Source organism: Astatotilapia calliptera, chromosome 5 (assembly GCF_900246225.1).
Source record: "Astatotilapia calliptera chromosome 5, fAstCal1.2, whole genome shotgun sequence".
NCBI lineage: Eukaryota > Metazoa > Chordata > Actinopteri > Cichliformes > Cichlidae > Astatotilapia > Astatotilapia calliptera.
The window spans coordinates 21,304,453-21,447,487 of NC_039306.1; the positions used below are offsets into that span (position 1 = coordinate 21,304,453).

General features: G+C 39.7%; 9 protein-coding genes across 11 annotated transcripts; 2 read left to right on the plus strand and 7 right to left on the minus strand.

Annotated features, from left to right (window-relative positions):
• Positions 1-39,049: 39,049 nt before the first annotated feature.
• Positions 39,050-51,319, minus strand: eefsec (eukaryotic elongation factor, selenocysteine-tRNA-specific). The gene is made up of 7 exons (XM_026168014.1): positions 50,675-51,319; positions 48,292-48,499; positions 47,890-47,986; positions 46,492-46,656; positions 44,636-45,280; positions 43,048-43,204; positions 39,050-39,846 (listed from the first exon to the last, which is right to left on the minus strand). Exons 1-7 carry the CDS (start codon positions 50,976-50,978, stop codon positions 39,665-39,667), a joined length of 1,758 nt encoding a protein of 585 aa, XP_026023799.1. The 5' UTR covers positions 50,979-51,319; the 3' UTR covers positions 39,050-39,664.
• Positions 51,320-51,561: 242 nt separating this feature from the next.
• Positions 51,562-59,521, plus strand: ruvbl1 (RuvB-like AAA ATPase 1). Its single transcript, XM_026168016.1, has 11 exons — positions 51,562-51,868; positions 55,624-55,710; positions 55,816-55,948; positions 56,758-56,909; positions 57,077-57,166; positions 57,814-57,963; positions 58,081-58,144; positions 58,228-58,426; positions 58,524-58,626; positions 58,716-58,807; positions 59,173-59,521. Exons 1-11 carry the CDS (start codon positions 51,728-51,730, stop codon positions 59,330-59,332), a joined length of 1,371 nt encoding a protein of 456 aa, XP_026023801.1. The 5' UTR covers positions 51,562-51,727; the 3' UTR covers positions 59,333-59,521.
• A 93-nt stretch (positions 59,522-59,614) lies between these two features.
• mustn1a (musculoskeletal, embryonic nuclear protein 1a) lies at positions 59,615-61,539 on the minus strand. The gene is made up of 3 exons (XM_026168017.1): positions 60,657-61,539; positions 60,430-60,556; positions 59,615-60,112 (listed from the first exon to the last, which is right to left on the minus strand). Exons 1-3 carry the CDS (start codon positions 60,663-60,665, stop codon positions 60,015-60,017), a joined length of 234 nt encoding a protein of 77 aa, XP_026023802.1. The 5' UTR covers positions 60,666-61,539; the 3' UTR covers positions 59,615-60,014.
• Positions 61,540-61,602: 63 nt separating this feature from the next.
• On the minus strand, positions 61,603-65,408 carry rft1 (RFT1 homolog). Its single transcript, XM_026168015.1, has 10 exons — positions 65,081-65,408; positions 64,904-64,989; positions 64,697-64,819; positions 64,329-64,620; positions 64,104-64,238; positions 62,938-63,198; positions 62,701-62,845; positions 62,504-62,609; positions 62,162-62,411; positions 61,603-62,041 (listed from the first exon to the last, which is right to left on the minus strand). The coding sequence occupies exons 1-10, from the start codon at positions 65,141-65,143 to the stop codon at positions 61,877-61,879; spliced, it is 1,626 nt and encodes a 541-aa protein (XP_026023800.1). The 5' UTR covers positions 65,144-65,408; the 3' UTR covers positions 61,603-61,876.
• A 601-nt stretch (positions 65,409-66,009) lies between these two features.
• On the minus strand, positions 66,010-82,419 carry prkcda (protein kinase C, delta a). The gene is made up of 18 exons (XM_026168018.1): positions 82,130-82,419; positions 79,532-79,660; positions 79,189-79,388; positions 79,042-79,108; positions 78,582-78,735; positions 77,483-77,514; positions 76,586-76,671; positions 75,865-75,994; positions 75,404-75,504; positions 74,328-74,424; positions 74,024-74,154; positions 73,502-73,675; positions 73,304-73,395; positions 70,302-70,364; positions 69,361-69,499; positions 69,053-69,241; positions 67,081-67,209; positions 66,010-66,991 (listed from the first exon to the last, which is right to left on the minus strand). Exons 2-18 carry the CDS (start codon positions 79,638-79,640, stop codon positions 66,833-66,835), a joined length of 2,052 nt encoding a protein of 683 aa, XP_026023803.1. The 5' UTR covers positions 79,641-79,660; positions 82,130-82,419; the 3' UTR covers positions 66,010-66,832.
• A 4,477-nt stretch (positions 82,420-86,896) lies between these two features.
• Positions 86,897-108,865, minus strand: fgd5b (FYVE, RhoGEF and PH domain containing 5b). Of its 2 annotated transcripts, none has more exons than XM_026168021.1 (21): positions 108,657-108,865; positions 105,113-107,675; positions 98,783-98,936; positions 98,211-98,269; positions 98,073-98,103; positions 97,369-97,520; positions 97,019-97,175; positions 95,260-95,350; positions 95,085-95,135; positions 94,458-94,516; positions 93,446-93,517; positions 93,148-93,216; positions 91,443-91,526; positions 91,212-91,291; positions 90,918-91,014; positions 90,656-90,793; positions 90,400-90,502; positions 88,894-89,030; positions 88,694-88,792; positions 88,373-88,527; positions 86,897-87,932 (listed from the first exon to the last, which is right to left on the minus strand). In XM_026168021.1, the coding sequence occupies exons 1-21, from the start codon at positions 108,664-108,666 to the stop codon at positions 87,896-87,898; spliced, it is 4,398 nt and encodes a 1,465-aa protein (XP_026023806.1). In that variant the 5' UTR covers positions 108,667-108,865; the 3' UTR covers positions 86,897-87,895. The 2 variants fall into 2 exon arrangements, with proteins under 2 accessions (XP_026023806.1, XP_026023805.1); XM_026168020.1 differs by having other exon boundaries at positions 88,667-88,792.
• A 15,102-nt stretch (positions 108,866-123,967) lies between these two features.
• Positions 123,968-134,375, plus strand: ghrl (ghrelin/obestatin prepropeptide). 2 transcript variants are annotated; one of them, XM_026168025.1, is made up of 5 exons: positions 123,968-124,371; positions 133,095-133,241; positions 133,577-133,654; positions 133,742-133,853; positions 133,954-134,375. In XM_026168025.1, exons 2-5 carry the CDS (start codon positions 133,128-133,130, stop codon positions 133,971-133,973), a joined length of 324 nt encoding a protein of 107 aa, XP_026023810.1. In that variant the 5' UTR covers positions 123,968-124,371; positions 133,095-133,127; the 3' UTR covers positions 133,974-134,375. The 2 variants fall into 2 exon arrangements, with proteins under 2 accessions (XP_026023810.1, XP_026023811.1); XM_026168026.1 differs by having other exon boundaries at positions 133,098-133,241.
• On the minus strand, positions 125,061-130,878 carry ccdc174 (coiled-coil domain containing 174). The gene is made up of 11 exons (XM_026168022.1): positions 130,733-130,878; positions 130,401-130,508; positions 130,207-130,307; positions 130,067-130,125; positions 129,833-129,980; positions 128,533-128,628; positions 128,299-128,435; positions 127,873-127,967; positions 127,326-127,473; positions 127,071-127,223; positions 125,061-125,768 (listed from the first exon to the last, which is right to left on the minus strand). Exons 1-11 carry the CDS (start codon positions 130,772-130,774, stop codon positions 125,221-125,223), a joined length of 1,635 nt encoding a protein of 544 aa, XP_026023807.1. The 5' UTR covers positions 130,775-130,878; the 3' UTR covers positions 125,061-125,220.
• A 1,226-nt stretch (positions 134,376-135,601) lies between the features above and the next one.
• On the minus strand, positions 135,602-142,522 carry tatdn2 (TatD DNase domain containing 2). The gene is made up of 7 exons (XM_026168027.1): positions 142,313-142,522; positions 139,443-139,752; positions 138,913-139,326; positions 137,732-138,727; positions 137,481-137,608; positions 136,915-137,098; positions 135,602-136,117 (listed from the first exon to the last, which is right to left on the minus strand). Exons 2-7 carry the CDS (start codon positions 139,740-139,742, stop codon positions 135,977-135,979), a joined length of 2,163 nt encoding a protein of 720 aa, XP_026023812.1. The 5' UTR covers positions 139,743-139,752; positions 142,313-142,522; the 3' UTR covers positions 135,602-135,976.
• Positions 142,523-143,035: the final 513 nt, after the last annotated feature.

The window sequence follows — 143,035 nt, forward strand, 5'->3', positions numbered from 1 at the left end:
CATGGTTGTCCAAACAGGACCTGGGAAAACTTAACTGTCTAAATGCAAGTTTTTTGGGAGTGGGGGAATCAACAACTGATCTCAGCACAGCTATAGTCAGAGGCAGAATACCTGGAGGGGTTGCTGTGCTTTGGGACAAAAAAATAGACCCTGTGATAAAGCCCATTAGACTGGATGTAGACTGGTGTATTGGTATACAATATACACAGAACAATAGTAGTTTTATCATTCTTAATATTTATACTCCCTATGAATCTTGTCAAAATGAGCAAGAATACCTCAGTAGGCTGGCTTTTATTAATGCATTTATTCAAGACAATGATACTTACAGCATATATGTTTTGGGTGATTTTAATGCTGATCTCACAGACAGCAGTTCTCAGTTTGCTGACCACTTAACTCATTTTTGTCAAGTTAATAATCTTATCTTGTCTACCAAAGTGTTACTGCCTGCAGATAGCTATACATACATAAGTGAAGCCTGGCATAGTACATCATGGCTGGACCACTGTATCTGTACAGCTGATGGACATGCAGCTTTAGCAAACATGACTATTAGGTATGAGGTAACTGTGTCAGATCATATACCTTTTGGTTTTACTGTGAATGTGGAACAAATGCCAGCAACAACTGGAAACAATATTGCTAATATTGCTACCAGTGTAAAATTAGACTGGTCAGCTTGTAGTGAAGATGATTTCTTAGCTTATCATAGTAATACCGATATACATCTGAACAACATTTCTTTGCCGAAAGAAGCTATTTTGTGCAAGGATGTCAACTGTAAGAATGCTGTGCATAAACATTTACTCTGCTCCATGTATGATGATATAGTGACTGCTCTGCATGAAAGTGGTACACTGCTTGATAAACAATATAAGCATAAGAAACCTAACATCAGACCTGGCTGGAAAGAACATGTATCCATGTACCATGATGAAGCTCGCATAGCTTATAAATGTTGGGCCATGGCTGGAAGACCTAAACAAGGCCCAGAATTTGAACAGAAAAAATGTGCGAATGCCAGATATAAGTACGCTGTTCGCTTTATAACTAAAAATGAGCAAATGCTGAGAGCAGATTCTTTGGCCAGGAAAATGTTGTGTAATAATATGGTAGATTTTTGGAAAGAGGTGAAAGCTCTTAATAACTGTAAACCATCTCTACCATCAACTGTTGAAGGTGTTTCTGGGGCAGATAACATTGCAGCATTATGGAGACAGCATTACAGTGCGTTGTTTAACTGTATAAAAAGTGATCCATATGAGGACAATCTTGACATGAGTAATGACACAATAAGTGTAAGGACACATGAAGTATATGAAGCCATTCATAGGTTGTCTGATAATAAATCCTCTGGTTTGGATCACATCACTGCAGAACATTTAAAACATGCTAGTTTAAGGCTAGCTCCTCTTTTAGCACTCTGTTTCACTGGGTTTATGATTCATGGCATATTACCAGACTCAATGCTGTGTATTTTACTGGTACCAGTTATGAAAGACAAAGCTGCAAAAGTGAGCTGTTTGGATAATTACAGGCCGATTGCACTAGCCAGTATTTTATCTAAGGTGTTAGAAAGAATCCTGTTTGATAGAGTTAGTGTGTTCATCTCTTCTCTGGATAATCAGTTTGGCTTTAAACCAAAGCACGGCACTGACATGTGCATATATGCACTCAAGGAAATAGTCAGGTTGTATAGGGCTAAAAATTCATCTGTCCTCATGTGTTTCATTGATGCCTCTAAGGCTTTTGATCGAGTGAACCACAGAAAACTTTTTGATAAATTGAAGACACGGGGAGTTCCTCAATACATCGTGAGGATTCTCTCTTACTGGTACGCTCATCAGAACATGCAGGTTAAATGGGGAAGCAGTATTTCTGCCCCCTTTGGTGTCAGCAATGGTGTCAGACAGGGTGGGATTTTGTCTCCAATTTTATTTAATTTATATGTCGATGATTTGTCCATACAGCTGAGAGCCTGTAACACTGGGTGTATATTAGGTGAAGCACTGATAAATCATCTTATGTATGCAGATGACCTGGTTGTTTTTAGTCCAAGCAGTGCTGGGTTACAGGATCTTCTTAATGTCTGTACTGAATATGGTGTGCAATATGACATTGAGTACAATGCTGCTAAAAGTGCTGTTTTGATATGTAGAACCAAGCAGGATAAACAGCTAAATTTCCCTTTGTTTAAACTGGCACAAAAAACTCTTGAAGTTCATAAAAAGGTGAAATACCTCGGTCACTTTATTACTGAGCAAATGAATGATGATGATGACATATACAGACAACGATGTAAGCTCTATGTGCAGGCAAATACTATTGCACGCAAATTCAGCTTTTGTTCACTTCCAGTTAAAGTGGCTTTGTTTAAAGCCTATTGCACACCGCTATATACTGCCCCCTTGTGGTCATCCTACAAACAATGTAGCATGCAGAAGCTGCATGTTGCATATAATGATGCGATGAGAATCCTTTGCAGGATACCTAGAAGTGGTAGTGCCAGTCAGATGTTTGTAGCTGTGGGTGTCTGGACTTTTAAAGCACTTTTAAGAAAGTTAATGTTCAGTTTTAGAGAACGACTGGATGGTTCGAGTAACAGTATAATTTTAGCACTTACAGATCCGACAGTGAGTGGTTCCCGTTACTCATCCAGTCTCAGAAAGCACTGGTTAAAGTGTTTGTGTATTTATTGATTTATTTTAAGTAATTGTGTTTTATGTATATTATGGTTTTATATTTTTACAAATGCTTTATATACTTATTTATATACATATATATATTTAATGGTATACCTTGTGTTGTGTGTGTGTGTGTGTGTGGGGGGGGGGGGGGGGGGAGTTGTGTGTGTGTGTTTCTTGTCTTGTTTTTATGGACATGTAGTCTGCCAATAAAGATTGAATTGAATTGAATTGAATTGTTTCATTTTTTATCCAACCAGTGTGTGAATGTGTGTGTGAATGTGTGGATGACTGAATGTAGTGCAAAGCGCTTTGGGGTCTTTAGGGACTAAGTAAAGCGCTATACAAATACAGGCCATTTATACCATTTACCATTCTCTTCTACTCTTATCACTTTTATTTTTCACAGCCACTTATCCAGTTCAGGATTGCCAGGGCTGGAATAGAAGTCCATACCAGCTGTCGTAGGATGAGAGATGAGGTGCACCCAGGACAGGTCAGTGAAAGTTGTCAGTGAAAGTGTATTAAATAACTCTGTGGTGTTTCACTTGCAAAATTTTTCCATGGAAAAAGACAAGGCAGACCAATTCCATCCTAAAAAAAATGTCAAAAGCTTGACACAACAGGCGGTTTAGTGAAAAGCTATAAATGAAAAATAGCTGCTATTATTCTATAATTTTTTGTCTGTGCTTAGTTATTTGCAGTGCCTGTAGACATGTAAAAAGCAGAATCTTCAATTTTCTCATTGTTTTGATATAAAAAAAAGACGAAGTGATTTTTTCACATTAATTAAAAGGAAAATAAGATTTGTGTTGATATAAAACAAAAAACAAACAAATAAATCAAAACATTGAAATTAATTATAACTCTGTAATACTAATTGCACAAATATTTTCTTAAACTGGACACACGAACACCGATGCAGCTGGTGTAATGTTTTCAAAGCAGGCTTGCTTTGAAAACTTGCATACATGTGAGCCACTTCACAGGATTTTGCTTACTGGGAAGCTTAATTGAATGGAGCAATCATTGCTATTATTCACACCTGCATTTTTAATAAATGTACCTCACACTGGGATTTATAGTGTTGGTATATCTAAAAAGAAAAGGCCACTTTTTCAACAAGCATATGATAGCTAACACCTGGGTGCTAACTTAATGTTTTTGTTGTTATTGCAAGTGAATATAAATAATTTGCTCTTACTTTGTATTTGGCAGCATGAGGAGCCCAAGGGAGCCCCAGGTTTCTACAGGAGCAATAATCTAACTGATGATAACAAGCTGAATGAAGGGAAGAGGGTGGTAGGATGATTGGGGGGGCGCTGACAGCAAAGGGTTTTCTCAGTTTTATCCAGCACTACTTGAAACAGGTTATTTCTCCAGTTTGTATCTGTCTGGCTCCATGCTGGGGTAGATTAGATGAACCAGAGTTTTGAACGAGGGGTCTGGTTTTACCTGAAACATCTTGGCAGTCCTTCTGCGGGAGAACGGGAACGTCTGCCTGTATGTGGTGACAGTGGAGTCCAAACAAAAATCAGATCTGATGGTAGAAGAAAATTGCCAAGAGAAGAAAACATAAAAGGAGATGCCCGCACTCCCGTTCTTATTACATTTTTGTGCCTGACTGCGCAGGCAGAAAACAGGAGAGCAGTTTGCTGACATTTATTTTTCAGATACAGACTGAGGGAGAGAGGTGTAGCGGAGAAGGACGAACTAGCAGAGGGAGAAAAAGTAAGTTAACGGTTGGTGGGTGGGTGGGGGGTGCAGTTGTGTCTGAGTGTGTCTGTTTGTGAGGTGGACCTCGCCACCTGTCGGAGCCCACATTCCTGTGCATTCCTGGGATCCCACAGACAAAGCGTGGTGAGAGGGCCAGGAACTGACCTCGGCTCTGCCTGTCAACAGCAGATCTCTCTGATAGAGATTTCAAGGACCCATGCACATATATGCCAGATCCAAGAGGACACAAGAGAAACACTTTTATGACCAGGTGCATGTATGTGCACACAACACAAGACACGTGAAGAAATGGCAGCTTAGCTCACAGTGTATTTATTTGTTTATTTACTGAAATAATCACAGATATTACAGGAAAAGTTCAACATTTTACTCTTTTTAAGAAAGTGAGATGAAACCATTGAACCCACTCTGATGCATGTATGGTAAATGGTAAATGGCCTGTATTTATATAGCGCTTTACTAGTCCCTAAGGACCCCAAAGCGCTTTACATATCCAGTCATCCACCCATTCACACACACACATTCACACACTGGTGATGGCAAGCTACATTGTAGCCACAGCCACCCTGGGGCGCACTGACAGAGGCGAGGCTGCCGGACACTGGCGCCACCGGGCCCTCTGACCACCACCAGTAGGCAACGGGTGAAGTGTCTTGCCCAAGGACACAACGACCGAGACTGTCCAAGCCGGGGCTCGAACCGGCAACCTTCCGATTACAAGGCGAACGCCCAACTCTTGAGCCACGATCGCCCCATGTATGACATGTCGCAGCAGTGAGTTAGCTTATTTTATGCTACAGTCATTCTAGGGGAATAATGTTTCAACCAAAATTATTATTTTACAACCCCATGCAATGAATTTGCGATCTTGTTACCTTTGAAATCGCTGCTTGCTGTCAGTTGTCATCTTCAGAGTGACTTTCTGACCAGTGACAATCTGGTTGTGGTAGTATGGTTGTTAACTGTGATAAATCAGCAAAAATTGTAAATCTGTTGCCATCTGTTGCAAATCTACTGCTGTTTGCATACACAAAAATGAAATCCAGCCAGAACCTTGTATGTTTGAAACAGAAATTCACAAATTCTTCCACTAATAGTGATATAGCTGCTGCATGACTGCAATCTAACTACAAAACAAAGGTGGTCAATGACCTTGATTGTTACATCACCAGAATACAACCATTTGGTAACCACTTGAGTCCAGTGCAAAGTGACATGTCAGAGACGGGTTATTGGTCCAGACTGACTCAGATGGATCGCAGGATATAGAAGAGCACACAGAGTGCATAACACCCCCTGAAGGGAAAAACGTTCATGCTTTATGATCCAGTGGAAACAAAAGCTTCTCCTTAAGTCATGTGATCCTGGCCTTTGACCTATGATCTTGAAGCATTAAATACTAAAATGGTGTATTGTTGATATCTTTACCAACATTATTAGAGCAGAACTGGCTGAAATATTTGTCTTCTAAAAGCTGCAAAAACGTGAAATTTGAAGATATATTGATAAAGTGTGTGATTTTGCAAAACTTTATGGCATCATTGTGACATTGTAGGAAAAAATTAAGTTGTCGTACAGCTCTCTCCATGCCCTTTCGTATGATATATTACTTGATATGTTTTTTTGATTTTTTTTTTTTCAAGTTCAACTTTGGGCACCAATAATCAAGGTCAAGGTCAACTGCTCAGCCAAGTACTCGTGTACCCCAAGGGCTAGTATACTGTTACATACTATGGGGTAATATACTTATCGTAATATATGTTTCTACTGATCTTCACATTTGGTGTGACCTTGACCCGATTTTATCCTAAATTAAATAAGATGAAGTTGTTATTGGTATCTACAATCGCACAAAATTTCCAAATGATATCGTGAAAACTGTGGATGCTGGGCTGCTAACAAACAGACAGACAGACAAACAAACAACAGGAACAGGAATTACATGCTCCCTCCCTTCAGGGGAAGAAGGCAATTATTTGCAGACTTTCAACAGTCTGTCTGAGAATAATTGCAGGGAGTCCAAGTCAGATCGTGACTGCTTCAAGACAGGCTGCCTCCCATCAGGCAGTGACTGCAACTACCAGCAACTAGTCCCCAACAGCAAAATAAATACATAAATAAAAAATACATTACAATCACAGGTGAACCAAAAACTTTCCGAGTTGCAAGGAGATGGAACCCTTACTAAAGGTACACAATTTGGAAAGAACTTATATATATATATATTAGGGGTGCAACGATACACAAAATTCACGGTTCGGTTCGGTTCGATACTTTGGTGTCACGGTTCGATATTTTTTCGATACAAAAAAAATGTTCATGCCTTTTTAATTTGTCATTTATTAAAATTATAAATATATATTTTAACTCAAAAGTACAGTTTTTAAATTTAACCCTAACCCTTGTGCGTGTTTTTTATTTTGACAGCGAATGCGCACCTGCGGACCACTTATGTGCACCCCTGGTTATTTAGCTCGTCATATTGCAGCCACAGAAATTCTTTTGTCCAAGAAACCATAAAGCTGCACTTTCTTTTTGCCTTATAGTCTGATTTGTCATAACTTCTCCGTTTTGTGGTAAGCTTTTCTTTGGCTGTCACTTCTTCACCCTGACCTGTCTTATTTGGCTCAGCAGAACTAAAATATATATCTGTCTGTGAAGGTCATCGTAGTCAAATATATATCCTGCTGCTTTTACACACGCACTCACATAAGCTCAGCGATTCTCTGCGCGATCAACCTCTCACATGTTTAAGCTTGCTGCGGGAGATTTCACTTGTCATGTTTGCATAGTAAGCTACCAATTAATAAGACGATGTCAGAGGAATTGGTGCACAAATTATCATCACTCACAGATCAGTGCTGTCATTGCAAAGTGAAAGCAAAAAAACAAGCGCAAATTCAAACGCGACTTCAATATGTCACATATTGACAGTGGCTCACCGATGCCAATGACATAATTACCCAGCTACATTTCTGAAAGAATGCAAAAGCATTGACATATATTTTTCCTACAATAGCCCGACGGGCAGGGCAGAGATAGATTTTGGTAGCCCGACTGAAAAGATCGCTAGCCCCGGGACGTCGGGCTAGCGATATTGCGAGCCCTGTATCTGATTGAGGAATCACTCATCTTTGGAAAAGAGAGTTTATTACAGAGAAATGTCTCTTTCCAAAATAAAAGCTATACTATCCGCTTCTTCTGGGCTATATTCTCAGCAGCATATTAAACATATAAGGAGAATCATGTGCTAACAGCTGTCTAAATGACTCGGCTAAAGTTAGTAGCATGCTTGCTTGTTTTTTTTCTGCTTCCACTTGTCTTTGCACTAGGATGATGTCGGCGTAAATGTGCAGTCATATTCATTGTGTTCCCACTAGTACTTTCAGGTTAATCTCGTTGAAATGACCTTAACGCCACAACACGGCAAATCTCCGTTAACGAGCTACCGCCGATCGCCCCGTGCATGGGGCTAGACGGCCAACACGTTAACGAGCTAACTGCGCTAACACACTAGTTCCCACCCATGTAATTGAGCATTGCATGGCACATCCAACATACTGTTTTACTTTAGTCCATGACTCGCTTACCTTCAGGGTCATACGTCACATGAAAACCAAAATAATTCCAAACGCCAGATCTGAATGAGGGTGGGGGAGGTCCATGTTGCAAGGAGAGCTTAACTTCTGTCTCGCTAGCTTGCCCTGCGCTCTTCCTTCTGACGATGCTGTCTGTGTTGAGCGCTCAGTGAATCTGCATTCGACTACTCCGCCTAGGCTGCACTGTCGAGCCTAGGCGGAGTAGTCGAACGCAGATTCACTGAGCTTCAACACAGACAGCATCGTCAGAAGGAAAGTTGATAAAATAAATTAAAAATTTTGTATTGTTCAATACATATGCGTACCGAACCGAAAGCACTGTATCGAACGGTTCAATATCGATACGAATATCGTTGCACCCCTAATACATATACATATATATATATATTTTAAAAAAACAAATAAATAATCTTAATACTGAACTCATGTTTTAAATCAATCTTTTAGCATTATATGTTCATTCTCCTAAATATCTAAATATCTTTGTGTTGTAAGAAACTGGTGCTTGTCCCAACTTTGAAAAATGAAATAAACAAGAAGTTTCTCCTAATGGGAAAATAAAAATGCTGTAAAGCAATAACCCGCTAAAGTTAACTGCTACTATCAGTGCAGACTAAATAAGATTATAATAGGCGAGTGAATCAATAACAAAAAGGTCTGGTATGTTTGCCAAGGGATATATATTACTGTGAGATGGCCAATTCACAAATCCACCGGTGAATGTCAAAGGTAACTGTGGTCAGAGATGGTTGTATTTTTAGATTCTGCACAGTATATTCAAATCAGAGAACCAGGAAATAAAGCCACAACAGGCTGCAGCTCATCATAGATGGAGAATGTCCTGAGGCTATCTATCATATTGCTCTGTGTCCACCTCAGCTTCATACCAGCATGAGCTCTGAGCAGTGTAGCATTTCAGCTGTTAACAGAGCAGAGGGATGGCAGCGAGTGGTGGGGCCGGACGACTGCAGCAGCTTATGAATGGAGCTCATTCTCCCCGAGAGGACTTCAAACAGGCCCACATCAATCAGCCAAGCGAAGCACCGGTGGCTGAGCAATGCCCGCCAGCCGTCAGCCCAGAGGTTTCAGATGCACCGAGCTTGCCCTCTCACACGACAGACTGACTGACACACTGACCAGGAGTGGGCCAAGTGAACTACAGTCACACATAAATGCAGAGGAGACTCCAGCACACACACAACTCTATCCAAAGCTCCTCTGGGATCAGTTCAAAAACACTAAAGATGGCTCCTGCAGATACAGCCTTTGCAGAATTCTTTTTCTTTCAAAAATCATTCAGACACTTATGCTTATATTAGACAATTATGCAACCCCCCCCCCCCCCCCCCCCCAAAAAATACAAACAAACAAACAAAAAAACATAAACACCAAACCCCAAAACACAAACATCTGGCTCCTGTACATAACTCCAATGGGCTACACACACCTTCATTCCCTTGCTTTTTACTTTGTTAATAAAGGGCACATTAAGTATGCACTTAATGCATCTGGGCTGTACAGTAGCACTAAATGTTCTGAGGTCAGAATCATTCAGTATGAACATAAATTGTAGCATACTCACAAGATTGTTGTCCATAATTTTAAAATTACCGTCATTCAATCCTTCAATGTTGTAAATATTATAGTTTCCTTTTTAACGCATTCATGATATAAAGGACTTACATGTATATGTATAAACAAGGTTTTTTTTTTTAATTTTCATTTGCTTTACCAACAGCCTCCTCGCTCCTTCATCTTTTCAGAAGTGGTTACAGTGGGCCTGAGTTACTATTGCCAAAAGTAATATGTTGCTTCTTACATATCTGTACTTACACAGGATTAACTATGGGTCCTGCTGTGCTATTTTAAAGTGTAAGACATAAAATCTTCTTCCAACATGTTAAGTGGTATATAGCCATATAACCATATATAACCATGGGTCATGTCCTGCTGAAGATTTAGTTGGTTTTTTGTTGTTGTTGTTGTTGTTTTAAATGCTTTATGAGTAAATTAAAATTCTTAATGCATTTAACACTTGCATGATTTTTTTACGTTTAAAGACTAAGTCATTTAACAGTTTTTAAATCGGTTGTTGCACCACTTGCTTGTTATGTAACAAATTTTATGACATGGAGGCTGAAAGCAATATAAGATCTGCTAACAGTAAAAACATATTAATTCCTGAGCTCTCCTGACACATTTATCCTTTTCTTCTCACTATCTCCCTTTATGTTTATTTGTCTGTCTATCGTGCAACAGGCCAAAGGTAACAATGCCTCCTTGTCTGTTCTATGGAAAACAATGCAACAAGTTCCTTAGCCTCGGGGTCGCAACCAGTCAACAACCTATATAGTCACATGAAAGAGCAGACAGACGCTGTACTGTACACAGAGAGCTCAGGACGTGCATCCTGCTCACTAGTATTCTGCCCATCTCAGGCTGGCATCTTCTTTGAGGCTGAGCTGGCACAAGAGAAGGACTTCTCCTTGGGCTCGTCTTTGTGTTTGCGCTACAATTACATGCTCTCTCTCATCCACCCTGCCTGCCCTTTGACCTCTGAGTGAGGGTCAATATGTAAGATGCCCCTTCCAGGATACACAATGGGCCTCCATTCACAAGCTGGTAGTGGACAGAGAGAATGAGAAGAAGAAGAAAAGGAGCGTTCTCTCAGTCTCAGATACCACTATCTCTCCATCATTCCCCCTCATGTGTCGAAGCAGAGCTGGCTGCACAGCCTCTGCTCACATCCTCCTACAGCTCCTAGACCCCCTGTCTGCCGCCCTTCTCTAAAACAAACCCTCTCAGCCCACATCCTTGCTCCACAAGACCCTGTTGACCACTGAGCTGACGAATGCCAGAGAATGGTGGGAACAACCTGCCCCTTTGAACACCCAGACAAACGACATCACTGATCTCGCAACAGCAAAACACAGACTCCATATTTTCCTCCATACCAGCTGATTCTAAAGCATCCATGTGTCACCTGCTATCCTGCGTAAATTCAGTCTAATGCTACTATCACAGTCAGAATGGGGGCTGATGGAGGGGTTGGGGAGTAGACTGTGGACCCTAAAGGCTGAGGAGGGGTGGCTCAGGAGGGGTGGAGGGGCGTCTGAGAAGAGGGTAGTGGAGGATGGCAGTAGAAGGTGGTGGTGGTGGGTGCGCAGGGCTGGTGTTGATGGGTGGGCAGGGAGGCAGTGAGGATTTAAATGGAGATTGACGCCCCAGGGGTAACCTGGCAACAGGCAGGAGCTGCTGTCAGATTAGGATCTGAAAGAGAGAGATAACCACTTTACTGCCCCCTGGACTGAGGAGAGCTGGAGGGCTGTAGTGTGTGTGTGTGTTTAACCCATAGTGTTAAACACACACACACATACACACAAGCAGCTGCAGAGCTGTCTCTCTGGTTAAAATGCCACACAGCAAAGGAAATCCATCCATAATTGACTGCTTCACTTCAATCCCCAAGATATAATGCAAGGAGAAAACAATACAGACTTGCACAGAAATATCAGCAGGAAAGCACAAACAAAATTTTTGTTTTCGGATGTATGCTGACTGTGTTTTTGGTTCTGAGTTTGAAAATAAGAACAATAAAATAAAGCCTGTCAAGAATTTTAATTGGGTAGACAACAGACCACCAGCAGCTTGTATTTACCTGACAATAGTCTGTCAGCATTATTTCTAACATCCTAACAGCAGCAAAGACAAACATCAATCTCTTTACAAGACGTGACAAGGGAAAGGTAAGTGACCTGGTGGAAACAAAACAGCTTCTGGATAGCCTCAAAGTGATATTCACATGTACAATTGATTAAAAGAATTGTTGTACGCTTCAAATTTCTTGTTTTTGGACATTCTGAAGGTGACACACAGATTCATAGTGTCAAGTGGATAAATCTTTATGACTTTGGCGATCCCTGACCTATCCTCTGATGCTACCAATAAGATGACCTGGACTTTTAATGGAGTGCCACAATGATGTTTCAAGTTGTCTGTTGCCTTTATACCAAAAATAAAATGCATAAAAAGTAATAATCACTATCAGCTATACACATGCTAAAAAACACTTAAAATGCTTACTTAGCACCAGCTAGTCTTGCATACAATGCAGCCTAAATTACAGCCTCATGGAGTCACTAGCACGGTTGTATTTAACAATAAATACTTCTAAGTAGGCAGCAATCTTTGGGGGAAACTTTCTGCCTAAGCAAAAAAAGATAAGATGGATTTATAGGAAGACTGGTTCACCAAAAAGACAGATACATTAATGTGAGGTGACAAACTGATCACACAGAGGATTGATGAATGCAACACGCTGGCTCAAAACAAACTTGTATTGATGTCCAATACACTGATGAGCTCTTCAAGTCAATCAAGCCGGTGTATGTCACTGTTTTTCTTTTTTAAAACCAATAATCGATGAACTCTCTTCCAGATCCGTGGAACAAACAGCAACAATATAATTGTAAATAATCACTGGAGAATCAATGAGGCGAAGATGAGCACGCAGGGAACAGGACGCATAAACACAGTCCATAAAACACACATATGCACACGCTCCAGAACTAAGGACAGTTTCAAAGATGCAAACAAGCCCACTCGGGGCCTTCTGGCTGAGGGATTGAGAGGGATTTGTTGGACGGCACGCGACTGTGTCATAGCAGCGCCTCCACCTCCTGTCAGCTGTGTTTGTGCAGGGACAGGGTGGAGGGAGGGAAGAGGAGGGGAGGAGGATCTGTACAGGGGGACAGTCTCTACATAAAAGGCCAGGAGGGGAAAAAAGAGCATGTAAATCTTCTCGACAAGGAAGAGGGCTTTGGTGGTGGTGGGGCAGGGTGAAAGTTGAAACAATCACTTTTTCTTTTGGGCAGGTGTTTTCGTGCGTGCATGCTTGTAAAAGAGAGGGGGGGGGGGGGCATGCTATGTGCAGGGTGAATGACACAGGCAGACTTAATAGCATTAACCAAATAAGCTGAGTTCAGATGTGCTTTCTCCTTTGGTTTAACTTTTGGGTGATTTGCATTTAGCCTCCAGCAACTGCAAACTTTGAATGTGTACGTGGAATAACGAAAAAGAAACAGTTCTCTTTATTTGGGCTTCGTTTAGTTCAGAGAAGTTTTCTTTGGCAGTTTATGACTTTTGTGATGTTTTGTTTGAAAAAACGGGACTGCATGTTCCATGTTTGCATCTTTACTCCGATAAGGCTGTAATAAACGCCATTTTCCAAATCAAGTCAGCAGAGGATGATTAGCAGAGAGAGTGTTTTATTGGACAGCTATAAAAGCTAACTTATGTTTCAACTATAAAGCTAATCCACCATCAGAGCCATGAGTGTGGTCTGAGGATCTTCAAAGTACTGACAGTTTCATTTAAATGTGCCTATGTGTGCTGTTGTTATCAAGCACTAACCTCTTTATTCAGAGATTAGATATGTATGTGCTGAAACCTGCTTTACACAACAACTCCACCAAAAAAAACTTCAAGTGTGTGTAGTTTATTGCTAGGTGTGAGTGCATTGATTAGAGTAATACAAAAACACTCAGTCATGTGTGGATTGTATCTGTAAATAATTAATGCTTCTGTGGTGTTATTACATGCCCAAATTTAAGTGTTCATTAAGGAAAATATCAAATCAGCCAGTCATACTCAGTGAACTGAAACATGTAGTTTTCAAGACCGTTTGTTGAAGGTGAAATCAAGCATCAGAATGGGGAAGAAAGGCAATTTAAGTGAGTTTGAATGTGGCATGGCTGTTGGTGCCAGACGGGCTGGTCTCACACCCACAACCAATACTCCAGGTCTGGATTATTTCATAAACCATCTCTAGGGTTTACAGAAAACGGTCCAAAAAAGAGAAAATATCCAGTCAGTGGCAGTTCTCTGCAGAACATTTTTTGTATATACCAGAGGTCGAGGAAAATAGCAAGATTACTTTAAGCTGATAGGAGAGTAACAGTAACTCAAATAATTACCTGTTACAATCAAGGTATGCAGAACATCTCTGAATGTGCAACATTTCAGATCTTGATGCAGATGGTCCACAGCCTGTGGGAATTCTAGCCAGAACAGGAAACTGGCTATAGTTCACACAAGCTCAGCAAAATTGGATAACAGAAGATTGGAAAAACATTGTCTTGTCTCAATAACTGCTACATTTGGATGGTAAGGTCAGAATTTGGTCTAAACAATATGAAAGCATGATTCCATCAGGCCTTGTATGAACAGTTTAGGCTGGTGTTGGAACAATAGCATGATGAATATTTTCTTGACTCATTTTGGGCCTCTTAGTGCCAAAAGTTGGTGACCATGTCCATTCTTTTATGACGATGGATGGCTACTTCCAGCAGGATAATATACCATGTAACAAAGCCCAAACCATCTCAAACTGGCTTCTTAAATATGTCACTGTATTCACGTGACCTTCACAGTCTCCAGATCTCAATCCAATAGAGAACCTTTGGGGTGTGGTGGAACAGGAGATTCACATCATGGGTGCCAAGCCAACAAATCTGCAGAAAATGTGTGACGCTATAATGTCAATGTGGACCAGAATATCTGAAGAATGTTCGCAGCTCAATGTTGAAAACGTATTATGAAGAATTAAAGCAGTTTTGAAGGCAAAAAGGGGAGTCCAACCCTGTATTAGCAAGATGTATTTGACGAAGTATCTAATGAGTCTATATGATCAAATATACTGTAAGATTATTGCAAAGACAACATTTGTGCACAGATGACTGATAATAATTTTTATATGTATGGTTAAAATGATCATATATGAATTAATACATTGCCTGTAAATAACTCTTCTACAAGTTATTTGAATGTGAGTGATAGTGGAAAAAAATCACAGTAAAAAAAACCACAACTTGAAGAACAATTCCTACAGTTTGACTGACGAAGCCAGCAAGAAGCTGTTTTCTTTATTCAGTAAATGTTAACAGTAAACAAAAGTCCATTGCTATATGGAGTGAATGCTTTTTAAAATATTTTAGAATGATAAATAACATAAATTGAATTAAAAAAAACAGCTGCAAAAAAAAGAATGAAGGAAGGTAACAGGTAGCAATCAATAGTGAACAAAGTGGCCATGGAGGGAGAGAGCAGTAAAGATGAGTGGATAAAAGGAAAAGAGAGCCATCTCTGGTTCTCATTTCCAGTTTGTGGACATTAAGGCTTCATTAGCAGGCAGCATGTGCTAAATATTATTCTGAATCTGATGGCTATCACACTCCTATGTAATGAGATACAGGCCCTCTGAACACTCATATCTTAGACATTTTTCTTCCTCTCCAACACCTCCTGACCCTCTTTTTACCTCTGAGCAAGTGTTCATGTTAATAAGTGTGTGAGAGTGCATGCATAAACACCAGTGTGTATGTAAGGGCTTTACTGCAAACAGCAGAGATGCAGAAGTGGAGGAAGAAGGAAAACAGGAGAGAATGATAAAGATTCCTACACTCTAATCCATATCATAGTCTACTATGTCACCCACCCTCCCTGTGATACTCTGATCTCATTTCAGTTTCAGGAGTTTAGGACCTCACTCTTCACTCTCATATCTCCCTCTGGCCGATTTAGAGAATTATTCAAATGAAGGAGAAACTTTGTCCGATAAAGACCCTCAGATGTTCTTTTAAGGACCTTTGAAGGTTGCAGATGGAAAGGGGATTCCTCTAGAGTCGTTCCCTCATTAAGAATGATAATTGAGATTTGGATGTGTTTGATATACTGTACACCATTAAACTAAATGCCTGAGCTGGTTGTTGAGGGAGAGAATGGTCGAGTTCAGGGCAAAGGAAATTTTTTCCACTGTGGAAAACTTCGTTTTTATTAGAAGACTTTAAGGATTTTCAGTGCTGCTCAGTGTTTCTGGCCATAATGCCCAGGAAGATGATAGGTTTGTAGCAGCCAGCTCTGTTGTCATGGTAGACAAAGCAGTTATTATTCAATTAAGAGGACCTATGGCACAAAACACAAATGAGGGGAAAATACTGAACTGAATAAAAGCTACTCTCAGCTTTTACTCTCACAACAGGTTAATTTCTTGTAACTACTATCATATTATCATTATGCTCCTGCAAGTGTTACTGTTATTAACAGATCATTATCAATTTATTAACATGTAAAAAAAAATGAACACTGTAGTAGGTATAGTGAGGGCTAACGTTTGTTAAGGTGGCTTAATCTGTGCATCATACTTTGTAAATCATATTTTCTAGATCTGTTGCCCTATAAAGTTTTGCTTGAGTAAATGCAATTTCTACCATTAGGAAAGAAAAAAAATTTCCTTTCTTTTTTATGTGCTTTAGCACAACTGAGTAAACAAAATGTGTTGTCAGTTCAAACAAGAATTGTGTGGAGACCATTTTTGAAAAAAACGAATAAATGTATTCTACAAAAAATTACAGAAAGGAAGAAAAGATTTTCTCCTGTGATCTTTTGTTCTCTTTAGCTATTAAGGAAAACTCATTTTAAAGACCTTGCAGTGTTAAATTTTATTTTTTATCTCTTTATTTATTATGATTCACAGGATCAGAAACACAAATCCAGTGACAAACAAAACACTGCTCTTTATAATATAATTTTGTTAGCATGTCATAAAATTCAGTGGTTCTGCTAATGTAGGTAGCAGCTGGGAACGAGCTGACGTTCAGTATATAATGTTAAGTATTATTCGTGTATTAGTGCTGAACTCTGGTATCAGTGTGTTATCAGGCTATTTATGCTCCATTGCAGTAAAGCATCATGACCTCAGATTCTGAGCTGGGCGGAGAGATAAAGGCCAATCAGAGAGGGAAAAGGTGATAAGAAAGCGAAGCTGACCCTGCAGGTGATGAGTTCAAGCCTCAGAGCCACACAAAAAACATGCAAACACACACATACACACACACACACACAGACACACACACACACACACACACAATAAAAGCACTAAGCATGCATAAGAATACTGGCTCGGTGTGTGTGTTAATGTTAATGTTTCTTAATTCATTTTAGTCACTGGATCTCTCTTTTGTTATTTTTACATATATCTACAAAGTTATGCATGTTGGCCTAATGAAAATTGATCTTATAAAGTAAAATATTCCAAAAAGATTCAGATGTCAAACTAATAAGGTGCTCAAGGATTCCAAGGGTTTTAGAGAACATGTACAGTACTCTCTGAAAAACCGCTTTGCTATTTTTATTACTTTCTATCAGTCTTTTCTTATCTTCTTTTAATAAATACAGTGACTAATTTTGTTGCTGTTCGCTTTCTTTGCCAAAAAGACAAAACTATGAATTGTCTGAGTCGCCACTGTTAACTTGGAAGGGACACCAAGCCCTAGTAGTTTTACTGTTATTCTAGTCTTTTTATTCTGTTGTGGTTGGTATCTTATCTGTGTCTTGAACATGAAACACAAACCTCACCTTGTTAAATGTGTAATCCCAGATTTATCTAAACATATATTCATCTTGCATTCCCATTAACGATCGTACAAGTTCAACTTGTGAATTTTATCTTGACTAAAGCTCCAGGGGCAAGGAGCTAAGGACCAGTCAGTGGCACCTTGAGTGGTTGCTAGGTGAAATCATTCAAAAGAAGGTGCTGCAGCAAAAACCTCCCTGTGATTGCTTTGGTTGCTCACAGATTACTGGGTTTTTCCCTGTAGTTTGCATGGATGATGCCGACTTGTCCATATGGAAAAACTGAAAAAGGGACCGTTCACCTTCAAATTTAAAGTTGCCCCTAAAGTGAAACCAACGTGTTTCAAATTGTGCAGCTTTTACTTTTAAGATGAAAGTCTTTGCCTCCAGCTTGAATTGCACTCTTCACAATTTTAGTACCAGTTAGCCAGTAATTAACAAGAGTTTGCAGACAAGTTGGTGTCTTTCATGTAAACTATGTAGCAATGGTGTCAATTTCCCAGTGGTTGCCAGGAGATCACTAACTAGTTCTAGGTTAGTGATCACAGATTACTGGGATTTTAGGGTTGGGCAACTGGAGCCTGAGCTAGGGTTGTGCAACTGGAGCCTGAACTAGTCCTAGCCCCCCCTTCCCCCCTCCAGTCAGCTGTATTAAAACTTCAGTGCATCTGACAGAACAAAGAAATGTCAAGCACAGTTAAAGAAACCTGTTGCTATTTGGTTGGTCACTTATTTTGTGTGAAGTTTACAATAAACTACACATGTAGCTCAAAGAGATGTGACAAAGTTCAGTGAAGGCTTTTTTTTTTTTTTTCAACAAAGATTTTCTGAAGTCAACGGGTGGAAGGTTGACAAACGGGGCAGAGGAGAGCATTTGATAGACCTTCAAAAATCTCCTCTGAGGAAAATTAAAGCTGGGCCAGAAAGAGATCACAGGCTGCAATTACAACAGCGTGCTGCAGTGATGGAGGTGATAACGTGCACTCTGATGCAAACAGAAAGCTGGCAATTTGAACCTCAGCTCACCCCCGTCTCCCTTCACCTGGAGCCCAGAGCAGCTGAGCAGAAGAAGACTTATTCAAAGGGAGTCTCCCAGAGGTGAGGCAAAGGTCATGTACAGGAAGGAGTTGGGAAGTGCACAGTGCAATCAGAACTTTTCATCTAAGAGTAAGCCTGCTTCATTTTTTTTTGTCTTTTCCATTTGTGTTGATTTTTCTGTATTTTTTGTGGTTGAGACTTCTTGGCAGAGGACTTTGGTGTAGTCGTGACCTGCACAGTAAGCCACCCCTGTTAAAAGAAAACTTTGCTGTATGAGGGCTACATCTGGGTGGCTTTACAACAAAATCAAAGAAGGCAGATTTAAACAATTTGAAAACACTTCTCTGGAAAATATAGACTTATTACTGGAGCCCCAAATCTGTGTGTAACAAGATAAACAAAATTCAAAACTAATGAAACCTGAAGAGGGGAGGCAGACAGTCTGCTCTGCCGTCATGCTAACATTGCCTAGGGTTCATTTGCTCTCGGTGCTGCAAAACGTGCAACACTAAATGTAGATTAAACGTCTGATAAATGTGTCATTTTTTTAAATGATTGTTATATATTTCAAATATATAACAATCATTTTAACATTTAATCCTTTTTATATCCTTCTTTTCATTCATCATGTTTGGGGGTTTTTTGTATTCTTTGTGTAGTTACTGGATGTTATGTCTCCTTCTTTACTGCTGTTTTTTGCATTTGCTCATTTACTCCACATCTTACAAATACCAGTATCATTGATCAGAATAAACTGAAACTGCCAACATTGGAGTGTGCCACATACACATCTGTGATGAAAAGTACCCAGAAATCCACAAATCATTGTTCCATAAATGGTCAAAAACACCACAGCCTGGTATAAATACTATATACTATACCATTCATCAAAACACAATGCAAATGCAGCATGCGTCCGTGTGCACATACATGCAAACACACATCCATGTGCACATAGTCACAATTTCACCTCCCTCTCACCCCTCTTCCCTGGGTGGGAGTCCATTTCCGTTTCTTGATACATAAATAAATAAAGGCGTGTATAGTGCCCCGGGACTGGAATGGAAAAGACAGTGTTAAGCAAAAGAGCGAATGAAAAGAATAGCGGCAGACAGACAGTGGAGAAATTAGGAGGAGGGTGAGGAGGTATGGGGAAAGTTGTAATTGTTTCCCAACTTCGTGAAGTTCAGTCCCGATGTGACCAGGCCAGACCAGGTCTCTCCCCACGGACCCCACCTCGCTTTTCTCCCAGACAGGAGATGGAGGCCTCAATCAAACACATGAGCCACGGAACATGACCTGGCAAGTTCAGCAGGAAAAGAGGGGAGGAGGAGAGAGCTGGTGTGAATTGATTGAATTACACTTGGCCAAAAACACCATGTGCGGGGCTGAAAAAGGAGAGACTGAGTGGCTGTGCTTAATAGCAACGGTATACACTGATGAAGAGTGCTGGTACGAATGCACCATTATGCACAAGTATCAGAGCCATTCTGCATATCTGTATGAATCCTGTGTACTAGCTGGAGTGTCTTAGAGAATTAGAGGGCACAAATGAGGTTAATTGAGTTTGTTTTGTTTGGTTCCAATCTCATGTAGAGTAAGAGAAATAAAGTTATGCCTATAGGCAACAGAATGAGAGGGACAGAAGGAAGTGAGCGAGATCTGCATTTTGTTTTCTAGGGATCACATATTCCTTCCCTTTGTCCTGTCACATCCCTCACTTTCCCATAGAGAAGAATAATAGCTCAGAGCAGCAAAAATAATTAAGCTCACAAATTTATTCATCTAATTTAAAATGGCCGTCTGCACTGAAGTAAGACGGGGTTTTCCTGCGCTAATTCTAGCTGTAAGTGTTTATGTCGTATCTCTCGCAGTCGTATCAGTGCAGGCAACAGAAACAAACGCCACCTGCCAATCATAAACAACCCGTGAGCTACAATAATTACACACTGAGCACCAGGAAAAAATGGTGTCCGTGTCACACAAAAAGACGGCACCACCAGCAGATCTAACACTAAAATTTAGGTTTGCCAGGAACATTTAAATGCCTTGTTTTGAATTGTGGACACAAAAGAAAAAAATTAAAGTATTCTTCCACACTGTCAGTCCTGACCCACTTTACCAGATCTGTTATTTGTTGATACTAAATGATAGTGCCGTTGCCAAGATTTGATTGGTGCGGTATCTCTGTGAGTGGGAGCTAAAAATAGTTCCAGCAGATAAAAATTAAAGGAGGAACTTCGAGTCCCAGAACTTCCTGTGTCATAGGGTGTGACTGCAAAATAACCCAGAATACAAAGGGCTCTGTAGCCCCAAACTGTAATGCTTATAGATTTCCATTTTAGGGCCCAAGTCAATAGAAATTGTTCAGTTTTTAGATTTCATTTTGATTTCACACATCAGTGTCACCTTCCCCGTGAGAAAAACCAAAACGACAATATATGTTTCTCTGTTCTGAAATATGATCAATGCTACATTTGCAAAAACTAAAATTAAAATAGCACTTTTTGTCGTGAAGTGCATGCAAATAATGATTTTACAAATGTTGTTTGATTCCTTTTCATTGAGGATTTTTCAGGCAACAGCAACATTTTAAAAATACAAATGCAGTCACGCAGCTCCAGAGCCACATGTGACTGTTTAGTAAATCTCCAGTGGCTTCAAAAAGAAAACTAGAATAATATTTCTGAATAATAAAATGTAAATTGACCTTTTTTCCGGCTATTTTAGGCATGCATTTTTATTGATCATTGCTTTAAGTGATTCTTTTCCAACTGTAAAAATGTGCAGACAGTAATCTGAAATATTAAAAAACAGTTTTAATTTAATAGCATGGCTCCTTATCCTCTCCATTTAAGTAAACCTATGCAGCATACTAGCATTTAGCATGGATGTATACATATAAATTGGCAGCCCCGAGTCTCACTATGGATTCCAAATTCAGAGGGACACTGAGAATTTAACAGTGCCTGGACAGATTTACTGTCACCACCAATCCTGCTGGTTTACTGATACTCTCCATCTGGGCTGGAAACTGACTCTCATTTTCACAACTTTTAAATTTGTTATGGTGCTTTATGTTTTATTTATTATCAAATTTGGCTAAATTAAATAAAGAAGTAAATAATTTTAATTGTATGATTTCCAGTGATGGGAATAACGGCGTTACAAGTAACGGCGTTACTTTTTTCAGTAACAAGTAATGTAACTAATTACTATTTCTATCGTTACAACGCCGTTAACGTTACTAACAAGAAAACGCGGTACGGTCGCGTTACTATTTTTCAACAAACAGACGGTTGAAGCTGTGTTCAGCTTACCGCATCTTATATCAGTTGCAAGGAAGTAGCTGTAAGTAATCTGTGTTGATAAGCCACTTAATGATAAACAATATATACACAGCGTTTTTTTCCTCAATAGTTTCATCACGTTTACTGTCTAAGAACAGCGCGAGCAAGCGCTCTCTGTTTATGACCAAAACAAAACAAAAACAAAAAACAGCTCTTTCCTGTTGGTGGAAAAATGTACCATGTCGACCAATCAAAAATGATATAGCAACATGACATGTGGTTGTTTAGGAAGAGGGGGACGTTTTAGGAGTGACAACGAGAGAGAGGGAGAGAGAGAGAGAGAGAGAGAGAGAGAGAGAGAAAGACAGCAGAAAAAGAGAGAGAGAGCAAGCTTTGAGATGTGAGAGATTTGTGACGTTTAGCGTGTTTGGAGTGTGTAGTTAATGTGTTGTCTTGTGTAGCAAGGTGACTGCTGTCTCCAGGTAGAAACAGGAGTGATACACCTGCTATCAGACCTGCAGGTATCAGGCTCTGATGTTCTCCTTTATAGTGGACAGAAATTATTTTTTTGGGGTGGCACAAATCATTTGTGTGGCATCTTATTGAATGCAAAACAGCTGATTGTTATGTTAATAGTTTGAAATGGTTATTTAAAAAAGGGGGTAAAAAGTAAATGGATGCAAATAACTTTGTTGTTTGCAAAACTTGTGCATAAGATTTTAAAATTGACAATTTATATTTGCATTTAAAGTTATGAAATATGATTCATTAAACATGTTTGTGGTTGTTACAGTAAAAAAATGTAACTTTTTCTACTCGGATTTTATGTTTTTTGTCTGATTTTAGATCAATTGTGTTAATACAGTATGTCAAAATGAAAACATAACGTGAGGTTGTGCTGAAAAGAGTGAGACCAAACAAGGCAAAGTAAATAGTTTTTAAAGGTGAAATGTGGAGGGAAAACCAAAAGTAGTTAAAAATGGCCAAGTATACCCTGGACCCCAGAGGGTTAAACGTTTGGGGTTTTTTTTTTCAAAGTAACGCAATAGTTACTTTTCAAGTAATTAATTACTTTTAGAATCTTGTGACTCAGTTACTTTTTTGAAGAACTATAATTAATTCCTTTTTCAAAGTAACTTGCCCAACACTGATCATTTCACAGGAGCAACAAATACAATGCTAAATTAAACATCAACTAATCATAAATAGCCAAAGGAGAAGTTTGCACATTAATGAATAAAAGTGAATATTTAATAGGCTTTTGTTGCTCCATATAGACTTTTTTTTCTTTGGATATTAAAGATTGCCAACCCTAGATTTGCAAATGTAATTGTCATTACCATCTAATATTAATATCCGTGTTTGCACTTTTCTTTATATAGCTGCTTTGTTTCAGATTGTGTTTCCATGTGATTTGTGGAGTCACGCTATGTTCACGTTCATATTTTTTGCATTTCTGGATTTTCCAGCGTGCTTTCTTTTTCCCTCTGCCCTATTTGCAGTCTTTATCATGCACTTTGTCGTTAAGAATGACCGTATGAAATGTTATCTCACATTTTTATAGCTGACAAGAGTATATGCCGGTCAAGCTGCAAATCCACCCGTCAGACCTGTTTCTAAAGACAAGCGCCAACAGATAACATACTGACTTTTACACATGGTGCATTTGATTATATTTGCATGGGGCCTGTTTTCATACTGGAACATCCAGACCACATGAACCCTCCATTGTTTGCAACTAATGCATAAAACACCTTAACATATTTTGTTGCAAAAGAGAAAGTCTACCCTATAGAGTTTTCCACTAGATAAGATTACAGTGTAATAAGTTGTAAGTAAAATCCTCTAGGCTGACTGACCACTGAAAGAAATGTCTTGGCCTCAGAGTTTGAAATCAAGTGTACAGAGAAACATTAAGAGACGGAGTGCACCAGCCTCCTCTAAAACTGGGCCATTTAAGTATTTTTTGTCCTGTAAGATTCTAGAAAATCCATTGAAGCAGTCATCTACAAAATCTCCAGCATCAGTGGGATATTGGGGTTTGAATGTAATTACTCTATGGCCACTTAGTTCAGGCTGTCACTGCTAAGGTCACATGAATAAGCCTCCATATTTGTCTCTAATCGAGCCACTAATCTCAAAGATCTAAGAGCCTGAATCAATCCTCCATTCTGCCTCTATTGATCTCATCTCCTCCGTCTACCAGTTTCACTCCAGCTTTTTCATCTCCATCTCCTTCCTCACTATGCTCTTTGCAGTAATGGATACTGAAAACGTCAGGCAGATTTAACATTTATTGCTTATTCAAAACGGCCTGTAACCCACACACAATACCCTCCACCACATTTCTGCAGACATGCCAAGAGGGGAAAAAAGGGGGGAGCAGTGCATCTCATTGGGCGTAGTCATCGTTCAGGGGCTGTCACTCTTGCTGTTGCAGTAGCCATGAAATGATCTAGCTTAGCTAATGGCTGCCTTATCTGTCCAGCAGGCTTAATAATGGCTGTTCAAAGTCTGCTTCTCCAGGTGGGAGTTATGTCATTAATCCTTGATATTAGACATTAGACTAACCACAATAACCATATGGTCCAAACTAAGAGCAAGATACTGAAAGGTTTTCAAAGCCTTGAGGCCTGGGCCAATGGATCAAAGTAGCAGAAAACCTGATTGTAAATGTCTGCATGTGTCCGTCTTTCCTGTGTTAGCAATTACGTGCATGCCGATTTATGTGTGTACAGTCAGTTACTCTCATGTCCCTTCATACCTTGCCTGCAGTGTTTACACAGGCATCACAACTGCATAAAATTACCTGAGTGAAATGTTTCCATATTATGACTAATGAAATTGTGTTTCTTCATTCATATTCATCAGAAAGGTTTTTTCCCCTAAGGGGGAAACACATCCATGGTACTCAGTAACATAAGGCAGCAGAAAGACACTGAACTGAGTAAGTGGAAATCAATTGCTGTAGTTTTGAGAAAGCTAATGTTTTCCCTTTTATACTGAGGGAACGGTTCACAGACTCCTTTGTGAAAGCTTAGATCAGGTCGGTTTAGCCCCATTAAGCACCTTTACGTCTCTTGTAATACATTCAGAATGTAGTTTGGCACCTCATTGCCGAAATAAGCAGGCTCTCTCCAAATTTAAAAAACAAAACCAAAAAAACATCATCTAATCACAAAAATTACAGTTTATGTTTCATTGTGTTTATATATTTTTTCCAGCATTAAATTTTAACCTTCACAGATGCAAGTTACTCATGCCATGTGCACTAATCCACCCCCATTAATAAATGTTATAACCTGCTTGTTACTACTGGATGTGCATAACAAGCCAGAGCCCATTCACTGATTTCCTCTGCAGATTCCTGTCATCCTTTAAAGCAGTACCTGTGGCTCGCAGTCATTCAATATTCATTTTGTCCTTCAAGTACAGTTTCCTCTGGATTCTCTGAACTTTCCCCAAATTATATGTGATTTTACATTAAAAACTTTTCTTCAGCTGTTGGATTCTTTTTTCTTTTTTTAACCATTTTAGTAAGCTGTTCCTAGATTTCCTAATCAGCTGTGACATGTTCAGGTTTGTTTTTTCTTTTTAATAGCATTACCCAAGTTTTCCATTCTTTTTAGTCCATTTACCATGTTATCTCTGCTATATATATATATATATATATATATACATATATATATATATATATATATATATATATATATATATATATATATATATATATATATATATATATATATATATATATATATATACACATATATATATCTGTGACACCTCTTCACAGTCACAACTTCTGTGAAGAGGTGGGTTTCCCTCACAGTTGTTATGCAACTGTCATGTAAGTTAAATTATAGCTAATCAACAGTGGACTATTAAAATATACGGCACAAAAGAAGAAGAAGGAAAACCTGACCAATAAAAAGAGAGAGAAACAAAAATGATAGGAACAGTTTGTTAAAACTGAGTCAAAACTGCATCCAGACGAGTTAACCAGCCAGATAACCTTTTCCATATGATATCATCCTGTCTCTAAATCCACAGAGGTTCTAAATGAGCCACATATTTTGTTAAACAAACACTGGGATTACAGAGATTAATACACAGAAAGAGCAGACACTCATGATCACAGTTATGGGGAGCATTGGTATTTACTTGAACTCAGGGGAGCTCGTATCACTGCTGCAAAAACATACACGGAAAAACAAAAGCGTACAATGTAGGATGAATGTAATCCCTAAAATACAAGACGAGGGCTGTGTTTCCATGTTTTATTGCTCGTGCTTACTGAAAATACAGTTAATAACAACCATTTGACATTAATGAGGGACTTTTCTTCAGCTTTTATTATTACATCGACAAACTTGGATGAGGGATTGTCAGATGATTTAACTGAGAGTTACAACTGTTTGACATGTTGTGTTAAAAGTTTAGTTTTGCCTACAAACACCCTCTAACATTTTTATTCCTTATATACACTGTAGGCAATGCTAATGACAATTTTAAAGCTCCAGTTGCAATATAATGGGTTGTATGTTATACCTTCTGAATAACTTCTCAATATTTGCACTATTAATTAATGTGGTGTTTGAGAACAGCAGTTTTCGACCCAAAGTCCAAAAGTTTAAAACAATGGATACTTAAGAAAGCAGAGCATCCTTAGTACCTAAAACTGGATTTATCTCTTTATTCTCTGCATTAGGCTAAGCTTAACAACAAAGCAATTCCAGCAGGTTTCTGCTGAACAGGAGTAGCAAACATGTCCTCTTTGCTGTGGTTTGCTTTCGCTTTGTTTGAATGAGGGTCGAATTTGTTTTGGTGTCTCTGGGCTGCACATCAAAGTTGGGCACAGTGCATCGATGCTGGCCTTGTGCTGTGCTGATAAAACAGCAGAACTTCAACCACATCCCTCACTTGTCTACTATCGTCCCATCTCCTTAAAACCAGCCTGTGCATGCACGCCTTGGCCTTGTTTTCAGGGATGCAGAAGAACATGGCAGAGAAGGGATGGAAGTGGAAAACTACAGCTGAAAAGAAAAGGCCCCTCTTAGACTGGTTTATCAGCTTTAATGCCTTTGCTGTAACCCCTGTCTATGACTGGAAGACATCCAGTTACACATTTTAATTACTGGGAGAAAATCAGAAGCACTTTAGACACCAAACCCCTTTTAGATTTTGCTGAATAAATAATAAAACCCGATAATCGAGGCAGCATTTCCATTTATGAAATTTAACTCATGGGCCGGACTTCCATTGGGGGCGTTCCATCCTGTCCCCCACATCATTCCCAAACAGCCTGCCTGACTTTCCACCCCATGCCAAATGCAGACAAGGAAAAGAGAAAGGAGAAAAATAAATAAATCTTCAGTTTTAATGGCTCATTTCCATGGGAAACTACCCTTAAGCCTTAGGCGTGACATCCACAAAGACACAACTTCAACCCCAACCCTTGTTAAATCTCACCATCCACAACCAGTCCGAACAGGAACAAGAGCCAGGAGTATGTCTAATCTGATTTTTCAGTTTGGTAGTGGCTGGGGAGGCAAAACCACCAACCCAAACACGCTGAATACATGATAACCAGTGTGTTTGTGTGTGTTTGCATGCTTGTTTGTTTGTGTGAATGGGCACATCAGCTGTGAGAATACACAAACTTAAGTCGTTGAAACATGCAAAACTCACAAATAAGAGGTAACAGTTATGGTAAAATGTCGTATAACAGTACAACTAAATTACATTGTAAGTATATTTTAAATCTGTAATTAAATAATTTATAAAAATCTTTTTCTATTTTTAATTGCCCATAAATTATTATAAATTATACATATTTATTACAAAAAATACCCATGAACATATATTGTGTTTTCCCTAAACCATTAATTAAATATTCTTATATTATTCTGTGATCTTTATCTGCAAAATGCTGTTGGTTATCTACTATCGCTGAGCATCACTAGCACCTCTTATAGGAAACCAAGCAAGATGAAATTATATTTATACCAAAATCATGTGAGATGTACCATTAAACAAGAAACAAATTGTGGCGCATATAAAAAGTATAAAACGCAACAAATCGAAAATGTTAAAACACTGAACTAATATTGTTTAAAAGGACAAGTGTGGGTTCAGCAGCAGCAGTATAGTATTGAACAGAGGATAAAATTATTGCATAAATTATTAACAAGATAATTCGTGTATAAATGTATAGGATGTAAAAATGTAAGCTAAAAATTAAAACACTACACCCTAATGGGTGATAAACTTAGATAAAATATTAAATACACACTCTGAATTCAAAGTCTTTGCTGGGTAATTAGCTTTTTTATGTTCTTGTTATTGTTGGTATTGCAGAATTGAATTGAGAAAGCAGGAAGGGACTGGCCAACCTCCACGTATGAAGAAAACTTTATTAGTAATTCATCATTTAAATGCATTTTGTAAACATTCTACTATAGTTGTATAGATGATGTATAGACACTTATAGCAACCAATGTGAGCGCTATAGGTGTCACTGATTGTTACTTAATTACTTATAAGAATTAAGGATTCATTACTTATCAGAATGAATATTTATATAAGTATTTATTCTCCTGAGATATTTAGTTATTTATTTAGTTATTTCACCTGCGTTATTTTTTTATGTAAATATCTAGTATTTCCTATGGTAATGCTCACTAACTTTTTCTTAATACTTACATCTCTTAGGGATTTAATAAAGATCAATGAAAGTTTTAATGGTTAATGAATCAAAGAAAAAAAAGCAAGGAAATACATACAGTATCTGCAACCAATAGATCACTTGCTAACTTGAATCTAGACTGATACTAATATATCTTAGAGAGCTGCAACAGTAAATAGACCATTCGATCCTTCACGACACAGACGTGGAATCAGATGAAGAAACAAAAGAATGGGATATTTTGTTCTGCATTATCTGCCATATGTATCTCACTGTCACCCTTGAATGGTCTGTGCCCCTGTCTGCATTGTCGCCACTGTGAAATGATGTTATGTACACACACCTGATGATTAATATGCAGCGATGAAGCATTGAAAAGAGCAACGGGGACAAAAAGAAACAGAGAAGAGAAAGGCCTGATGGGAATCTTTTCGGGACAGTAAACACTGCATAAATTAACCTATCAGTGCTCTCACAAGAAGAGACGTGAGCAGGAAATAAACGAACAAAGGGTCAGAATAAATTTACCACTATATGCAGTTTTTCATACTATCAAGTTTCATCAAGGGACCATCAAGAGTCAAATCTGTCCTAAATTTATTCTGCAGTGTGACAATGGTGCCAAACATATAACTGGAGTGAACCAGGAGTCCTGCAGCAGATGGTCATGATCCCACACAACCTCAATCTCAGTATCATGGGGATTACAAGAAGAGAGACACAGGAGTCTGAGGCAGCCTAAATCCACGATGCCAAGTTCTCAAAGATTTAGAGCAACAAGTAACTTGAACTAGGAAAAAAAAGCCTTTCAAAATTAAAACTTTCTCAAATTAAAACTTTCTCTTAGGTGAGGAAATTATTATTTTGAGATAATAAGCCAAAAAATCACCTCAGCTCTGCCAGCCAAAAAGATTTTAGTTAAACCACAATAAGCTTCTCATAATACACTGACTGTGTCTTCTTCACTCACCTCTTTTCTCTTATTATGTGTTTATTCACCACTCTGCATTTAATCATTACTTATTATTAATCTCTGGCTCTTTCCACAGTGTGTCTTTTGTCCTGTCATCCTCCCCTACCCCGAACCGGTCGCAGCGTCTGCCCGAGGTTTCTTCTTATTAAAAGGAACTTTTTTCCCAGTCTACAAAGTCATTACGCACAAGGGGTGATCTGATTGTCTGGGTTTTCTCTGTATTATTGTAGGATCTTTACCTTACAATATAAAGCTCTTTGAGGTGACTGTTGATTTGGCTCTATATAAATGAACTGGTGGTTTGTTTGTTTTTCCAAAGGACAATATGGCTGTGTGGTGTGGCTTTTGGTTCTGCTGCAGGTGGTGAGGCAAAGTGATTCAGGGAGCAGTGCTAGTTGTTACTGCCACACCTGCTGTGAATTTGTTAACAAGTTTCTCTTTTTTCATGCACTGCACTGATCTGAGGAGAGCTTCCTTGAATTACAGTTTGGACAAGTTTCTGTCTGTGTGTCTGTGGTGACCTAAACCCACAGGTAGCAAAGATTTCTGCTACAGACAGATCACTCAAAATTTCCTTCTTCTTCTTCAGTTCCACATTAAACTGTATTAAAAGGTTTTTGGATATATGTATTAAGATATATTGCTGCTGAGTCTTATGTGTATATTTTTTGACAGTTTCAGTACCACAAGTCAAATATCCATGAGAGGACAGACATCTTTACTTCCAATATCATGAAAAAAGTAAGAACCTGATCGATAAGATAAATATATGGGAACGTGATTTCAGGTTTAGCTGTACTGTTGAATGAAGAAGGCGATCACGTATATATGTTTATACGTGCGTAGTGCTTGCCCAATGTCAATCAAGCTGGTTTCTAATTAAGAATTGCTGTACAAGGTGAGCGATAGTTGCTAGGGAAGGAAATCACTATCAGCCTCCAATTTTCATAAGAATGAGCTCATTTAATTAAACTGAACAGCTAATGAGAACCTATATCACAATAATAGAAATTTTTACCAGCTATGTAACAAATGGGCAGAAAAAGAAACCTCAAGGATGACATATAGGACAATAAAAAAAGAGCTGAAGCGAGACAAACAGAGTGAAAGGAAGGGAGGTTAACTGGTTCTTAGCAGAAAACAGATATCTGTTGTCTTTGAACCTGTGATGTTATTTTAATGCTGACAGAAGTTCAAAGAATCTGGAAGCTGAGATGTGAGTTAGACTTTGGAGCACAAAGGAACGAGGAGGAGAAAGAGAGTGAATAAATGTCGACTTGCATGTTGTCTGGTTTGTGTGTGTGTGTGTGTGTGTGTGTGTGTGTGTGTGTGTGTGTGTGTGTGTGTGTGAGAGAGAGAGAGAGAGAGAGTGTGAGAGAGAGAGAAGCATGGAGACAGATCTCAGATGAAAGGCAGAAAAAAGTCTCTTCCATTGTTGATTTTATGATGGTGTGTGAGTGTGTGTTCCCTGAGTATGCACACACATACACACACGTGTGCCTACAATAAATTCTCCATTTGAAGGTTAATTAACGCTTGGAGTGAAAGCTACAGTACTGCAAATCAAAGACAGTAAACAGTCTTCCAGCTGCCTTGGGGGATTATTAGAAAAATAAATGAAAGCTGCATAAAACAATTAAAATATTTGAAATGTGAACTTTGAGAGGCAGTTTTCTCTCGGCTTTCCTTTGATATCACAAAAATGATCAAGGACGAGTGAAATAAACTTAGAGAGCCAGCGTGTGAGTGTGCAGCTGCACAAATCATACATACTGGAGGATACTATAGCTGCAAAGCAACAACAGTGGATAAAGAAATGTGTTTTGAGTAAAGTGGTTGTATAGAATATCATCTGTAAAACAAAATAAGAGTGAAGGTCAGTTCAAATGATCCTGAATAAACGACACGTCTCCTGACCGCATCATAACAGAAAACAACAGGTAACTGCAACAGCTGGAGGAAAGCACCAAAAAAACAGGATGTAATGATATTATTTCTCCTTGAAAGAAGACGAAGAAGCAAAAAAAAGTTTGTGCATGTGATGCTCGGGAGCGGGAGGGCTGTATGTGTTTGATTTGGGGCTGTGCCGTGTGCACGTTAACGACCCCAATCTGGCAAACCAGAGGGATATGAGCTAATTAAGGAGGAAGACAACCGAAGGGGCATAACAGAGGGAAGAAATCAAATTAAAGGCAGGAGAGGATTAGTGAGAAAGGCAAAGTACTTTTTCTAGAGTTTAGCAAAAACATTTGGAACGAGAGGGAATGAGAGAAACTGACAGAGGACGTAATAAAGACAGACAATGAGAGCATTGGGGAGTCATTTCTGACCACATTTGCATTAAATGAACCCCCCTGTCTGGTTTTTATATTTTCCATTTGTGTTACTGTCCAGTTTTCTTGTCTTCTTGAACATTTCTATCTTTTTCTGTCTTTCTGTCTTTTCTGTGCTCTCGGAGGAGCCGACCCTGTCCCAGGCATAGAGCTTGTATCTGATGGGCAGAGAGCCACTGTTTTCATAAACACTGGTTTTGGAGGGCTAGCATACATACATAAACAGCAGCACCACAGGCTGCAGTGTCAGATCTCCTCTAAACTTCTGTCACTCACTCTGCTCTTCTAAAAGCCCCATCAGCCAGTGTTTGGGCCAGCCTGACAGTGTACTTTCAGATGGGTCCCAGACAGAACCAGAGCCATGTCTGGGTCCCCCCGAAGATACAAAACCCTCTAGCCCATCAGAACCCCAGAGTCAGTCCTGGATTAAGTCTATATACAAACTGGTCCATTATAGTACACACAGTGTAGGCCGAAAAGCACAATAAATATTATTTAATCTGATAACTTTGTGTTTGCCCAAGAAAGAAAGTCTTTTAGAGGTTTTTTTTTTTTTGTGGGTTTAAAGTAATGTTAATGTATTACTCTATGACGAACCACTAAATCTGTAAACAGCTTTTCACTGGCAGTTAAATAATGATTTGTGGTTTCCTCAAATTTAGATCCTGAGGTTCTTAAGTGTGCTACTGGTTTTCCATTGCCTCCAAATCCCACATAATGACAGTGCAGCAAAAGTCAAATTCAAATGCATTCAAATGGACAATTTAAATATAAAAACATTTTATATTTGCTTTATCCACAGTAGCAAGTACAGCAGTCCAGTACAACTCTCCCCGCTGCTGTTGTTGGAACACTTTCTCTCAATAAAGATTTTTTAAAGAGTAATTAAAGCTGCACAAAGTATAACAAATCAAAAATAATTTTCACATGAAGCCAGAGACTGTACTCATCAAAAAACAGAAGAAGAAGACGTTCCTAGCTAACAGGCAGCTATGGGGGTTTTCTTTTTCAGTTTCTTTTTTTTAGCCATCCACTCTTTGCCAAAGCCTCATCAGAATTAGTCTCAGTCGAAGGGTAGCTGTCAAAAAGCCATTTTTAAATATGGCAGACAGAGAGAAAAGGCTGATGTATGCTACATTACTCAAAAACTGAGCTGAAAATCAGTGGCAACAGATGTGCTGGAGTGGTGAATCCAAATTTGAAACTTTTGCCAAATTATCATCAATATGTATGGAGGATGTCAGGAGAGGTACAACAGTGAGTGTCGACAATCATCTGCAAAACATGGTGGAGGGTCTGTCATGGTTTTGAGCTGCATTTCAGCTGGTGGTGTTGGAGATCTTTTCACAGTTAATCAATGATCAGCATGACAATGTTCCCAACCACTACCAATATTAAAAGCATACCAGTATAGAAAAAGAAACATAATGCAGCACTATCAGTCATGAATTGGCCTCCCTAGAGCCCGGACCTCAACATTATTGAAGCAACGTGGGATCATCTCAACAGGAAACAGGACAAAAGGAAGAAACATACAAAGAAGAGCTTTGAATGTCCTTCAAGAAGCCTGAAGAACTTTTCCTGAAGACCACTTAAAGAAATTACAAGATCTTGCCTGAGAGTTCAGTGCGTGTTGAAAAATGAAGATGACCAGATACTGATGTTCCAGCAGGTTAAAACTGTACAAACTTATTTTTGCCTCATATACTTTATTTCCATGTCTGCACGTTTCTGCATCTGCTTTGCATTTTCCTAGCAAATGTGAAGACATTAGACATGACTCAAGACTCTTGCACAGTACTTTATGTTGTTCCATATATGCAAATGTATTTATTTGCTTACCAGATACTTTGATTTTAGATCCCTGAACATGAACAAGATGCTGTTTGCCATTCACTAATGAATAAATTAGTTCAAGATATTTTAGGCTCAGTGATTTCTGAAACAAACATAAATTGCGTGACACATGAGGAATGAGTTAGGACTGGCTTCTTCTGCTTGGGACTATCATGTTTGGTGACTAATCGAAGCATAACATCTACCTCTGAGTTACATCAGGCCAGATGGACTCCCCTAAACTTCCCTGAAGACATTTCATTCAATTGTAAAACAAGCATGAAGATCCAAGAATAGCTGACATGTCTTTTACGTTTTTTACAAGGTTATGCAGAGTGCAAGTGACTTTTCACATGACCCTGCGCATCACATGACCCCACCAGCAGCAATTTTACTGCTGGACCCCGAGTTTTAAACCCTCCTCCCTGCAGACCAAAGTCCCCTCGGCAGTAACAGAATGCTAGAATGGGAACAGCTTCAGGCTTTTCCTTCAGATTCATTACTATGTTGCTTTAACATAATTACTGGAAACCTACACAGGATCTCAAAGTAAAATCCTGCCAATAGTTGTGATAGCTAAAGCTGTAAACAGAGCTAACGGCATCACTGATGACAATTATATGTTTTATGTTAGAATACATTTTTAAAAACGGAGGGTTAAGAGAGAAATGTATGATCAGTGATATTTATGAAATAAAAGAAATTGTAATAATATTGTTACAAATGTCATTTTTCCAGACAACCTTTAGATTTTTGTTTACAAAGATCAATCAGCCAAACGCGTGAGGTGCCCAGAAAAATCTAATTTACCGAACTGCTATTTTTAATTGAAGAACTTATGAGTTGGTGGATCAGGTCAGAGGTGTGACCAGCAGGATCAGTAAGAGAGGAAATTTAGCAACTTAAATTGTGGCATGTGCCATTTTGCCACCCTCTTGTTCATGTTTGGTTCTTTTGACGTTGTTACCCATAAAGTCACATTTAAAGTTGAATGGTCTCCCTTTTTGACACAGTGGAAGAGCTCCAGCACTTGGCAGCTCGTCAGCAGTGGACTTCTAGATATACATCATAAAATAACAGCCCACAGGAAGGTGCTGTGGTGGTTACCACTTTGAAGCCAGTCTAGGGCCTTTCTGTGTGGAGCTTGCATATTCTCCCTGTGTCTGTGTGGGTTCTCTCTTGTTACTCTGGCTTCCATCCACAGACCAAAGTCATGCATTTTAGGTTAATTGGTGATTCTAAACTGAGCATGCGTGTGAATGTGAGCCTGAATGTTTGTCTGTCTCTCTGTGTTAGCATTGTGGAAGATTGGCAACCTGTCCAAGATGTACACCCTGCCTCTCACTGAATTGATTGAATTGGATAAGAAAAAGAAAATGCAACAACACTGAAAGGGATAGCAGTATTTCAAATCAGATTTAGCGTTTTTGGAGCAGGAATCACATCACACTTAATGTTTCCAAACATAAACTTTACAGAAATCCTTAATTAATAAACTACATAATGACAATGCTGTTTGTTAACTGCTTAAAAATTACCTGAGGCGTTTCTGAATTTCTTGTTACATGACCCTTATTTACATGCATGCATTATCATTAACCTAATACTGGCCATTGTACTGGATAGGGCAATTCATTAGTCTAGCAATAATTCTATGCATCCATGCTACGCTAACAAAAATAAATAAACAGAGCTAAAGACACTGCCACTGCTCTTCACAGTAATCTCAATCAAAGCTGCAGGTGTTTGTGTATATTTGTCTCCTCTCATTCCACTGTATGTGTGAAGGTGCATTGACATCTACTGACACACAGAAAGGTTCTTTGGTTTTTTTTTTTTACCAAGGTGATGCTTCAGATGGCCTCTGACTTGGACTGCTGGACTCTGCTGAGCTCAGCTATAATGATCGACTGTTATTCTTCAGCCATCAGCCTCTGCCTTTCACTGACCGTCCCCTCATCCTGAGGTGAGATGAGGAAGGAGATGAGACGATGACAGCAGCGGTAAAAACAGACTGTGTGTGCATGTGTGTACGCCAGGGTGTGGAAACAGTACATCAATAGATTGCTTTATTGAGGTGCCAGCACTAATTTGCATGTTTTTTCTGTCTGTGTAAATGAGAGAGGAAGAGATATGCAAACAACTCAGTGATGATGGGAAAACAATGGTGGTTTTAAAAGCTTTTCTTTCATTATGGTGTTCTGCTTAGGCTTTAAAAAAGTTTTGTGGATAAATCAGCTAATGGGGCTCTTTAATGTGCAAAGGATATAAAGAATTTGGTTTTAGAAGCTGGTTACATGAATAAAAGCCTTTTTCTAAAACTTGCTGACACAATTAATAACTATAATGACTGTTAAAAACAAATTATGTGAAACAAACTTCTCTGGTAAAAACAAACAAACAAAACAAACTCAACACTACAAACTATTAATGAACATCACTGCAAATCCATGAGGAGGGTTGTCCATAAGAAAAGAATGCTTTTATATTATACAATACCAGAAGTGTAATCTCTCTATATGTTTATATTATGATAACACATATACAGAAGTCTGTATTTTACCTCCCCTTGACTCCTGAGACTAATAATACTAAAATGAATAAAACAGACGCGAAAGAGGAAAAGTGAAAAAAACAAACAAAACAGGGATGCCCAACTTTTATGAAAATTGAAAATAACTCTTGAGCAGCAGCTCACAGCGCCAGCAGATTTATGACTGAAATGAAAGAGGCAGTCTGCACTCACCACTGCTGGTGCCTGCTGCTCCTCATATCTAAAGAAGGGAGTCTTCAGGGAATATTTACGTTTTATCTGTATTATTATAATTATTATTATATTATATATAATTTATCTGTATTAGTATTAGTTTTATGTTTGTTTTGTTGTTTTTTGAGTTCTGGAATTTTTTCCGACGAATAAAAAATGTTCCTTTTCTAAGTGGACACATCCCAAAAGTTCTTTTTTGCAGAGTGTCCCAAATCCTAGCACTTACTGTTTCTGGCTTCTAACCCTTACATTTTTACTTTTTATTTATTGAAATAGCATTCAATATATCACATGTGCTAAAAGTAAATAAATAAATAAGCCATTATTATATTTCCACAGTTTGCATCATTTAAATATCTCTTTTGCCCATAAATTGAAGACCCTCCATAACCACAACTAAAGATTAAGTGAGATTAAGTGGCCACAACCATTTTGGTAATTTAAGTGAATTTCAGTCATGTTAAATTAACACTTGTGCAAGAGTACATGAACATCAAATAAAGTCAGATAGTCAGGTGTGCATATTTGTGGTTCTGACTTTGGCATTGTTGAAGTCAGAAACATTTTAAAAATGACTTGGAATTGCATTTTCACATTGTGCTCATCTGGTTACTGCAGACGTGCTTCAAACTGTTTTGGAAGTGAAATAAACCTTGTGACTTTATATAGGTTTAATGTTCTTCTCTGATCACATCCATATTTTACAAAAGCGCGTGTCAAGAACAAAACACCTAGAAAGACTTACACAGCTGATGGGAGGATCTGAGATAAGCGGCGCAGGAAATGGAAAAGTCGACAGAAAGAGGCCGCGGAGGTATTAATTAAACGCCGCTCATTTTAATCATAGCTAATTATATTTGCATGTGACGGTTCAGAGGAGTGATGAGGCCGAGGGTGATTCTATCCGTCTGTGTCTCATTAGTACGGTGCAGCTGTCTGATGGCAAAGATTCTTTAAAAAGCTATTTTAGACTCATTTGTATGGTAAAAATAAATAAATAAAATACAAATGTAAAAAAAAACAAACACAAAGAATATCTGTAATTGCTTGCAAGGAAAATAAGATATAAAACAATGCAGAAGAATTAGTAATTTACCCTAGCCTCCCTGGATTAATTGTTAATTGATGATACAGCCGTTTACCAATCAAATAGTTGCTAATTAGTCTTTTCAAGCTCCTCTTGTCTTGAAATGCTTCTCTGCGGCCCTCCTCCTCTGCCTTGCCAATAATCTACTCTTCCTTCTTTTCTTTCTCCTACCCAGCTTGTTATCAGCGCTCATCAACGAATGTTTTCCATCTATAAACAATCAGACGCTCAGACGTTGACCCTCGACTCCTGTCTGACCTGGAGGTCACCAGTAAAAAGGAAAGGGGTGTTGAAGGGAAAATGGTCATTGCTGTATTTCATCTCTTTGGAGGAAAACAGAAAGGGGGGTGTTTAAAGAGAGCACATTACAGGATGTGTGGGAAAAGAGAATATGAGGACATGTAGGCCACAATGTTGCAGGAATAAGTGTAACCCCTCTGTCTCATCCATGCACAACAGGATTAGCATGCATGTTTAAAAAAAAAAAAGGGGGGGGGGGGTGTTCAGTGTGCTCGCTATCACATCTGTATTAATGAAACACAAGATCTTTATCAAGGTAATCACGATCTATTATCTTTTATCCACCATGTTTTGATTTTAATGCTTTTGTTGTTTAAGGACATTCTTATAGTAATGGAGATTATGACATATGGAAACAAACCAAACATGCACACTATTGTTTTGTTACGTTTAAGATCTTAAACTTGGGCAATGACGCAAATATGTGCGCTGTCATGGTATGCCGGTTTAATTGTAACACTGGGGAAATATTTAGGAACCAAAAAGCTAATTTCCATGACAGCCTCATAACGAAGCCAGTAATAGAGAAAAAGGGGAGGGGGGTTCTATAAAAACCAGAATGAAAGAGGGGGAGGTGGAGCAAGAAAGAGAAATTGGAGAGACCAGGAGTAAAAAGCGACAGATTTTTTTTTTCTGTCTGGTTTTCTATAAGAGGAACGAGAGGAGATAAGACTAAAAGGACTGTCACTCAGAGGAACAATCCTTCCAGTGTCCCCTCTTGCTCCTGCTGCTCCTCCTCCCTCCTTACCCCCCCCCCTCTCTCCAATTTCCACAGATTCCTGCTGAGATAGAGTCGCTGTTCACAGGAACAGTTTGCTGACATCATCCGCTACATATCGAGCGTCCTGCATTCTCACAGCCCCGCCCAATAACACTGACAGGATGGACACGTACATACACGCATACTCAGGCACAGAGACGTGACCGTGGCTGAACAGCAACTTCTCGATAACTGCTGATTAGCAGCAACACTGATGTCCCTTTTTTTAGGGTTTAAAGAAGGGAGACTAAATCATGTGCAAACCATTTTTCTTCTTGTGTCTGGAGAGTCAGAATGCACAAGACTTCCTTCTTTTCAACTCAAACAGCAATTCTGATTGCTTGCATTATTATTTGACGACATATAGTGTGCATTATATATTTTATTGACTATAAATTTAGCAAAACTAATGTCATTTCTGTAACTTACACTCTGCTGGAGCATTATCAGTATATAAACAGTACAGTAGGGCTCGTATTGAACCCCCAGTGTACTACTTTATGCATAAATACTCCCCCCCCCCTCCCGAAAAAAAAAACAGTCTTAACAGGAGTTTTGTTTTAATTCTCTGAGATCATCAATATTGAACAGAAATCAAATATCATACAAACTGCCAATGATCACCGATTAGTTAAAGATGCAGCCAAACCCAGTCACTGAGCAAAGAAGACCTGAGTGAACGTGAGTTTAGTATTCCTACAGTGCTAAAGTCTTTATGCCAACAAGTTCTCAGATGAAATTTAAAATAAAAAAAACTAAACACACACACATAAACAGCAAAGACAAAAGTTAGTTTCTAGTCAGAATGATTGAATCAATTCTGTTTTTATCAATAAAGAAGAACAAAAGCCTTGATTTCTTTCAAAGATAAATCAAACGTATTGAGATCTGTTGAGCAGCTTTCACCCTTCTGATGGAGCAAACAGGATTAGATCCAGCTCGTTAAACTGAGATAAAACAATCACTGCTTTGCATGCGTTTAGCGTCCCACAATCATTGCACTTCAGCAGACTGTCTCCATCTCCAGAAAAAAAGAAAGGCAATGAGAGTTAACACAGCCTGGCAGTCACCTCTCTTTGTGCCAAGACTTCTCAAACAACTTCTCTATCTTACTCTCTGTCACCAATGGTGTCTGTCTATAAGTGTGCGCAGCAGAGGTCAAGACTGAACCATCTTTTTATGGGGATCAAAGACATATCGCTTGAAATGCAAGTGAATGCTAACAGGCTGAAAATCTGTTCTGGGCTCCTCTTCATTTGCAGTTGCACCTTTGCTCCCACTCTTCCCTTTCTTCTTAGAGGCGGAGGAAAACAGCTGCTTGGTTTCTGGTCGAAGACCCTCTAAAGAAAAACATCAACATCAAGGTCAACTCAAACTGTATTAAAAACTGCATTGATGGAAACACAGAAAACGTTAAGATCGTTACTGTATACTGTCCGACAGTATGAACAGTAGTTGTGATGGCATATGTGATACATGATATGGATCTTTTCAGTTATGTGTGCAGTTGATGTTTTAACAATGTGCTGACCTCAAAAACAACTGATGCCTTCGTGCTCCTGATGTAACTGACGACAGTATGTAGAAAACCAGGTCGCAGTTGCTCCTAGTTATAATCTACACAGTTCCACGTTGTGTCGCATCTATCTGTTAGCTTCTCAGTCATCACTTTCCTCTCATATTGGCCTTATTCTAAGCCATACAACCCATGCGAATGCTCAGTTTATTGTTCGATGCCAGTTAGGCGTGCAATGCAAGTCCTTCTCTATCATATCTTGTCGTCTGTCTGTATGTCTTTTCGAGGGAACAAACTGAATGCGTGTTTGCTTGCTGCCTTGCACACGGAAGGTAAAAAATGGTCTCAGTTCACTGCTTTACACGCTGGCTGTCTGACCTCACGTACAGCGGCGCCAGCATTCTTCTTGTTATCGTTATGCCAGCGTGAGGGTTGTTATGGTTGCAGCGCAGCCAGAAATTTCTTCTTGTTATCTTTGATCAGCTGAAAATGCCCCGTTCGCCACCACAAAACACGCCCTCCCACACCCTATCACTTGGGTTCAAGTGACACATGAGGATTGCTATTTTGGTTTCTGCCCACAAATGCTGCCAATGTCTTGGCATTTTCCACACACAGCAAAATTAAACTTTACAGGTACTACACAAACTTAAAGCGTCTCTCAAAGCATGACGATTTTTACTTAAAAAATATTTGTCAGATGTGGTTCAAAGTTAATAAGCAAAAAGCATAAAATACGGATAAAAACTGTCTTTGGTGTGAAGATCACTTTGTTTTCTGTGGAGATACGAAGTGACTGAATCAATACAACGACAGCAACCTAATGTATTACACAGTTCTTTTGGGCTTTTCAGTGGTAAAGTACACATGCTTGGAGAACATGTGCAGTGGCAAATATACTGACAGTTTTGTGTCGGTATATTTAGAAAAGTAGTAACAATCAGTAATACTCCGGTCACTACTACTTCTACTCTGTACAAGAAATCTGTGGATAGGCCTCTTACCTATTTCTAACATAACACACAATTATAGGAATATTATCTTAGACTATATGCTCAGCTGAATGATAAAAATAATCATTAGTTGCAGCCCTATGAATAATGCAGGTATGAACAGCTGATTTGAACAGGAAATAATCTGTGGGTGCAGTCTGTGTAAAAGCAGGCACACACATTAGAAACAGACCTGTGCTGGCCGCAGGAGAGCTCATAATATTTACAAGTTAACTTGTGTATTAGAGTAAAAGCATTTCAATACTTTGTTTTGCTTTGTTTTGTTTTTTTTTACACTGAGTGAGAAAGAAACTACTTCAGACTTCCAGCATATACAAACTGCTTTAACCTCCAAACAACTACATATTCATCTTTTCCTCCTGTTATAAGCTTATTACATTTAAAAATAAAATGTTTCCTATCATGAATTTGTTGGAATCTACATTTTTTCAGGGGTTTTTTTCCTACAGGAAGTTAGATAAGGAACATGTTTCTATTTATGGCCCTTGAAATATATGTGGGTTTTTTTAACATTATAAGCTTTGTCTTTACTGTATTTTTCAGCTTCTAAACATTGCTCTTTAATATTTTGTGGTGTACCATGTGAGAATCAGAGATATCCAGAAGTACATGCAGTTTGACAACTGAGCAACCAGAACAACAAGAGCAACCAGAGCTGGTTGAGGAAATCTGTTTGATCAAGGAAAATTGTTGCTTTTGAGAATATGAGGACAATACATCCCTTCTAAAGCTGAGAAAAGATTTAGTAGAACTGGGATGCTGAAACTCCTCATTGCATAAAAAATATTGAAAACCAGGATTCATTACTTTACATACGTATGTCTGTACATGCCGCATGCTGATGTTAAGTTTCTGAACCATAAAGGGGGCATTAAGAGAGTTTGTCATCCTTCATCTTTGCTGTTGAACACATTAACGATCTGTTTAGACCTGTGTTTAAAATGATCAACTGCTAATCTCTCTTTTAGTTATACTAAAAGAGCGTGAAAGCAACCATAGCAACCTACCTTCTGTGCCTTTCGAGACTCTGGCTGGTCCTAGTAGATTCCTAATAGGTTTTTAGTGGCAATTTTTATCGCAATGATTTACTTGAACTGATTAACAAACTGGCAAATTGAAATTGAATTTTTAGCATGGATGGTGACAAGCTTTTCAGTCCAATCATTTATTATCTGTTTTAAGACCAGACAGTCTCACCACTTCAGAGGCTACTAACATCATGAAGAGCACAGGTGAGGCTATCCAATTTCTACACGCAATCAACATCGCCCACAGAGATCTCAAGCGATTTGTCATTGGCTTATCATACTTATTCATAAGAAATTTACTTTATTTTTCTTTCAACTGAGGGTGATTTAGTTACTAATGTTGTAATCATATCTTTTTGTTAGATTCCTGAATACTCCCAGCAGCCAGAGAACTTACTGTATTCCTCACAGACTTTGGCTTTGCCAAGGAGACCACCTCACTTAATGATGTTGGTAAGAATCTGTATGTAAAGCCATTAAAAAAGTATTCTTATACAAAATATGATGGATTCACTTGAGGGTTAGGAGTACAACTGCTCAAACAGATCATAACCCATCATTCTCTGTCTTATACCCCTGAATGTCTCATGTTATGTTCCTGCCTGAAGATGTGCGTGACAGTATATGTAAGACTTTTGATTATGCAGGAGTAAGGCAGCAAAAAGGATGTAGGTGAGGCTCTCTTTCTAGATATTTTTGTTTTCTCTTCCCTCCTGGTGTGGAGTCGTGGGTTTTGAGCAACAGAAGGTAAAATAAACACTGATCAGGCTTCCCCCGGAACACGTGCAATCCCCAGAGGAATCCTGGGAATGTGGCTCGGGATGTCAGGCCTACCACTTTTACCACATCCTGAAAACTGTCCGGTGAGCCCCAAAAATTCAAGGAAAGACAGAGAATTTGCTCCTGATGTGAGCACTGATGAAGAGGGAGAGACTGTTATGTGCAGCAGAAAACATCAGGGTAGTTGTTTCACTAAATCCTTACCTTGTACGCGAATCTTGAACTTCCCGCTCTGGCCAAACCCACCCTCAATGACACCAGTTTCTCCTGTGGACAAGGTGACCTTTAACCCCACAAAGAGCTGGAGATTGGTCTCCTTCTTGAACAGGCTGCGGCCAATCACAGTGTAATCATCGGTTACCTGGGCACAAGAGAGCAACAATGATGCAAACAGTGTGCAAGGCAGCGTATGATCTAATAATTCATTTATTGCTCATCTTGTGGTGACTTAATCCTCCGTCACAAAGAGCTGATCTGTCCCACATCCTCATCAATTGCACCGTCCAGCTGCATTCTTCGAGTCCCGCGGCCTGGCTGTCTCGCACTCTCTTTTCCATGGTTGTGCACTTAATGGCATATTTGCTTTTATTTCTCGATTATCATCCATCACTAAGTCAATATAACCCGCTGCTAATCTGATAACGTGAGGGCACCGCTCTGTCTCCAACTCGCCCTCATCACCAGCTCTTCCTTTCTCTTCTGCTTAACCCTCATTCATTCTTGAACATTTGACCCTGATGTATCGCAAGCGTGACTGATGAGCTGATAAAAAAAAAATACAGTTGCTGTATACGTCGTTTGACAGACCGTCTGAATTGTGGCTGTTCGAGTTCGTCATATCTCAACAATGCCACTAATGTGTTCTTTTACCAAAAGGACATTCTTTAAGTTTGAAGCATAACTGCTGCATTCTGGGAGACACACGAGTGACAACGTTAACGTCACACGACCACCATCTGACCTCGTGCACATGCTGTTCTGCTCCTGAGTTAGCGAGTGGAGCTGTCAACAGCCTGAGGTGCTAAAGCAGGAAACTAATTCACACACTTGAACCCTGACCTGAATCTGCCTTTCTATGAGGGAAACATGCAGAGAAGCTGCACACACAGAATGTAACACACAGAATGACAACAGCTATTATCAACATCACACTTAGTGTGAACAAAAATTTAAATATAACTTGTTAAGTTTCTGAAAAAATGACAAATCCAAGTTAAGTCAGTTAGATGTTTGATGAAAACCACAGAGAGAGCGACTCGGGATTCAGGACACAATGAAAAAGCAATCACACAAATATGAAAATAAAGGTGGCGAGAGTATGTGACAGAGAGGAAGAGAATGAGAGCGAAAGACGCCCAGGCAGACAGAAGGGAGAGTTAGGCTAGTTCACAGTGGATGTGGATATTCGTGTGCCACTCAGGTGTGTCCAAACAGCGCCAGCCTCTGACAGCTAGACAGGACTAGTGGCGTCAGGCGGCCACCCACGCACACCTCTGTCACAGCACATGCTAAGGCATGCATACCCATCCCATGCCTCAAATATTGCTCACCAGAGCTGCATATGCATGCTTGTTTGTGTGTACGTGTCTGTTTATGAATATACAATAGGGGCTCTGTCTGCGACACGCTCCAGTGCCACCAGCAATGAGAAACATCCAAAGATTCAGAGCACGCAAAAGGAGCGCAAGGTGACAGAGCGGGCAGAGATGCAAGGAGCGGACTCCAAAGAAGGCTGAAAGGTCACCACACTGATCATTTTAAATGAGAGACAAACTGCTGAGCGTGCACTCACCCTCTCCACCTGTCCCTCCTTGTGCTTGGTTTTGTAAATGCGCAGACGAGGTAGATCGGTCTCAGCGTAGTTTTTATCTTCAAACCCCTGCAGCAGACGGCCCTGGAAAGCCAGCCGGCATGCATTGGCGTGGATGTCTGTATCTAGCTTTGAGCCAATTACTAGACAGAGCAAAGGGCACGTGACTGGCCGCTCAAACTCCAATAGAGCCCACTGCTCTGGGTCAGGCCCCAAACTCCCCTCTCCCTGACCAGTTACATATTCATCCTGGTAGAAGTACTCCCTGTCGAAGGTGAACGGAGTTTCCAGTGAGCAGGGCTCTGATGGAGGCGGCTTAGAGTCTGGAGGGGGCTCTGAGGCACCCACAGGTGGCAGGCCAAAGAAGGTCACCTTTGCCATGACTGTCTCGTGACCCACTGTGATGTGGAACTTGGCACGGGTGGACAGAGAGCCCTTGAAGTAGCCTATCTTCCTTACAGAGATGACAGCTGCAAAGAGCGTGCGCAGGGATTCAGGGGTGCACACCACACCACGCTCCAACAGTTTAGGGTCAAACTGTGTTACGCACACACCCACCCGATCCCCCTGCATGGCCCCAGACACGGGCTTCCGAAACATCTGCACCGACTTTATCTTCTTGGTCACCTGATGTCAGAGAGCATAGAGAAATAAATAACACAGCTCAAAACACATTTAAATACAAACAATAAAGTTTCCTCATGTAAACGTAATAAGAGACTGAGATGTAACAGATACAAAGCTACAACTGCAAAACTGAGAAGGAGAAAGCATACTAGGGCTCTACAGTAAAGTTTACAGCTTAGAATTTAACTCCCTATAGGTTCCTTTTGAAAGAGAATAATGTTTTATATTCCCTTTATCATTTTTATTTTTATCAATGTTTTCATTTTAGAGGTAAAATTTGAAAAACAAACCCAGAATACATGTAGAGATTAAAAAGAAATGAAACATCAGTTATAATAGTTATCATTTTCTCCTGTACTCTGATATTTAAAACACACAAAAACGCCCTTTAACGGAATTTTATCAATAAAACATGCACACATGTAAACAAAAAGCTTGTATAAGTTACAGTTTAAAGTGCACTGTTCATCTCTAAAAGATAAGAACTATTTGTCAGCATATTAGCTTTGATAAATGCAAAGACAAATAATTAAACTTCTTGGATATTTAAAAAGTCCCATTAAAGTGTAAAATATTATACATGACTAATTTCTGAGAAAAGGACCTGAAGAGTAAAAATCATATTTGAATATATATGAAGATAAATAAGACACTGATTGAAAAATAGATGCCAAGCTTTGTTTTGTTACACCAAATACGCATCTCCAAAAACAGGTGAACACATGGATGATTTAAAGGTGTCCAGATGAGCATCTATGTATACGTATATGTCACACCACACTCTCGATCCCTAGCTTGACACTGAGAATTTCATGGTTGTGTTTGTTGCCTATTACACAGACAAAATCACCCGTAAGCTGGATTGAGGCTCCTTAACAAGTGGCTATCAATCTAGCTATATGCTGCCTCCAAGAGGTGACCATGATGACTGCACACAAGACCACTGAGACATGCTCATAGTTTGCATCTGGTCTAAATTACCCAACTCCTGTGCTCCCAGTCCACCCCCAGTCCCCCCATCCTTCCCTCGTACTAAACTGACACATCCTCTGATCCCAGCCGGCAAGCCGTCCCTTTTTCTGCCCACAGCCAACTCAACTTCTGAACTTCCGAAACTGCGGTTCCTTCGAATGTTTTTCCACTGCTCGGGAATGTTTCGTGCTTGTACATATCAGAAATTCCAAATTCGTGCCCATTTTTTTGGAACACACCTTTAGCACTGGGATTTCTACAGTGTCATTAATGGCCAGTGACCCCTGCAGGATGGTCCCAGTCATGACTGTTCCTTGACCACGGATAGAGAAACAATGGTCCACAGCCATTAGGAGGTCACCTCCAGGGTCTCTCTTTGGTAGGTATGTCTGTTTCTTCAAAAGCTAGAAGGAGAAAGCACATATTCAAAATGAAATACAAAAAAGACACTCTAATCGATTTGAAAAAATATCTGAAGGTCACGTCTATGGTTTCGGACACATACAAGCATTAATGAGATCCATATCTTGTCTTCATTAATCCTGTTTTTGAAGCTCGGCCTCTTATGTTGACAGAGTTGATCCGACTCAGCAGTTTTTCACACTCCAGGAAAATGTACATTAACTCTCCAGAGTACCATCCTTAGGTTACGTTTTATTTAGCTTTATTGAACACTTGACTTAGTTTGACCAGTAAAATCAACCAATTGTTTATCGAAATCAGTGAGCAGTAAAGAAACTCCACGTTCCAGATGTGCCTGAAGTAATGTTTCCATTACAGTTTGACCACCAGAGAGCACTGAGCTTCTTTTCCAGCTGTCAAATGTTGCTCTTATTGCATACGTTTGTCTCTTCAAAACAATGAGGAAAATAAAAAAATACTAACAATAATGGCTTCAAAACTATTTATAATTTAGATACGCATAAAAAAAAGAATAGCCTAAAACATTATCATCACATTTTTATCTCATGGCAGAACTACAGACAAGTGTTGACAGCATTTATTTACATTAGTTAGAATTTATTTAGCTATGGCTCCTTGTGGATTATTTAATTTTCATGTACATCCCGTGAGCCAGTGGTGACACTTAATGTGGCCCACAAGTATGTGATACTCAACCCTACAGTTCATGATATACTGTGCTCAATGAGACACAGGAAGCTTTACTTCCCATGTATAAAAGGTAAAATTTACTCTTACATTTTATGCATATCTTTTCTGGCTTTGTGCTTTTAATATGTTTTATATGTTACATATTTAATAATATTAAATTTTTAGAATATTTGTCTTATTTTCTGTCTTTTATGTGAAGTGTTGGTTTTTAAATGTGCTCTATAAATAAAGTTATATTGTATTGTATTACTCTTCCACTCACTTGACTGAATGAATGAATCAGCACAAAACAAAAACCTATCAACATAAATCCAAACTCAGCAGACACATTCTAAATAATATCTAAAAATGTTTCACGCATGTTAACTCACTGAATTTGGTACTTTGAGAATGTGTGATTAAAGAAATACTTGCTGTGACCAACTCATTTTTAAGCACATCAATTAAGTAATCATAGTAAATTACTGATCACTCATTTATTATTGACTAACTAGTAACAACAGAGTGGAACCAGTCTCTTTTACCTCTATTAACTGTGGCACTCCCTGTGGCTCCTCTGTGTCAGGAGCCTCGGGACCCCCTGGCTTTGCTGCTACGGCAATCACAGGACAATCCTTAAATCTGTCCGACAGAAAAACAACAAGGTGGAATCATGTCATGCTTCAATGTTTTTGTTTTTTGTTTTTTTTTTTTGGGGGGGGGGGGGGGTGTTGTTTTCTTTAAAGCATCACTGAAATATAAGCAGGCTGAGCAGACTAACTCTGGACACAGAGGGAGAGATATGAAGTGTAATAAATGAGGGAGCTGACATGAGGGTTAGATCTGTGATTACTGCAAGTACTTGGGATCCCCGTAACCCCACTAATGTGTGGCTCTACATTATGCAGCTGTGTAACCCAATTATCATTTTAGATATAATTGCAGACCTGGTGCTTTCCAGTGTTTTGTGGAGTCTCTTGGTCATTTTCTCAATGGCACTTTGTCTCTTGTTGGGTGGCAGTAGGTCAATCTTATTCAGGACAACAACCATGCGAGGGCAGGTGAGCTCCCCTATCAGCAGACACTCTGCAGTCTGAGTCTGCACCCCTTTCACCACATCCACCACCAGCATCATCAGGTCGATGATTTGGGCACCTAGAGGAGGCAGATGTCACAGAGGTCAAAGAAAAGTAGTGAGCTGAAGGGGAACAATGCAGTGCTTTGTGTTAAAGGTATTTCAGCTTTCCTGCTCTATAAAAAGATGCAAATGCTTAGAGGCTATGTAGCCGACAACAGCAATGCAAACAGGAATGGACACGGAAACCCAAAAATAACAGGAGAAAAAGAGGAGAAATAAAGGGAGGGGGTGCACAGAGGCAAAGAGAGAATAAAAGGCTAGAGGGTTGAAACTGGAGCCGCAGCTCACTTGGTTGTCTTTCCTTTCCCTCTTTCTTTTCCTGATTTTGGCAATCTCTCTTTCCTGTGCTCGCCCCACTTGGGACTACAGGGGAAGTTTAATATAGACCCCAATCCACACACAATTTTGCTCCTCCATAATCTACAGCATGTGCCACCTAAATGGCTCTTGCATTTTTTTTTTCTTTTACAGTGCTGGTCACACAATGCAAATGCATTTAGTGTTTAATGGGCTTCTAAAACAACCTTTTATTGTTCAGTAAATAAGAAAACAGGACTTCTTGCTCTGAACATCTGCAAATCCTAAAGTTGTTTCTCCAAATACTTCCAACCTTTAAACTCAACATACTTTCAAACAAGCTTTGAAAAAAACAAAACTAAACACACACAGACCCACTGAGGCGTGCTGAAAAAGAGAGGGCGCCCTCTGCTGGACAACAAATTGAAGCTCAAATGTAGCGAGGATGTAGTTACTATCCTATTAAGGCCTGTTGACTGCAGCCCTCACAAAGATCTGAAAGAATGATCTGTTGTGATTGATACAAACATACTAGTCTGATAATGTACACCCTTACACCAAACACTGTCAGTGTTTGTGCTACTGAAGGCATCCCAGACATGTTTTAATGTTTTTATGGACATACTGTTAAAACTTGTTTTGTACAAACTTGTTCATTCGTGACTGATCAGCACTAAATCTTATGATGTTCCAGCACTTACTTTTTCCAATTTTCATTTGATGGTTATATATAAACTTGGGTGATGTTGTGACTGCCTGTAGTCCACTCTGTTTCAAAGGCTATTTCCCAGTGAGTCAGTCATAGTCAGTCAAATATGTGTAAAAGAATTTGTGAATTCTGAATGTTTTTCCTGCATAAATGCCTTTTCTGTTCATCTGGACATAGCGTTTTCAGTGGGAGAAACATTTCATCACTCATCCAAGTGAATTCTTCAGTCTCAGCTGACTGCAGGTTTCCCCAATCTTATAAATAGTACATTTGTATAATGATTGAAACTAGCACCATTGAGGGAACAATGGGCTGGGAGGTCAGTTCCTTGATCAATTAATATGCAAATTCTCATGACAACAACCACTGATCAAAGCCCATTGATCAATGACCATGAGTACCATTTACAGGGAGTTGGGGAATGGCTACAATTACAGCATTGTAAGATGGCAGAGATGTACCCTTAGGCCCCCTCCTCAATTCAGAGATGGTCTTTCCCTTTTCACGTAAAGGGGCTCCTTGACTAAACGCTCAAACCAGCATTCCTCCCTGTCCAGGATGTGTAAATCCTCATCACTGAAAGAGTGTCCACTGGCCTGTAGGTGTGAATAGACTGCTGAGTCCTGGCCTGACGAAGTGGCTCTTCTGTGTTGTGCCATCCGCTTAGCCAGAGGTTGTTTGGTTTCCCCGATGTATAAATCCTGCCAATCCTCCTGGCACTTAACACTTACACTATATTTCTCTGTTTGTGTCAGGGGACAGATCCTTGGGGTGGACCAAGGTGCAGCCACTGAGACGTGGTGTTTTTTAAAAAATGCCTCACTTGGATGAGTGTTGAAACGTTTCTCCTTCTGAAAACGCTACGCCCAGATGAACAGAATCAACTTTTGGGGATTTACTTACCTGGATGATTGAGCATGCATCAATAAGGAAATTATGTGAAATTGAGGTTTATGAAGGTATTTTATGTCTGTGGTCTCACATCCAAACTTTTTGTACCCAGATTCCTGCAAGTTATTTTATTGCCCAAGAAGACAGCATGCAGTCACATACACACACAAAGTAGATTTAACTGACTGCATATTTACATTTTCTGTAAATATCGCGATAAAATCGTTGTTGTCATTTCTTTTGATAATCCTGTATTTAAAATGGGAAATCGTGACCCTCCTACATCAGAGCTCACCTCCAATGATAGTTCGAATGAGAGAAGCGTGCCCCGGACAATCCACCAGGGTAAACTGGAGGCTGTCATATGGCTGCTTCCCCACGCTGTCCCGCAGGTGATCGGGAAGATCCACAGTGAAGGAGGAGAAGCCGAGGTCCAGAGTGATGCCTCTCTCGCGGGACTGCGGGTTCTTGTCGAAGGCGGCAGTGGACGCGGTGCTGCTCAGCGCCCTGGCGAGCGACGTCTTCCCGCTGTCGACATGTCCGAGCACGCCGACGTTGAAATTTAACGTTTTCGTGCGGGTGTCAGAAGATTCGGACATGTTGTTGAACTCTTACCTGGAGCGCGTATTTTTCTCTACTCTGGGAGAGACGCTTAACTCGGCTCCAAAAACAGACAAAAAGCGGGGCTAGTTTATGGCCACAGACTGCGCTTATTTAGCAAAGCCGCAACAAAATATACGAATACTTTGTGGCTTACAGCGTGTGGTTTAGTAATAAATCTGACATAACTTTCGAGGAAACTGCTGAAAGTCTTCCCTAGTGTCAGTGTATTCTATCCCAGGGACAACATGTTAAGGGGGAACTGTTTTTTATTAGCAGACAAAAATCATAAAAGGAAAGTGATCACTCATAATAGCACTTTAATCACATCTTAATTTTGAAATTATTAAAACCCGTCCACCTTTTTTATTCCTGCATTTATATTGTATTTTAATTCATATATTTGCAAGTTTTTGACAGTTTCTACTACGACAAACCAACAGAAACACAAACGGAAATGGGAAACGACAAAAGGGCGGGCTCTGGAGTGTAAATGTGATTGACAGGCTCTAATCCAATGAATGCTCAGGGATATTTGGCGTAGCCCAATAGTTTACCACAGTTGTTAGATGGGCGGTACTTAAAGGTATCACTTCCGCTTATTTTCCCTAGTAACCCACATGGAAACAGATTTTCCTGTGTTTTGAGTTTAGGCGCCGATTGAGGCGGTATTTCGTATTAGAGATTATATGTGTATTTAACGCATCTGGCAGACTTTACACTATACATTTTCACAAATAACGCAACTATGAAGATCGAGGAGGTAAAAAGCACAACAAAAACGCAGAGGATCGCTTCACACAGTCACGTCAAAGGACTGGGGCTAGACGAGGCCGGTAATGCTAAACAGACAGCATGTGGACTCGTGGGCCAGGAGGCTGCAAGAGAGGTAATATTCGTGTTTCACGTCATTTGCTTTCTTTTGGGGGAATATTATGTAAGAAGGGAATATTTACGAGGACAATTGAGCGCTTTACAGGCACTACAGTACAAGCTAATCCTATTAGCATTGAGTGGGGTCGCTGTCGTTTGCGGGTCCGATTTGTGACAGAGAGACGCTAACTTATAAGAAGACGGTATATACATCCCTATAGTTTAACTTAATCTGGATTAAAAGTATGAATTGTGAATTTATAATAACTGTTTTCTAACGGAAAGCAGGGAGGTATCAGTTGTTGATGGATCTAGTTGAGAAAAAACGGATCTGCTGTTGGGTACAGGTACAATAAGGACAACCAGATGAACTACATTTATTTAAAGCCATTTTAACATTCAAATGTGGTTTAATATATCCCTTTTCTTAAGTGGAAAATTAAATGATCCCGAACAGCAGTGAATTATGGGAGCTGATACAAATTTTAATGGCATACAAATTTTTCTTGCTGGCCATTGTCAATTTTTTGTATTTATCTTTTTATTTGCTATTTATTCCCATTTTGTGCTGGTAATTAAAAAAAAACCATCATTACTAATAAAAAAAGTGGTGTAAAGTCTTTCAGGGTGTCACACTATATTTAAAAAATGTACACCCACAAAACTCATGTAACACACCAATTCAATGATCAGTTGCCACTGACATTGGTAAGTAACATTTATTTGAATGTACAAACTGATATATTTACCAGTTAGTGTGAGTTTTATTGAAAATTAAACATTGCAGGTTCATTGTTAACCCAGCAAAGCTTTTCACAAACTAAATAGCAAAGTTATGGTAAAGACTAGAGCAGGGATGTCAAACTCATTTCATGTTGTGGGCCACATACATCCATCTTTGAGCTTAAGTGGGCTGGACCAGTGAAACTCTTTTCCGTCAGTGTATAACTGCACATTTAATCTCTGAGATATCTTAACATAAGATAAAGACGTGCAATTTAAACAGCATGTCTCAGTTTTTCTACATGATATAGACATTTTACTGTAGTAAATAGTAAAAGAACTCTGTCAACATGATTCTTTAGTCTTAAACTGAAAGAAATAAATGTCTAAAATTGCTGAAAAGGTTCTGGTAGTTCCCTGTTCAGACTGACCTGCAACTATGAAACAGCATTTTTTTTTAAGTCACAAAAATTATATTTAATTGGGAATCGCTGTGAAAAAAGGAGCCTTTTTAGAAAATAGTGGAGAAAAAAAAACCTGGAAATTTTCTGTCATTTAATTGCTTATCTGTTGCTTTGGTGTAATATGAATAGGGATGTCATTAGCAGCAGGAAAAAGCTGTAAAACCTATGAAAATACAGTTAAAAAAATAATAATTTATTCCACTTTGCACATTTTCCAAAGTCATCCAATGGGCTGGATTGGAGTCTTTGCTTGGTTTATTTTGGCCCCCAGGCCATATGTTTGACACCCGTAGACTAGAGCCTGATTCATTTATCAGCAGGGTAGGTTTATCAACAGTTAATAGCTGTTTAGTGGTCTGTTAGTATTGGCATTTATACTGCCTTAACAGTGAAAATAGGGAAAATATAAAGAGGAGACTAGAGAACGACGTATTGACACTGCATAGTTTGTCCATCAGAGGGCACTCTGCAACTTCCCTGTAATTTGGAACGCCACAGAAGCAACAACCAGAGCATTAATGAATTACTATAGTAACAAATGTTAGGGAAATCTGTTTATGTTTTATATTTCTGACAGATAAAAAAAAATCAGATATTAGAAATTATTTTCTTAATATTCTTAAAATTCCTACATTGACCCTGCCCACCTCCGATGTGTACTCTGCTACATGCGCTGCACCCAGTGCTGATGTTTTTGTAACGAATGAAGGTAAAACATATTTATATAGCACATTTCTAGATGAAATGCTTTACCACAACAATCAACAAAGAATAATGCTGATATAAAAACACAACAATAATTTCCACTAGGAAAAAGCAAGTCTATGCAAATAAGCTCCTTTAAAGTTTCATTGGAGTCCACGGATTTTAAATGTAATAGTAGTACATTCTCGATCCCTAATGCATGATTTCCTTTCATTTTCGGTCTTCAGAGTAGAACAATGAGGTTTTGGCCAGAAGATCTCAATCACCTGCATGCTGTATATGGATGCAATCATTTACTAATGAACGCAGGCATTTGATCATGCAGGGCTCTGAAAATGATTGCAAAGATCTTAGTCTGAACTTATGGGGATCCAGGGTGAAGACGTCAAATAGGGTGTCATATCAGAACACTTGGAGGTAGCCTCGCAGCTGCTGGTTGGACTATTTGTAAGCGATCCAACAAATGACCTATTGAAGCCAATGTACAGTGAATTGCAGTAGTCCAGTTGTTTCCATTTCCGATTTGGATGGAATTTTACTGAGGCGAGCAATATTTTGTAGATGATAAAAGCGGGATCACAGGACGGGAACGAGAACAATTAGCATTTCTTAAGTAATTGTGCAAGCTGTTATTTGCTATTCTGATACAAATATACAATGCATTATTATTTCTCTGACAGTTAATGTGAGTGGCTACAGAGGATTGCACAGATTATAACTAGATTGACACAGCTTGTAGTGCTGCTACAATTCAGAATAACTTGCATAACTCTGTTATAAAGAGCAAAAAATCCTTGGGGCAAATTGTTTTTGCTTCTATGCTTTGTTTAACCCACAGCTCTGTTGTTCTCAGTCATCACCCAGCATCTCACTCATATTTGCGACTAAAAATAGAGATGCAATAGAAAAAAACTAAGCCATTAAATCCACACAGCCCCCAGTTTTTAAACAAAAAGCTCATAACACAACAGCAGCACTTTCAATCACAATCACAAACCTGCAGCAAGCAGGGGTGAATCTAAAGGTGAGCATGGTGTATATTAGGCCATTTATTTCAAGGCTTTCGTAACAGTATTTTTCTGATTTTTAATAACATAAAATGGTTTATTAATAAAATCGTGTTTTCTAATAAAAACCATATAAAAGTTTTTTCTTCAGGCCTAAAAAAAATGTCCACGTGCCAGTAAAACTCTAAACCACTCACTTGGTGCTGTTAGGGTGGACACTTCATTATTAATAGCATCTATATGATCATAACATCTTGTTTACATCAGCGCTCAGGGTGACATTCAGAATGTCGATCTGCTCGCTTTTCTTCATTGCAGCAATGCCACACACCCTTAAAGGGATTACAGACAGACTCACTCACTGATACACTAGCACACTTAAACACGCAGATGCACAAAAACACACATGAACACACAGCAGATCTACCTCATCCATGAGATATAACACCATCGGAACTCTTTTTGCCTTCTACTAATGAGAGAAAGCCCCCCTGTCCCCAAGAACACAGAGTAAAAGAGCTAATGCCTTATTTTAGATTCATGTATATCTTATTTTATGACATTATTGTACTTTTTGACAGTTGTATGCTGTTAAACTTTTAAACACTCTACTAAATCGGATGTGAATTGCTAAATTCTTGTTCCACTCGGTGGGCTTTGAATTGAATTGTTTTTGTCAGCCACATTAAAGGAACTGACGTTTGTATCAGAGTGTGACTTTAGCCACAACAGATGCGTTGCCTCGTGTGCTTTACAGTTCTCCAACAGGGTTGTATAACGCCTGGGTTCAGGAGTGGGGGTTTTGCTAGTTAGTTGTATTGCATTTAAACCTTGCGCGTGTGCATAATAGTCTAATTTGTCTTATTCTCCAGGCTTGTGGTATCATCGTTGAGCTGATCCGCTCAAAAAAGATGGCAGGGAGGGCCATTTTACTGGCAGGGCCACCTGGAACAGGAAAGGTAAGTGTGCTGTGTTCAGCAGTAAGGTTTAATTTAATATAGCAGATATCTCTGCAGCGTTTGTTAACCATGCCTCTTTATTTCTTCCTGCCTGCGCACCTTCAGACTGCCCTCGCCCTGGCTATGGCACAGGAGCTGGGAAACAAGGTACCATTCTGCCCCATGGTCGGCAGTGAGGTCTACTCATCTGAAATCAAGAAGACAGAAGTATTGATGGAGAATTTCAGGAGGGCGATTGGTGAGTGTTGGATAGATTTTTAACCCAGATTTTAGTTTTCTGTTCTCCAGGTTTACTCGATGGGTTGTGACCTGTTGGGCATTTAGTTTGTAGAAGTGAAAATGAGCTTACTATTACCAAAGGCTTAATTGGTAAGAAAATAAGAAACTGGCCTAATGATTTAATTAGATTTAATATTGATATACACCTAAAGCATTTTGTCTTTTTAAAAATAATATTTTTATGCGTGTCTTCTATTGTACTGGTGGGAAAAGATCAGGTCATACTAGCAGTGAGAAAGAAACTCTTGCACACACAGTTGTCATGAGCTGAAAGGTAACACTGTAAAGCAGATTTATAAAGGTGGTGAGAAGGAATAGCAGAAAGGGGATCTGAGACTGCTGATGCTACCTGTTGAGTGGGCAGCAAATGGAGCCAAGGTGGAGGGAGACGTGGTCATTAGCACATTCACTCCACCCCTTGAGCAGATTCTTCAGAGAGACCAGGTTTCATTTGAACGTTGTCATCACCTTGTCAATAACAGCACCCTGATGGACAGTCCCCGCCTTTAGAGCTGCTCTGTGCCCCACAGCACCGAGGATTAGACACCTGTGTGCTGCATGTAACAGGAACAAGAGCATGATCGTGTTACACTGAACAATGTCCAGTCATTTCACAGGACACATGTTTCTTTTCTGTAATAAAATACGTTGCTCGGTGACCCAATGGATGCTGCGGCTTAGCTCATGTAGGAATATAAAGACCAGATTAGGTTGTGCATAAGTTTGTATGTGTGTAAATGTGTAACTGTAATGCTGCGCCATATTCAGGATTGCGCATCAAAGAAACAAAGGAGGTGTATGAAGGGGAGGTGACAGAGCTGACCCCATGCGAGACCGAGAATCCCATGGGCGGCTACGGCAAAACCATCAGCCACGTCATCATCGGTCTGAAGACTGCCAAAGGCACAAAGCAGCTCAAGGTCAGACTGAGAGTTTTAATCTTTCCCCTCAGCTTTCCTGTCCTTTCTTCACTGTGTCTGTCAATAAAGCTGAAAAAGGCCAAAAAAAAAAACCCTAAAAAACCCTGACAGCCAAAGCTAGGCCAGCGTTTTGCTTTAAAACATTTAAAGTTGTTGTGTTTCCTTAGCTGGATCCCAGTATTTACGAGAGTCTTCAGAAAGAGCGTGTGGAGGTGGGAGACGTCATCTACATTGAAGCTAACAGCGGAGCCGTGAAGGTAAACTATTTTACTTTTATGCTGTTATGTTACATTTGCAGCACATTTTGGTTTTTGGCAAAAGCGAGAAACTGATCATGGCTGATTGTTCATTTACCAGATTGTGTATAGTTTACAGATGAAAAATGTTTTTTCCAAAAAACGTCTTAGTCGGGTCAAAGTTGAGGGTTTTTCCATCTTGCTTGTCCTCTTCAACCCTTCATGGTGGCATGCTTTCATCTCTCTCCACCCTGCTGCATTTGTGTTGTACTCTGGAATGAGCCTCTCATTCCTGCGGCTCTTCATGTTCCATTTATCTCTCCATCTCCCACAGTGCCTCTTTACCAACAGTGGGGCTTGCGGCCTGTGCTGAAAGGCTGCAGGAGCGGTTCTTTTAATCAGTGCAGGTGGGCCAGAAGCACAGGTCGGCTCTAGTCAGAGGGTAAAGGAGGAGGGCTGGGCGACACATTTGTTACTGTTGACAGCCACCTCATGACTTTCCTTCTGAACCTCTTTCATCCTTCAGCCACATGCCCTTGTTTCTGCAGTGGGCTGGCACTGAGTTCAGTCATACATCTGCTCTCCCTCCTGCAGTGTGGTACCTTTCCCTTCATTGTTGACTGCAGCAATGTGAGACATTAATCTTTTCTATTACTGTGCCTTTGCAGAGACAAGGCCGCTGTGACACCTTTGCAACAGAGTTTGACCTGGAGGCAGAGGAGTATGTTCCGCTGCCCAAAGGTGATGTCCACAAAAAGAAGGAGATTGTCCAAGATGTCACACTGCATGACCTGGATGTTGCAAATGCTCGCCCCCAGGTACATAACTGCAATAATAAAGTAGCATCGGTTTGGAATAAACACATCTGTATACATCTTAAATTTGATTGTTTTTATATTGGCACTCTTTATAAACGGTTCATTGTTTCATCTCAGGGAGGCCAGGACATTCTCTCCATGATGGGACAATTGATGAAGCCCAAAAAGACAGAAATCACTGGTAGAGACAGTGTAACGCCTAACTCAGACTAAATCTCTCAAGTTGTCTTCAGTTCTTGACCCACTGCCAATTTCTCGCTGCAGATAAGTTGCGTGCTGAGATCAACAAGGTGGTGAACCGCTACATAGACCAAGGTATAGCTGAGCTCGTACCCGGCGTGCTGTTCGTGGATGAGGTGCACATGCTGGACATTGAATGCTTCACGTACCTCCATCGAGCACTGGAAAGCAGCATCGCCCCCATTGTCGTATTCGCTTCTAACAGGGGAAACTGTTTAATCAGGTGAGAAGTGCTTTATGGAGAGAAGCACATTTTGTTTTTGTTTATTTTTAAGGTAAAACAAAACCGTTTCAGGATTTAAGTAGTTTTTGTTGACCAGGGGGACAGAGGACATCAGTTCTCCACACGGCATTCCTCTGGACTTGCTGGACAGAGTCATGATCATTCGCACCATGTTGTACACACCACAGGAGATGAAGCAGGTAAGTCTGAAAACCAATTTCTGTGGATTATGTGATGTGCGACATCAAACTGTCTGTGCATGCGTCACTAACGAGGCTGTGGTCTGCAGATCATCAAGATTCGGGCTCAGACCGAAGGAATCAGCATCAGCGAGGAGGCTCTTACACACCTGGCAGAGATTGGCACCAAGACCACCCTCAGGTACGGCCAAACACTCTGGGTGTGGGTGTGTTATAATGAAATGCCTCAACTCAGTTACGGTTTGCTCAACAAAATCTAAAAGTTCATGTGTACTCTTTCTATTTTTGACGTACCGTAATAAATTTGTTTAGCCATAACTGTTGCCAGATGTTTAAAAAAAAAAAAAAAGTTGTTCAAAGGGATTAGAATAGGTCAGCTACGTCACTGAGACCAACATGTATAAAGTTACAGATAAAAGACTGTATACTGTAGTAAAGCTCTTGTAGGATTTGTACCCATTAAACTATCTTCTGCTATAAACAGGTTTACTATAAATATGTGTGTGTGGGTGTACTGAGTCTTTCCTATTTCCTGTTTTGTCTCAGATACGCTGTACAGCTGCTGACGCCGGCAAGTCTGTTGGGCCGCGTTCAGGGAAAAGAAACAGTGGAGAGGGAGCAGGTAGAAGAGATCAATGAGCTGTTCTATGACGCCAAGTCTTCAGCAAAAATCCTCCAAGATCAGGATCACAAGTTTATGAAATAAAACTTGTGATCATTGTATTTGTCCATCCTAGTTTCACTCTAACGTTCATTGCATTTTATCATCTTTGCCCTTCACTGTAACTCACTCCGGTGTCCCTGCCTCTGCTTTCTGTAGTAGTTTTGTTCAGATGAATTTTTATTTGTTCCATTTGTCAATGGAAAGTTTTGAAATAAAAAAGGAAAAATTAAATTTTCTTAGTTTTGCCTCTTATTTTTGGATTTTAGTAGTAAAGTTTACTAGCATCTCACTGTAATAACAGACAGGCAAGAAGAGACAATTTGCATCATTTCAAGAGATTTTATTGCAAAGTAATTTCGTAATCGTTGCTGAATAAATCTGTCTTTCTGTTCATTATTATCATTATTATCATTAAGGTTTTTCTGAAGTGTACTGCATACACTACTTTATACTCCCACTCTGAAACTTCCGGTGTAACAAAAAGTCGTATCAGACAGATCAACAAATATGTTTTAAACACTGAAACTGAGTTCATCAGTTAGGCACCTTTCTTAAAATTCAAGGAACTATCAATATAAATCTAGTGTAAAATTTTGTCATAACGAAATACAGAAAAAATGGGCTTTAAACAAGATTTTCCTTGGGTTGAAGTAAGACAAGAAAACAGCTGATCCAAACACATGAACATGGAGCAGGTGTGATTCAGCCACGGTCAGGTTTTCTCCTATTTCCTGATTGGCTGGCCTGAGCGAGTGTTGAAAGCAGTCTCTGCTCCTGACCTCGCTCTGCTGAACACAGAGGGCGCAACTTTACCCATTTTCTCTGTGAAGAACAGGAAACAGCAGTAGGATATCTCACTGTAAATGCAGCAGTAAAGAGGATTATGTAAGACAAATATTTGCTCTGTAAGTACATTGTGTCCCGCTCCGTGTCAGAGGGAACACTGTGACAGGAATCTCCCATCATTACAACCCCTTTCTCTTCTTTTTTTTCTTCTTCTCTGTATATGGAATGGAAACTTGAGCATCATGAGAAACGCCCCTCGCATTTACTCACGGCTGCAGTGTGGTCTTAGCTTAACCAAATACAGAAAGCAGAATAGTTTCATTCGCTCTCATCTGCTGGTTTAGTGTCCTTACCGCACTCCTCCATTACTTCCATTGTCTTGCTCTTGGGAGGCCCGGCAGCACCCAGCTTGTTCTTTGCTTCAGTCAGGTCTTCTTCTCTCACTTCAGGACGCTGCATTTGCTCATCTTCCTGATTAGGCTGAAAGGCAGTAAAGGGAAAGTAAAACACAGAGGTTACTGACAGTCCCCGTGTCTGCAACAATTATGCCCTGCTTTGAAAGCTCAAACACTGCTCTTACTTGAGACATGATTGTTGAGTAGCTGAAGATGGCCTGGAATAAATTCTCTTTCTTTCAGCGGGCTCTCTTTCTCCAACAGGCCGAACCCAACACACACTCTCATATATATACGGTACACAACCTAACAGTGAGTCAGTCTCCAGTGGGCAATAACTCTGTTCCTAACACATAAAAAATGACGTAATGAGGGAACTGACTCCTCCTCTTGATCTCTCCCTCCTATTTTTCTCAGGGTCTGCTTCTTCCTTAGAAAATGAAACACTTCTACAACTTGTGGCATTACTTTTTGTCGAATAAATCGGCGGTGTAGGAATCTTGCAAGCGTGGTTGGGCAGCTGCTTTCTAACAGCGCTGACAATAAACAAACCATGCAAATTAAACTCAAAGTTTATAAGATGTGAATCAAGAGATAAGTACTTGATTTTCTTAAGAGGAGACTTAATTTTTCCTGCTGTAAAAGAATGTCACCCCACCCACACACCCATCCATCCATCTTTGTGAAAAAATTGCTGGGCTGATGGGATAGGTTCATTTTCCATAATTACATCATTATTCAACCCCACGGAGACCCCAAATTCAGTGGAAATTAGTTTAGGGGCAAGAAAAGCAATTAAATGGCTGTCTTATCAGACAGGGAAACAATTACAAAGTAGCTGAGTTGACTTAAGCACTGAACTCAAACTTTTCTTTCTAAAAAAAGGAAAAAAAAATACTAGTGCAAATCAAGGCTCAAGAACGTAACTACTTCTCACAATATAAACAAAATATTTGGTCAAGGTAAGGTAGCAGAAGTCAAGCATTTCATTTCATTTTAGTAAACATGTTGTACTGCTTCTTAAATACAACTCTACTCCAATCAGTCAACACTGAGAGCGCCTGCCTTAGTTTGTGCACAACTGTTTCACCAAAACAGCTACAGAGGTAGCTGAGCAACACAAACGCAGTATTTAAAACCAAACTTTTTTCCATTTAATTCCTGGAAAAACACCACAGATATAAATACAGTGGTCATGGTGTAAAACAATAAAGAGTTTTATTAAAATACATCCACTTTTTTAAACCCACAACTAAATTCATTCATTTTTTTATATAAAACTCACAGATTCACACACGCTCATGACACATGTGAGGTCCTTAGAAAGAAAAGGTTGTTCCCCGGCTCAGTTTGTAGTGGAAACGCACGACTTCTTTGAGTCAGGTGTAACAGTTTTACGTCTAATTTAAGTGCGCTTCTTTCTGAATCGAGGCAGCAGCTGAGTGCTCACAAACTGAACAAGCTTAGTCTCTGTGAGAAGAACAGCTACAACCACACCAAGCAGACATATTGCCCCCACGCCGATATGGACGAGCCTCAGAAGCAAGCCGCTGTCGCAGCAGAAAAAAGCCTGGAGACAAGAAAACAGATGCTCCAGTTAGGATCACAGACTTCTACAGAATAAAAATAATAATAAGTATGTTTACTAAAAGCGCAGCTCAAAAGTTCCTGTTTTGAGAAAAAAACAAACCTCAGAAACTGCTGTGACAACTCCACTGACGCCCAACGCCAGCAGTATGAGAGGGGAGGGCAACAGGCCTCGCAGAGGTTTCCACCGACTCAACTGGAAGTACCGGTGTATGTAAAGCAGGCTGTGTAAGATACGGAGGCCCATATTGAGGCAGTTTGCCAGTATGAAGCCAACACTGCCAGCCCAACTTGTCAGTACGTATGAAAGGAAGAGGAAGGAGACAGACAGGGCTAGCATGATGAAGTTGTACCTGAGGACATAAACTCAGTGTTAAATGACAGTTTACACGCTATAAAATAACTGTGTGTCTATATACATATATATGTGTTTCTGCATTCTCACTTGTCAACCTCTTCTTGGCTCATGACAGCAAAAACAAAACACTCTGTTACACCATTCACAGCAAGCAGGAGGACATAGCAGCTGTAGCATTGCAGCAAACTGGGCCCTAAAAAATAAAGAAACACATTTTACAAATTCCCAGCAAAGCAAAATGTCATATACTGGTGTCTCCTGTCACCGGATTGTAGCTCACATACCTGACCCACTACTAAGGAGAGAGCCACCATAAATATCCAGAGCCAGGTGAGAGTATGCATAACCAAACACTGTGATAATCAGACCAATCACCAGCACCAGTTTCAGCAGGCACTCCAGGACCTCTGCGACAATGGCAACTTCTTCCTATAACAAAAACCAGCAAAAAGAGGTCAAATCAACAATTCCAGCATAGCCACTCACAAACATTTGTTTGAGATAACGTCCACAGTTCAGACCTGTTTCTGACTTTTGACATTGCGCCCTCTCTCCAGCACTTTGGCAAAGAATATGTAGAAGCTTTCTTCAATTGGCAAGAAGATGAAGCGCGCTACCATGGAGCCCAGATTATTGACGATATCATAAACACCCTGATCTCCAAAGCTGAGGACGTTCAAAAAGGTCATGACGTATCGCTCACCCTCGGTCAGGATCTGCTTCAGGAAGGATTGCTTGAAGAAGCTCCAAGTGAGCCGCGCTAGATTCCTGTCGACTAACGGCTTTAAACACAGAAAAAGGTTAAGAATATCCGCCGTGAATAGTAACCAAAATATAATTAATAATCACAAATAATCAGATTTTTACAACATTTTCTGCTTGACTGTCTCTAATTTACCTAAAACATTATAGCACAAAGCTTGGATATAAATTTTTAGCTTTATATGCTAAATGCTTTTCTAGATTTTTTAATGGCCTATCCACCCACTTTCAGGGTGTTGTTTCCCTGAGGCATCTGAGGCAGTGTAACCCAAACCTAACCTTAACGCCAGAACTTCCACAGGCAAGCAGGGATCAGATAATCATCATGCTGACTGCTGCAACGAAGGCTGCTGTCTATGATATTATAATATACATGAAAATGATACATTGTTGCATTTATTTTAAACCTAATCTGAATGATTTGATTCCTTCAGGGCAGAGTGCATGCCTTAAAAGTGGGTCTCAAAAATGTAAACTTTGCACAAAATAGAGTTTTCTTCTATTCAGGTTAGACTGTCTGCTATTGTTTTTGTGGTACAAATTGTCATATTTGCTCTACCAGCATGAAAGTTGAATGGTAATGCCATTTTCTTAATTTTTGCGACTAGGAATTTCATAAATCAGAAAAAGAGAGAGAGAGAGAGAGAGAGAGAGAGAGAGAGAGAGAGAGAGAGAGAGAGAGAGAGAGAGAGAGAGAGAGAGAGAGAGAGAGAGAGAGAGAGAGAGAGAGAGAGAATGATTTGATCTTCAGTGCGAATATTTCACAGCAATCATCACATACATCCAAACTTTGTACCATAAATTTAGCATGCAAATTTGGAGATGGTCGAGCAGAAGGCACACAGTGATTTCAGATGCAATGACTCAGTGTGACTTTGATGGGATCAGTGATGAGTAATGCATAATGACGTGCAAGGTCAAGTACCTCTCCATACTGTCTGCGGGGCAGCAAATCTCTAACACGGCGCAGTGGGAAACTATTCCTCGCTGCCTCTTTGGAACCCAGGAAATGAATGAAGTAAACAGCATAGCATAGCACCAGGATCCCTGTGTACACCAACTAGAAAAAGTGAACACAGCACAAAGTCGTGAAAAGTTCAAACAAATATCTGCAGAAATAAAGCAGCTGATACTTCAGCTGATTTCTTACATGAGCAGCAGAAAAGATGTAAAGGCCCCATTCACGGGAAAACACCACCAGCACCACAGTTATGCTGCACTTTGCGATCATTGCCAAGCTTTCAGCCACCACTTTCAATCGGATAAACATGTGAGCTTGAGCCAAGACCCACAAGGGTTCTGCCAGGAGCTCCTGCACCCCAGATAAGGCAAACAGCACCACAGCAGGACTGTAGTAAGGGACAGTGTGAGCATCTGGGACCTCTAGGAGCCAAAGCCACACATATGACAGAAGTACTGCCCATAACACACCAAGGGGTACCCTGAAAAATTAGAAATAACATGTGAGCATCAAAAACTGAAAATCAGAATGCCTATTTTATCATCTAATCAACTCACGTCATCCATAGGAGATTGATAACTGGTCTCCAGCTGTGGTTTTTGCCCGATTGCCCGCTCAGACAGGCCCTCCGGAAAGCCTCTCTGGACAGAAACACTAATGTGGAATACAGCAGTGTAAGCCTGCATAATAAAGACACACGTAAGGACACATGTTACAGTGGCTGGAGCCCGAAAACCATTGTGTTGTTTTCCTGCAAACTTTACCTGACATTGACCACCCCAATCAGCTCTTTGGACACAAACCGCAGCGTAAAGGCATTCAGAAGAAAGGTGAGCACACGGAACATTACCTGAGGACATAAAACCGGACAAATAAATGAATAAATAAATAAAAAAAATGCTGTAAATGCTCAACACACATCAACTACCGTGTTTGTTTACCTGTAGCAACACATTATAGGACGCTAGAGTGGACACACTCTGCAGTATGTCCTGAGAGCTCATTTTGATCTTCCTTTGGCTCTGTGAAAACTGTAGTCAGGTGTGGAGTATACCAGGTGTCCGCTGCTTTCTACGAAGAAGAATCATAATGCTGCCATAGTGTGGGAACTCTTATCTCGACCGCATTACAAACCGGCGGCACCAGACATTATTCCAGTAGAGCAACTATGAGCTGTCAGTTGTGCCCGGCAGTTAAAGCTGTGGATCGTACACCAATACTTCCGTAGACATTTTACGCAAGCGCATTACGTAGTGACGTCACGCAACGTTGCTTTCACCCTAGTGCCACTAGATAGCGTCATAATGCTTAGGAAAAATCTATAGATGAAATCAAAAATTAATGCTCGGGAATTTATTATGTACTACAGGTCCACGTGGACCACGTGTTTCTGGAAAATGCATTACTGGTTAATATCTCCAAATTCGACTTTCTGACTCAAACCTTGGTTGTTGATGTTTTAGTGGCAGAAACAAGCATCCATAGGGTCTCAATATATTCTCTATATAAACACATATATGCATTTCTGATAAAAATAATAATAATAATAATAAGTTACGGGAAAATGTGTCTAATATTTCCTGTCCAAATAAAAAGATTTATTAACAAATAGAAAAAAAAATATTTTGTCGACTGATACTGATTCTTGTTTTGGTTTGTTTATGAATCAAATTTAATCAAATGATAATGGGTTGTTGATCAGATCCAAAACGCTTTTAAGTGAAAAGCCTTCAAAATTTTAATTTGATTTATATAAAGATTATATTGCTTTAGATCGCCTCCAGTCCAGCTCCTGAAAGTCAATTTGTTTAAAACCTTTTCTATTACGTGCACTTCAAAATCACACAAAAGGAGCACAGACTTGGGAGTTTATGTTTTTTTTTAATCATATGGGAAATATGGAGACAGTAAAAAAAAAAATACATCCTTTGCAAACCAATATACATGTTAACAACAATATACATAAATATTATATACAGCGTTTAAGTGGCTCACCAATTAGTCATTTCACTACTCTTTTTGTACCCATGGCTGCACTCATTGCACCTCCATCCACAAAACAGAACTTTTCTGTACAGTTGAAAACAGCTGGAGCATTAAAGTTTGATCATTACATGGCACTGTTCAGTCAACTTTACAACCACAAGTTCTTCTTAGTCAAAGGCAAGAAGTTGGATGTTTGAAATTATAACATTCATATTTAAGCCACAATGCTAAGATTGATGGATTTTTCTTGGTCTCAAATCTCTAAACATGCAGTCACCTCATTCACAAATACGACCTATATCTGAAGCATGAAGTAAAATTAGTTCCTGTAGCCTTTTTCCTCCATTTCATATTTTCTATCCCCAGTGGAGATGATTTTCAACATGAAAGGGAAACATGATGGCAGCAGATGGTAGCAATGACGTCAAGTGGAATGTAAGGATTTTTCAGACTCCCACTCCCACAGTATATTATTACTCACACAGGTCTTCATAACTTATACAAATAATAAGCATGCACATAAATGAAACATCCACATATATATATATACAGTACACAGGCCGTTTGTTGTTTGATCGTACCCAAGAATAGTTTGTGCTTAAAATAAGGTGAAACAAATACTGATTGTGAAACAGCTTGCTCATCTGCAAGCAGGCAAACTGTTCCATAAACATGAGGAGAGTAACATGAGTCTGACATGGATGACATCATTTTTCTAAAAGATGCTCCATCTTGGGGTTCATGAATGAAAACCCAGCAAATGCCGACTGGTCCATGGAATCTATGAAGTTCTTATCACTGTAGGAAAGACGAGCCTTCTCGCTGAGGAACTCCCGGTCAAAGTTGCTGCAGTCATTCGGCGCTTTCTGGAAGTTTCCACAAACAAATCTCAGCAAAATGTAATCATAGCACAAGAGCTACAATTTTTAAATCCTCAGTGACGTGTGTGACGTACCACTTTGGGTTTGAAGGGGGGCTCAACCTCTCTCATTTCCAACGCCTGCCAGTTAATGCTCTTGAAAAAGGGGTGTAACCGGATATTACCCACAATTCCTATCCTGCGAGTTGGGTCTCTCTCAAACAACTGCAGGGAAGGAAGGTCAGAAAGGTTGCATAAGGAATATATGTGATCATGTGTCAAACACAAAGGATTTTCAGTTAAATGGACTGCTTATGTTCTCAGACCGTACCAGCCAGGGACTGAACTTGGTGCTTAATGTTCCCTCCACTCAAGTGCATCAACAAGCTAATTTTTTTACCGTCATTTCCTACTCCACAGACAATCTAAGTTATTCAGGTCAGGACTCTGCGAGGTCTTACAACTGGCAGAGTAACTGCAGGTGGAGTAGACCATATTAACAATGGATATGTTGCACTAAGTGTGACAATTAGAACTTGTCCAAATACTTTTTGTTAATATTTGGAGGGCTTTTGGATGCTCCCTCAAAAGAAAGGCTGATTTCATTTCACTAAACCTCAAGCAAAGCTTTAGCTCAGGCAGGCCCACAAAGGCAAGTCTTGGAACAATCCCAGCAGACTAGCTGATCCCAGTATTAGCCCACACCAGCAGAGGACTAAGCTCAGTTACCCTAAAACCCTTTCAAATGGTTATTTCATATAGGATATGAAATGTAAGCAGCTTTTTCTTGCCCACTGTTTCTGTGCATCTACAAGCTGCTTCTTTTCATGTTTCTGACTTGTTCAATGTCCAGTCTGTTGCCAGCAGTGTTGGTCAAGTTACTTGAAAAAAGTAATCAGTAACTAATTACTGATTACTCCCCCCAAAAAGTAATCCCGTTACTTTACTGATTACTTATTTTCAAAAGTAATTAATTACTTAGTTACTTAGTTACTTTTTAAAAACACGATTTACAACCTGAAGAGGTGATAAAGTGATAGATCTTTCAGCCCAATTCTACTTTTTCTACATAATCCATCATACAAAATGTAATCAAATGGAAAAGTCTCTTTTTTTAACTTGTTTTATCAGTTTTAATCTTTTAACTTTATGCATCAAGCAAAACATTTAATTATATGCAACATTCTCTGACTTGAATAAATTAGTTTAACATTTAAACCTATTTTCTACACATTCCAGCACATAAAATAAAATATTTTTTGTGTTTTCACTCACTCTTTCAAACAGATGCAAGTAAAACACAGCAGAAAATAAATAAAGTCAAAGACTCAGCGGTCCTTTTGCTCTATTTTCACCTGTAAAGCAGGAGCAGGGTAGGCGGAGGGTTACCCTGGTGTAGGTGTGCTGCGGTCAGTTGAAGAATCCGCGCGAGTGTCTCTGTGAGTTTCCCATCACGTCGTAGCTACTCGGTGCTTGCTCGGAAGTTTAGGGGTTTTTTTCGCTGTAAAAAGAAGTTTTCTTCCCACGCACGATGGACGCTAATGTTTTTGTCACTTTTTATGGAATCAAACTCAAAGTAAGGTCAGTACTTCCACACTTTAAACGCTGCACACTCATACTCTCTCCCGCACTCGATATATTATCCATTGTTGATCTGCACACAGCTGCTGTCACCAACGTCGCACTTGCTTACGTCACTGTCATGAGACATTCTCGCAAAAAAAATCACGGTTTTAGTAACGCAGTAACGCAGCGTTCCTACGGGAAAGTAACGGTAATCTAATTACCGATTTTGCAATAGTAATCCCTTACTTTACTCGTTACTTGAAAAAAGTAATCAGATTACAGTAACGCGTTACAAGTAACGCGTTACTGCCCATCTCTGGTTGCCAGTGACACAAATACTAGTTTACCTAATACTTTGTGAAATAAACACATGAAACTCACTTGGTCCCACTGAAAACGCTACGTCCAGATGAACAGAGTCAACTTTTTGGGACTCATGGACATTTCGTGTCTGAACGCTTTTTGGGGTTATTATATTTAGTATTAAAGATATGATACAAACCCGCTCAAGCAGATCTTTCGACTCCTTGCTAATCCATCGGGGATAATGGGGAGTATCCATGCGAATGGACTCAAACAGCTCATCCTCATCATCTCCATGAAAAGGTGACTGACCAATCAGCATCTCATACAGCAACACCCCAAATGACCACCAGTCAACTGAGAATGAGTATTTCTGTCCCAGCAGAATCTAAAGTTAAACAAAAAATTATAAATAACAATTAAACCAGACAGACGTTTAAAAGTTTTGTTTTTAAATGCAGATTTGATTATTTCAGCACAAGAGAGAATTTTGGAAGAAGACTGCACCTCTGGAGCGATGTAATCCGGAGTGCCGCAAAAAGTTGTGGCGCGATTGTCACCAAATACATTCTCCTTGCACATGCCAAAGTCAGCAATCTTTATATGCCCATCGCAGTCCAGCATCACATTGTCTAACTTAAGATCCCTGAAAATGAATAAAAAGTAGAACCAAGTTACGATATAAACATGAGTTATTGTGATGATAACGTTTTAGAAAACTATTTTGTGTTTGTTAGAACAGAATTTACCACACAAATAACAACTTACAATAAAAGGTTAAATAAAATTTTAAGGGGATTAATGTTTGATTACAGATGCATTTGCACTTTGAACTGTGAGATTTTTTACACACTACTATTTGCTACACAAAGCAGCAGTTTTGTAAAATGCAGTAATTATATGAGTTTCTTTGAGGATATTGAATTTTTACTATACTTATAGGTGATTTCACTATAATTAAAAAAAACAAAATTATGCAGAGATATGAAAGGTCTTTGAGATATGCAGTCCAATTGAGTGGTCTACTGTTTCTATGTTCATTTACTAGACATTTTGTAACAGTTATCTTAGTTTTGTGTTGTCCTGAAATGTCAGGAGTCTGGTTTTCTCAGTGTAACAAATAAACACATTTACATTTTCCTCTTCCCAAAATCTTTTAAAAAAATTTTAAATCACATTTTTGTACTGCATCCAAGTCCACAGTTTTCATAACAGCCCTTGCTCAATGCATGCCACACAATAATAATTAAACTTTCAGGGGGAAAAAGTGTCAAAAATGCGTGGGATTACCTAACTAAACAAGATTGGAGACTTTGCAAATTCATTTTCTCATTACACTTGCAACTGAAATCATTGGCGCATTAAAAAACAACAACAAAATAATGTAAAGAAAACAGATTTTTAAGTGTATTTTATATTCATGTGAAATTCCTATTCTGTGCTCTGACCTGTAGATGATGCCTTTGGAATGTAAAAACTGAAGACCACAAATGATCTCGGCAGAGTAGAACCTGGTAAGACAAAGGAGTCAGAGACAGAAATATCAGACACTCATCTCTGATGGAAAGCTACAGGCCTGTGCGGAGCTATCTCAGTACATAGCTGGAGGCTTAACACTGGTGTAACTGCAGACTCATTTCAGTGTACACCTGAATTATTGAAGAGGACATTTGTATGGAGTAGGAGACAGGTGAATAACACTCTCATAATGTGAAACCCAAGAGCTGCTGCGAGCCGAATGATTAGCCTATCGCTGACCTGCTTCTCTTGTCATCTGTGTCGAGTGAAACAACCAGGTCCGGAGAGCACACAAAGCCATCTCTCCAGCCCAGTTCCTGCACAGTGACACTAAATGACCTGCTGAACAGGACTGAATAGACTGTCAATATCTCTCACTTAACATCATTAGAAATGCAGTCCTCATAGAATAGGAGTCAGACAGTACAGGCATATGTACAAGAACGTCTCAACCTGGATCACGAAGAACAAAACAAAAACACACAGTTGTAAGAGGACACCTCGATATGCATGCAAGCTGAAGGAAAGTTGAAATGGTGCATGAAACTAGTCTTTGTCAGGTTAGCAGCAGCCTTTGTGGTGGCAACGAGCTTAACTGAGACTCTGCAGTTCAGTCACTGCCAAAGGAAAAATGTTGCATAACCAGATCCAGCACATGCCTTATATTCTGTGACAGCCTGTGCAACAATATACAACACGACAGTTTAGACACATTAATCTTGTGTGTCATCAAGTTTACAGTAACTATTCTATTATAAATAAGTCACCAGAAGATTATGTATATTGCAGGTACTAGACGACTTCCTGACTGGCATGGCGGTGGAAGTGCAGGTTGATGGAAGAATACTGCTTTGTCTTTTTCACAACAATAATGAGCATTCCTACAGAAATAAGAGGAAATGCCACTGGAGGAACAGATAGATAAGAAAATGAAAGGAGGGGATCAAAGCCATATCTCACCTCTAACAGTGCAGGAAATTATGTTAATGGCATGAGATTGACAAGGAAATGAGCCTAATGAGTGTGCAGTTACGTTTTACAGAGACATAGCAACAGGGTATATTTCAGATCCCTTGATTACCATCAACCGCTTTCAGACAGTTCGGGTGAACAGGAATAAATCCAAGCGTAATAAATAAAGATGTGGATGATTTGCCACTTTTATTAACAACAGATGGTGCCACCCTTGTCACATTACTGTGAAGGAACGCTTCTGCAGCCCACATATTTAACATGGGGCTACTTCCACACTATATACCCACAGACTTTTCACATGCCAGATTGGCTGTTGTTTACATCGCGCTCTCCAGCAAACTGGCAACTCCATGTGACATCATCCACACTTGCATTGAGACTACGGACTATGCATCCCAGTGATTTCTTGTAGTCCTGTGTTGTGTTAGGCTTGTGGGATTTTACAACTCGCCAGTATTAGAGCTGTTACAAAATAATTTCCCTGCAGAGAATATTAAAGTCCTTATTTTAATCCATCCATCCTCATTTGTTTAACACTTTAAATGTGTATAAATGCATCATCTACAAGCATCCTATTTTTTTTTTTTTAAGTTTAAACAACCAACCTGCTCCAGCATGACTATAACAGGCAATGTTATAGTCATGGTGGAGCTATGCTGTTTGTCAGCAAGATAGGCAAAACTACCAAAGTTAACTTACATAAAGTGCACTGCATAAAAAAGCAACAGCTCATAGCATGAGCTTGCTGCTCTTACTGATATTACCATTCAGTCTTCAAAAACAATGCATGGTTAACACCACAGACTGTAAGCATACATTTAAATTAAAGCAAATTTGTTTAATTAATTTACTGCTTTGCTGGAATTGACTTAAATTCGGTCTTATGAACCACAGAATTTCTGCTGTCTTGTTGAGGCATGTTTGTTTTAAGCATTAACATAAAAAAAGATGCAAACACGTAAAGGAATGAATAGTAGGGAAATAAAATAGCCCACTCTCTCTCTCACTCACTGAGGATAAATTACCCAGAGTGAATACAGTCACTGAGTGAGGAGAATTCTAGAGGATGCCAACAAAGGATCAGGTGTCAGTGTTTGCAAAGTACAAAATTACTCCTGTCATCTCAAAGGTACTGGACACAGCCGCTGATTTAACTACAGGAGATGTAAGATCAGTGACTAAGCACAACAGTTAGAAAGCAGAACATGAAGCATTTCAGTGGTTCATAAGAAAAAAATCCAGCGAATGCATTCAGTCTTAAAACCCGGCTGTACACTCTTTGTATTTTTCTGCTACATACAGCCAAATTCTGTCAAAACTCTTCAGCCAAAACATTACTTTTCAAAAGATTTCTGCACTCAGTGAATTAAATTTATAACTGACTAAAAAGCAAGAATTTCATCGGTTCTAAACACCACATAACATGATTATTACTCTCATATTAATCTCTCTGAATCCTTAGCACTTGCTAAGAAATGTCAGCAGGTTTGTAAAAGTGTAATTTAATTTAAAAAAGTAAAAGTTTAGTTGGCAGTCAAGGTGCCGCCAGATTTTGGATTCATAATGCTTTATTTCACCAGCTTGCGATTGTTTTTCTCTGGAGAGATTCCCATAGTGTGATGAGAAGTGGGTGTAGTAACTGATATCTCCCCATACACAAACATTAAGAGCTGTTCACTCCTTACAAGGCCTGTCTTCTAAAGAACAGGAGCTAATAGATGCCAGCATTGCCCCAGTCCTTCAGACTTTATACATCATATAAAAGAAAACAAGATGCAGGCTAAAAAAGTGACAAAGAGACAATAAACATATGCTCATCTTTACAAGTATCTTCTGTAAATGTGAGTCTCTGGGCAGCTAGACAAGCATGTGAACACTGAGTAAGGATGGCAGGGATTGTGTTTCCACTGAGTAACGTACAGTATGTCATGATGGCTGTGTGACAGGTGGAACTCACGTGGCTCTGTAGAGCTCAAAGCGCCCTTTTTCCTGAATGTGAAACATCAAGTCACCTCCATTCAGATACTCCATCACAAAGAACAGATGCTCCTAGAGAAACATTTCATTTTTTACTATTAAAGGCACAACGATGTAATGTAATGTAACTACTGATGCAGAATAAAATACAGTCATTAATGACATGGAGGGGAAGTACCTTGGTCTGAAAGGTGGAGTAAAGGTGTGTGAGGAAGGGGTTTTCCCAGGCTAAAGCCAAGACTCTTTTCTCTACCATCGTGCACTCCACATCATCATCCATAAGCACTACATCTTTCTTCAGAGCTTTCACAGCAAAATACTCTCCACGCCCTTTCAGCTCTGCCAGCAGGACCTACAAAGAGAAGAGAAGAGAAGAGAAGAGAAGAGAAGAGAAGAGAAGAGAAGAGAAGAAAAGAGAAGAGAAGAGAAGAGAAGAGAAGAGAAGAGAAGAGAAGAGAAGAGAAGAGAAGAGAAGAGAAGAGAAGAGAAGTATTAGTATTTTAATTCGCTGGTTGATGAAACACCCACAGTCCATGTAATAAGTTCTATAAGAGAACTACAGCCTCCATTGTAATGATGACAGCTGATATGGGTTGACTTGAGTGTTGTTGGTTCACTTATTTATATTCTCTCTTTTTCTCTCTAGTTTTTAAGATGGCAGTCTCACAGTTCGTTTCACACTGACGTCATTGCTCCGTACCTTTCCAAAACTGCCTTTTCCTAAGACTTTGTGGAAGATGAAGTTGTCCATGTTGATCTTGGTTAAGTGGGTAAGACGAGACGGTACCCGTGGGATGGAACCTTCCCAAAGTTTGCCGTATGTCGACCCATCTAATGGACAAATACATTACCACACACAGAAATGACATATTTACACAATTATCTCAAACCTTTGCATATTTTCTGCAGTTTTTATTTGCATAGCATTTGCTATCAGTACAGAACTTTAACTTTCTGCTTGAATGTTTGGAGGAAAAAGCACCAACAAATAAAGCCTCACTCACCATTGATCTCAAGTCCAGCAAGTTTATTCACTTCGTCATAGATTCCAATATCCGGGAGATTAGGCAGATTTGGATCTGAACGGCGAGTGGATGATTTCTGATGGAAAAAAGGAAGAAAAATAAACACATAAACAAAAAATAAACATGAAGAACTCAAACAACTGTTTCCTAACAATGGTCGACTAACAGCCGTGGTACATTTGAGTCAAAAACTTGTTTGATTCTTCTCTCTTTAACTGTCTTCAAAACTAAATAGATTTTGGGTTGAACGACAGGCCTGTAAAGACAGAACAGAATGAGTCAGGCGTTTAGCACAGAAGGGCAGGAAAATTAGGTCAACACACACCAGTAACTTTGAGTTTCACATTCAAGTGAAACAAATAAGATACTTTTTTGCTAGTTAGTTATTATTAATCAGCTTGTTATCTTTCCACTTCAGGTAAGAAGCCTGAAGTGGAAAGTTTGGGTAAACAAAGAAAGTTGATAACTGTTATCATGACACCCATTATCTCTATAACCAGTTTTAGGTTTTGTTGAGCCAACAAACACAAGCATCTCTGTGTACTGGCAACATTGCAAGCTAAGTGCCTAGATTTGATTTCAGATCTATTTGAATCTTCTCTATCCTTTCAAAACAAACATTTACACATTATGATAAATAATGTAAATACTTCAAGAATTTAAATGCTATTTCATTTCTTAAATGATGATAAAATATAGAGATGTAGTTATAAGGCTTAAGTATTCATTTTATTCAGAAAGTTTATAAAGTTATAAAGAAATTTGCTGCTAATATGTTTACTAATATTTCTGGAAAACATCCAAATAAGTGCCACTACATAGAAAACAGAACAGCAACAACCAGTTTTTAAATTATCTTTTTTATATAAAATTTAATAAAGTGCTTATCTATATTTGTTATTCATTATCATTCGGAGTCACAAAATCTCCAAGAGCAAAGTCGCGTTAGTAGAATGACACCTGAGTCACACTTCTTTCTCATTGTAATGTCATCCATCTTGATGTGGACTTGAATACCAAAAGATACAATCCACTGAATGACTCACTGAACTCACCTGACTGACTTGTGTGAGGGCTTCGGCTAGTAGTTTCTGATTGATACCACAAAGGTTGGCTACTTTGTCCTGACACTTGTGATGGACATTCATGGCGCAGTCTGCAAAGAGAAAAAACAAGTCTGCACTGAAAAAAAATTTCTTGGCCCCCATAAATATGAAGCAATAATTTTGAGTAAAATAAAAATGAAATCTATAAAACTGAAGGGTTATTTTTTAAAATAATCATTAAGGAAAATATGCTTAGGATAAACTAAATGTATTTCAATACGGTAAATTTAATTTGACCAAATCCATTAAATTTAATGTTTTACATGTTTTATATGTAAAAAATACACAGAAAATTTACTTTTAATTAAGTTGCTTAAAGTCAACATTTTAGGCGTAAATATTTTTTTAGTCTGTAGAGTACAGAAGCACACGCTCCTGTAACCATCCAGTCAATCATGTCTCTGCTGTACCTTCACACTTCAGGCCTTGCTTGACCAGACCCCACAGAAGGCTTCCACAGTGGTCACAGAAGGTGGGACTCATGTAGTTGTTGATCTTGAAACGATGCGGCATGTCGATTTTAAATCGCTCCTTCTGGAACTTTGGGCACGGAGAAGATTCATCATTGCTATGTATGACCAAAGGACTCACGCTCACAGGCCTGTAACATCTAGCTTTCCTGCGCACCTTCCTCATCCTTTTTTTCCCCCTTGTCTTCTTCTTCCCTCTCTAACTTCAATGTGTCAAAAGTCACTACAGCACTGTGTAAAAAAAATTCTCAGAGATTACAACTTGTGGGCCAGATCTGTCCCTGCTAGTTGAATTTAAAGTATTTCCCTAAGACCACACCCCATCTGTTAGTCCCACAATGTGTGGGGGTGCAGTGCTCATTCCTGTCACTGCTATCTAGGTTAGCTGGACTTTGATTATCCCCTAATATTGATGGACATTGAAAAATGCTTCACTGGAAGTGGAAACTAACAGGTATGTGCCTTTGTGTTAAACCCTGACCGAACTATACACTTTAATTTGATAAACGAATCATTGTTGATTTGCTAAGGAGGAATACATCAAAATCGTAAATCACAGAGGAAAAAAAGCCCACACTAAACTGACTATTGCGCACTAATTGGGACACATATGGCGAACACTAACAGTACATGGTGTACAGAAGAAATGTGTGTTACACACCACAGTATCCCGACTGTTGGCAGCAGTACCAGTACATCTGCCGATGATTTTGTCTATACATTTCTTGTGGATGGCTGCATTACATTCTGAGAAAAAGAAACGATATAGCAGATTAATACTTTAGTTTTTAAGCTGTACACACACATGCTTTCATAAACATGAAGCAGTGATTTTGAATAAAATTCAGTGAAAATATGTCAAATCAAATTTATCTATATAATTAATCTTGCAGGAAAATGGTAGTCCACTACATTTCTTTTGACCAGACTCCTTTAAATCTATCATTTTACCTTGTAAAAAAAATTACATGGAAATATTTCAGCAATCAGCATATTTTTGAGTGCATAACGGTAAAAGAAATGAATATGTACATTTCACAGTTTGCTTTTATGGTTAAGTAAACATTTTTTATGTTTAACATCTCAGCCATTCTCACTCCCGAGATGTGATATACTCACGATATGTTAGGTCCCGAGGCATTCCTGAGGAATGCGAAAGCATAAGAACGTGTATTATGCTACGCGCCTGGTTATAGATGAATTCCAGTAGAATGCCGGTAATACACATTCCAGCCATGTATTCCAGCCCTAACCATAAACTTATCCCGAACCTTAACCAGCACTTTGATGACATTAGATAGTGTTTTCTAAAGCAGCTTAAGTAAAATGAACGTACATGTGTAGATTCATTTCAAACGGTTCTCATGTTTTCTCATGTTTCCTCATTTTTCCGATCTCATAATATAGGGACGTGTTGGGTGCCGGAAGCGTAATATACAGACGATTTGTCACCTAGCGTAAAATGTAACGCTTTGGGAGTGAGAACGTGTTGAACATCTATGTTGCTGTTTTAGCTATAACACAATGTATTGAGATTTTTTTAATGAAGTACACTTACGTCTGCATTTATAGCCTTGCTTGTTGAGTCCCCTGTGTGAGACAAAGACAGGCTTTGTGAATGATTTCCCAGTTTATCACTCAAAAGCAATAAGGAACAGGTACTGCATTGCATACACTTTATAACTTGTAAATTCTATCTTAACTGTGTGGTAACGATGGTGATTAAGTCTCATTAAGGTTAAAACACTTCATAGGAACAGGCCCTGATTTGCTACTCTACCTAAGAATATTAAAGTGCATAACACAAGTAACATAACCTCCCAAAAGCACAAGTCTCCTACCTTTAGGGTAATCTTAGAGCTACACTAACAATCCCTCTTCCATCAAGTAGAGTGAGTAAGTACAGATGTGTGAGGAAGGGGTTAGTGGTAGTACTTTATTTCTGAACTTCATTTAACTAACGTGGCAACAGCAATCATTGAGAAAGCTAATGGTAACAAGGATGTGTGGAGCTCAGTAAGATGGAAAAGTACCAGCGGGTGGTCAATAATGGGCTTAAACGAGATGTTGGGGTGTATATTTATCATTTCCTAATCTGAAATAAGATAAAGTGAAGTCAGATAAGATAGGATGCCTCCTATATTTAGACTTTACTTCTGTAGAATCAATTTGGGAAAATAATGTTAGGCTTATCTAATATTAGGCCTAAAATAGTACATTTCTGTAATGTGGCTCCAAATGAAGTATGTAGTTTTGTGTATCTTTTTGCACAAAATTTCCAATTTCATCAAAATGTGCTTCATATCAGATAACTGGACAACTAAAGTCTTCAAAGGAAAACATGAGCATTCTATGTATAACATCAAGAAAATGGGTCATCAAAGTCTTGGGTCATGGTCTGGCAAACAAAAATAGTTATTGAGAGTTTCTGCCAAACTATGTCAGGGGATTGTCCTCACTTCTTTTTTAATTAGAGAGCTCATATTTCCAGGAACTGTTCACATTAAAAGTGTCACATACAAAACAGTGATCTAGAAAAATAATTACAGTCTTAATCAGAAATAAGTCTGCTAATACTACATATCCACAAGTTCCTGAACACTAGATTCTCAATATCCTGTTTCCTAATTTGATGAAAGTTTTAGACGGGCACTGACCAGACAAATTCTCTGCACACAGAGCAGAAAGTGGGCTGTCTGAAGAAAGTTGCAATGAACTCATGGTTCTTGATGAAGTGTATTTTGGCCTGCTTTATGGCCCCGCGTCTACGGTTCAGAGTAGGAGCTTCCTCCTTCACAGGCTGCTTGCTCTCTTCCAAATAAAGAGAGAAAAACAAGTCAGTCATATACAACACTGTGACAGAAAAAGAGAGGTCATATTACAGATTTGTTACAGACTGATAGCCTTATGATTGCAGTAGGGAATCACACGTTAAAGTGTGTGTAAGGACTACATTAAATTAGCAGCTGAAAACCAAGTTAGATGACTGGTGTGGGTGAGGGGGATACCCCTCTAACTGTCTTTGAAGAGGCTGCAAAACATACTTAAATAAAAGGAAGTGCATAGAAGAGAAAATAAAAATAAATAATATAAAAATATAATGTAATTTAATCTCACCTGCATCTGCATCCTCCAGAAAATACTGCACTGCCATCATTACTTTTCCTGAAGGATGGAGATCCACCTGAACACAAAATATAAGTACAGTTAAACAGGATCCTGACATTTGCTCTTAAAGACAAAGGACAGTGTGTAATGACTTACCCAGAATTCAGCACGCCCGTTGGCTTTCTTGCAGCGCTCAGCAAGGACAGACACACCGACAGACACTTCAGCCAGCGGCTCCTCCGCTGTCTTCATCAGCAGTACCTCGAGCACACGACCTTCATAGATGTGTGCATCAAAAGTGGACTTCCAGGCTGGGTACATGGTGGGTTTACGCTGAACCAGGGTCTTCCCTCTTTCTGAGGAGCAGATGGGCAGATAGAGGAAGTAGAAAAAATATTTTTGGCATGTTTTCAATTTAAACAAAATAAGATAACATAATTTGTGTTTGTTGTTTGAGCAGAAGTAGAGACTTCTGCAAAAGACAAAAAAATGATCTCACCAGTTGTCAAGGCTTCCTTCATCTTGATAGCACAGAAGGGTGGGTCAGTCAGAGGAGGCAGGATACCCAGGTCGTACGAGTTAAAGGCAATCCTCAAGAAAGGAGCCATGGTGAAAGTACCAGGATCGCCTGTTCTCAGACAAGAACAACCACAAATTTATTACTGTTAAAGTGCATCATCGCATTGTCTCAAAATATTGCAAAATGTCAAGCAATAGTGCTAAGTTCTATCTGAGCATTTTGACCCCAAACAAAAAAAAGACAGAAGATAAGATAAGCGGTCTTTTTACTGGTATTTGAGAATTTCCTGTCACTAAGCGAGACACCTGCAATGAGCAAAATTTGCCTCTGGCTGCAGCACAAATTTGTATTTTGCTTTCTCTCACTGCAAGATTTACTCTGACTCAATTTTTTATGGTGGACTGGCTATTAATCCAAATGACTGCTTGTTGGAAGCAAGTTACGCACACATTTAGTACATGACCTGAATTTTATGTCATGTATATATTTTCCATATTTTTCCTAACTGAAGAGAAAAAAATCATTCACTTTTTTACCTACAGAGGAAATACCTGAATAACTGGATTTCTTTTGCATTAGAAGTGAAATTCCAGTGGTGACACATAATGAGCGATCAATGTCCCCCTTTGTGCTGGGTGCTTGTTACCTCACGCATGATTTGCTGCTTGCATAACTCCACAAGTGTTGCAGACAGTGCCACAACTTTTCTCTATAACAACCCAAACACCACTAGTTTCAGTATGTGCAATACATTAGGTAACCCCTGTTAACTGTTACACCCATGGAGTCTTTAATTATTATTTTCTTATTGCCACTGATACACATTTAAAATGTGAGCACAAAGTCACATTTGTTTGGTTCCTTATCACTATGCGTGCAGTTTCTGACAGGTTGCAGCTGCAACACCAGTGTTTCCTAGCACTACAAAGTCAGAGCTAGTCTCAACATGTCACTGATCCAAATGCATGCTGTGCTCCAAAGAAAGCCTAGCTGCTATCACAAGCCTGAAACTGTAACCACCTACACTCAGACTCAGAAAAGTAAGACGGAATAAAAGATGCAGGCAAGTAAAAAAGCATGCAACCAGTTTCACTCACGTACTGCAGCTGGGAGCTGTGATGCCAGGGCTTTTGGGAGTTAATCAACAGCAGGCATGCTGTGTGTTTCAGGCCAATAGTGATTGATTTCCCAACCAGCTGTGAGCAGTTTCAAATTGTCCTGTCTAGTTACCTCCCCAGCATACTGTAACTGGTAAACATCCTCTAGAAGCTTGTTATTCAACTTTATGTTGTCTACTTCCTAATGTCTGACCTAACAAACCACACAATTACTGATTTCTGTTATTATTGCTTAATAATTGTATCAAAAACCATTACACGCTGTTCATTCACAAAGGCAATGTGGTAAAATCATTACAAAAAATAAACCCCTGAGCACTGAAACATAATTTGATGGCTGTACTCTCCTCTGAACCTTTGCTTAATTTAAAGTTCAATTAAAATTTTAATTTTCTTCCACACAGAAGAATACTAACATCGCTTTTACTGACTGAAATGGTAACATAATACCTGATTCTGAGAGCCTGACTGTGTTTCATCGTGGTATGGAAAAGAGCCTTTCTTCCTCGACGTAATTACCCCCTCATAAACACTTTTGAACGCCTCATGTGATCGCGCAGAACACCTAAACCATTGCTGAGGTTGACACAGGTCCTATCTAGATTTGAGTCTTGCGCATAATGAAAAACTAAACTCTGACGGTCACATTCACCGAGAATCAGTCAGTGCATCTGATTCTCTCTTTATTCTCTAAAGGATGTGGTCGATTGTCAGTTGGCTGAACGCAGATGTCACCCCACGTCTGACTCAGACAGCAGCTTGCAGCCAGATTGTCTTAATGACAAGTAAATAACTGTTCCTTCTCCCTTTTCTCCCTTTTCTTCTTTTTATCTTTACTCCTCCATCCTCGCTGTCCAGACCTGCTCACATTCCTCCCATCCCTGGTGATATTCTGTCACTTAACGGATTCCACATAAGCAGAATTACCGACATACTGCATGCAGTTACCGACTGTGTTAAGACAGGGCCGCAGATGCTTGCAGATGTTCCAGTCCAGGTGGGTATAGATCAGTAGGTCGCGATAATTCACCTGTCAGTACCTTTTGTGACCCCGTAGCGTCAGCAAGTGTGACGGGGTCACGGATTCCTGTGCACTGTTTCACTGAAGCAGCTCCAGTCGCTACTCGGAAAAGTTGTCAGGGGTTATTATTTTAACCAAAACAGCTGTGTAGTGCCAGCTGCCTTGTTGACTTTTCATAGAAATGAAACGTGTCTGGCTAAACTTTCACTGCGCTACAACAGCTAACGCTTTCAGCGAGGAAGAAAAACTGTAACCAGTTAGCCAGGGTTTAGCGTTACTCGCCTCACCCTCACAGTGAGGTTTTCCAAAGGATGAAAGAAGCAGACGAAACGGTACTGTTTTCTGTAACTTTCTGTAAAGTTTAGACGTAAAACCCGTACTCTGCTACTAAAAACCCACTCGACTGAAGCCTGAAAAGGATTGTAATGGCAGACTCACCTTGTCCTGCAAACCAGGCGGTTGTTCTCGACGAAAGTTGCTCTTTTTCTTCCTCTAGTGTTTTTTTTCTCTCTGTGATTCCGTCGATTGAGGAAGTGTGGCGCGCGCTCGCAGCGCAGGGGCTTTCTTTGCAAGCTGTGACGTTTACCTGGTATGCACACAAACACACACAGAGACACACACACTCACTCCCCCCCTCTCTCTCTCTTTCAGACACACAGACTCACACAGGGTAGTCTGTGAAGCGGTGGCGGGGCACTGTACACTTAGCTGCCCTCATTGAATTTAGGGCCGTGCCACTTACCATAATACTTTTTTTCTTTTTTTCTCCCCCCTCAGGGGTGGGAGTATTCCCTTAACACACACAAACACAGCACAGATGCAGGCAAATACACACATAGTCTATCACTTTTCAGTCACGCGTGTCACTTGACATGTAAGCCTGTTTGAAGTTAACGGGCGTGTTCGTCACAGCAGACCTGTTGATCATATATGAGGCTATATGAGTTATAAATATGAAAAAGCGACCCAACACATTATAACTGTGCATAAAGATCCGCATTGCTGGTGAGTATGCCCTAGATTACAGTATGTGGGGGAAGAGTCTTTTTTTTTTCCACGTGAAGTGTTTGTGTGGCAGGGGGTGGGGTCACGTGGCTGGGACTGTAGGCTGCGGGGGTAGTTTTGAGGTTTGCGCTAGGTTTTGCTGGTGAGGAGGTGGCAGATTTGGCTCCGGTACCAAGAAGGATCTTTTCTTGTTCTAAACAGGCACTCCAGATTATCCACACTCTTTATTTGTTTCATGCCTGTGTTCACCCCCACACACGCACACATAGATCTAAATAATTGTATGTCAGCACAAGTAAGGGGGGGTTAAGCCCAACTTGGTATTCATCGTCATCTGATTAGAGGCAGCTATAGAACATACTGGCTGATTGAGGGCCTAATTCCTCCAGGATGAGTCATAGTTCAATGACTGGGAGCAATAAGTAATTGCTGCTCTGTGTCAAAAGGGAAGGAAAAAAAACCTGGACAGGAGCAGGCTGGCAGGGCACAGGTGTGCCGGTGTCCCCCTCACTTCTCTGTGGATTTACATAACAAGCAGATTCTGACTCATGGTAGACACAGGAAGTCTGCAGACTAGGTGTGTGCACTAAAGACTTCAATGCTCACCGACTCTTCTGACTCTCACTGAGGCACCCTCAAAGCTCAAGAAACCCTGTTATTCTGTTCTTTTTCCAGCACACACATGCACACATACACACACTGTGATGATCCACCAGTGGGATTCATAGGCTGGAGAACAGGCGGATGTTAAATTGAGCCTGCAGAGATGGAAGAGAGAATGATCATCTACATAGAAACTCCTTATGCATGCAGATGAATGCATATGGCTATGTGGCTCTGTGGGCTAGGAAGCTAAGGAAGAGGCTTCGTCATTTGAAGCTGAGGTTTCTTTCATGGGTTTTAGTGCATACTCAGTTGTGAGTTTATTATTTAAATGTTTATTATGGTCAACTACAGGTGTAAGACTTTTTTTTTTAAATTATTTTGGCCGTCAGGTTATTCAAAGCTGCTTCTTTTGTTGCTGTAAATAGAGGATACATTTGAATTTTAAATTTAGAAAATATTATTTTCTCTATTTTGTACAATTCAAAAAATCAAATGTAAAAAGGCACATCACAACTGCTGATTTAAGCAGAATAGCATCAGCTATAAAATAGGAAGAAAAAAATTTGGGGGTGCCTGACAGTTGCAGATAAAGACTGTGTGATGAATTAGTTTCATGCATAATGCTAGAGAGACACAGCAGCATCTCCCGATTGCTCTGTGGAAAAGACATTTAGAGCATTTCTATTTACAAGTATTAGGATAAACAGATCGTTTCCCATGTTTAAGGGATAAGTGTGTAACATCAGCTTTCTTGCTTTTGTGGCGGAAACTCCACCACAACTTGACTTTGTGAATTAACACAGTTAATGTTATTAAATCTGTACAAAAACAAAGTGGAAAAGCAGTGCTTCATCGTTTTTATGGAGGCTATATAGAATAAACCAGCGGGTGCTTGAACTCTGTGTTGGTTGCAATTTCCTCCAGCTAATATATTGTGTGTTACAGAGATGTCTGATTCATACAACCCAAAATTCACCATCTGGGTTGGACCAGTGAAACTCTGCTTTCTGTCAGTGTAATGAATTTTACCTACACATCTGCTCCCTGAAATATCTTAATATCAGAAAAATAAGTGAAATTTGACCAGTATGTCTTAGTTTTTCTGCATAATGCAGATATGGTACTGTGGTAAATGAAAGAAATCTGCCAGCACTACTCTTTGGGCTTACATTTTAAAATTACTCATTGCTCAGCCATTTACATAGTAGATAGTGAAAAACAAGAATTTATCTGTCACTGGCAATTAATTGTTTGGAAAACTGTTGCATTATTTATAAAAAATTTTAAAAAAAATACTATTAAAAGCACAAATTCAGTTTAGTGGAGTGTTGGCCCAGTCCTATTTGGGCCACCGAAGCTTATGTTTGATTCCCATGGTCTTCTAAATAAACTCCAAGCAAACTACAACTTGATCAGAATCAGAATCAGATGTTTTTACACCTGAAGTGCAGTGCACAAAAAGAAAAAATAAAGCCTTCACGTCTGGATGAAGGGCATGAGGGTAAAACATTGTGATGTTTGTTGACAAGGTTACCTTTTCACTTCTGCATTTTCAACTAGAAACAAGATTCTTGTTAGTGAGCTCCATAGATTTGAAAGGTATTATTTGTTTGCTTTGAAAATCTATTTGTTCCCCAGTCGTCACACTCTTTAACCTATCAGGCTTTTCTTTATTTTTATTAATTAAAATGGTTCAAATAAAGTGATTCTACGGTCAGAATTAAAAAAAAACTAAAACAAGATCCACTTTAAATGGAAATTCCCGAGTGTGATGTCAGTCTTCTAAATTAACTCTCATTAACACAGCTCTAAAGCCTGGTCACCAAATAACAAGCATTTTTTAAAGTGTTTGGAGTTTGCAAAAGCCTCCTCTGAGATGTCATATCTCAAAGCCTTTTATTGTTGGATGCTGGTCCTGCTGACATATGTTTAATTATCTCTTTCTAAATGTTTATGACACACTGATCACCAGAGAACAGAAGGCACAATGCAGACTACCCGTTTAGGCAGCAGGAATAATGTATGTTCAGTCGGAGGTGCAGAGTGTGCTGAAGGCTGTGTGTTTCTCTCTGGTTTGTCCTTTTGAGGGAAAGCGGGCTATTTAAAGCTTTAGGGGAGGTGGAATAGGTGTAACATTGACTTGGCAGTGTAGGCTGCAAAGAGTTTGCAAAGTGGGACATAAGAGTGAGTCCCTCTATTCTTCCAGCCTCTCTGTATCTTTTCTCCACTTCCTCTCCCCATCTCTGAGTGAGAACGAGAAACACAAGGTGCAAACCCAGAAATGTCAAGCCAATGTCAAGGGGACGGAGTCTTTCTTTTTATTAAACATCCAGCTCTTGCGTAATAAACTCTTTTCCTTTCCCCTGAGGCAATGCTGCCCACACAGCACTATGAAAGATGAGAAGCTATCCTGTTGTAGCTCACGACATCAATGCAAATGCTGCATTCCCTTCTCAGACAAAGACTGGCGGTCCGAGCGTGTCAGTGTGAGTTTGTCGTTAAATAAAGTCGAGTGTGTGCTGTTGGTGCGTTGTGAGTAAAAAGCCACAGGTAAGGAAGCTCACCTCAGAATAGATTTCAAGCGGCTCCGTAGCATCAGTTGTTAATGGTAACAGACCACATATAACAGAGCTGCCTGCATCTGACCTTATTGAGTAGGCTGTGTGTACGATTGATTATTTGCTTCACTCTGCATTGCTCCCGCCTGCAGCAATGTGGAAGTAAGACCGGATTATGACACCATTCCTGCCTCACTGAAAAAGACACGTCAAGCACACAGAAGGCTTTCTTTTTGTGCTTCTTAACTAGCACATAAATAATCATTAAAAGTGCCACCGGATATACCTGTTCTTGTCATATATGCCCTCATATATGCCCTTGCAATGAGTTCCTGTTTTTAGAAGAAGGAAAAAAAGTTAAGGGGAAGTATTTTAAATACGGACACACTAAATTTGCATTTGGAAGCTGACAGAGAAGTTCTACATTTAGGTAAACTAGATTTGTACCCTGCTTTCCTTGTGGCATCTGGCAACTGCTATGCAACGTAGGCAGAGAAGTCCCAACTGAAGATATGTGATGAAAGCAAACAGAGTAGGGAGAAAGCAGAACTGGGGCTAGAGAGGAAGAACACAGTGATGAATGGTCTCTCCTTTATGTAGGACGAGGTGTCTGCAACTTTTCAGTAGCCCCAGAAAGCAAACTTTCTGCCTGATATTATTCTGGGTCAGGAAGCCTCAGGGGTAGATGAGAAGCAGAACAGGCCTGGCCTGTCTTTGGCCCAACAGCACACTGGTCTGTGTATCACTTAGTCCCACTGTGTCTTCCCGAGAAGCTCTGCACGTGAGCTGAAAAACTGACCAGCTTGGTCTCGGAACAAGCGTCACATGGACTATTTGTCAGCCCAGGCACCTTTAGGTTTATTTAGAAGCTGCTGCATGTTGAATTTTTCCTATTTTAATCTAAAGTATGTGTTGTAAACCACGAGCAAGGACACGGTAACAGAAAATCAATGACAGCCTGCCACCTGCTTTAAAATATAGTCCACCTGCCATCTAGAGGACACGAGCAGAATGAAGAGAAAGCACAGACACTGACTCTTTGTATGATCATATAGTATCTTTTACTTTGTTTTAAAATTATTGTCTTGTAAATAAACATAAGAAAACATCTAGTACAGTACAAAGTCCAAAACACTGATTATGTAGATCAGTGCAATCAGTGATTCATGTTTCAGTCCACGTCTGCAGATCCGCTCCAGCTCAGTGAGTCTTATACAAACATGGATTTATAATATACTTATTATAGGGATTTAAAATGTTAAAGACATAGTTTTCCACATTTTCCCAGTAGCTAGTATATTAAGTACAGTAGTTGAACCTTTTGGTCCCAGTAATGAATGACACTCATTTGTACAATCATTTCTTTTTCAAATCAGTGCAAAAGGCATAGAAACTACTTATTCACGTTCATCTCCACAATACAGTACATGGCAAAGCAATAGACACTATTATACATATAAAGTTACTCCCTATTTGATGCAGCCTGTGCTTCAGAGCATATTTATGGAGATCCAGTGCAAGAACAAATGTTGAAATTAAGGCATAAATAATGCATGTTTGACTAAAGATGAGGCCATTTCTGACTTACGCTGACAGGTGTTATTATCTTTTCAGCCTCTTCTGAAGTATTCAACATATTCAAAATATTGTTAGTAATAAAACTTGGAAATAATCGACAGCATTTCACCACAATTTGGAGGAGTGACGCTGATCAGCTGCTGGGGGAAATACAGGTCACATCATTGTAATGTTCCACACTGTCAGGTATCTGGGCCAGTGCATCTCGTGGTTCTCAGCATCACACCTGCTCTACCAGCAGGCAGGGAACACTTGGAGGTTGACAAAGTAGGTGATCATGTCCCTTCTCAAAGAACACAATGTCTTCTTTTCTTCAGTCCAGCTGGCAAGTTATAACTTGTAAACCTGCAGTAATAAAACAGTGTTTGTTCCTCTTCGCTGTGGTTTCACAGTCAGAAGTTTTTTGAGGGGCGCAAGTGTGTAGAAAGAGAAAGGCAGACTTTTCTTTCAGCTTATTCTATAAAACTGTGGCTTCCTCCATGGCGTTTGCCCATCTGCACAAGGAAAAGATTTTAGATCAGAAAAGAGTCATTTTAGTCTGCACCACCTAACAATAATCAGGGCTATCGGGTGGCTACGTTATTCACTGAGCTAATTTTATGTCTTATATCTCAGTTTTTAATATTAGTCTATCTTGGCCAAGGATGGTAGCTTTTCTGTTTTCTCCCCAAATTTGGTGCTATTCATGCTTAAACTGAGTTGAAGAATTGCTGTAGATGGTCTGTGGGTTAAGGTCAAGTTGTTCTCCCAGAAAGCAACAACCCGTCAATGCGAAGCCATCATTTAGTTATTTTTACTGGCAAAGACACTGTGAGTTCCCAAGATCAGCACCAGCATCCATACAGCAGTAATGCTTGTTGTGTTTCAAACTGAGTCAGGCTAAGAGCTAAGCCTCTTTCCATTTTATGGGCTATCAGGTAAATGTGCTTCTCACCTCTGGGCTGTGTTGTTATCTTCAGCTTTGAAAGTGTAGTACAAAGTGTTTTTGTGGTACAGCTGGAAGACATTAGCCTCTTCATCTCCCCTCTGCTTGTCAGGCAGCCTCACTGTGAAACCCAACAGAGGTAAACTCTCTGACGCTACCTTCTCCTGCAGATGGAAGATAAATCAGAGGAAACTAAACAGGTTATAACATACAACACTTTGTTATTAAACCTCGCCATTGCAGTCTGTATAGGTGTAAAATATGTGTGGTTTAGGTTAAAGGGGAGTGCATATTTCCCCTCACCTCTTGGGCTCTGTAGGTGTAAAGCACCTTGTCTTTTAGGAGGAACCACAGTCTCTTCCAGTTCCTTTTGCTCTTCTTGCTTCGCTGTAGACTGCCACTGATTGAGCCCTCCTCCGACACTGTCACCTGTGTAGCAATGGCAGTTTTACTTAATAAAATGGCATAGCTGTCACTTCATTACCAGCGATTCATTAACCTTCAGAATGCACAGACTCTGTTGAATTTACCTGTGTGAAGGATGCAGTGCCTTTCCGATGTCTCCAAATATTGGGAGGATGAATGTTCTGGAACACGGTGGAGAGCGGACGACTGGAGCGGTTTGACCGAGGGCTAGTCTGCCCTGACATCACAGCAGCATCTCCGCCTGTGGAGAGAGCCCACACTCTTTCAACCAGCGTGAAGGACAGCTGCTACAACCCAATCAAATGAGAACTCACAGCACAGGCATATTTGTTGTGACTATGAAGACGTGCACGAATAACGATGAAAACTGCACAGTAACAACTGTGTGAATTCAAGTAATATACTAATGCAATGATAACACAATCACATTTATTATTTTGTCTGACCACTTACCTGTAACAGGTAACTGTACCGTGGTGCAGCTGACAGTAAAAAAGCTGTTGTACATAATAGCAGCCCAGGAGTTTCATCTTTAATTTAGATTGTTTATTTTATTTTCCAATAGTACAACTTCCTGTCTTTTCCGAATACACATTTCAAAGGTCCTGAGCTTCATTTCTTTATATTTTGCTTCCAGACTTCCAGAGGAGCCAGACTTTCTTGATTTTTTGTTTTTTGTCGTGGTTTTGAGCTAGGGGTTAGCTCTCCAGGCTTTCTCACAGTTCTTTGGATGTTGGCAGCTTTTTACTCAGTCCCATCCACGTTCTTGACCATTTTTGAGAGAATTTGTTAATTTGTTTGTTTGTTTACTGACCTATGAATCATTTAAGCATACAAAGACACCTAACTGAAGGGATGAACCAGCAGTTTTAAACAATATTATAAGGTACATATTTCCCTGTATTTTCCTGTTTGTTTGCACACGTTTCACTAAATCAATGCATCTAGTTCAGATCTTCTGGCAAAATATAAAGAAAGGAGGGGCGACTCAAGACTCTTGCCCAGTATTGTACCTTTGGTAAAATAAACATTTTAATCTTCCAGCTCTGTTTGACTCCACTCACACTCAGTCCGAGCATAAACTTAACTAATCAAAAGGACCTGCATGTACAGGTGAAGACAAAGGAGATGGTTGTCAAACATATGGCTCAGTGCCCCAAAGCGGCCTGCCAAAGACTCCAATCCGCACCGTCACATGTTCGATTGATTTTCTACTTTTAACTGTATTTTCAGAAGTTTTACAGCCCCTATGGGGGCATTCGTACTACACCACAGTAATCAAGTAATAGGTGAACATTTAAATGAAAGAAATGTTTCACATTATTCACTTAACTACAACAGAAAGTATTAAAGTACATTTCAATGTAAGTATTTCTTTGTCATGTAGAGAAACTGGGACATGTTTTTGAAATAGCACTTCTTTTTCTTATATATAGATAACTGAGGGATTTAATGTGTGATTAAACTTTATACTTAAAAAAAAAGGGGGGGGGGCTTCACTGTTCTAATCCATTTGAGGTCAAAGTCGGCTGCATGTGACTAATGATGTAAACTGAGTTTGAAATTCTTAATATATGATATTCAAATGTATTTGAGCACATTTTTCTCACCTCTCTTCTTTAGCTCATTGTAACAGTGATCGCACACTTTGGCCATGCGATCCTTCATGTACTTCAGAGGGTATCTGTTCCTGGAGCAGCTCCGACAAACAATCTGTGACACAAATATACGAAGGAACCACAAAGCGCATTAAAACAAGCTCTAATGACGATTAACACTTGTGAAAGCTACAGTTTGCTGCATCCTGTCTAAACTGTAGATTTTAAACTATCTTAAAGCTCAGTGTTTTATTTGTATGTGGCTCACCCGTCCACAGCCGTGGCAGTGGTGTCTGCGAAGAGTGAGACTAAAATCTGAGGTGCAGTTCATGCACATCATCACTTGTGAGACGGGAACAAGTGTGGGAGCCTTCTCTCCTAGAGTCAGCCGGAGGCGATCTCTGGCCTGGCACACACACACACAGAAGCACACAGATATATCAGTCTCATTGTGGTTGGTGCGGTTAAGCATGACTGAAGAAATATCAGTAAAGTATTAACACAGTTGTTTGGAAGCAGGGTTTGCTCACCTCTCCAGAGCAACTGCTGAATGTCACAGAGCCTCTCATATGTTCAGTCACAGCGCGATTAAGAGTGTAAAACCAGTCCTCTCTTTCAAAAAAGGAACTGCAAAATATACAGACAAGCTCAAAACAAGCTTCAATTCAACTAGACACCTAATGTGATAGTATCCACATTCATCTCTTTAGTTTCAAAGGTTTTAGACTTCTTTGGTAGCAAAATCATTGTTTTTTTTTTTCACCACCATCAGTACCACAGATATTATCGATCATTTTTACAGGATGCTCTATATTGTGACCCACCTTGCAGACAAAGTGATGGAGATGTCTGCTGCCTCTATCTTCAGTGCATTTTGGACATTTTCAATAATGGGTTTACTGACCTGAGCAATCATTCAAGATCAGACATTCAGACATGAAGAAAAAACGTACAAGAAATTCAAACACATTCTTGAAATATCCATGTGCTTTTATAGATGTAACTTGCATGTAAGCCGGCGATTGAGCATTACTGACTCTAATCTTAAGACTGACCTTCAGCCCAGTGAGGGGCAAAGTGTTTTTCAGTCTATATTTGCCATCCTGCTGAGGGTAGGTGTAAAGAAGCACGTCATTCATCTGACAACAGGCAGACATGAGACACAGTTAGTGAGTGTAGATGAAAGGCTTTGTTAGAAGCATAAAAACAATAGTCAGCAGTTAAAACAGTCAGCTGAGCAGTTCATCGTTCATGTATATGCAGCTTTTCTCCAGTAGGCGTCACTCTAATGCAAAACTTGACCACCGTGTTCACATTTAAAAAAGAACAGGATTTTTTTTTCCCTTTTAATTATCAGCCGTTTTCTTGCACAAAGTAAAAACAGTCACAGTGTATTTGAATGCTTACAAACAATAATTTCTCATGCATGAAAACACAATCAGACCCTCTTCTAAAAGAAACCAATAATCGATTTTGACTTCATTAGGAACTTATCGGTTATTCTGAAACATGGTAAATAAAACTGTGAAGTCACCCTCTATGTAGGTTGCGTCTCATGTGTCATGTCCCCTGTATGTTTGCCCTCCAATGAGAACACCAACGTACATGCATAGTTTGACAGTAGAAGATCATTTTTAGATTCATCTCCTAACAGGGAAAGTTTCCCTGTGCTTCCAATGTGTTTTTTTATGAAACAATATCCAGCAGTTTGAAATACCAAATTTTTCAATTTTTCAATGAGGAAATCCAGGATTAAAGTTGTGAGACAACCAATAAAAATATGCAGATTATTATTTCATGTCTGCAGGGGATCTGTGAATTGATAACTCCTACTTATAAATGTTTATGATTATACATATGTGAGATATTTGAGACAACGGTTATCAAAGTCGGTGTCAAATTGCATCATTAAAGTTTTTATTATTTTTCCAGTACATCATTTTATTTACTGTCCCTCTGCATTTTAGTACCGTCTTTGAGGAAACTGCCAGCTCCTGCAGTCTTGTTTTATTATGCTCTCCCCAACATTAATCCCAATAAGCTTGGAAATAAAAGTTATGCTGTGATGATTATCAATATTCCTCCAGAAGAGACATTTACGAGGGTTTTTTTAGTGTCGAGCTCAGACCACAAATTTCAAAAACACCACAGGAGGGAAAAACAATCCACCTCGGTCATGCTCTATGGATAATATGCGAAGGCGTTTAATTTCCCAACCTCTCTTGATTGCAGTATTTCATATTTCATATCTTTGTATTGATTTTTCAAACTGAATTTTTAGAGTAAATAAACAGAGCAATTGTATTAAGGTGGTTACTAAGTTTATGCTTTCTGTTTCATCAATGACATCCTTCTCTACTTCTTTATCATCATATCGCATGAACTTAATAAGGATCAACTGAAGGAGCTAAACGCATGCTAGTCTAATATTTACCAAACACAATTAGCCTTGTAAAACTCTACATGGATCGCTCAGCTTTTAAGGAGCTCTTGTTGACCTTCCCTGTGCTGTCAGTAAAGAACTGGCTCAGGAAGCCAGCATTCAGAAACATCCTGTCAGGAAACCCTGCTCTTAATAGCTCAGTCTGGACATGGAAATAGACCAGACAGAAAATGCCTCACTCTACATTTTACACATTTAATAAAAATAAGAAGTTCTAATTAAGCAAATAGCACACATGTCTTAAAAAGTTGGTATAATAAGAGACTGGTACATGAGTCTTTAATACCAATGTCCTGCAAACAGGAAACAACATTTACCAAAAACAGATGGCGGGGCTGTCGACTCTTCCTGCTGACCTTCATCAGCGTGCCCTCCTTCACAAAAATCTGACGGTTAAAAAAAAACAAAACAAACATGATTTAATCAAACCAAGCATTTCACAACTCATCAAATCCTGACACAAAGAGGGCATCTGCGGTAATTAATGTTATTTAACCAGGCGGTGTGGGGATTCCCAGCTGAATGATTGTGTAAAGGGCAGCAAGGAGTGGTGCAACACAGACAGGGTGGGCTGGCAAGCTTTAAGCAGAAACAATACTGTTATCAGACACATACCCTGCCAGGCTGAAGCAAGTCCCGCTGGCCACGAACACTGTACTCTATGTTGACCAGACGCAACAAGTTCTCCTGAGAGACAGAAAGAAAGGAGAGGGGTGAGACGCCAAAATAAGAGACGGATGGATGAAAGGGCATTATCGTCATTTTCCTGACAACATCAAGATATTTTTATATTTTGTCTGACTCCAAAGTGGAGCTATCTCTTAAATCAGACAAACATACCATATATGTTTCGCTTTAGACCATACCCAATCAAAAATGTCATTATGCCAGACATGTGACTCCAACTACACAGTTGTAGCTGGATGCTGATTTGAGTCTCTACTTATGACTCTTATTACTATGAATGTTTGATTTAAGATTTCACTCTCAAAGCGCAGCTGCAGCTTTTAAAGGTGGGGAAGAGTGTGCCCAGTTTCCTGTCAGTACATCCAGCAGTTGTTGCACTTTCAGGTATTTTCAGACGGTTCACAAAGGGTAAAAGGATAAAGTAGATGTAGATTAGAAGAAATAAACAAATATATACTACACAACGTGTTTTATTTCTTTTGGGGGGGATTTCCTGAAATTTTAGCTTATTTGCTTCTGACTGAAAATATCAGATTTTTCCTTCCAAAAGCTGGAAAGGTTGGGAATCACCAAATATGTCTCAGTTTAGTGTGGCTGCAAAATGTCTTCATGACAATAAGAAAGGATTAAATGATATTTGTTCATATTCCAACATGAGAAAGAAGAGAACTGTTTAAACAGTGTGATTTTGATGATATCTTGGGTTGAATGCATTATTAAATGTGTGCATTTAATAATGCATTCACATTGAAAAGTGACACTATTAATAAGGGAGCAGTGAACTTTCCTTCTCAACTAGGTCTATAAACCAGTATCATTGATTGTACTCCTGTATGAATGTTGCATTTGTGTGTGTGTGCTCTTAATAAGATTTTTTAAAAAGTGTGATTCTGCATCACAGGTGGTGTTGTGTGTACAAGAGTTAACGTGTGACCCTTACCCCATGTTTTAGGCTGTCATTCACTTGATCTGCGATGTCAGACATGATTACTACGGCAGCTGAGTAAAACAAACACAGACAGAGGGATCAGGGTAGAGACGTCAGAGAGGATTGTTTGGTTTCTTTCTACAATATCATAAAGTTAAGGTGTCAGTACTATTGTGACTTCGCATAAATAAAGCTGAACTGGATTTATTTCGTTTCAGTCACGACCACAATCACATTAAAGGTTTGTATAACTCATGAGATCTTTTTTCCTTGCTTCTGTGTGCAAAGTGATTAAGTTAGGAGTCTGGAAGTGTCTGCATGTTTGGACTAGGTGGCTCCCTTATGGGAGATACAGCAAGAGATAGTGTTGCTTCAACGTGCCTTCTCATGAATTACACATTACTGTCTTCAGGCAGAAAATACTTCGAATGACTCCTCGGTGGGTTACCACCAAAAACAAAGAAATCTAAATTGGCTCTCTCTTGACCATTTCTACATGCCAAATGAGCACGAATAAATTCTTTCTAAACACACAGCCACAAACAGAAGCTGGCAAAGCTCTCCTGTGAGTAGAAGAGAGTGTGAACTTTGCAGCCTCTGTGCACACTGCTGCCTGCTCTTGTGATATGTTTACTGTACCCTGAGTGTCTTCATATTCCTTGGAATCTGGGGAGAGATTGTTCAAGTAATCTGCAAGAGAAAGAAAAGAAATGAATTCCTCCAGAGAGTAAAGAAGACAACAATGTTGAGTAAGATATTATCTAAATACTGTAGGACGGACGCTTTGTCCTGATTTAATTAAAATTTGGCTCACCCGTGAGGAGCATACGATACTGAGCCACACGCACGATGACCCGCAGAAGCTGATGTTTAAAGGAGGCATTTTCCCCAGCTGGATTTTTCTCCTGAGACACATACATATTTGTTATTTCCCTTAATCACAGCTGCCCCTAAGGGCCACGTTTACTGCAGAAGCTCACATGAACACAAGTCAAACAATGCCAGAGTGATTAAAAAGGCAAGGAATGAAACTGTCCACAAAAAAGAGGACAGCTGTATCGACACACAAGCTATACAACATCACAGGAGCTTTGAGGAGAAACAGTCATATTTTAAACGTGAACAAGGGCCAATAACCCAAACTTCCTGTCAGCACAGCAGTTTGTGAGTTTGGGTGTGTGCCTGAACTTGTATTTAGTTATTTCACACAGACACTGCTAGCGACAAAAATGCAAATCTTCGTTAGTCATTAGAAAGACTTGGTTCAATGCTACTGTTAAGAATGGGGCTCGGCAAGTACTGAAGGTATTTGCCTTGTAAATAAATGTAATGGACAGTGTAACATATTTCTGTTTATAGTATTTTTGTGATAATTTGAGTTTTTCACTTTTTTAATTCATAGTGAAAAAAAAAAACTATTCTGTCAGCAGCCTCTTGTTTTAAAGGGTAGACAAAGAAGCTCACTGCGTTGGCATTAATGCACAAAGTAGAATCTAAGGACGTTTAAACGCCGGTGCTCTTAAATTAGACGGAGAAAACTGCGCAGCTCTGCAAACTTTTACAGCCAACTCCTCTCCTTAGTGGTCTGTAAAATGGATGGAAAATATTGAAAATTCCTCTGTCCATAAATAAAACACATGTACACTGTGCCACTCGACGTTGATCTACAATTAACTGGCATTATTAAAAAGCATAATACTTTGAGTAACCAAACCCTGAGGAGAAAAACAGCAAGAACAAACTTGAGACTGACCTGCTCTGAACTCTAAATAACATGCGACTGAGAATAAAACAACAGCTGTTTAAGAAATGCTTATAATGCGTTTTTGTTGTACTTATCGTTTTTTAATACTCCAAACTTATCAACTTAAAGGCTTTCCTATCTGTTGCTCTCTGGTTAGACAAACACATTCCTGTGTCTGCTCGTTTAATTGAGGCTAATTATAACTGCAGCCTTGGAGCTAAAATTAGTCGCTAATTAATTTGTGCCTGTGTTGGGAAAGTTCAAAAAGCCATTGGTAAATGCAAGCAACATAAATTTTAAGAAAGGTTTGGTGATTAAATTGTCATTCTGAAAGATTTTTTAATGTCTTTATTTGTCTTTTGGGTGCCATAACTGCTCCTTTTTTGGCAGATGAATGTAGCTGCTGCTTGAAATAAAACGATGACTTCTAGCTACTTAGTGTCTGACTTTTCAAAGCCTTATGTCTCTATTTCTTCTCTCTCTGTCATACACACATGTACACACACATATATGTATATAGAAATCCATAACTACTTAGACAAGTATCCTACATTTAATCATCACTAACTCTGTTTTTGTTCTTTTGAACATACAATAACAGTATAGGTTTTCTACTTGACTTCTTGACTATCTAATAATGTCCTTATAGTAAGAAAATGTAATCATAGCTGTGCAGCTTTCACTGAGCACAGCAAAGACCATTTGATTCTCAAAAACATCTTTTCTTTTTTCTTTTTTTTTAAATTTATAGTTAATTTTAACAATATGCCATTTTGAATTTTGTGCTACCTTTCACAAGTCAGTTAAAAGACCCTGTCATAGGTCATACCTCAAAACGTTGAACAATCTCCGCAAAAGCGGGCGATGTTCGGCAGCTGTCCTCCAGTAAACTCATGCTCCGATCGTAGTGGCCGATGTAGGTGGTAAAGACCAAAAACTCTGCTTTCCTGCTCAGGAATATATCTGCAATCGTTTGGCTGTCCTCCCTGAATGAACAAACAGAGGCGAGATCATGACAGAGAAGTACCCACTGCCCTTAGATTGCTTTCTGAGCAACACAATAGAGGAAGAAAAAGGTTGGAAAGGATTTTTTTTTCAATAATAGCTTGATGTGTTTTAGGTGTGTGTGTGTTGAAGTATTTCCTATTTAACAGTAATGTATGCTGTCCCATCGCTCACCAGTGTTGGATTCGATTCTCTAGCTCAGTAAGGATCGTGCGGTGCAGGGTGTAAACATCAGGAAGCTCATTAAGAATCTCTCGAAGTCTCTCATCATCCAGCGCAGGTTCCCCTTGGTCTCCTACTGTCGACCGAACAGCCTCACGAAAGTCCTGGCACATGGATGAGTGTGGAGGAATTAACTTTATGTCACAGTTTAGGTTAGAATATTGCTTCCAGTTTCCCAAAACCACGCAGTTAGCCTCCAACAATCCGTCCCTTTCTCCACCATAGATTAACTCTCCCACAGCAGGAAGAGCTTAAGCTAATATATCAGGGAATCTCATCATCATCTCATCATCTCTTCAAGCACTGGAGTGGTTTAGGTCACTGGTTATGCCCTATACTGTAGCAGGAAGCAAAATGAAAAAAACAGGGTTTGCTCCTGTCTCATTATCACAGCAGAGGTGCTCCACACTGTTTCAGTGGAGCTACAAAGAGGACAGAAGAAAAGTGTACTTGTGCTAAATGAGTGTGGTGAAAATGAGCTTGTGAATGAGTAACTATGGTCCGAACACACAGCAAAGCAGACGCAGGAATAAAGGTAATAAATATAAACCTGAGCTGTAATGTTACCCGTACTGAATATCTGGATGCATACAGGAGATGTAGAGTGGGTTGGTTAATTGGAAAAGGATATATATATATATATAAACTTCACTTACTTCCTGGAGCACCTTGAGGGCTTTAACATGTCTGTGGGTAGATAAATAAAGCCACAATTCAGCAGGATAGTACTGGGAACGAGACTGCTTTTAGCAGATATAGTTAATAAGAAATAATATGTTAAATAGGAAACTTACGTTCTCTCTGAATCCACCAGCTCTTTGACGATGTAAAAGGCTCTGGATCGACCGTCAGGCTGTAAACAATCATATTATTTACTTGGAATAAGCCTCATGTTGGGAGAAACTAAAGCATTCTGGCGCAGGTTCAAATGTAGCTGGCTCACCACTCAACATCATCTCCAAGCAGCAATCAAATTCTAAATAATGAGGACAGCCCTGTAGTAGCCCATTAACCTCCATTAACCTGCATTAAAATGCTGGCACTGGAGGGCATTTTTGCAGTTGGCCAAGGTGAAAAAAAAACAGTTTACTCTGTGTTATGTTACTCCCTTCTTACAATACATCTTCATTTCTACCAGTCATTTGGAGGAAAGGTGACTTCTCTGTAAAAACAATTAAATAATTAAGTTTTATTTCTGAGGATGGAGGGTTTTCTAAATAAGAGTAGGTGAATAAAAGGCTTAGTGAATGGGGACTTCTAAGCTAAGTATGTTATGGACAAGATATTTAACATTTTGTTGTGGAAATCTGTTATTCTACCTATAAAACCTTTTTTCTCCCCTCAGTGTGCCTGTAAGGAACCCAACCTGTCTGTCATAGTTGTTTTCTGTCACTGCCTCGTCTTCCTCAGAGATGCGTCCTTGGTCTTCTTCACCCATTGTCTTTCTCACATCTTCACCCACCGGATTAACCTGTGGACCAGCTGCCAACGCACACACGTTGTATGCTTCTGTATAGGCACTGTGGGAAGCAACAAAAAAAAGGAGTGGCTGGTGTGAAACAAGGCAGCGTGCTGGATATACAGTCCAAAAAATGCTACAGAGTATATGCACACTCTTAACAATAATGACGAAAATTCATGTAGCATTTTATTGGTTTCTTTTGCACTGAATTTGGTAAAATGGAAAATTTCAAAAACATGTTTAATAATATCGCCCTTGTTGGCTTATTTTTATGAGGCTGTACCTCATTTGGTTTCTGGCTCATAACACTGATGTAACAGCCTCATAACTACTCTGCCTAATTTACAGTTTTGATTTGTTGAGAGCAAAAATATTTTCAAATCACACTTTTGCCTGGTAAAAAGGATACAGAGACTTATTTCATCTCAAATTCTTCCCCAGGCCTCATAGTGTTACGGACTAAATTAAGTAAATGTGGGGTATTATTTAAGATGGACAATAGTCCAGAACGTAAGGGTTTTATGAAGATATGGAGAGCAGAACTTTAGCACCTTAACATAAATACTGAATACAAGGACACAGAGCTAACGCCGAAACAAAATAATATTTGCCAAGGAGCATCTTAAAGCTCACTAAATACGACATTTTAACCTATTTAATCCACAGAAAAGTGATTACTGTGGCCAAAACATTCCAGCTGTCTCTGCTTTTTGACTTACAAAAAGTCTGGCTAAACTTACCTACCTTCAGGATCTGTAATTGTTTTCATCATTAATCGACAAAAATCAAAATATGTGGGGAAAGTGCTTGTTCCTTCTTATTCCTTAATAATAATATATCCACAGACACTTTGTTATAGACACTGGTTCAAATGCTCAATAATGTAAATATCCAATCAGCCAATCACATGGAAGCAACAGAGTGCATGTAGACATAATCAAGATGACCTGCTAAGGTTCAAACTGAGCATCAGAATGAGAAAGAAAAATGATTTAAGTGACTTTGCATGTTGTTGGGGTTTTTTTTCGGTTTCTGTTAGTCAGGCTAGTCTGAGTATTTGCCTGATCTTAACCAGGACTATAATGATGTTAAATAGCGTGTTTCTAAGCGATTTGAAGAAAAAGAGCGAACATGTTTAGATGGAGTCCAGACGGTTCTCATATTTCCTCTTTTTTCCGAGGTCGTCATTTAGGAACGTGGTGGGTAGCCGAAAACGTAATATGTTGACGATTTGTCACCTAGTGTAAAAGGTTACGCTTTGGGAGTGAGAACGTGTTGGTATTTTAGACACTGCTGATCTACTGGGGTTTTCCCGCCCAGCTGACTTCTGCATTTACGAAGAAAGGTCCAGAAAAAGAGAAAAATATCCACTGAATTGCAAAAGTGCATTTTGATGCTAAAGGTCAGAGGAGGTCAGACTGCTTAAAACTGATAGGACGTCTACAGTAACTCAAAAAACACTAGTTATGAAGTTATGCTGAAAAGCATCCCTGAATGGATGAAATCATTAAACCTTGAAGATGATGGGTTACAGCACCAGAAGACCACACAAGGTGACACTCCTGTCAGCTAAAAACAGGAAACTGAGGCTATAATTCACACAGGCTCACCAAAATTGGACCACAAAAGATGATTTTGGTTTTGATTTCTGCTGTAAGCTGCTGCTGAAAGAATGGATCTATCCTATCTCACATTACCAGTTCAGGCTGATGGTGGTGGCGTAATGATGTGGGGGTTAGTTAGCACCTTTGTGTTTTGGTAGACCTAAAGACACCCTTCATGGATGTGCATCTGTCAAATCTGCAGCAACTCTGTGACGCCGTCAATGTCAATATGAACCAAAATCTCCAGCACCTTGTTGATTCTGTGCCGCAAAGAATTAAGGCAGTTCTGAAGCTAAATGGGAAATCAACCTTGTATTAGCATAATGTACCTAATAAAGTGTCTGGTGAGTGTATATTGCATCCCCTTGTTGAAAACCACTACTCTAGCCTTAAAATGTGTCATTTCATTTTTTCCCCCACACTTTGACCAAGTGATTCTATAATATGAGCTTCATTCATGTGAGAATAAATCAGATGAATTTTATTTAACCATTCAAATCATCTTTATGCTTCACATTGAAATATCACTATAATAAACATAGTCAGTGTTAGAATTAAATGTGAATAGATAAAACATTGCAGGTCTGCAAAAGCCAATAAACTGATTCTGAAAGGCCCGCGGTGACAACTGTACCCGATCAGGGACACATGTTGGTATTTTATGCTATGAGATTTCCTTCTGCGGGGAGCCCAAATGAATATGCTAATGTCTGCCGCTCAGCGGGGAATGTAAGCTACGCAAATAACAACACATCCTTAAAGTTACAGTGGTGATGCAGTAGTCCTCTACGTGACCAGATAATTGCTTTGCCAATCTTCCTGCCATGTTTTACTCCAAGCACCGGTGGATTAAATCCCACTGAGATGCAAATTAGCTACATATGAACAACATATGTGAGCAGTTCAGATCTCTGCATCACACACATTAGAGCTGCATGGCCCATTACTGTTTACTAGATCAAACTTTGAATGAGATACCACAAAACTGCACGGACAGTCTCTATATTAGGCTTTTATATCACTGCCAAAGAAACTGCCTCCATCTCTTCACACGCTCCTGCCACAATGTATGACGTCTCAAGGCGAAATGTGCAGCGATAAATTACAGGAGATAAAAAATATTGTTTCTATCTTTTTCCTCAAGCAAGGTTCCCAATGAAAGCTGACTGGAGAAAAGACACCAATTATCTCCAAACTATCTGTTAATATGGCTCCTTCAGGCTATTGCAAAATTAACATCCTCAGCCTCTAACTCGACTGTCCATTTGGAGAACTGTGATTATGCTGGCTTTATTCTGTAGAAGCTGAAACACCGTGCAGAAATCATATTCATACCACTGTTTGTTTAGGATTAACATTAAAAGGTCAATTAAGCAATAAATTAGTCGTGCATAAAAATAATAATAAAAAAAAATCAGCAAATAATTAAAAAAAACAACTTATTCATTAATTATTTTAAAAAGTTTTATTTCAATCTATATAATGAAAAAATCTTGTTACTGTAGCTTCTTAAATTTGACAACTTTGCTGATTTATTGAGGTTGTAGCTATTCACTGTTTACGTAGTATTTACGATGGAGTTTTGTTAAATACTTTTTTTTTCCTGTTTTGCTTTGACAAATAAGGCTCAACTGGATTAAGTAGATTATTAGTAGTGTTATTTTTAAAATCGTTGTTGTTTTGAAAGGGAACTTACATCTCTGACACTACTAGACAGCAGGAACTGGAAGGGTTTATGGGTTTGTTATAAACCCCCTTTGTAAGAATTGAAAGGGTGATGATTCTTTAAAAATAATTATTATACATTCAGTGTTAAACTTTAGGCATTATATACATAGCTGACCATTTTTTCCCAAAATAATTTTTCTCTTGAAACAATTTTAATGTTACACGAGTCTCACGTTAATTTGCCTTTTCCAGTTAATTTGCTTTTTATGCACCTTGACCCTGCAATTCTATCATTGTTATTAATTATTGATTTACATCTTAGCACTAGCATCATCATTATTATTATTAACATTATTAGTGTTCATTTTGTAACCCTTTCTCTTTCTGTCTCCAAAAAATCAAGATGGTGACGATTATATTGTCAAACCAGGGGGGCAACCTCTGTGAATGAAATATGATGTCAGCACAGAAGTGGCAAAAACTGCAGTTCCTCAAGACAATGCTTAAAGCTTTCAGCAAAAGACAGTCAGCCCCTACAGGCTCACACTTTAAAATGTCCAATGTTGCAGAACAGAAAAACACATTTACAGCCTGGTACTAAAAACAGTTTCAGCATCTATGGATAGGCAGCTGGAGCCAGTTGGGTAGGCCTCATCCTAGTTCAAGTCATTAAACTGGACCTCCCAACTGTGTGTGCATTTGTGAGTGTCATGTTTGTGCTGTTTGAGCACTTTTAATCTGTTATCTGACTGATATTTAGCTTTATTGTTAGATAGACCATTGCAGAAGTCTGTGCTTAATTAGCTGGTATTACCTGGTACAGCTTATGAAAGTAGCTTGCTCACCATGCTGGCTATAGTGGTAGCTTATACCATCATTTATCCATATAAGGGAATGTCTGGCTCCAAATAACACAGCAGACAAAAATGCTAATGTTGAAGCTTCAAAATGCAGAATTTCTAAGTTACAGTTATAGAGTCAGGGTGGCTATGTCTTTTATACTGTCTGTACCAAACACGAGGCTTCACAACAGGACGTCATGGAGGTATCTTTTAAATAAAGTCTGTTTTTTTAATTTATTTGTTGGGTTTCAGCCTTTACTTTGATAGAACAGTGGCGAGAAGACACTGGGAGAAAGACCAGGGCAGAAGACATGCAGTAAATGGCTGTGGGGCATAATCCAACCTGGGCCTCTATACTAGGCTTATGGCATTTGGGCCATTTGTTCAAATCAGTGAGCTAAAGCAGTGTTTGTAACCATGACAAGAGAAAGCAGCAAATGCTCTGGTTTTTCTGTTTGTGTGCATAAGTTACCTGCCTGGTCTTTGCTTGAAATTTATCCCTTAGGTCATTTTCACATTTCTTACTTTTTTTTATTTGTCATTATTTTAAAAATAGTTTGCATTTTTTGGCCAAAATAAAGATTCTTGATGAAGCCACCTTGGGCTCTTCAATATTGTCTTTGGCATTTTCACAGTTCTCAAATGTGTAGTAGATAAACAGGTTAATTTACTCTATTAACTCACGCTGCAATACTATGGGGAGCCAGTGTGTGCACATGCAAGTGAGCACAGTGTCCATATGAAAAAGCTGGAATTTAAACAAGTCCCTAAATAATAGTATCCATGTGTAGTTTAAGGCACCAGAAAAAAAGTTTGCCCAAACCAGAGTAATAATGATATGCTCAGCCATACAACATGTTCACATGTTCATCATCAACTCAAGGTGTGTGCAGGTTGATTTATTGATTTAAAACATAAAATATTTACGTTTATAGACTGTAAAAACTTCTTGTGAGGAAAATATATGAAAGGATGAAGACAGCAAGCTGTTCATTGATGACTAAGAGTCAGAAGTACACCTGTATGTTTTCCAATGGTTGATTTTAGGAGTTAATTTTCACAGAAATGATATAGAGTATAAAATACAACGGTCTGTGTCAAACCACACTGTGTCAGCCTCTTCAGCAGTGTATTATAAGCCCTGCTGTACAGCTTTGTTTGCACATATAGTATAACCTAAATGGTGAACATGAGGAGAGGGAAGCTCTTTGGTGAACAACTGCTGACTACAGAACATACTGAGATTGTATCACCGCCTGTTGTTTCTGAATGGCTAGAGACGAGCAATGACTCCAAAAGACTCTGACTATTAATCATCGTGGACAGCCTGTATGATATGGGCACAGCTAACAGGAATGTGGGGGTGGGGGGTAAGGGGGAGGTGGGTTAAAGTCAGAGCCGCCTGGCTGATCATACAACAAACAGCATCCCACTAGAGACACAAGAGGCTCTGCCTACAACATCAGCCCAAAAGCACCCCATTTTCTGTACCTAAAGGGATGATTTATGAATGAAAACAGCCCGTTTTCAATTACATCTTAAGCCACTACCCCTACACCAGCATTTCCTCTTCTCCCACTCAACAAGCCATGACAAGACAAGTTTAGTCTTACTGCAAGGTAAGAGGTAAGCTTCCTCTTTACATACCTGCAGGGATCATAGCATCAGGGGGGTCTCTATATAACAAATAATGATAATTCCAAGGACATTATTAAAGTGACCATGAAGTAATAAAAAATGGTAGTGGCAGGAATCACTAATATGATGCACAATTGCCATGCGTGTTAGCTGTTTGGCTTCTTGGTCTTTTAGTAAGACACTCCACTGCTTTGGTGCTGATGGATTTATTGCAAAAACTCTGGGATGGACAGACATAAAAATTGTTGCAGAGATTCATAATCTTCAGACGGTGAATCCAGTGTGGAGCCCTAACTTAGATAACATGACTTTCTTCTGATAGCATCAACACGTCAAATTTGAATTGCATAAAACCTTGCGTGTGATGTTTAGTGGTAATAAGCAATTACCAAGATAACATTTTAAACCAACATTGTTATTGTTTTTAGCAATGTCATCATTTAACTCAAGGCAGTGCTACAAGCTTTGGTTCATTTACATACCTTTCTGTTTCCTGTTCAAGTGACTGAGTTTTTTTCTCAAACCCAGGGAGGCTGCTCATGTCCACATAACCATCTGTCTCATTGGCAGCAGACAGCACTCGACTGGGACGGACAAAGAAGTCTGTGAGAGGTATCTGCCGAACAGGCCTCCGCTGCGGCACCTGAAGGTTCTCGTAGTCTGAACTGATGACCGGAACATTCTCGTAGTCAGAGGTATCTGTGTTGGGGACGGAGATGGACCGAGGCTTGGTCAGGGGGAGAGGAGTGAAAGGCACACGAGAGCGATCCTCGAAGGACTCCACCCGGACAACGCTGCGATTGAGGAAGGCCACAGTGTTCCCTTTCCTTCTGCTTTCCTTGTAGAACAGGAAGGGAGAGGCCGGCTCAGGTGAAACTTGTAGTTTGCTGACTGAGCGTGAGTTCAGCTGCGGAGAGCTGTTTATGCTGCTTCTATCTAAATCCAGCAGTCTGCTGGGCGTACGGTGGCTGGACTCTGCTGAGGGCTTAAAGAACGATGGTTTGACATCGACCGCAGGCTTGTTTTCTGTCTTCCGCCTAAATTTAAGCATGAGAAAGCGCTTAAGGGAGGACTTCTTTTTCCTGTTTTTCTCTGATGAGTCCCCCTCAATGAGAAGGGAAGGAGAACTCTTTGTAATAGGCCTCTTAGTGATGTAGGCCAGCTCAAACGGAGGAGGGATATCCACTGCAGATGTAGGTGTGGATAGGGCACTGGATGAGAGAGGGGAGCGCCTGGAGAAGCTTTCAGATGAACAAAGGGCACCTCTCTGTCTAGGAGATCCTTCCCTGTAGACACACAGAGATGAGTCTTGGCCCTCCATGGACAGGGAACGGGGGTACAGGGACAAATAATGGGGTTTTGAGTAACTTTTGTGCCGTGTTGAGTTTAACATGGGGCTGCTGCTCATTGCAGGTTGTCCAAATCCACTCGTGTAGGGCTTCTGAAGAAACTGCACTCCTGTATCCTCCACTTTATTAGTAATGCGGTGTGACAAAGAGTGGGATCGAATCCCGGTCACTTTCCTATCAAAAGGAAAACCATTTTCCGCATACAAACTTTTCCCTGGCTCCTCGTATAGATGCTCATCGCTGATGTCCTGCTCTGTGTCAGTGGTGTCATCCAGAAAGGGCACAATGTGGCCCTCCGAGTCATCGTCGTCTCTGAAGACGTCAGAGTCGTTTGGGGACAGGAGCTGGCTTCCTGAGCATGAAGAGGTCAGTGAGGTATCGGCATCTGTTGGTACTGAGATGGATATCTGCCTGAACCTCGGCTGGAAGTACAAATGATTTAATATGTCTCCCACTGCATGAGAATTATGCTCTTCAGTTTTGACAGGCATCCTTTTCGGACATATCCTTACCTTGTTTTCATGAGTGTTGTTAATGTAATCCTGAGAACCCAAACACTCCGTTTGTATATTTTTGGCTGTTTCCTCATATTTCCTGGCTGATACTCCATGGCTGTTTAAAGAAGAAACGGTACTTTGTGTGAGTGCACTCTCTAGTGGTCCACAAGTTTTGTCTTTCCTTGACATCAAGTCTCGGTTTATAATGTCCTCCGAAGAGATGTAAAACGGCTCATAACCTGGATCGCCTTCTAAGCCAGTGTGTCTCTTAGCTGCACCAGAGATCTGTTTCTGGTCGTCAGGAGTGAAGTCATAAAAACGGGTGCGCTCTTGGCTTTCACCTTTTTCTTTAATCTTAGGGCTACACCTCAGCTTTAGGATGTTACAAGTGAAACCACAGTCAGAGACTGGTTCTACTTTCTCTTCATCTTCTGCTAGAAAAACACGCTTGTCATCAGCCTCAGTTGTGGTTTCTTCACCCAGGACATCAGGTTCATCTGTACAAGACTCAGTTAGATCGTCTGTTGTATTTGCATCCTCTTCAATTTGGCGCTGGTTCTTGTTCAGGTCTCGACTTTCACCAGAATAACAGCCTGCCTCCTCATCGATGCTGTTAACAGAAAAGTCTCCCACAGAGATGCCATCTGTGTCGGCCAGCGCCTCACCTGCATCGCAACCTTCAGCATCCATGTCCTCCGTCACGTCTGTGTCAATCATCTCCACTGCCTCCTCCGAGTCAGCCGTGGGTCTAGCATCACTGATCCAAAGTGTTTCCAGGGAATCAGCTTCCTCTGTCACAGCACTGTCAGTTAATCTCCAGTCCTCATCAATCTTCAGAATCATATCTTCATCTTCGTTTTCCTCCTCTGTCACATCTCTGTCCTCCAGCCCATGTGACCCCGATGGTGAGTCTGTTTGTGGTGATTTGAGGATGTAAGAGTTAAATTGTTGCTCCGTTGGCAATGTGTCTATAATTGCTTTGTTTAGACCATTCTCTGTCTTGTGCTCCTCATCAGCCTCACCATCTGAGGTTACCAGGCTGCCATTACTGCATCCTCCCTGGCTGCCATTTACCTCTGATGCGACTTTAGGTTTTGGGGCTATAGAAGGTTTAGGACCCCTGGCTGCAGACAGAAGGGGGGACAGCTTGGCGTGACAAACAAATCTTGGCTTGGGAGCAACAGAGGGCTTGGTGCAGTCTGAAAGAACAACAGGAAAAGGAAACTGTAAGATTATGTGCTTTAAAATAGATTGCAGGTCATTTGCATTGTTTCACTGTGACCTAAAACTGATTAAAGATTCACAAATGATAAAACTTTGAACTGTGTGTAAGAGTCATATTTAGCTGTGCACATTTTCTTCACAAAATCTGTAGAATATTTCTTTGTAAAAATATATATATTTCCATACATGAAACTGACAGTACAAACCAAGATAGCTCCTCCAATTGGTACAGCTTGGTGGTGTAAGATTATAATAAAAAGATGCTAAATTAGTAATGTATACTTTGATATTCTTCAAGAAAGAATTGAAGGGAATTCCCTGATTCACTTCCTGTGATTCAAGCGAGAGACACTCCTGTCAGGCTGCCTGTACTGCTTTAAGAACAATAGGTCACTTTACATGTCGCAAAGGACAGTGCTAATAAATCAGCACATGTACTTCACGTGTATTCAATACATGAATTACATCAATACATTATGCAATGCACAATATCTATATAAAGGAAGTGTTAAAATAGGCAATTATGACAGTTGCCTATAAATAGAAAACATGCAGTTAAAGATTGATTTGAAGTTTTCAAACCCCAAGCTAGCTTCATTTTTTGCTAAAGCGCTCTCTTTTCTTCTATATAACCAACACCATACTTCCTTGTAAAATCAAGAAACACTGGGTAAAGGCACACTTTGATTTGCTCCATATCCTGTTGCTACAGCTGGAGTCATTCATTTACGAAGAAAGGAGCCAAAGTGAGATATATATATATATATATATATATATATATATATATATATATATATATATATATATATATATATATATATATATATATATATATATATATATATATATATATATATATATATATATATATATATCTTTAAAAAGATGATATGTCTTCTAATTTTCTAAAAATGTCGAAAGTGAAGCAGTTCGTGGCTCGAGGCAAATCGTCTCACCTGTGTTCATTTTTGGAAAGCGAGTGTCTCCAACATCTCGTCCGCAAAATCAGTCAGGACACAAAAAGTAATAAAAATGGAGCAAACAGCAAACTCTGTTGAATAGTCTAAGCAGAGAGTGAGTGAGTGTGCCTCAACGCAGCCCTGCCTTCTGGGAGGGAAACGCTGCCCAGCTGATCGCTCGCTGGTGCGTCTTGGTGCGCGCCGGACGCGATTGGAAACTGGAATGAACCGCACTTGAGGAGAATCCCTGCACAGCAGCAGGTCCAGTCAAGTGTTGGAAATGTTACAGTCCGCCTACAAATGAATTTCAGCGATGATTGGTACTTTACTGTAATCAGTAAATATAACAGGGATGAGATTAAACGGAGTGATGTGGATGTTTTACGTAGACAGTCACTCAATTTATGTAAAAGAAACTTAATTTAACGCCTGTTCACGAGGTGGACTACACACAAAAACGATAATTCTGGGAAAATCCCATAAAAGCAAAAAATGCCACATTTTGTCCCAGGGTGTGTGTATATATATATATATATGTCACTTATATCATCAAATATATATATATATATATATATATATATATATTATATATATATATATATATATATATATATATATATATATATATATATATATATATATATATATATATATATATATATGATGATATTTGTTATCATCATATACTTTCTTATAGTTTCTATTTTTAGCAGTTACAAAGTAACCAAATGTTAAACATTATCACGAGATAATAAAACATACAACAAAGTCATGGCTTGCAACTTATGGGCGTTTTTTAAAGTTGTTCTTGTGAAACTGAGTGTTTGATTTATTAGTGTCAAATCAGAGCAACGACTGGATAATATTCTCATAAAACAGTTTTTCTTAGCAGCATAAAATATATTTGACATTTCAGAACAGCTCTCTTGCATTGATAAACCGGCTTTGTTTCCCTGCACGCCCATCTGTCCATCTGATTGCTGTACAACAGGCTCCTTTTTTGCACAACAGGAAGCTGCTCTCCCATGTTTCCTGCACAGCCCAACTTCACATCCTTAGCAGCCTATGGACATCATTTAACCCCTCCGTGCATTTTACTGTGACTGTGGTGAAGTAAGGGGAGTTATTTTTACTAATCAATTGTAGTCAGCTGGTGAAGATTTATAACACCAAAAATATGTGTGTGTTACAGCAGCAAACAGCAGGGTTAGGGGAGTGGCTCAGTGGGGGATAAGTCCAGCATGCGAAAAAGGGGGGAGTCAAGTAACAGCTGTTTTGACTCAAAAACACATAATTCACATCAAACAGAAAACAGCAAATGAATTGATCTCTTTTTCTTTTTTTAAATATCCTTTTTTCATATCACAAAACATGAGTGAAATTAGATTACAAAATGCTAGAAAGGCTAATCCAGGGCAAATCATATGTAGTAGACTTTGTGTCTCAAACATTTATAATGGACATTTCCTTGGCTGTTATCCCATTGTACATATTTAGTGGGTTACAAGTGAGCGGAGAGTTTATGTGGCCATGCAACATAAGGATGAATAGCCTCACATTTGATATTCTTCTGCATCACACTTTAAGATCAAAAATCAGTCCCCCGACAATGCCAGTCAATCTTGCATGCATTAAACTATAGAAAATATCATCTCTGATAACCCCACAATAGATGGTTTATCACAGCCCAACATAAAGCTTGAGATGCTCTGACGAAGAAACACAAAACTAGGCTGATTTCAAACAGTTGCCTAAATGAAAAGCACCCCAAATGTGCTGCTCTATGTGAGGCCGTGAATAGTCCTGTCATTAAGAGAGTGTTAGACTCATTACAAACATCATGTGGTTCCACCTTTGACCCTGATTTTGTTGGTGCAATAATTGTGTTTTCATATTGAGTCAATAAAGAGGGGAAGGTGAGCTCTAGCACCAAACAGTAATGACAGATCCGCTAAGAAAAACATGTTGAGGATGAGTGGGTGTTCTCACACACACACACACACAAACACGAGCGCACACAATAAAATAGGGTAAGGCTGGTGATGCTATTGTCAGTCTAAAGTACAGAGCTGAACAAACAATGAGTTAATTTGTCCCTCAGTACTTTGCAACTTCCCCAGTCTGTCGGCATCTGGCTGTTTTCCAAAACAGCTGGGCACAGCAAGTTTTTTTTAACAAAAATTGAGCATAAAGAAGAAAAAATGGTGTGAATTTAGGTATGCTTGTCTCAGGATCATTTACACTCTGCTCTGATACACTATTGTGCACTAGTGCAAACTCTGTCACTAAAGTACCTTCAATAAGTACCTAAAATAATTTTTTTAATTGGATTTGTTTGCAATAAGAAGAAGATAAGATCTCTCTAGACCTGCTCTTTAGGCATGCGGATAGGTGAAAAATTAAAGGATATCTTTGAATAAAGGAAATATTTCATCATAGGATAAAGGTGATTACTCTGAACAACTTTATATTGATTTGCAGTTAATCTCTCCTCTAAGAAGACAAGCCAGCAAAATACCCAAACACAGTATGACAAACCCATTGTCGGGTTTCCGAGCAGCGTGCCCCCACCACTTGGTGTGCCCATTGTTACATCCATCACTGTAATAGTACATATATATGACAGATAATAAGAAATCACTAAAGAACAATGAGTACATAACCTAATAGAGATATAGGCTACACATGTCACGTTATGTTGAAAATACACAATAACAACTAATGGATGAGAAAAGCAGTTTGTTTACAGTGAGGATGGAGATAAACTCAGAGGTTCATCTCCATCTGTGTGTCTCCTGTTTATGTCAGACAAGAAAAGAGTGCGTCTGCTCCTCTCTCCTGCTCTGAGGTAAAACAATAAGGCCGAGGCTTAAAAAAGGAACTCCATCTTGATCTACTCCTTCCTGTCACTGTTTTCAAGCCTTTCAGTGAAACTACACACAGGGTGTAGTCAACAAACGTAAAGGATAATTCAAGTTATTTTCAATCAGGGCCTCATTGTCCTACTTTTTTATCAGCACTGAGAGGTTACTTGAGAGAAAAATGTCTCAAAACTAAAATCAGAAGGCAAGTAGGTAGCTAGTATAATATCCACACTGATGGATAACTAACAGGTAAACTTTATTTTTGTACATCCAGTGAAAAATAAAGGCGCATGTTCAGTATCCTTGAAAAGTTTTGTTGACTTTTCTCTCTTTGGCAACACTGAATCCAGTAAACTGACAGGGTCTGATAGGATGCAGGAAGAAACTTTTGTGTCATGGCGGTCTAATTTTAGTTTCCCTTCACATCATGACAAGGAAGAAAACACAGCTGGAAGGTTGTTTTTGTTCTTCTGTGAGAACTTTCATACAATAGTGTACAAGAAGTATACAATAGGGATAGTTTTTTACAAAGGAAAACTGTGACCATAAGGTTGTTGATGCAAAATTTTAAAACTGTCATTTCAAAAAAACAAAAGAAAAAATGAACTTAATTTAAACTCTGTCTTGAATATTTTGTGTGTTTCCTGTAATAAAATGTCAGTGTGTGTTTGCACGCAGAGGCCAAGTCGCTGAACTTCAGTAATAGCTCAGTGAAAACAAATATGCTGCTCCAAAAAACTTAAAGGAACACTTTTTAATCACAGTAAAGCATCAAGTCAGTTAAACTTCTGGGATGTTGATCTGGTCAGTTAAGTAGCAGAGGGGGGGGGGGGTCATTAATCGGTTTTAGCTGCTTTGGTGTTAATGAAATTAACAACAGGTGAACTAGAGGGGCAACAATGAGACAATTCCCTAAAAATGTTTTATAGTTGGAGGCCATTGCCATTTTTTTCCTGCTCATATTTTCTGACTGTTTTTTCACTGGTTTTGCATTTGGCTAGGGTCAGTGTCACTGCTGGTGACATGAGGTGATACCTTGCGCCTACAGAGGTTGCTGCAGGATGGCACATCAATATATGCCATTGCCAGAAGGTTTGCTGTGTCTCCCAGCACAGTCTCAAGAGCATGGAGGAGACCATTTCTCTCAAGGAAAGCTGGGCAAGGCTGTAAAATCTGCTCCTTTGTGCAAGAAGGAACAGGATTAGAACTGCCAGAGCTGCAAAATGAGCTGCAGCAGGTTACTGGTGTGAATGTCTCTGACCACACGATCAGAAAAAGAAGGTCCAACAACCCCTAGTGGGCTCTGTGCCCACTGCCCCATAGAGCTCGATTGGCTTTTGCCATAGAATACCAGAACTGGCAGGCCACCACCGGCACTCTTTGCTTTTCAGATATTAGAGCAGGTTCACCGCATGTGGCAAGAATTTGCAGGCAGGTCCTAAAGGATGACAGAATTGATACCATTGATTGGCCCCCACACTCACCTGACCTAAATCCAGTAGAACACCTCTGGGACAATATATTTCATTCATCTGATAGTGCCAGGTTGTACCTCAGACTGTCCAGGACCTCAGTGATGCTTCCCACACTGATCATTTCATTTTTAATAAAACAATGTGGCATCCTTTCATTTATAACATATTACCAAACCCATATCAGTGTAGATAGAGTCTTTTCCCACTGAGATCTGATGGGTTTGCAAAGTGTTCCTTTGATTATTTAAGCGTTGTATTTCCAGAAGATTTGCAACAAAGTGAGGAAAAAAATGAGAACAAATGTTCAGTGTTTCACACTAAATCAGATTACATCAGGCGTTTTGTTGGACTAAATCTGTCTGTGTCTATATTAGAGGGATACAGAGTATCTAATTTGCTTAATGTACAGAAAGAAATGTGGATATTTTCATAAACGCACCATGTTCTCTGCCCTATCTCTTAGTAAACAAACAGAAAAACTAAAAATCAAAGTCCTTAAAGCAATGCAACAATAAGAAAAAATCAATATATTAACTAATTAATTAAATGATGGTCTCGTGTGGGAGTGAAACTCATGAAAAGTCTCATGGGTTATGCCTCTCCCATATTTCCCCCTTGAATACATAAATTTCCTAAGAGTTTGATGTGGTTTAGTTCTATGAGTATTTCATCTTTAGGAAATAAGGATACATTTACCATTTACCCAAGTGGACATGGCGCCTTGTGTATCTGCTACATCAACTGACATCCTCTGAATTCAATTCAATTCAATTTTGTTTATATAGCACCAAATCACAACAACAGTTGCCTCAAGGTGCTTTATATTGTAAAGTAGACCCTACAGTAATACATGCAGAGAAAAACCCAACAATCATATGACCTCCTATGAGCAAGCACTTTGGTGACAGTGGGAAGGAAAAACTCCCTTTTAATAGGAAGAAACCTCCAGCAGAAGCAGGCTCGGGGAGGGGCGGGGCCATCTGCCGCGACAGGTTGGAGTGAGAGAAGGAAGACAGGATAAAAGACATGCTGTGGAAGAGAGCCAGAGATTAATAACAAGTATGATTTCTGAATGAGTACTATATGTACTTATTCATATACAGTATTGGCTCTGCTGCATTGCATTAACTGAGACAACATGCATTAAGCAGCTGCACTGACACCATCATCTTGCCTTCTTTGAATTTGTGGAATGCGTCTGAGTCACAGACTCCATTTCACAACTTATAAGCATGAAATCCCTTTAATGTCCCTGATTTGGGTATTTCATTTCCAGTTTGTTTAATACATACTGAAATGTGTAAAAATGTGCTTTTTTACCTGATGAAGCTAACTGACTCCTGGCTGTGGCCTCGTATTTACCACAGAGATGCATTTGTGAAAGCTCAAAATTCTCAAATAAATACAGCAGTATTGACTAGAATGCTGATCTGTGCCTGCTGAATCTTTTAGTTTACTTTGGTTTCGGAAACTGTTGTTTGTGCTTAATTAATAATGAAGTGAAATCCAGCAGGAAAGAGGCTGTTTTACAGAGGTAGCATTAATTCTCTGCTGAAGGACACATTGAGATGCAAGCAGCCCCTTAACAGCTCCTGGATCTAACAATCAATACTGGGCATGTGACTCTGGAGCTAGCAAGAGTGACATCTTTGCTGCCAAGAAACACCGCCTCCGTTCTTTACAGCATCTAATTTAGGGAAGGTCACTGACTGCCATAGATCACCATCAAATTCAACTCAGTAGTCTGACTCTAGACACTTAGTTTTCAGCTGACACTTCTACTTTCCACATGTCACAAAACCTTCAAATTAGGTCACATGGCCCCCTTTTTTGTTAAGGTAAATAATGCATATAGTGTATTGTAACATGCACTTATAGCATTGTTTCTTCAGAAGTGTTGTTGAAGCCTGTGTGTCCCGTAGGAGGGGCGAAAAGTTGTCTAGCCAGCTAGCATCAGGTGATCTTTGTTGTTTATGTCTATTACTTTGATGTAATTGGTATGAGATGTTTGGTCAGAGGCTCAAGAAGTTGTAAAAGTTCACAAAATACTGCAGCTGGTGTGACAGTTGCAGTTAAAACACACTAATATGCGCAATATGTTTATGGAGCTTTATGCAAAAGGAGGACTTTTTTTTTTCTCCAAATAACCAGCAGGTGCTGACTCGTCTGGTGCAAAAGTAAAAGTTACAAATAATCAGAAAGTAACAACGAAAAGCTCAGATCTCAACAAACATGTTCCATGAAATGTAATCATTACTTTCAAGTCTTTTTTAATCTTTTTTTTTCTTTTAATTTAAAAAAAAATTAGGTCCTACGTGAAGTAAATAAAGCAGTTTTTATTTTAGAGCTTGGCTCCCACTTACCTGGCAGACCTTCTGCACATATACACCAAACAAAGGTCTGTGACCCCCAAATTATAGAATGAGTTGGTCCTCCACTTTAAATCACATTTAAAAACACACACCAGAGTTAATATTAGTTAGTCAAGATAATTTTAGTCCGTTTTTTTTTTTTTTGTTTGTTTAGCCTTTCTAGTTTTATTTATTGCATATTTTATTGTCTATTTTATACCAACCGGTTGTCCCTCACTCTTAACATCTGGTTTTAAAACCTAGGATGGCAGAAAAGTAGGTGATGTTATCGTGACAATATCCATCTTTCATTTACAGGTAATGACCAAATAATAGTTTACCAGAGTCCAAACACAGCACATTATCAGCTGAACAGACATAAAGACAAAAACTGGCAGCACCATTATTCAACTATATTACACACAAATTTAATTTCCACTTTCATACAATCAAATACCCAAAATCTATCTAAAATAAATCCATAAATATAATATACATACTATTTTTGCCATTTTAGGGTAAAAGTGAATAATAGATTGTTAAAACAATATCAAACATGGTAATATAAGAACTTTAGCAGCACTTTAAAAAGGAGTTACATTCCAAAAAGAAACCATATAACCACAACATGAAGCAGCAGAGCTCTGAAGTGTATCGTAAACACAAATGTCAAATGCTACTTGCAGGACTATTTGCTGCATCTGTTAACTGCAGGTAGAAAGCTTGCTGGGTGGTTTAGAGCAGCAGGAGAATGAGTAGACTTGCAATGAGTCCCCAGTCCCTTTCCTTCCTATTCACTCCTTTTTTTCTCCCCTTTCACATGAGCAGAATTTATGAGGCCATTACGGGTGTGCATGCAATGTCAACAGTGCCCAGCTAATATCTTTATCCACCATCGTGAAGAGTGGGTGGTGTGTGTGTGTGTGTGTGTGTGTGTGTGTGTGTGTGTGTGTGTGTGTGTGTGTGTGTGTGTGTGTGTGTGTGTGTGTGTGTGTGTGTGTGGGTGGGAGAGTTGACAGGCGACACATACACTGCCCAGGAGACAAACTACCTCCAAGCTCACAGCTCAGCTCAGCCCAGAAGTACTGTATACACTTGATGCATTTTACACTCCTCAGCATCTCAGACACATTAGTTTGCTTCTATAAGGAAACAACTTCAGTAATGAATTCAGCACAAACCTTTTCTTTTAATAGAGGAAAAGTGAAAAGTGGTCAAAATCCCAGAGAATCAGGAGCAATGCAACAATACAAGTGAAGACATAAATGTACAGAAACACATCAGCTATCAGTTTTACCATAGATTCAAATCAGGTGTATACAGTTATTATATACAGTCTGATATTTAAACTTGTTTAATGATAGGATACATTCAAGTGTGACAAACATACAAAAAAAGGAAATCAGATCACATCACTTAAAAATAAGTATAGCATTATACTGCTTAATCATGTATAACTGCATAAAATACACTTTTTCTGCATTTTCTCACTTGCCTACAGAGTCTGTGGCTCTGAGCTTCTCACAGAGTGATGTGCTCAAATTGTCACAAATATTATTAATTTAGAAAAAAGCCCACTATTTAGCAGTTTTCAGTGAGCTTTACCAAAACTTACTCAAGGAGGACTATTATTGACTAAAGATTAATGCAGACTGATTTGGTATGTCTGTTAATATTCACCACAGTGATGAACTGAAAAACGCATCCCTGTTCATCTTAAACATGTCACCCAGCAGTGTGGTTTCTGTACCTTTATATTACTCATATACACTATACTCAAAGTCCTGGGTTCTTGTGTTGGACTTGATTCATTTATTTCAAACCTTAAAAGCAAACAAACATAAGCATATTAATGAAAAGATTAAATCCGTTTCTCCCAGTCGTTTTGCTTTGTGGTCCCTCATACAGCACTCAAATGCTGCTGGTACACTGATGGATCAGAATTAATTGTCTAATTATGTTATACACAATGTAATAGCAACCAGGGACATTTATATGTACAATTAATTTTTTCATTATTACTTTTGGGTAGCAATAAGTGTTTGCTTAATCAAGTAGGACAGTGAATGCAGTTTGTTGACTTGTTAGAAGTACTTATGGCATTTTTTTGGATACTAATACTGACTGCACTTTAGTCAGCTGATGCAACCATGAGTCTCTTAACCATACGTCTCACAAAGCAGCAGTATCAGGACCGAGTGGTTGCATTGGCAGTGGAACTGAAAAATTCTAATTGATATCACCCCCGTGTTAACAACATGTGATCAGAGGAGGCAGGAGGTGTTATTTAACAACATAAATTCAGCTGCCCCAAGTCGTGATGTGATCCGCAGCCAAACACTGTCATTACAGACTCCACGGCCCTTTTGTCCCCTCTTTCTCTGATCCATCTGCTGCTGGGGAGACATTGCAGCAGGCCTGCCATCAAGCTCACTGGCACCAGTCTGTTTTACATGTGGCTGTTTGACACAGCGCAGCAGGAGCACATTACGGCCTTGTGGCAAGAGGGGCTCAGTAGCCGTGGCAGCATTAGCTATCATTATGCTCACCAACTCATTACAGCTCACCGTGGGGTGATGCTGACAGAGCGACCCGGGCCTCCATCTGAAGCACATCCTCTCATGGTGTGGAGGTGGCAATACACATAAGTGTAAGACTGTTCACTGATGAACCATTAAGGAAGCCTACAGCAGCAAAGCAGTGCTCCCGTTGAGCAGTGTGGGATGTCGAGCTAATAATGTGATTTAATTGTCTGCTCCGTGCACAAATTTAATTTTTTTTTCTTTGTTGTTGTTGTATTTATTTTTTAATGGAGCTCTCTTTTTTAATTAATTATCTTTAGATGATGCTCATTGAAGATTTTTTTTAAAGGATGTTCTAATGACACATTTTGTTTGGGTGCCATTGCTATTCATTTTTATCAAGCCGTGGGGCAGCATGAGTTTCACCCATTTCTTTTGTAATAGCTGTAGCGAGAAGAAGTAGCAACAGTGGTAAAACAAAGGCATGAAGCCTGTTCTGATTTGTGTTTTCTTCTTTCTATCTCTCTGTTTCTGTTCCCCTGCAACTTTTCAATTAATTTCTATCATGTGGCATTTCTAGGAGGACTCTGGAATCAAATAAGTTGAAGCTCCTGCAGCGCTCCACAGCTGAGATAAGCACACAGAAGAACGCCGCGGATCCCAAAGCAGGAATCATGGATTGTTGAAAGGAAATGAAACCAAGCTGCTGTCCTTCTTTACAGAAGGTGAAATTAATTTTAGAGGCATAAAAATGCTTACGTGTCAGAAATTAAACATAATAAGCTCTAATGAATTTTAGATTTTCCACCAGTCTCTCTTTCAGGATTGCTGGACTTCACAAAAAGGCCCCCCTATTGTTTTATGACTCCAGTGAAGATCCAACTTTAAGTAACTTTGCTCAGTGAGCACACACACACACACACACACACACACACACACACACACACACACACACACACACACACACACACACACACACACACACACACACACACCAATGTGTGCTTACCATCTTAACCTGCTCTCTGCATATCTTTAAAACTTTAATCTGATTTTTTAGTCAAATGTTTAGAAACTTCAGTTTATGTAAAAGAAAATCTCCAATACTTGACACATTCTTTCGCAATTTTTTGCATATAACAATTTCAGTAATCTGTCACTGTCTCTAAATGTCTCTGTTGGTTCAAATGTGCATGTCATTAATCAATAAACGTAATCCCTTATTACCGTTCAAGGAAACCCTGCTATTTCCTTTCTTACCCTTACATTAAACCTTAAAAACAAACCTCTTGATGAAAAAAACTTCTTGATGAAGGTTTCGTTTTATTACCAAACCTCCATCCAGCTCAGTGAACTTGCAGTTGTGTGTCCTGCACTGACAATTTATGAGTTTGATTGCTTTTCCATTTTGAGAGTTTAGTCCCCTGTTGTGCTGTTGATACTCTGCATCATAAAACTGCCCAGAGGATTAAAAACATCCCAAAGACCGGTGTGTCGTCTGAGCTCACAGCTCGCCTGGGCCTAACTAAAGTAATGCCGGTACAGTGTGAACAGATTTTTGGAAAGACCTGTGTGACGTTGTAGTGTAAGCTAAACCGTGAGATTTCAGGAAGTATATAGCTCATGGCCAAGAAGTAAGTAAATAATAATTATACAAAGAGTTTGCCTTCAGACAGAGGCAGGCCAGCTGTTTCCCTTCTTCCCAGTGAACAAGTGGCTGTAGCTGCACTTTTGATTTTAGTATCTCCACTACAAAGCCAAAAAAATCTAATTTGATCAATTTCGATTAATTACAGACTTGAGGACACAGAAAATGTTTGCCTCAATATATCAATATAATAATCAGGATCAGCTCCAAACTATACAAACTTTAATACAAAGAGTCAGTGTGAAACCTCTGCACTGCTCTAGTTTATCTGAACCTCTCTGGAGCACGAGGAGAGGATTTATTTGATCTCCCAGTGCCAGTAGTTTGATGTTGCAGGTAGAAGGGATAAACGCTGCAGCTCACTGGCCTGGTTTGCTTTTTATGTCAGTGTAAGTGCATTAACAGGGGGACAGACCTTCTCTTCCCACCTCTCTGGATCAGGGCCCTGCAGAGATTAGATCATCAGTTCAAGTCTAGAGGGCATCGCTGAGAAAGTGGTGCACATCACCCCCAGTTTGCAACCTTCAGCACTGAGTGGCTTCATAGTTGCATCAACACATGTGTGGCTGTTGGCGAAACTTAATGCTTTTGATTTACCCCCAAAAAATTATTAGGGGAAAAAAAACATCAGAGTGCATTGTAAGTATCCTTGATGTGCAGATCATTTATTGTCCATTAAGAAAATGGCTGATTGCCATTTTTGCTCACCCAGAGCAGAATTAAAATGCCACACAGAAATACAGAAATGATTTCCCAGTGTGGCTGATCCTTGAGAGAAAGGCAGATCTGTCAGCAGGACACACCTTCATGTCCCTAATAAGTGATTAGATTCATTAAAGTGATAAGTCAGCAAGTCAAATCTTGTTCAGTCTTTGGTAAAACTGCACACAAAAGGCACTGACTTACTTCTTGGCCCACTCAGTTAAGGCTGTATGGTCAGATTAGTCGTGGTCAGTGTTCGGAGCCACTCACTTTGGACAGCAGTGACTGAAACTGAGAAATATTGACTTTGATTTTGAAATTTGATGACATTGACACATTTAATTTACCACTAGGTGCATCTTGGTCGTGCTGGGCTTTTAGACATGTCTTAGAGATTTAACAAGGTGTTAGAAACATTCCTCAGAGATTTTTGGTCCACATTGACATGATGGCGTCACACGGTTTCTGCAGATACGACAGCCGCACATCCGTGATGCAATTTTCCCGTTACACTAGAACTCAAAGGTGCTCCACTGGATTGAGATCTGGAGACTGTGGAAGCCATTTGAGTTCAGGGAACTTACTGACATGTTCAGGAAATCAGTTTGAGATGATCTGAGCTCTGTGACATGGTGTGCTATCCTGCTGGAAGCAGCCACCAGAAGATCACTATGATAATAAAAGGAAGGATGTGATTGGCAACAGTAATGGGGTGGCTGTGATGTTTACGCAATATTTAGCTGTATTGGGGCCCAAAACCGTATCGGTAAAGCATTCCCCATACCATTTCACTCCTGAACTCTGATACAGACGGATCATTATCATTTTCTTTAAGCCAAATTCTGGCCCAATCGAGACTAATCTGGTCAGGCAATGCTTTGCCACTCTTCTGTTGTCCAATTTTAGTGAGCTTGTGTGAATTGTAGCCTCAGGTTCTTGTTCTGAGCTGACAGGAGTGGCACTTGGTGTGCTCTTCTTCTGCTTCAGCCCATCTGCTTCAAAGTTTGATGTCTTGTGCTCTCCTGCATACCTCGGTTGTGTCGAGTGGTTATTTTAGTTGCTGTTGCCTTCATTTCAGCTCGATGTAGTCTGGCCATTCTCTGACCTCTGGCATTAGCAAGAAGTTTTCACGCAGGGATCTGGTGCTCACTGGACATTTTCTCTTTTTTCCAATCAGCCTCTTTAAAGCCTGGAAACCATTGTGTGGGGAAATCCGGAGAGGACCAGGAGTTTCTGACATGTCTGGAACCAGCAATCACAGTCAATTAAAGTCATCATTCAAAGTCACTTAAGTCTAATTTCTTCCCCATTCTGAGGCTCAGTTCGAAGTTCAGCAGCTTGACTTGACTGTGTCTAGTTTTTAGCATGTGAGTAACTGTGTCAACAAGCAGTTGAAAAGTGTACCAGTGGCCAGTCAGTGTAAGCTTTAGATGACATACAAACAAAAACAAAATGAAAATCACTGTTTTCTAGTTTGATTGTTTGTTTTTTCATTTCACAGGCAACTTTTTTGGCAATAAACAGACTGTCCAAAGATTATACATGTCACTATTGTTATTACCTTAATTATGTTTATATAGAGTGAGTGATACTTCCAGCTTAATCCTTTTATCAGCACACTAATTTGCTTACAATGACCGTGCACCTGAAACATGATGCTGGTGTTCAGCAATTTAGATTGATTATGATCTACATATTACTCTTAGTGTTTTATCATGCTAACATTTGCTGAGCACACAGTGGAAGCCGAGGCTGATTAAGTGTCATTAGTTTGCATAAATCTGGTCATAAACCAAAGTACTGGACAAATTTAAACTCGGCCAGTTGTTGAGGGATTTCACTAAAAGCCACAAATATCACGTTTATGGTGGCTGTGAAGAAAAACCCAGAGCATTTTTAATATCCTGGGAAAAACAGTCTGTGATAATCACTCCAAAACCTGCTGAGTTATTTCAGTCTGGACCAAAAAAATGAACCAGCTGAGCGATACCATTAAAAGGAACCATGTGGGAGGAAATAAATTATTATTTTGCTCTTTAACTCACTATATGACTTTTAGTCTGTGAGGTCCTGTTACTATAGAAACATATTGTCACCCCACAGGCAGAAAATTTACCTGGCACCAGTTTAGCTTCAACAGTGCATACAAACACATGCTTGACAGAGATACACACACAAATACATCTACCTACCAGTGACACAGTGCTTCAGCTGTCTGAGAGTGCATGGACTCAATGTGAGACTAGAGTAACAAAAAGAGGAAAAAAAACATCATGTTTAAGGTTACAATTGGGTCAAAAATCTACCTCAACAGGAAGATAAACCCAATATGTGTTGGAGAGATCAACAAAACACACAATGCGCCAAACTAACATTCTCGTTAGAGAGGAAACAAGGGAGGGAGAACCCAGGCCAAATATCTAACTGGAAGGCTAATAGGGTGATGAGGGTCAAGTGGTAAATCAGGCTTTTTATTAATCCCTTGAATAGCTCCCTGGTGAGGTGTGTTGTGATTTTTCTGTGGAGCTGCACAGGGTCAGAGGTCAGAATGAGAAAACTGATAACCGTCTGTGTTATGTTTCAGCACATGTAAACCAACATTATCCCACGGCAGAAGTGCTGTCCTTTGTAACGTAATGCTGCATGCCTGAATCTCCGTTATAGGGTAATTTTAGATGCTTTTATGTAACAGCCTGCATTCAGCCCGCATTCAGAGTCAATCAGCATGATTAAAGCTAGTTTTGAGTCACTCCCATAACAGTGATGTGAGGTTATTTAGCTGAGCAGTTGTTATATTGGGCTCTGCTAAATTCTCTCCAAAGATGAACGATGGCCTGGATTTAGACATGTACACATGATCAAGAAGACCTGCTAAAGTTCAACCCGAGTATCAGAATGAAGAAAAAAAAAGTGATTTTAAGTTGTTAGTGCCAGACAGGCTGGTCTGAGTATTTCAGAAATTGCTCCTCTTCTGGGATTTTCCCACAGAACCATCTCAAGGGTTTACAGAGAACGGTGTGAAAAAAAGAAAATATCCAGTGAGTGGTAGTTCTCAGCGTGAACATGTCATGTTGATGCCAGAGCTCAGAGGACAATGGTCAGACTACTTCAAGCTCATAGCAACAAAATAGTAACTTAAATAAACAGTTTTCATAGCCAAGGTATGATTGCACATATCAAATATTAGAGATGGGTCACAGCAGCAGAAGACCACTCCTGTCAAATAAGAACAGGAAACTGAGGCTAATATTCACACAGGCTCACCATAACTGCACCTTTATTCAAGCATGTTTTTCCAAGAGAAGATTGGAGAAAAAAAGGTTTCCCAGTTTGGATTGGCAAAGGAATAAATTGAGGCATCAGAAGATGCTATGCCGAAGCCAGTTTTGAGACAAAGCATAAGAATTTCCTTAATAAATACTCAGTAAATAAACAACTAACAAAGGCTACTGCAACTCTTAAAGGAATAGTGAAGAAATCAATGAACCGTCACTTGAACTTCACATAAAAGTGTATGTGGTACCATCTGGTGGATATTTATATACTGCAACTAAATTACACACTCCCAGATTCCAAACAGCTCCGTGAGCCGACTGACATTAAACACAAATATGAATCATTTTGTGATATACTCTTGCAAGAAAAATTTATGAACCCCTTGGAAGGATTTAGCAGGATTTTTGTTTTGGTTACTCATAAAAGAACGGTTGATCTTCATCTAAGCAAAAACCCACAAATGGTTTTAACTTTATAGGATAGGATAAGCTTTATTTGTCAGTTGCAGTTGCCAGGAGCTGAAATGACAGACCTAGTCGACCATACAGACAATACATAATATACAAACTTACATTGGGGAGACAGGTCCGGCTAGGGAGCAAAAAAGGGGTAGACAGTGAGATATGTAACATATAGGGGCAAAGTTCAGGAGAAAAAAAAGGGGGTTTCTGCCCATGATGACTTCCAACAAGGGAGTCATCATGAGGAGAAAACAGGAAACTCCATAGCACATAAAGAAGCACAGATCATCACACTATACGCCATGAAACACAGACAAGCACCATAGGGGCGGGGATTACGCCGATGTACACAGCGGTCGCGAACGCTGCAGTTCCTCGCGCCTCCAGCTGAGCCGCTGTCTCCATCGAGCGAGGTAAGCATCCGGGGAAGGGAGTGTGGTGAGTGCATATCAGTATCAGTGTGCGTGTCGGGGTGTGTGTCCTTTCGCCTGTTAGGCAAAGATCAACAGTCCTACGCAGGTGGCCTTGATGAATAGGGCAGAGTCAGTTCGTTCTCATTATCGTCTCTCATGGAAGAATGTTGTTGTTCTCGTCAACGTCAACCTTCAAGCAGCTGGCGCCGTCAGGGGTGGAGGCATAGCCGCATTAGAGATGGAGGTAACTGGTTTAGGTCGAACGAACTGCATCCATTTTACACTCGTCCTAATGTCCATCACTGGTCTCTCTTTTAAGAGCCGTGAGCTCCTCGAAGATCTTTCCCATATTTCGTTCAGTGCACTCACCGCTCTTCCCACAGTTTCGATCAGAGCGGCTAGCCTTGTGGGGTTTTGAACAGCAGTCACCTGCACGATGACAATTCATTTTTGATCATTTCTCTCCAGAAAACGGTGTAACTTCAGTATGTCAGGTCAAGGCAGAAGATCTCAGCTGGCTTCAGGTCACTGGTCTCTGCCTGACCTCTGACCCTGAAGTAACAAGGCATTGCATGACATCCCCTCAGTCATTCTTCGTAGCTGGATTAAAGTTTTGATATTCATGTGCAGTGCTTGAGCAGAAATTAATCATTAATCCCTTCTGTGACCAAAATACACACAAACACAAATGATGCACTCTTGATATTTATTAAATATCTAAACTCCAAAAAGCTGACATATTGTGTTTTATTGTTTTTGTGATTTACTCTATAAACAAAGAGCGAGAAAAAAAGAGCAGTGTTTAAACTCACAATATGACCCAACTACACATCAAGCAGTATTTAGACATCAGGTGGAGTTCCTGTAGAAGGACAACATGTCATCCAGACTTTGAGGAGGGCCCTGGTGGAGTTGCTGGGTTTGGCTGTCACCTGCAGGTTGCGCCTGGCTCTGCACCTGAGGTGGATACTGGGGTGGATATTGATGTGGGAACGGTGGTGGAAATGGAGGAAGGAGGTGAGGTGGGCTTGCAAACTGAGGAGTAGGTGGAGGAGGAAATGGAGGATAAAATAGCGGGTGAGGGGGATACTGGGGATGAAAGGGGGGAGCCGACAGCGACGAGCTGTCTGAGGGCGGTGGCTGTGCAGACGGGGGAGGGTTTGGTTGAGGTTCAGGAGGTGAAGATGCAGTTTTAGACCGAGGTTGTGGTTCTGCTTTGCTCTCAGAGATTCCTCCTGGAGCTCTTGCCCACTTGAAGGACATGTTGGATTTATTCTCCTCATTTTTATACTTTCCTGGTTTCGGCCTCTTGTCATCTGCAAAGTATGCAGACGGAGGTGCAAATTCAGTATCCCGCTCCTCCCGACGCCGACTTTTCCACTCAGTAAACATGAACTCTGAAAGGAAACAAAGACAAAAGCTAATGTTAGGGAGGTTACATTCCAGAAAACAGAGGTGCCTTGATCCTTAAAACTCCACCTAAAAGTGACATAAAGCCAATCTGTCAATCTATTATTGGATGGTGCTGAATTTATTAGAAGAACTAGCTAGGCTTTGATCCAAACAGCCAAGCAAATATGAATGGAATTTCCAGAAAACTGGCAGAAGAAGGATGCAAATAAATAACTACTTCCATCCACTTGTGCTGTGCTAATAATAGAAGCTGGACACTTCAGGATGAACAGCTGGTGGTAGTCATTTTTATAGTCAGAAGAGGCTGACTTTGGAGCACAGCTCAGTTGGAGTTATAGATAGTTGTAGACTTGCCTTTCCCTGATATTAAAGGTGATTATCAGCCCTGGTTCAAAGAGCAAAGGAGCACTAACAAATTGCATAAAAGTGCAACAACAGTGCAACTGTGACAGCAGTCAGTCACCTCTGACATTTACTGTCACCTGACCTGACTTGCCTTCACCACCTGCTCATAGACTGCATTAAGTCAATAAAAGCTCTCACACAGTCATTATGAGTCCTGTTCATAATGCAGATCAAGGAAAAGGAAATACAAGCAATGAGCACTGTGGGGCCTGGCTCTTCTCTATGCATCAAATGTCATGAGGAGTTTGGCGTCACCATTGTTGGCTGAATGTGGGTGTGCAGAGGGCAGAGTATGAGGCTGACCACACATTTCCGCGTGGTCTATTATCTATAACAGGAACGCTGACTATTGGCACACAAATATCTTCAGCTTTTGTGCATTTGTACTTCTTTTAGCAGTTTTATAAATGAGACTCTCTGAAGTTTTCATCTGCAAACATAGTTGCTCTGCTCTGTATTTGCAATAATTTCCACAAATTAAAAAAAAAAAATACACATCTCAACATTACTACAGCCTAAAGCAGTGTGAGCTCATCAAATGGAAAACCAAATAGTCTTTTTATTGGAGTACTGTATATTATACTATAACTATCAGTTGGGGACTTGAACTTTGGGTTTTTCACAACACATTTTGATTTGTTACAGAAGGACAAACAAGTGTTACTAATAATATCAATGTCTCTGTTTGAATCAAGGGTCCCAGTTAAATCATGCCAGTGACCCAGCATGCATGACACAGAAACCGCTGTATCTAAATAATGAATTAACTTCATCATCGACAGAAAAGAAAACATCCTATTTAACGTGTTATCTAGCTGAAACATACAGCACATTTATTATATTCATAACATGAAAGTGTTTTTTTTTTAAATGAGACTTACCTTTGCCTCTGTCCCACTCTCTGACATGAGGAACTCCTGGTTTGGTGTCTCTCCTCTCCTGGATCTCCACTTCCACCTTCTTGAGTATGCTGACCTCTGGGCACTCCTCTGGTTGAGGGGAGGTCCCTGTTGTTTCAAATTCCTCTTCCTCTCCTGAAACCAAGAATTCATAACTGTTCTTACTAGCATTCGTGCGATCATTGAACTGAAGCCTGCAAACAAATTTTCTACACAAACAGCCGTGCAGATCCGAACCTTCATTCTCCTCTTCTTTCTCCTCTTCCTCTGTACCATCCAGCTTGGCCTTCTTCATCTTCCTCTGCCTTACCTTGGCTAGTCGAGCCTGTAGGATGGCCTGCTTCCTCTCCTTCAGTCGTTCTCTCTTTGTGCGCTGATCTGTAGTCTGCAGGACAGAACAGGTGGAATAAAACACTTATTAGATTATAAAGTAATAAATAATTCCTGATGGATCTAATTTAAATGACAATCACAATCTAAATATTTTTATTACATTATAAATGTTCAGTGTTGTAAACAGTTAAATAATTCCTTTATTAATTCTCTCCATTGTTATCAAATTATCTCTTTCTCTTGTATGTACAATTTTGCACTTCCTCACATAACAAGGCCTTCAATATGGGCCTGTGGTGCTTTTATCAATGTTTTTTTTTTATTATTCTTTATGCTGCTGCTATAACACAGTCATTCCCCTGGGATGAATAGAATATCTATATGTCCATCCCTCTATCAGAAACCATAATGCTGTCCTGGGCCGGCATTTTACATGTGTTTAATAGCTCACCTGATCTCTAAGCATGTCCAGAGTTTCTCTCTGTTTTTGCCGCTGCTCCTGATCCTGAGAGAATGCGTAGTACCCCACACCAAGGTCCCGAGCCTCTGAGATAAGAACAACAACAGTAAGACAACAGTTTCAAACCTGCAAACCAAACTTCCTCTGTTTCAAAGTGTAGCGTAGCATAAAAAAAGACCTTATTTTCAGTCCATAAATTCTTTTGGTATATATTATTTGGCAAAGAATTCAGTGGCGATTAAGCAAAACCCACAAAGATCTAACTTCAAACTCTCAAGATCACCATTAACTCTGTAGCCAACTATGAGGAAAGATGACACAGGCTCAATACTAATCTGTAACCACAAACAAATCGCCTTGTGGCTGACTGAGTGAAAGACGATGTAAGGGCTCAAAGCTCTTTGCTGTGACACTAACCCTGTTGTCTGATATCCTCATAGTGAATCGGTCCAACAGGCCTTTTCATTGCCTCCTCTTCCTCCCTCTCCCACTCCTGCCTCTGCAGCTCTCGTCGCATGTCTTCTGAGAGTAATGTCTTGTCTGATGAAGCTTTTCTACAGGGACCAGGCATATCCAAAAGAGTTAAGAGTTTCAAATATTTCATTACCATCCTTGAAGAAAAAAAAAAAATCACAATACATAAATAATTACCCTTTCCCTTGAAGGTCTTGGTCCATTTTCTTAAAGTCTGGCAGGTCTTTTTTCATGCACCGCCGAGATCGTCCCAAAGCATCCACAAAGTCCACCCTGCAGAGAAAAAAAATAGTTGTTTTTGTTTTTTTAAATATTGTGACAAATAACACCACAAGGCCTTTTGTTTATCTGTAATGTCAAAAAGCAGTGATAGAGTCTGATCACTCCTTCTATATTCGCAGAGCAAAAATTGTTATTTGCATATAGTGGCTGATAAAAACTTTCTGGCTTCTCAATCATTCAGTTCATGGTAGTCTAGAAAACTGAACTAAGTTTGTGAAGATGTCTCAGCTCTTATACAAGAGGCTTCTTCTGTTCTAAAAACAAAAGGTGGCAAGCCCCAGGTGCTTCTACAAACATTTGTGAAAGAATGGGTCGCTCTTAGGAGCTCCTTACCACCTGTGCAACAGGTTCAATTGTGAAATTTACTCGCTACTAAATATTCAACACTCAGCTGTTACTGGTATTATAACAAAATGGAACTAACTGTGAACAGCAGCAGCTCAGCCATGAAGGGGTAGACCATGTAAATTCACAGAGCAGTGTCAGCGGATGCTGAGGTGTACATTGTGCAGAGGTCGCCAACTTTCTGCAGAGTCAATCGCTACAGACCTACAAAATTCACGTGGCCTTCAGATTAGCTCAAGAATAGTGGGTAGCCAGCATAATGGAATGAGTTTCTATGGCCGAGCAGCTGCCACTGGATTCTACAGCAGTGGTTTCAGCTTCTTGGTTCCAGTGAAAGGAACTCTGCATACTGAGACATTTTTGACAATTTCATTCTTTTAATATTGTGGAAATAGTTTGGGGATCGGCCCTTCCTGTTCCAACATGACTGAGCACCAGTGCACAAAGCAAGGTTGATAAAGACTTGGATGAGCAAGTTTGGAGTGGAAGAATTTGACTGGCCTGCACAGAATCCTGACCACTGCTGAATTAGAGTGCCAACTATGAGCCAGGCCTTCTCATCAAACATTATTGTCTGACCTTGCAAATGTGCTTCTAAAAGAATAGTCAAAAATTCCCATAAACTCACTCCTAAACCTGTGGAAAGCTGAAAGATATGAAGCTAAGCGTGGGCCAGTATTATCTTAAACCCTATGGATTAAGAAAGGAATGCCACTCAAGACAGACAAGTGAATATTTTTGGCAACATAATGTATTAGCAAATACTGGAAAACATATAAGCCTAATATTGATATGTTATATGATGCCAGCACAAGTTGAATATTGATGAATGCAATCAATGTGAAGTTACCATTCTTCATCCGGGTTCTCAGGAGGAGGGACGGGTGATGAGCTGAGTTGCTCCTCGTCCTCTTTCTCCTTCTGGGCAAGTGTTTCTCTCTTTTTGTCAATAATCTTCTGGGTGAAGTCAACAAGGAACAGCCCTTCCGTCTCCTCATCTGATGAGTTACACAACAAGGTAAATACAAAGTATGCCCACTTTGATGCTGTTGTAGCAGACATAAGGCACAAACAGTTCACCAACCAGGAAAGTCTCCTTTAGTCATCTGTTCGTAGAGTCTCGCCTTCTCCTCCAACTTACGCCTGTCGAGAGAGTAGAAAAAAAGCTGTGAGAGGTTTTGGTCCACCTGTTATACAGAAAAACGTCAGCAGTACTGAACTCACCTTGCTGTATCGATGGTGCTCCGCTCCTCTTCCAGCTGCTCTGCATCTTTAGCAGCTCTTGCTGAAACACCCGCATTTTGTTTATTCCAGATGTTGGGCTTCTGCAGAGGAACATGTGGAGAGGAAAATTAGAAACGTGAGTCAGTCATTGCACGCCATTATAAAAAAACGTTCAGAAATCACTCGTGCTGTACCTTATCTTTTGATTTTGCTTTGAATCCTGCTCCAGAAGTTTCTTGTCCAAGTTTCTGCCGTTTGAACTGCTCCTGTTTCCTGTACAGCTCAGCTTTAAGGTCCACTAGCTGCACGAAATAAAACCGAAATTTAAGGTTTAGCTGTTTATTCTCCAAAGAAAAAAAAAACTAACAAACGTTATGTATTTCTTCTAAATACAGTCCATGCTCGTTGTATGTGCTGCTAGCAACCATGAGAGTAAGTTAGCTATGTTTATCCGTATAATTAAGCTTAAGCGTCTACAGTTTCTGTCAAACAAATATTTGAAGAGCTGCCTGTACATTCAACTCACCGATGAAGCAGTCACGTCTAAAGGTTTCTTCTTTTTATCCATTTCCCCTACACCTTAATCTCCAGTTTGTTGCTGTTTGCTGGAGTCCGACTTCTTCGTTGGTATTTCTGTTGCTACCAAACTGTCGCTTTACAGCCAACTAGTGGCGTCTCTCCGACACTGCACGCATTTCCGTTTCAAACGTTCATTCTTACTTTCACCGTTTTTGTTAAAAAGTAACTATAAACTAAAATAAAATGAGATGACTATTGTCTAGTCTAGATAAAGGAAAACAGATTTTATAAGGAAGGGAAAAAAAGTCGTGCAGACTCCCTCCTGCACGACTTTTAGTAGTTTTATAGTTTTCTTTTTCTTGTCTTTTTTGCTTTATGGGTGATTATATGCATTTATGTGCGAGATAGTTATGAAAATTGCTTTAATTGCAACAGGGCTATTGGCATTAATCCAAGGTTTAGAATCCAACACAATTTCAATATGTTTAGGAGAAAAGTGTCTGCACCCTTGTTGGGTAGAAGCTTTTTTGGATAAACTTACCATTTCCTCAATGAAAATTAAACACATCCCAAAAGTGTTTGGGGGGGTTTGTTTTTGAAATTGAGAGTTTTCATCAAAAGATGGGTACAGTGTGTTCATTAAGGGGTGGACATGGTCGGCAACAATACTCAGGTAAGCTGTGGAAATTAAAGGATGATCAGTTGGTATTGAGGGGGACAAAAATGTCCCCTGCAGACTGATCTGCTGTTATGAGACAGGATGGATACATGCTTCTACTTATCCTTTTCAGGGTCGCGGGGAGCGCTAGAGCCTATCCCAGCTGTCATAGGGCGAGAGGTAGGGTACACCCTGCCAACACACAGGGACAGACAACCATTCACACTCACACATTCACACCGAGTGGCAATTTGGTTTATCCAATTAACCTATCCCCACAAGCTGCATGTCGGTGGACGGTGGGAGGAAGCCGGAGTACCCGGAGGGAACCTACGCAAACACGGGGAGAACATGCAAACTCCACACAGAAAGACTCAGGACCTTCTTGCTGTGCGGCAACAGTGCTAACTACCGTGCCACCGTGCTGCCTTGCTTTCAGACTGTTTATTGTTTATTTCCTGAACATCTTAATGTCACAGCCTCATTTTCCTATCCTGAGAAACCGAGTGCGGTCTTCTGTTGCTGTAACCCATCTGCTTCAAAATTGAATGTGCTGCAAATTCAGAGATGCTCTTCTGTGCACATTGGCTGTAACGAGGGACCGAGTTACTGCTTGACTACCAGTCAATGATTATTTTCTCTTTTTTCATACCATTCTCTGTAAACCCTATAGAAGGTTGTGAAATACTCAGGCCAGGCCATCTGGTGCTAACAACCATGCCACACTCAAAGTCACTTAAATCACCTTTCTTCCTCATTCTGATCTTCCATTTGAACTTCAGCAGGTCGTCTAGATCTTGTCTACATGGGTAAATGTATTGAGTTGAGGCTGATTAGATAATCGTGCTGAGTAATTGGACACGTGTACCTAACAAAGTATTGAGTAACCATATGATAGGTGTGATGCCTAAATAAGAAAAAAATTAAATACAGATTACTTTCCTAAATCAAAGAAATGTAATTACACTTCTTGGAGTAGCTGTCTGACCAATGCAAGTTTTTCCATTTCATATAAACTGTCCTTCATACTGTCTTATGCATGATGCTTTAGGCTTCGTGTATTTTGTCAATTGGTAGGCTGTTGATTTAAAAACTAAAAACCATTTTGAACCATCACAGTTCCACTGAAAGCACAATTACACAACACAAGCATGTAAATGTGAGTGAAAATCCTTGTAAATCAAATGCCACATGGCTGTGTCAATATCCGCTCCAGTTACTTTGGTTTATTTGTTTATTTCAGAGATATTAAAGTAGCATTCATTCCAGCTGAGCACTGATGTAATGATAACACTATGCTGATATAAATTTAAGTTTCCTGTCTAATCAAACATTAGATTATTGCTAACTTTATTACAGCTCTTGCCTGAGAGTCAGTGCTGCTGTAGAAGTCTGTGACTGCAATACTATTCTGTCCATAGCCCACTGATAAGATGTCCATCACACCTCATATCAGATCACAACAGAGAAATGCCCACTTTGCTATCAGATTAAACATTTGAGCAGTCTTATGTTACCAAGATATGATCACACAACATCCTGTTACCGTTGTGTTCAGTGTTTTTTTTTTTTAAACCAGCATGAAGGAGGATGAAAGGTATATAAAGGTACGAAGATGGACAGAAAACAAAGAAAGTTAGATCCATATCAGAATCAGGTGAAAAGCATCAGAGCTGATTTTTAATAGACAACATCTTCATACTGTGTGCAGCAGATCCAGCAGTGGAGACGTTTTTCTTCCACCATGCTTCTGAAAAGAAACACCTGCCTGTTGGCTTTTCTCTTGTGTTCCTTGACCTTGTGGTGCAAGTCAACCAGTGCGGGCTCAAGCTTCCTCAGCCCATCACAGAAACCTCAGGTGAGATACTTTGTCCTAATTTATCTTTTTTTTTTAAACTACATTTTTATAAAATCTTTATGAAAACTTCACTCAGCGTTGGTTTCTTTTTAACGCTTGTAATAACCTATAAATATTTCAATGCTTCATGTTTTTTCTTTTCAGCCTTTAAGATGGACTAAAAATTAAAACTCTACCAGCTATTTAGACTGTGAACTCACCAACCAACCAGTGACATTATTCTGCACTGTACCTCACCCATGCCATTTGAATTAGGGAGGTTTTCTTATGTTAATTAAACCTCTTAAGTGGAAATTATTTCATAACAATGATGAGATGTCATTTTTAAATCACAGAACAAAGTGAAGTCCTCCAGAATCGGTCGCCAAGCCATGGAGGAGCCAAATCAAACCAATATGGACAAAACCATGACAGTGAGTTGGGGAAAAATACAAAACAAATACAGCCCATCTCCCAGCAGTCAATCCTGCAGCTTTGTGTTTTTTTTCTCTTCGGACCAGATAAGTGCGCCCTTTGAAATTGGCGTCACCTTGAGAGCAGAAGACTTGGCGGACTACATTGTAGAGCTGCAGGAGATTGTGCAACGCCTGCTGGGAAACACAGAATCAGCAGGTTGTCCCTTCTTTCTGGTTTATACAGTAAAAAAAGTGTTTCCTTTAAATATTACAATATATTTATATATATATATATATATATATATTATTTTCCCCAGAGAGACCATCTCCTCGTTGAAGATCAGAGACTGTGTCAGTGTTTTCCATAATCAGCTTTAGTTATCTAAGTTATTAGACTGTGGTTAAATAACATGAAATACAAGATAAATGAATGATGCCTAAAACATTAAAATGCTTACCATGTGACCCTGTGTGTAAAATGGAACACATCAATCAGCCAAATAGCATTTCCTGGAGATTTCAGCCTCAAAGATTATGTTCATCATCAAGGGGTTGGTTCAGCTGTCATTATGAATTTCCCGGGGTGCAGCTTTAGGAAAAATGTCTCTCAAACACCCAAATGTTTAACTCACACTCTGACATTTTGCATTCATTATTAAAACTCCTGTGTCAGCAGAGAAATACGATCTAATGTTAGTCAACCTGTAAAAAATGATACCCTGTATAGATCACTACAGCACACACTATACCATCTGTCTCTTTAGGATTCGAGTATGCCTTATACAATAAAGCATCAATCAACCTTTTGTCTCACTGTATTATATTTAATGAGTCTTTAAATCAGAAGGTCTGTGATGCAACAGCTCATCCGGTTCATGATTTACAGGTTACCTGATGGGTGAATAACAGTTTTCTTGGTGGTAATTAGCTGTACTGCAAAAACTAACAATTAAAATCCACTGAGAAGTCAAGGAACCTCACAAACAGTTGTCCATCCATTTTCCGCCACTCACCCTGGGCTGGGCTGGCCGTGGGGGGCAGCAGCCTAAGCAGAGAAGCCCAGACTTCTCCCCAGCGCAGCTCAGGGAACACCAAGACATTCCCAGGCCAGTCGAGAGATATAATCGACTGGCCTGGGAATGTCTTTTTGCACGCAAAATTTATTAATAAGAATGTTTTGTTAACGACTTTGCTAAATAACCTGAACTGAATATTGTTGAATACATCAGGGAGAAAAAAGTGTAAGCCTTGTGCATAAACATTATGCTTGACTTTGAGTATGATTTGGGTGAAGACCCATTAGGTGACCACCGTGTGCCAGTTTGATTAAATTCTGACCCTCATGATATCATGGATCATGAATGTCTCACCATGTGAACTTTGGTTGTATGAGCTAAAAATATCAAGGAAACAGATGCTTAGGATGCAAACACTTGAGTAAAGACTTAACTGGTACCTTTAAAGCTACAATTAAAAGGCTAAATGTCTTACAAAACACAAAATGACCATGTTTTTTTTTTTTAAAAAGAAAAAAAGAAAGAGAAAAAGAAAAAAAAAGGAAGAAGGATGTTGAAGAACATCTTGTCCAAACCTCAGTGACAGAGTTTACTCTGACCTTTTTAAAGGCTCTATAATAAGAAATGTGCTAAAATAAATAAATAAATAAATAAATAAAAAACTGGCAGGATGAACACACATCTGCTCACTCTTGATATTGTTTAGATTTAAAAAGAAAAAAAAAAGAGCACTTAGACAAATGTGTGTGACGAGCAGGGCGTCATTAAAGTGGAGTAATGGACCGCTCCCGCAGCCCCTCTCCTTCCCTCAATGCAGAATCGGCTTTGTTCAGTGTACACGTTTGCTCCACTGTAGACTATGCTTTCCTGTCTCCGTGCGCTCCTCCATCAGCACCAGTGTTCGCACTGATGACTAATTTAACAAAACATGTCTCAGAGAAAAAAGAAGCACTATTATAAAGACTTTTAATGCATCTCTACTGCATCACACCAAGGCAGCCAAACGTCCAGCAAACCAAACAAGCGAGCAATGTAAAACTACAGAAACACACATAAAAGAAAAACACAAACTGCTTAGAAATTAATCTATAATAACAACGGCATAAAAGAAATATTCAGATAAACAATTATACACTTGGATCTCTGTTAGACAAGAGATATTTTCATTCCAGTCAGGCTTGTCTCCTTTTTCTCTTTCAGGTTGTTTAAAATGAAATTTCTTCTCCACACGTCAACATCCATATATGGAGAATTGACAAATATAAAACAAAAACAGGAAACGTCTCTCTTCTTTCTTGCCAGTTTACAGCGTTTTCTCTAAAGGTCATATACCATACAGCTGAGTGGTGTTGTTTCGGATGGTGTCAAGGACAGTGGCCATGTCTTCCCCCTTCAGTAGGCTCAGCTCCCGCAGAGTATGGATGCCCATTCCAGGATGGGAAAACTGGCAGACACCTTTCCCAACCTATTAAAGAGCATGACATTCAAAAAGGTCAACATGGAGTCTCATAATAATTAATACCTCAAATATAACAACACGGATATTTGCTTTAAATTCTGATAGTAGTTTTAGACTCAATAGAAATATGTGCCCAGTTTCACTCCACTCTTGGAGGGAAAATTTCGTTTCAGATCAACAAGAGATCAAGCAGTCAAGGAACACAAGAGACAGGCCAACAGGCAGGAGGTTCTTTTCAGAAGCATGGTGGAACAAAAACGTCTCCACTGCTGGATCTGCTGCACACAGTATGATGATGTTGTCTGTTAAAAATCAGCTCTGATGCTTTACATCTGATTCTGATATAGATCAAACTTTCTTTGTTTTCCCAAGACTGTCGTCATACCATTATATACCTTTCATCCTCCTTTATGCTGGTTTAACAAAAAACAAAACAAAAAAAACACTGAACATAACGGTAACAGGATCTTTTGTGATCATATCTTGCTAACATAAGACTGTTCAAATGTTTAATCTGATAGCAAAGTGGGCATTTCTGTGTTGTGATCTGAGACCAAACTCTCTGAGAACTGACCACTTGTTGAGTCTGTGCCACAAAGAATTAAAGATCCTCTGAAGGCAAAAGCAGGTTTAACCAGCACTAGCATGGCGTACCTAATAAACTGTATGACATACCTCTAGTTTGTTCAATAATACATTTCTAATATTTTGCAATTTAAAAAAAAAAAATGGCAGAAACCTTTTCTTTCATTAATGACACAAGATGTTTGTTTTGGATTTCCCGAGCCTCTATCTACACATACCTGTCTTGGCAGGAAATATGGCGCATCTGTCTCCAACACAATGCGATTCAGAGGGATCTGGGAAACGGCATTCCGGACCTCTGTAGCCCTCAAGTAGGTGATTAGGGCTGTGAATCCCACATACAAATTGGGGAATTCTGCCAGGAAGGGCTCAATCACTGGATAACTGTTTGTAAAACAGTGCCTGGAAAGCACAACGTAATTCAAATTAAAAGTCTGATTAAAGGCACTAAGATTTAAACTCCAAAGGTCTTTAGAGTTTAAAAATCCTCAGGTTGTCAGTTCTGATGTGGAAATGAGCAGAACAGCTGTTGTGTTTCAGACATATTAAATAATTCAAATTCACTTTATGACCGTTTTCTGTTCGTCTTCATCACCATCGAAAAATGACAACTATTACGAGTCAATTACAAAAAGGCTAGTCAGAAATAAAGTGCAAGCCTTTATCTTATTTCTCTAAACTGAAACATTTGAATTTCTTACAAAAAAAATAAGCAATTAATTTTAAGAAGAAGCTATAAAAAGAAAAACTGAGTTTAAAGGGTTTTACTCCACACACAACACACCTATGAATTTTGTACTCCCTGGGAACACACTTCTTCATGATTTTCAGCAGGTCGTCATCTGCATCCCTGCAGTGGATCACCAGAGGTTTCTGCATGGCCACGGCCAAACGCAGCTGCCGCTCAAACACCTTCACAGAGAAGCAGAGAAACAAAACAAAGACCACGACATTCTTATTTTCAATATCCAGGCATACGCTGCTCAAGAAAAACTGAGTCTCAAATTAGAAAATCCACTTCAGATTTTACCTTACCTCTTTCTGCGTTGAGGTGTCAGTAGAGTTTTTGTAGGAGTAGTCCAGGCCCATCTCACCAAAGGCCACGGCTTTTGGATGCCTCATCGCCGTCAGTATATTGCGCTCTTGAATACTCGAGTAGTTTTTGGCAAAATGCGGGTGGCACCCAAATGCCCCCCATACCATGTCTTCAGCCAGCAGACCTTCCCACAGCGCCTCTTTCACCATGATATCTGGGTTGCAGAAGTTTGTAATACAGCCTTGAAACTCTCCAGTGAAGCTACTCTGGTACAGCCTTCGAAAGCTGCTGAACGTCCCGCAGAAGCCAAGTTTTCCATAGAGCATGTCCAGATGGCAATGCGTGTCTATGAAGCCAGCTTCACTGCTTGAGCAGGGGTAGCTGGTCCATAAAGGTTCAGCCCCCAAGGACAGTCTTCTAGGAGTCCAAGTATGAGATGAGGAGTAACCAGGGTAACGCATGCGGAAAACACCGTCCGACTGCCTGCGTGAGGCTGTGGGGTCGAAGCACAGCTTTGACGCTCCCGTATTTGAGTGTCGGGGCAGAGCAAAGGGATCCGATGAACGTCCCCTAATGATGGATGAGCAAATATTGTCAGCCTCAACTGCAGATGCATTTAAAACGCTCACGTGCGGTGAGTGGGGCTGCTTCAGTGAGACAAAAACTTTCCTCTGTGGTGATGAGAAAGGCACCTCCATGTCTTTAGCAGCTGCCTCGAGGGTCCCAGTGGTTTCATTAGAGGGTGTAAACGTAAAAGTGGGAGTTACACCTCCCTCACTATCGACTAAAGTTTGATGTTGATCACAGCTCTGGTCAGATGAGAAACGAGATGAAGAATCTGGTATGTACTCTAGTGCAGGGAGGGCGGAGTCATGGTCCTCAGCTTCCAGCTCATTGTCTGGAGGAAATGGTCTGTCTTGGAAGGTCTTCTCCAGAGAAACAGAGTCCTCACTAACAAACATCCTGGGAAAATCCTCTCCTTCAACCACAAAACGCTGAAAAACAAAATCTTGATTCAGCGCCATGATAATTTTATGGTATGATACATTTAAAAACATTTTAAAATAAAAACTGAAGCTGCTTTAGAATTCAAAAGAATCAGTAACAACCAATGCACAACTAAAACATTATAACAAGAAGAAATGCTATATTACTTTTATTACAAGTTGTAGTTGCTTACCCTTCCATCTGTCTTTGGCTCTGAAGCATCACCTTTGATGTCTGAGTCTTCCAACACCTGCAGGGTGGGCCACTGATCTCCTTTGCTACCGCCTCGGTCCTCAGGTGCAGTGTCATACTGGCTCCAGGAGCTGTTAATATCCACAATGGTTGTCTCAAGGTAGGCTGGACTGGGACGTTCAGTCTGCAGAGGTGAAGACAAGCTGTTCATGTCAGTTCTGATGATATTAGTAGTGCTGCACGTTGTTTTTGTGTTTCCAAGGGCTGCCATCAGTGCCTTCCTGCAGATAGCCTTTAATCCCTCCTCAGGTGTCCTGTCTTTCTTCTTCAAGATAAAAGAGTGGGGTGGAGGTGGTGAAGCTTTCTGGATGTTTTTGGACTCTGGCTGTGCGGCTGAGGTGTTCATAGGTTTGTCCTGTGCCAAATTAACCACAAACAGATAATGTATTCACTGGAACCAAGCAACTTGTGAGACTCAAGATAGATTCAAAACATTCAATCTAAAATTATAATCCAATGGCAAAGGTTTACCTTCAAAGTTTTAAATGTTTCACTGTTTTTTCTGGAAAGCTTCCGCAGCTTAAGTTTGCCTACAGAGGGCAGACTTTCAGAGAGCACCTCGGCTTTTCTCTTGGGAGTATCCAGACTCAGTGCTCCAAGCCGCGCAGATCCTGGAGAATCACTGCAGGGCAAAGTTTCTGAATCTTCATTTTGCGTTATGGTCCGGCAAGGCGGTGTGACTGAGTCAGCGTTTCCACCCTGATGATGTGCTGGTGAAGTGACTGTAGTTCGGAGCCAGCTGAAGGCCACCTTCTTTCTTCTGCTATCCATGTCTAAGATCCTGATCCAAAACGCAGTTAGAAAAGGAATGAACACATCTGGATAAGCTTCTTGATAAAAATGACCACGGACTGGCTCTCATGCAATGATGATCATTTTATTAGCTTCTACACAACATTAACTCTACATAAAGTGGGCCCAACACTGGGTTACCTGGTTAAGAGAATTTCTTAAAAATTCATTCCACAGTAATCATATCTCTCCAATCTTACCAGCTCCTTTTATCAGTGTTGGCACGTTCTTACTGGAAGTTCAGAACAAGGACACCACATTCAGCAGTGGAGCTTCTGCACTGAATGTCATGCAAGCATTTTTATACTCTTATTTGACTTAATGAAGCTCTCCTGTTGTGGTGAAAACCTTTTTTGGTCTACCTATATCTGATTAGCAATTAAAAAGGAGATTGATTAAGAACTAGCCCTGTAATCACGGCTGTTATCATCCTGTTATCACGGCTAGAATTTCATGCTGGCCTAAAAGGATCTGCCCTACAGTGGTTTCGTTCCTATTTGTCAGAAAGGTTTTTTTTATGTCAATATGGGCCCCCACAACTCCAAAATAGCCCCTCTTAAATACGGTGTACCTCAAGGCTCTATTTTGGGTCCTGCCCTGTTCGCACTCTATTTGTTGCCATTGGGCTCCATCTTCTCGCGGTACAGCATTTCATTTCATTGTTTTGCTGATGATTTGCAGATTTATCTACCTTTAAAAGCAGGGTCAGACCATTCGCAGCTCTTATTACGCTGCCTTGATGATGACAAACAGTGGTTGTCATTACATTTTTTTAAACTAAATGAAAATAAAACTGAGGTTGTCATTTTTGGCAACTTTAATCATATCGACAGCACTCTGGGCACCCTTTCCTCATATTGTAAAACACATGTAAAAAACCTCGGTGTCTACATTGATGGTTCTTTTAAATTGAATAAGCAGGTGAGTGCAGTAGTTCAGTCCTGTTTTTTTCAGTTAAGACAGCTAGCCAAGGTAAAGCCATACCTTCCGGCTAACGTCTTTGAGCGTGTTATTCACCCTTTTCTTACTTGCAGATTGGACTACTGCAATTCATTGTATTATGGTCTAGATCAGGCCACCATCCATCATCTTCAGATGGTTCAAAATGCTGCTGCTCGCCTGCTAACTGGTACCAAACGGAGAGAGCATATAACCCCAGTTTTAGCTTCTTTACACTGGCTTCCTGTCTCCTACAGGATCCAATTTAAACTTCTACTTTTTGTTTTTAAGTCACTTAATGCCCGAGCCCCTCCTTACCTGTCTGAGCTCTCTGCCTATGCTCCAGGAAAAACCACGAGGTCTAGATCAAAACTAATGTTGTCCATCCCACAGACTAACCTCAAATCCCGTGGTGATAGATCCTTCTCTGTGGCAGGTCCTAGACTTTGGAATAGTCTCCCCTTAAATATTAGATCTGCACAAACACTTGAGCAATTTAAATCTTTACTAAAGACACATTTCTATGCCCTGGCTTTTAACACATTATGACCCAAGCATTTTGGTCTTATTTGAATTAGTTTAGTTATTGTTTTAATTCTTTTACTGTCCTTTTGTTTTTTATTGTTATTATTGTATTACATTGTTGCTTTTTAATACCATTTTTATATTGTTAAGCACTTTGTGCAGCATCGGCTGTTTGAAATGTGCTATATAAATAAATTTGACCTTGACCTTGTAAGCAGAAGCAATAATGCGAGTAAATCTATACTTATCAATATTAATCCCTAGGGGCTGATAATTCCCTGCTCGAACCACAGCTCTAAGTGGTCATATGCACTGTTAACCTGGAAAAGGCTCCGGAAAAGCGTGGATGTCTTACTTTATCATCTGACCTTAAACCCTTGTCTTTCAAACTAAGATCACGTAAATCCTAACACTAGCGTGAATATGGGCTTATCATTTCCCTGCACAAATCAATACACATCAACCCCAATACTGCAGCCAAAACTACAACTAAATACAAATGTATGTTTACAAAGAAACAGCTTTTTTCACAGCATTAACAAAAATAATCTGGCCTCAAATAAGTTTGAGTATCTCCATCTCAAAGTTCTGCAGAATGAGTAGCCATTCATTCATTAGTTCAGCTCGTCAAACCTATCCCTGTTTATTAATGAATTAACTTGCAGGGTTACTTGTGGGTCTATCTGTTTCTAAGTGCAGGGCTGGGCTCCGCTGGTTGCACCTGGAGGGAATTTTAGGTGATAAAATTATTAGCGGGATAAACAGTAAAACACAGCTTTAATAACCTATATACAGCAGGATTGTGTATTTTTTTAAAGCTGTGACACTAAATTAACCGTGTGAAAGCACTCCGCGGGGGGGAAGCGCCTTGACGGTAAAACTTTGGCAATAACTGTGTGCTAGCTAGCAGCTTGACTGCCACAAAACTCCCGGTCACGAATGTTTGCAAACAATAATCATTACCTCAAAATATTCAATCCAACTAGTTAAATCAATATCACTATAATTATTTGACATTTATAAAACGTTAATCTAGCTAAGCCGCTTGTTTTAAGTAGCACTGCCTGACGTTGAGGAGCTATTACCTGGTGGGTCTCCGCGGTGGAAACGGCAATTAAAGCGTCAACCGGCAGCTTAAACGACTCCTACGGAGATCGGTCTGTAAACAAAAGCACTGAAACGTTTCACTGTCTTCACGTATTATTAATGTATTGAGTTGAACCAAGAAAAGTTTGTTATAAAATTAACCACTAGGTGGCGATAAGAGCGCACATTTAAAAGTTCCTTTGCGCTTTCGTCACACAATCGTGTTAGATCTCGCGAGAATTGTTTACACCGGCTAAAGCAGCAATTACACATTAGTTTTCTCTATATTTTCCTTCCAATGAGCCAGCCTTTCTTCCTTCTTGTTTACGTTACTAATTAAAGTAGTCTTGAAAAGTAGTCCAGTATTCAGTCCAGTCTTTGTACCTGACAATTTTCCGAAAACATTTTTGTCTCTTTGTGAAGCTAGGCTTGATGTTTTGTGTCTGCTACTGAAGACTATAACTTAAAATTTCAGGTTGTTATCTCAAACTTTTGAACAGGGCATCGCAAAAATATCGAAGAAATAACTCAAAAATTACAAAATTACTTTAGAGTTTGAGTTATGTCCAAAGTTTGAGATAATTTTCAGTATTTTTTGGGTTCTGTTTTTGATTTTTATCAGAAGCAGAAAGAAGCTTCCATGTATGATCTATGAATTATTAACACATAAAAAAAAACACGCCTATCTTCAGGAATTTGTAGGCGAGTGTTGTCCTGCACCA

Bases quoted from the DNA above. Each gene is read 5' to 3' on its own strand.
- rft1 (XM_026168015.1), bottom strand. From the start codon at position 65,143: ATGAGCTCTCAGGACATACTGCAGAGTGTGTCCACTCTAGCGTCCTAT. The intron at 64,990-65,080 runs GTAAACAAACAC...TTATGTCCTCAG, and splicing joins CCTATAATGTGTTGCTACAG to GTAATGTTCCGTGTGCTCAC. The intron at 62,610-62,700 runs GTATGTGAGCTA...TTTATTTTTTAG, and splicing joins TCTCCTTAGTAGTGGGTCAG to GGCCCAGTTTGCTGCAATGC.
- ruvbl1 (XM_026168016.1), top strand. From the start codon at position 51,728: ATGAAGATCGAGGAGGTAAAAAGCACAACAAAAACGCAGAGGATCGCT. The intron at 57,964-58,080 runs GTACATAACTGC...GTTTCATCTCAG, and splicing joins TTGCAAATGCTCGCCCCCAG to GGAGGCCAGGACATTCTCTC. The intron at 58,808-59,172 runs GTACGGCCAAAC...GTTTTGTCTCAG, and splicing joins GGCACCAAGACCACCCTCAG to ATACGCTGTACAGCTGCTGA.
- tatdn2 (XM_026168027.1), bottom strand. From the start codon at position 139,742: ATGGATAGCAGAAGAAAGAAGGTGGCCTTCAGCTGGCTCCGAACTACA. The intron at 138,728-138,912 runs GTAAGCAACTAC...TTTGTTTTTCAG, and splicing joins AGCCAAAGACAGATGGAAGG to CGTTTTGTGGTTGAAGGAGA. The intron at 137,609-137,731 runs GTAAGGTAAAAT...TTCTCTGTGAAG, and splicing joins ACACCTCAACGCAGAAAGAG to GTGTTTGAGCGGCAGCTGCG.
- eefsec (XM_026168014.1), bottom strand. From the start codon at position 50,978: ATGTCCGAATCTTCTGACACCCGCACGAAAACGTTAAATTTCAACGTC. The intron at 47,987-48,291 runs GTCTGCAATTAT...TCTGTCGGACAG, and splicing joins AAAACACTGGAAAGCACCAG to ATTTAAGGATTGTCCTGTGA. The intron at 39,847-43,047 runs GTAAGGATTTAG...GTTTTTCTTTAG, and splicing joins GTTCAAGATTCGCGTACAAG to AGGGTCTTCGACCAGAAACC.
- prkcda (XM_026168018.1), bottom strand. From the start codon at position 79,640: ATGGCTCCTTTCTTGAGGATTGCCTTTAACTCGTACGACCTGGGTATC. The intron at 74,425-75,403 runs GTGAGTTCAGTG...TTTTTCCATCAG, and splicing joins CCCTCACACAAGTCAGTCAG to AAATCATCCACTCGCCGTTC. The intron at 69,500-70,301 runs GTCAGAGCACAG...ATTCATTTTCAG, and splicing joins TCCAAAGGCATCATCTACAG to GGATCTTAAGTTAGACAATG.
- ccdc174 (XM_026168022.1), bottom strand. From the start codon at position 130,774: ATGGATAAAAAGAAGAAACCTTTAGACGTGACTGCTTCATCG. The intron at 127,968-128,298 runs GTTAGTGTCACA...TTCTTATCTCAG, and splicing joins TGAGGATATCAGACAACAGG to AGGCTCGGGACCTTGGTGTG. The intron at 125,769-127,070 runs GTAAGTCTCATT...GTTTCCTTTCAG, and splicing joins AGAGTGGGACAGAGGCAAAG to AGTTCATGTTTACTGAGTGG.
- fgd5b (XM_026168020.1), bottom strand. The intron at 97,521-98,072 runs GTAAGTGAAGTT...TCCATGTGCCAG, and splicing joins CCCTCAAGGTGCTCCAGGAA to GACTTTCGTGAGGCTGTTCG. The intron at 91,527-93,147 runs GTAAATGTTGTT...GCCTGTTGTCAG, and splicing joins AGCCCCGCCATCTGTTTTTG to ATGAATGACGTGCTTCTTTA.
- ghrl (XM_026168025.1), top strand. From the start codon at position 133,128: ATGCTTCTGAAAAGAAACACCTGCCTGTTGGCTTTTCTCTTGTGTTCC. The intron at 133,242-133,576 runs GTGAGATACTTT...TTTAAATCACAG, and splicing joins GCCCATCACAGAAACCTCAG to AACAAAGTGAAGTCCTCCAG. The intron at 133,854-133,953 runs GTTGTCCCTTCT...TATTTTCCCCAG, and splicing joins GGGAAACACAGAATCAGCAG to AGAGACCATCTCCTCGTTGA.
- mustn1a (XM_026168017.1), bottom strand. The intron at 60,113-60,429 runs GTAAGGACACTA...TGTTCTTCACAG, and splicing joins GGAAGTAATGGAGGAGTGCG to AGAAAATGGGTAAAGTTGCG.